We start from the raw sequence: 144,179 nt of genomic DNA, 5'->3' as shown, positions 1-144,179 counted from the left end.
AGATGGAATGGACAGATTCATGCTGTGGTCTGGCCATGCTAACTCTACACTGGCTTGTGTGATGGGGATTTGGGTCGAAGGAACCACTGGAGTGACAATGTGAATTCTTAAGAACCCACTGTCTGGCAGGCTGGGGTTTTGAATAACCATCTTCGGGGAAAGTCTGAGTTTACTGAGTGCAAGTGAGCCAAGTCATTCATTTGGAAATGGAATAAAACGCTGAATGCTGTTTTTTATATGCTTATGGCTACTACCTTGAGAGACTTTCATGCAAAAACCTCATTTATGCTTCTGCATATTGAAGCGAACACAATACCACCAACACATTACTCTTGTCTGAAATTAGACATATTATATTTCACCATAATGTGCCTGGTCTTCTATAGCATTTTATAGAAGAGGCATTTCAGCAACCAACCTTTCATGGATTGTGAGAGATCTGTCAACCCTGGCCTGCTGTTTTTCAGAAGAAGTTCTTGATGAGTGGTGTTATCAGTTTAACCCATAATTTTACATAGTGGTCAGGCTGATTAAATGTTGAACCCAATACTTCTGTAGAGCCCTGATACAACATCTCCTGCTCCTGGAGAGGACAGAAAATAAGGTTTTGTGTGTTCAGAAGTTTCAGAACTGAGACCAGCTTGTTTAAATATTTAAATCACATGATGTACAGATGTTATGTCATTGCGATTAGCTCTGTTTGTAAAGATTAATATGGCGCTGATATTAACTGATCTTTCACCACCTGATAAGTGAAAATTACAGGAATCTCACTTCAGGAACAATTAAAGCTTATGACACTGCTAATTAGTCTAGCTTTATTGTAGCCTATATAAGACATTCCCAGAATCACCATGAAAGATAAATGGCTTCGTCGTATCCTTTATGTGTAATTCAGTTTGGGGTATGAAAGATAATCTGACTCCATTAGTCTTTGGTAAGAGAAAGGGTGTGGTCTTATTTAATAGCACATTATTACATGGAATATTTGATTCTGATTGGCCACTCACAGAATATACAATATTTTTGTATAACGACTGCAAAATGTGATCAATGTCATACATAGCTATGCTAGCTCCATGTCTCTCGTATCACTACACGTTCTCTCTCCCTCACATAAAATAATTTCAGCTCAACCAATATTTTCAAAATAAATATTTGTCAAGTAGCATAGTATACATTTAACTAGTCATTATTACCCCCTTCAGGCTTAATTATTTAGTGATAATGACCGACTGACTATACATTATCCCTTCCGTATTTAAAACAGAAATTAGCAAATTATTCCAATATCATCATATGGCACCCATTGAGACCATAGAGGGAATCTAACCTGTTGCAATAGGTTCTGGAGTTCCTCATTCTCTGTTATTATGGCAATCTGAGCCTCCAGATCTCTGTGCACAGAGCGATACCCAAAATTTGGAGAGCCAACAAGCGTGAGGCAGGGGCGATCTCTTCTTCCCACATAGTACCACAATCCTGTGAAGAGTGAAAATTTGACCTGAAATTAATCAGGTATGAAATGATGAGCCCAGGTGCAAAGCAAATACTTCATAATTACTAGAAAACGGTCTGCCCTTACACTAAATACCACTCTATAAGGAAAAACAATTAGCAAGTCTATAGGGAATACCATTTAATGAAAAGACTTTGTGACTTACTGCCACATCCTGTGATGTTTGGTTCTTTTCAAAATGAAAAGGCACCAGCATTGTCAGCGTCATCAAATTGCTATACGTAATCCAATTTAGCCATTTCAGTGTCCGTGACAGTCACATGAGCTCAAAAAGGTGTAGTGTCTGAACAGCCCTTAGAGGAAACACCCATAACATGACATTTTCTAACCACTTAAGACATTCATAGTTCGCCAAAACCGTAAAATTAAAACAATAAAAATAACGGGAGAGCCTTTCGTGAATCACAGCCATGCCTATATAAAACAACAGCAGTCTTGCTTGTGTGATATTGCTTAATAATTAAATTTTAGTCAGTTACCTACAACCAAACTAGGCAGCAGGAATTGCTTGCCACTTCAAACAAGTGACAACAATAAACACCTTGGCCTGAGGTAACATTCTTCCTGCTGGAAGTTGAACATCAGGTAACACAACTGCCGGGAATCCTTGAAAAATATATTCCTTAGGACTTCCTTATACACACAGAGCCAGCATCAATTAACCCTCTTATGTGGCTACATATGCCTTTAAGCTTATTAACACAAAATTCAATTTCAAACCATTACAAGCAAGCATGTCATCAACCAGGGGAGCTGTAAAATCTCCCTTCTACTTGGTCAAGTTGTCCATAACAAAGTCCAGCTTATTGTTTTTGTTGAGGTGCACAGGCCTCAGTAGGGCGAAGGCCAGCGTCAGAACGGCAGCTAATGGTCAATGATTCTTTTTCTAGCTCAACTGTGGGGACCTCTGCACCTGGTCTTTTCCCACTTCTACTTCACTGTTTACAAGAAATGATGGCATGACAAGGCTTTATCTAATAAGCTGGACTTCTCAATGAGAGCATGAAATTGAATTCCACTAACTGACTAACCCAGGTTTTCTTGTTTTATCTCTGGGCCATCACTATTCTATTCTGTCCTTCCAGGAAGGTTTTTTTGTAAAAGTGTATGAGACCACCGGTTAATTAAGCAATAATCCATGAGAGGTTGTGTGGCAAGATTGGTTAAAATTCCCTTAATTAATGATGCCTTCAAAGGGCACTTTGAAGGAGAACAATCATGAAAGCCATGCTGTAAAGTTGTTCCAAACAGAATTTCCAATAAACAAATGATCTGAAAAGTCAGTTCCAAATGAACATTATTTTTAAGCCCCACACTTATTAGCCTATAAAAAGCTCTCTGAATGGATGGCAAAGTTTTTGAAGGAATAGGGTATAGGGAAGATTACTTCTGAATGGAACACACCCTATATTTTGGGCTTAACTCACAGACTAGGGTGGTGTATTGCATATATAAAAAGCCTGCAACAGCACTATGATAAAAGACACCATTGTTCAAACAATGGCTCCATTTTTATTATTGTTAATTATTGGAACAAACAATACTTGGGCCAAGTACAGCAGTTCATTATTCTGTACTGTAGACAGTTTGCAGTCACCAAGCAAGACATTAATATAGTATCTACTTCACATGAGTATGTTTACAGTAATTGAACAACATCTTCAAATGCAGCTCATTAGGATAAATACAAACAAACAAATAAAAATTACAAATCGATGAATGCATATTTAATCAAACAGAAAAAGTTTCCAGTTACAGAAACCGGCAGCAGGTTGAGAAATAACACAGATGTGATGGAGTTACTTTTGGCTCTGTGGTGCATTTGATTGGTCTTAAATAACATACTGAAACAGTAAAGCTGAAATAGCTCAACATTCAACAACAGCCAAAAAAACGTGGCCAAAGTGTACCTCTGGTTTACAGAGAAAACATCACATGTGTCTGGCAGCCTCTGTATCCTGAAGCAGTCCAGGAAGAACTCAGAGGCTATTCAATCAGATAGAAGGTGCTGGGAAACCTGCTCTGTCCATTACATTGCAAGTTTCCTGTTACACCCAAGGTTTGGGGAATTGAGAACTTGCTACTTCACTGCTAAAAACACAAAAACAAAAAAGTGCATAAGATAAACACCTACCTTTAGCATGGAAGGTCCAATCAGGACGGTGGTATTCATGCAAGTGGACACGACTCTGCCGACCCAGTTGGCACACCTGAAATGGACAGGCTGTGGTGCATTTTACTTTTAAACCAACAATACAGTACGCAGAAGTGAGAGCAGAATGATTAAACTAATAGTTTACATATAAATAAGAATTCTGTCTTCTTTTACTCACCCTCATGACTTTCTTCTGTGGAACACAAAAGGACAAATTTTGGTCTTTTCCTCACAGAAACATATCAAATGGCTTCAGAAGACTTGGAATATAGTGCAAGAGTTATATGTACCACTCTCATGGTGTTTTTGCTAAATTTCAGAGGCTTTTGAATCCCCACTCAATGTAACTGCATGGAAAAGAGCAACTTCGAAATTGCTAATTTTGTGTTCCGTGAAAGAATGCATGTCATACGGGTTTGGAACAATAAAATGGTGAGTAAATAATAAAAAAAATATTTTGGGCGAACCATTCCTTTAAAGAAATCAATACTAGGAAAAACAATAAACGTTTCAACATACAATATATTAGCAGAAGAAGCACTGATTTGTCTTTGCTGACCCACCATTACAATGTGCTATACTGTAAAGACGTGCACACCTGGTTGTAGAACTGGCGGGCAAGATGAACGTAGGCCTCAGGGATGGCTCCTGCTACTCCTTTGGCCCCAAAAAACCCATTAACCTCTGGTGAGGCCATGAGAATACGGTAGTCTGCTGCAGCACCCAGCACCAGCTGCATGTAGGTGTGTGTTAAGTTGAAGTAACCAGATGTCAGGTAGACAGTTGAGTCTCCACCTGCCTCTGTCAGTAGTCGCTTTGTTACTTGCTCATCCAAAGAAATGCCCAGGGGCTTCATTTGCACAAGAGGAAAGATCCAAGTGTCATTTGGCACCATACCATCGGAGTCTAGGACCTCCGAGCATTCTGCTTCTAGCATGCTCTGCCGGACATGTGCAGTGTTCACCACGTCCATGATCCGTCTCTGTGCTGATGCTGAGAAATCTGCTCTATTACCTGTTTGACCACAAGACCATTTGAGAACACTTAACTCTGTGGAACAGTTACAAATACTGGATACATTTAGGCTCTGTTCCAAAACCTAGTGAACTGGCTTTTAGGCCTATAAGCAGCATTTTAAGGTATCATAGGCTCGTTCCCAATGCAAAAACAGTACCAAAAGGTACAAGACATCTTTTTTGGTTGGCTGACCAAATACAATATTGCATGAAACAAATGCAAGACACAGCATATTGAATAGAACAAAAAGTTTTTTTTTACGTTTTAGTTCTTTTCAACTTGACACGGCATCTGAAAAAACAGCGAGATGCACCACAACAGACAAAGACATCCATCTATAGCAGAACAACACATTTGGTGTGAATGGTCCCTCAGGCAGCATAGAAAATATTCATCCAAGATATTGGACAAAACTAAAGAACTTATGTTTAGTATAAATATACTTATTTTCACAATATTGAAAAATGAATAGTTCAATCCAGTAAAATAAGGACTATTTAACCAAAACCTACGAGCTTCGCATGAGGAGTGCTTTTTATATTACACACAAGTTGTTGCCTGTGTAGAGCTTTCCAAATTATGAGGTTCTATGTCAGTTAGGATGTGGTTTTAAAAAGCAGTTGTCAATGTAGAAAGCAAGGTAGCGCTCTTAGGTTTTGGAATGGAACATGTTCATCAAAAGTCAGAATCTATCGTAGCAAAGATTCTAATTGATTCTGAGAATCTGCTCTCAACAGGGCGTACCACAATCACACTTATTTGAACAAGTATGTACAACACCACCAGCACGAAATGACACGTAATCCATTCCTCTCCAATCCAATCCATTCTATCAGGTATTTGATCATACAAGATCCTGCAAATGCATGATCAAAACCTCAGAGACACGGGTCAATAACTGCTGACTGTCTGGAAAGGCGCTCTGTCAAACCCTGGCGCCTCTGCTATACATAATGTGCCACGGTGAGTCATAGCAAGAGAGATAATCTGTAAATAATGAATTAGCTTCAGGGGAAAACGCTGCATGTTGGTGATGTATGGCACAAACCTGCTGTTTTATGGTCTCTTTGCTTATTTGGTTAACAGTGAGAATGTGCACAAATGGAGAGGAAGAGGCTGCTCTGAATATTCTGTTTTTCAAAAGTAGGGAACATCAAAAGTAAAAGCCTCCAAAAATATGTGTGGCCAACGGACAGCAAACAAGTTTGAAGAGGGATACAGGGGCTTTCCCCACGGACACAGAGCAAGCCAGCCCAAGCTCTAGGCCTCAGTGGTTCAAACACATCCAGTTAACAGGCCGTGGAGTTCAGAAGCTCTTACCGACAGAATGTGGCATCCAATTACTTGAGATACAGATGCAAGATTGTACTGCTGACTTAGCGAAGGAGCTCCTGAATTGACCGGGACTCCAGTATTTCTTACTGGAAAATACTATGCTTTTGCCCTGTCTCCACACATCTCTTTGCAGGCAATTCATTAAGGATTACACCGACTAGTCGATTAGTTCTCGACTCTGGGACTGTGTCAACCAGCTGTAGATCACATGACTTGAATTGAGTCATGCTTGTTCTGTACAGTAAATGGTGACATCAGGAGGAAAATTTCTCTCTCCACAAACTGTGTATCATTACTTTTGTAGTATAATAACTAGGACTGTTGAATTAATGCATCAATTTAGTGTGATTACAAATTAATGCATTAAAATGTATGCAATTAATCATGCCCCCTGACCCGTACGTACATTGTGTTACTACGTGTTTTTCTATTTTTGGAGCCGTTCAAGCTTGAAGTTTATGTATCATTTACTGTAATTAGGTGTTTTAAAAGGCACATGGGGCAGTCAACATGCCTCAAACAAACTAAACAAACAGAAAAAGAGCCAGGATGACACAAAGCACAACAGAATGCAAGGATCTCGAGATGCGATTTTTGTAGTGTCAACTAATTTAAACTTAACACAGCATCCTAAAAATGTGCCATTTACAATGCTGAAAAGCAGTCAGCGTCCGTCTGACGCACACTTTATGTACATAGACCAAAAATATAATTATAAATAGCGCAGATGGGTGGCGGCATTGAAGATGTCATATAAACCGCTTGGCAGGTTGGCCGTGTATGGTAAGAAATGCGATTTTTTTTTAAATAAAAACGCAAACGCTTTTGGCCAGGCTAGCGTTTGAAGTGTTTGTCAAAACGGAAGTATACCTTAGGCTTAAGGCCACTTTTTGTATTGCCTAATCAATACTTTACTTGCCAGTAATGGAAAATATATCTGAACTAAATAAATTAGATTTATAATTATGTATTATTTATATTAAATTATCTTTATTCAGGGGCCTTTCTCAGCAAATATTAACATGTGATTAATTGCAATAAATTCTATAAAACATTTAATTGATTCGCAGCCCTGATAATAATCTGTCAAATATATTTGAAATTATCCAAAAGTGAAAATAAAGTGAACCTACAGGATTTTGCATTCACAAAGCATGTTATGTGCAAACTGTGTTGCAGATGTTAAAGTATTCACATACAAGCCCAAATTCTTGCAATCTGCTCCGAAGCTAATCCAGTGTCACCCACAGGCTGGCAGAAACAATAAGTGGAAAAAGGCTATTTTTGCAACATTTATGACAATGCAAGTTGCATGAATCTTGCAATGGACATATGCACAACTTCATTTCTCACCTGCATCACCTCAGCTGCACGAACCCTTCTCTCCACTCAGATTCTCTGGTAGCACAGCACTGGACTTGCCATAAACAGCAAAGACCACTGATGCTTCACGTCATATGTTAACTCGTTAATATAAGGTACACATTGACCCACCAATCAATATAAATGAGTAGTTTTGCAAGCTCCAATTCATTCAAGTGCACAGAGAAATATCACCCTGACTCAAGTGCATGTGCTTTTTAGTCTTGGATTTTTTTCCCACACTGATATTTTCCTCTTTTTACTGTCATAGTTAACTATTCTTGTTTTTGGCTATCAGTCCATCATTTCCCGTTGACCTCATTGTCTTGACAGACTATAGCAAGGTCCAAATAGCTCCTTCCCGAACCTATCATCCTCCCACATCTCTCCTTTCCTCCCTCCCAGCACAGATCATTTACCACCAGCAAGGTGACATCATTGCACTATTTCTGGGATCTGTGAAAAACTGTGGGCCCGCTCCACCACAATTATGTCATCGAACAGCATGGTGGCGCTTCTGTTATGGATATGGACTCGGGCTGAATGAGCATAATCACTCATTCACTCTGGGAACAACTGGAACGAAAGATACACCAATCAATCCTGAAGCTAGGCATCACAAGAGCACCATGACCTGGAGCTCACAAAGACTTTGATGTTCCTGTTATTCAACATGTAACCACAATGCCAGTATTAAAAGGAAATGAGTGTTGGACTTACCAACATAATTTCTGATTCATTTAGAGTAAAACGGGGGGAAACCACAAGTGACATTCTCTCTAAAAAAAACAAACAAACAAACAAAAAACCTATTTTCAGTAATACTTTGATAGTAAAGCTATCATCAACCAAAAAAGCTGAGGAAGTTGCCGCTCACGTGCATTTTGATAGACTTACTTTATCCAAATAATGACACTCTTAATACCTAAAGGACATATCCCTTTTCAAAACTCATAGGAAAATGAACTTTATCATTCTGCAACATTCAAGAGTCAGAGGGACAGAATGTCTGCTTCAGAGGAAGATAGGAGCACTCACAAGAAGAAAACCATGAATTTGCTTTTAAGTTTTGTGAGGTTAGTGAATTACATCTATTTCAACGAGGTGTCCATATATTTCACGTCATATGAGTTTTATGTAGACATTTTAAAGTATACAAGACCTTAAACCTCATGAGTTGTGGTGCGTCTGTTGTGGTGCTCTGATATGCAGGATGGTTTAAATGAGACGTTGTAGTATGTTGGTCACGTATCAGCAAAACGAATTGTGATTTGGCCATTTACAGGCTTCTTCGCATGCAAGCAGGCAATTCTCAATCCTCACAGCTTGAGAAACTAATTGACCAAACAGAAAAATGTATTGGCCAATGCTGATCATTTACAAATTTGGAATATCGGATGATTTTTTTGGTCACCCACTTGCCTTGTGGCTGTATTTTTGAAACATTAACTTTTACAGATTGGTCGCAATCACTTCCACTGTAAGTGCCTCACTGGGACGCAGATCTTGTAGTTATTAACATTATGCCATAAATGCTGATGGTTGAACTTAACTTGGATTGAACTCTGAATTTTCCTTTAAGAAATTAGCTTCTATTTTTCCAAAGGTTCCTCATATTTTAAGCCACTTGCCTTTGTAGGGATGCACCATCCCCTCCATCATATGCACACTGTTGTCAGAGTGGAGCTGCAATGACACATCACCCACGGCTCCCACCAGTTCGGCAAAAAAATCAGCAACCTCCCGGCAGTCCTCCAGAAGTACATAACGATCCTGACGATTGGTGAAATAGGAGTCGCTCAGATTTGCCCTGTAAGAGATGGTATCACACGCAGAGTAAATCAACAGATATTCCCTCCTCTAATGAGTGAAAGCTGTTTGCATAGGTTCCACAAAGTCTATAAACAAGCCATGAAATGTAAAATCAACACTATGATGTGCTTGTGGGAATATTTGTACAGATAACTGTCAGAAGTGAAACATGTTTGCTGATACTTAAAAATACGCTCGATGTAAATACCAAAATTTTTGTCAACAAACCCTAACGTAATCATGCGTCATGTGTAAATACAGTTCCTGCATACATGGCATGTAAATAAAATGCATACTCACCCACTTATGATTAGACTGTCGTCAAAAAGGTACACCTTGATGTGCTGTACACCTATGGTTTCGTTGAAGCGTTCAGGCACCAGAAGGCGCAACAGGCCGCGCAGGTCTGGCGTGTGGTACAGGGAAACTCTCATCTGCTCTGGGAAACGCTGGAGCAGTGGCAATAACATTGTACGTGAATTGTGCTTGCCTGCATATTCAAAAATAACAACAGTTAGGGAAACAAAGCAAAGGAACTGTACATGCAATAAAGCTACAGTACCACTAATAAAAGAAATACACTAAAGGGATGTTCACACTGATGGCAACTAAACTGCTGAAGGTCGCCAAGTCTCTGTTACTGGTAGGCATTTCTACTTTACTGTTGTATCCAACAGTATCAGGTGTCGTTGTGTCATGTCGCTGCTCATTTTCATTAAGTTGAGCTCTGCTCAGCTTCGCTCTTATTGCCAGAAATGACCAACTCTAAATGAAAATGAATGACTTCAGGTTACTTTGTCAATCCAAATCGCTGTCAGTATGAATGGGCCATTATAAATTGAAACACTAGAAGATCAGAAGCAAGTAGGAACTCAACCACTCAAATCAAGGAAGTCTATGATGTGATAAGATGCCTCAGACACCATGAACCATTCATTCTGAATTCATCATTGGATGAATTCTAAAGCACAACTGTAATCTTGGTGGTCAATGTAATGACTAACAATTAATGTTAAGTAGTTTTCAAGGAAAAAAAAGAAACAGGGAGGAGGTCTGAACACTACCCTACAATTATCAAAACTGGAAATCCTCCAAAATGACACCCATGCTCTTCACAAATGATACCACAAAAGACATGTTTTAAGCACGTTAGTCACTCATCAGAGAGTAAAGCAAAGACAAGCAGGGGATTTCCTGTAGGCATTATTTCCTTTTGATAGTTTCACTGGAAAGTGATCAAAAAGTTCAAGCTATGTCTTTACATTATTATTATGCACATTAACTTTTCAAAACACATAGAATTTTTGTTCAAGTGGAAGTAAAAAAAACACAGTGAGAGATGGGGAATGTGTGTAGATGAGTGAGAAAATAGAAGTGTGTGAATGACACTGTGACCCTGTTTAAATCTGTCTTGGCTGATCCAATCACAAGTGGTCTCATTTTCTCATCATGACAGTTTAATGTGTCCATTACAAAGGCAATGTGGTCACATGCCTTTTGACCACTTCCGAATGTGGCTTGAGTGATCCGAACACAATATCATCGGATCACCCAAGATGGACCTTTATATCAGGTGTAAAAGAGTACCTGTGAGACTGAGAGAGAGAGAGAGAGAGAGAGAGAGAGACAGACCTCTTGAACCTCTGGTATAATCCATCAGAAAAGACACTTTGAGATCAGGTGCATCATCTTCCTGTGAGCGCTCCAAGGCCACTTCCATGCAATCAACCTTTAAAAGAAATGAGCTGGTCATTGAAAGAGACTTCTACATTTTATAACTGAGGTTAGACTATCAGCTGTAGCCCGATACAGTAGGTATTGGTTCTAAATAGTAGTTCTAATATAAATTCAAAGCAATGCCATTAATAAGCCAACCCACAGCAAAGTTTAATTGCAAATCAATGGGGTCAAACACCCCCATGCTCCAAAAAAGAAATTATGGATTATATTTATGCTGCCTTTATGTCCTTTTTAGAGCTTGCATTTGACTCCATTGACTTGCATTGTATGGATTTATTCACATATCATCATCAAAATATTTTTGTTTGCGTTCTAAGGATTAAAGAAAGTTATACAAGTTTGAGAAGACATTAAGGGTGAGTAAATGATGAGAGAATTTTCTTTTTTAGTGAACTATTACTTTAAACGGATGCAGGATTCTGCAGGATTTTTCTATCCTTCTACTTGTTCAGACCTTAATGGGGAACATTATGGCTTGTCCAGCTGGTTTTGCATGTTGACGTGAACAAGAAAATGTCAACAAACATTACATCAAGATGGCAGTTAAAAAAATATTGTAATTACATTTTGCAAGCTAGATTTTTACATTTTCTGGAAAATTTGAAATTCTGGTAGCTTAGAAAAGTAATACCACATCTCTCCTCCACAAGCATACTTGGGGTTAGGAGTTTGTTTAAATCCCTAACTCAAAGTATGATCAATATTAATAGTGATGCTCACCTCAAAAAACATCAATAAAATCAGGATCAATCATAAATCTTTCTTATGGTCATTGTGTGAAAACCTTCTTTACCTTTCAGGAGTTAAAACAGATCAGTTTAGAAATGCTCAACCTCCAATCAGAAATAACCAGAGCAGCTTCCTCCTTATGTACTGTAAAACTGTTACACTCAGATATAGCAGTCACTTGCACCAGCAAAAAAGAAGCTTTTTTTTCCTTCTTAGACATTGTTTTAGTGATCAGTAAACATGTACAAACAGGCTACATACAAGATCTTGCTCTAGAGGTCCTGTGCCAAGGTACAGCGATGCCATCACCACACGGCTTTTGGCCGTCTTGATTCGAGCCTAGGCAAAAAATGGCAATGAAGTGAAAAAAAGATATTGCTTTAAAGATATAATGTCTATTTAGAATATATTATTGTGAAAAAAGCAAACTGATAAAGTAGAGACAATTAAAACAAGTCTATACATTGACACTAGACTTTCTTCTAAAATGGTTTGTTCTTTCAAGACCTTAAGATCTTACATAGAAGTAGGTGATAGATAAAAGTAAATCATTTGATATATGTCAACCATAATTCCAAACACACACAAACGTGAGTGTGTGTGTGTGTGTGATATATATATATATATATATATATATATATATATATATATATATATATATATATATATATATATATATATTATTAAATTTTTCACAACCACACAGGCATATTTATAGTGTCCTTTGAAGGTGCAATTACTTGACTTCACCCAGTATATATAGCTTGCAATTACTTGACTTCACCCAGTATTTATGGCTTACAAAAAGTGTAATTACTTAATCCCAAACTAAGATTAACACACACATACCTTCATAGTCTGATAAAACTCATCAGGTGAGTTAAGGATGTGGATGCGGCCCCCCGGGACCCTGAAAGCGGGTACATAATCAGCCATCCAGTGGAACCTAGAGTGGAGGCCCTCAGCTCCAGTAAAGCCTGGAGGCCTGGAGGAGGCCAGGGGTGCTGGGTCAGCCTCTGCCAGGAGAGGGGCCAAGAGCAGCACAGCAGACCTACAGGATGACAGGAAGTAAAAGAGAGAAGTAATTGAGGGACGGACGGACAATTCCCTTTACTCCATTTCCAAGAATGCGACTGGGGTTACTGTTAACATTGCAAAATCTGGTGGCTGAACAACGGTTTGCATTTACTGTTGGCCTCATACAACAACACACTAATTTTAAACTCTGTGTTCTCCCATTTACTTTATCTTTTTTTCCTTTTCCACATCAGATTTTGTAGGAGTTTTCAACACTACATAAGCTGACACAGTTAAGGCCAAAAAGGGAACTGACAGATATGACTGAGCAATACAAACCACATTTAAAAAATAAAGTTAAAACTAGAATATGACAGTGGTGTGGGTAGTTGCCAAGGTGTTGCAGTTGCTAAGTTGTTCTGATCGGTTTTAAGCACATTACTGCAGTTGCTTGTGTTTTTCTGGGTAGTTGCTTACTGCCGCAGTTCACAAGATCCATTATATTCTGGTCTGTGTGCAAGCCTAGGGTCTCTCCTTAAAGGAATCTAAATTCTCTCATCATTTACTCACCCTCATGCCATCCCAGTTGTGTATGACTTTCTTTCTTCTGCAGAATACAAACAAAGATTTTTAAAAGAATATCTCAGCTCTATGGATCCATACAATGCAAGCGAATGGTGACCAAAATTTGAAAATCCAGAAAGCACATAAAGGCACATTGCAGTCTCTAGGCACAATCATGAGTTCAAGCTCGATTTCACTTCCTAGTGCTTGACGCATCCGCAGAGCGCTAGATGGCACTAGGAAGAGTAATCAAGCTTGAAACCATGATCGCCAAGGAAATATCTGATATCAAGATATATAGTGAAGAAGTTACATTTTGGCCTGTTCTCACACAAAACCAATTGGATTGCTTCAGAAGGCATGGATTTAACCACTAGAGTCATATGTATTACTATTATGCTGTGTAACGCAGTTAAATGGAAAGGAGGAGGCGAGAACCGGCTTTACAACATAAATAATATTTTAATGATCAACTTAAACAAAAGACAAACACACACACACACACACACACACACACACACACACACACACACGGACATGTCCGTAAACGATCTCTCTCTCCCGCACCATCCTCTGCAGTCGTCCTTTATCCCTCTCGGAGGCTTAATTAGCCGGATAAGGGACCGGGTGTGTATGATCACGACCCGGCCCCACCCTCCACCCTGCCACATGCTGCCTTTATGTGCTTTTTGATCTTAAACGTCTGGGTCACCATTCACTTGCAATGAATGGACCTACAGTGCTGAGATATTCTAGAAATATTTCTTTGTGTTCTGCATAAGTAAAAAAAAGTCATACACATCTGGAATGGCATAAGTGAGAGTATGATGAGATTTATTTATTTTTTTGAAGAATTTTCATTTTTGCATGAACTATACCTTTAAAGTATATCCCTGTGCAAACTGTGCTGGGTCACTCCTTAAATTAAATGTGAAATTCTATTATATTTTTCACCATTTTTATTGTCCACCAAATAAAACTAACACCAATCACTTAGACACGTAATAACACGCCTTTTTATCAACAATGCTACACAATTTGAGGTATCATTAATGTCCGTAGAACAAATAATGCAGGACAAGGTTTAATACTTAGGGCTCTGGACAAAACGCTGCATATGAGCAACAGCCATACTGACTGCAAATAATAGTATTTAACCAAATGAATGCAAAAATAATTTAAAACTACTCGGCCGCAGTCTTGACTAAGACCCCAAACATGGCCCTAAACAGTTTACAAAGTCCTACTCCATAGGCAACAGTATTCTGAAGACACAAAGGCAGTAATATGGACTGTATGACACAGTATGCACTCTAAAACCATGCAACCCCTCACTCAGATCTACTGCCAAACACCAAGGTCACAGTGAGTTCTCCACAACACAGACAGTGTTTTTCTTCACTGAATCCAGAGTCTCACCACACATTACAGTAGATCTCACATTACTCATGAGAAAGCACAAAGAAAAGAGGCGCCTCTAAGAGCATCATGACCCTATGCAGTCTGAAAGTAGTGTACAATTAAATGAAGGGAAATGGTAGGTGAACCACTGATTAAGATCTACACGTTAACTGCATCTCTCACACATACAAAAACAAGGCCTACCAAATCTGCCACAACAAGTGGGCTTGGCGCAAAAAAACAATACAAATACAATTTACAAAATAAATACATAAGAAAAGCCCTTAAAGCATTGCATAAGCAGCCTGGAAGGGGATTTGACTGAAGTCACCTTCTCAGGAGACTACTCATTGTCCTCTGAATGGGGTGATCTGAATGGCTGCATTGTAAACCAGTGCTTTTAGGTTTTCTTGAATGAACCACTTTCATTGCAGTGCAATCTGATAATAGTACTCTAGCCAGCTTTAGCCTGTTAGATGTGAAAAGTACAATGTCTGGATGTCTCTGATCGGTGTCTTCCTGATAAACCGATCAGCTTTACTTGGGCTACATACTTACATTAGATGCTGTTTATGTCCTGGTTCATGTGCTCTTGATATCGATGTAATAAAACATTTAAAGACGCATGGCTAACTGAACAAATGTCCATATACACATCTGGTTACATTTCGAATAAGCATGAACTGGGTGTGTAACTGCTTGGTCAGACATGCCTGAACAGATAACATCAAAATGCAAGTACTGAGAGACCATATCTGATCATTCCTCTAGTCTCAGTTTATTTAGTTGCTGTAACCTTCATCACCCTACCCGATTGGTAGTATGACAGATGACAGCTCAATAGGACAGACAGAAGATATGGTGGTGCATACTGGAAGTACTCCAGTGAACGTAAACTGAGGTACATTTTACATTTACATTTATTCATTTGGCAGACGCTTTTATCCAAAGCGACTTACAAAAGAGGAAGAACATCAGCGAATCATCTTAGGGAGACAGAGGTAAAACCACGATCATCTCAGTTTGTCTCACGTTTACAGCACATAATTGCAATTTGGTTTGTAAATCTACACAAGAATGCAAGATCTCTTCCTTTCACAACCACAAGCTAACGTTAGCCAAACACGCATGACTTCACCTTAGCTAGATTTTGATCAACTGTGTCTATGTGATGACACTGTGAAAAGCATCGCCATCACTAACCCTCTTCTCCGATCATTTGTCCTGAATAATCTGTCTGAAATCCTCGTGAAAACCCTGGAGAGCGCTGGAGTATAAACGGAGAACGCCAGTCTTTTCCATATCATTGGCGCCGCCATGTTTTCACAGGAATTTGAACACTGAAACTTTATCTAAACTCGGACCCATTTACACTGCACAGCACGAGACGCGACAAGTAGAACGCAAGAGCGCTTGATGAGAGTTTCCTACAAAAATGAAAATTCTTTCATCATTTACTCACCATGTTGCCATCGTAGAGGTGTATAACTTTCTTCTGCTGAACACAAACTAAGATTTATAGATGAATATTTCAGAGTTGTAGTTCTTCACAATGCAAGTTATCAGGTACCAACATTTTGAAGCACCAAAAAGCACATAAAGGTAGCATAAAAGTGATCCATTAGACTCCAGTGTTAAATTCTATTTTTTCAGAAGCGTTGTGATAGGTTTGGGTGAGAAACAGGTCCATCTGTAATCCATTTTTTAAAATGTTACCTCCCTGCCCAGTAGGTGGCGATATGTACGAAGAAGTGATATGATAACAGATCAATATTTAAGTCCTTTTGTTTTTTTCTATTATTCTCACCTTTCACGTTCACATTTTTCATCTTTTGTTTTTGGCGATTCACATTCTTCATGTATGTCGTCATCTAAATCAAATCAAATCACTTTATTGTCACACGACCATATACACAAGTGCAACAGTATAGGTGAAAGTCTTGTGTGCAGTTCCGAGCAACATAGCAGTCATGGCAGTGATGAGACGTATACCAATTACAATAAACAACATATTTACACAGCACAATTTACATATCAAATGTACACATAATTACACAACACATTAATAATATACAATGTACAGTAAATCTACTGGGCAGGAAGGAGAATGTTTAGTAATAAAGGACGTATTATTGATCAGTTTCTCATCCACACCTATCATATCACTTCAGAAGGTATGAATTTAACCACTGGAGTCATATGGATTACTTTTATGCTGCCTTTATGCGTGCGCTTTTGGATCATCAAAATGTTGGTACCCATTCACTTGCATTGTGAAGACCTACAGAGCTGAAACATTCTTTTAAAAATCTTCATTTGTGTTCAGTAGCAGGAAGAAAGTCACACATCTGGGATGGCATAAGGGTGAGTGTAGGTTTGTTTTTGGTCGAACTATCCCTTTAACTGCACAAATATCCCTAATTATGTGATTTGGAGAGTAGGGTGGGCTACTGCTGTCATCCTATAGATGGCGTATGGAACATTTCCAGCGAGCATGGGCTATGTACTCTATGTCTATAATAGAGTGTTCCTTATCTTTACTAACCTAATATTACATTGTGATAGCCTCTAAACTAAACTCTAAAACTCTCTAAACCTCGCTGTATAGCCTTGAGTAATCTTAATGTTAACAACATACATGCTGATGATATGCACAATGCTTTGCAAACGCCCTACATATTTTTAGGTTTTCTTCGTAAAAGTTTAAATGTTCCATTATGCATTCGTGAGGGTGACCGTAAATGACTTTATAATCTAAGACTCTGCAATCAATGCAACTCAATACATTAATAAATGTAATTAAGTGTGAATAAAACTGAAATAATATGCAACATGTGTTTGGTCAGTGATCATTAGTCATAACACACCGACCACATTTTATTCGCAAGGGCAATGCAACTTTTTCACCTTGTGTAAACGGGGAAGGGAGGGGAGAGAAATCCCGTAAAAAAGGGTCACACTGATTATTTATTGGCAATACGCCACGTGCATGTGCGTGCTTATGTGCGCGAGTGTGAGTGTGTGCGGTTACTTTACTGGAACACTGAGGGGTGGAGCTTTTTAGAAATATCATTCAGTACTTCAACTCGATGGCACAAGCAGTAGGATACCTCCACTACCTCTGATAGACTGTAGTACAGCTGATCACTGATCAACTGTAGAACAACTTACATGAAACTGATCTTTATCACTTTTAAAGGGGCTCTATTTTGCATAAACATTTCTGAGGGAGTCACAAAAGGAGCTATGTTTTAAGAAAAGTCCAAGATTGAGTCGGATAACGCTTTGAAGGTAAATATAAAAGCTTTGCTCTTTATCCTAATATACTGCAATTCGTGAAAACGCTACGTGCCTGCGGGCATCCTTGCATTAGTTAGTATAGCTTCTTAGGGGCCGTTCACACCGAACGCGTCCTTGAACAGAATGGAACAGAACGCAAGTGTCGCGAGGCGCCTTTTTAAAACTCCTGCGCGAGACGCGGCGCTATGGTCAAAGGCGTCGTGTGTCTTCACATGAAAACAAACATAGAAAAAACAAGTCGAAAAACAGCGCGGACGGACGGAAAACCGCGTTTGGTTTGAACGACACCGTACTATGTACAAGCGGTCACTGTAAATATGCTGTCTAAATATATGCTGTCTTATCAAGCGTTGTACATGCGCTGTTTTATAAAAGTTCAAAGTCTGGTTTAGTACCCCACTTAAATATGCGCCATTCGGACTAAAGCGACCTCAGTGTAACCTGAATAAGTTGGTGAATTTCTTTTCCAGTCAGTGAAGGGGTATTTACAATGTAACACGATCCACAGACCGTGTGTCATGAATGAGGAATTGGGTTATTCACAACGAACTGGAGGACCTCATTCATGACCTGTTTTCTAATAGCCCGAGAGAGGGATCGAAGTGAATATCGGATTTACACGGTCGTCGGCAGAGCAGTTGGCTTGGACTGAATTATAAAGCTTTGTTTGCCAACTAGCTAATTTATTTTCATATAGGATGATTACATAATTGAAATGGTTAAAGTGTAAATGTGATGGGGGAGTGAGTTGCTTTTAATTGATTGGCAACACATGTGAGAAACATCTGATACAGCAATAAAGACTATGAATCGGCTGTTTAAATCTGAGCCCTCTAAAGCTGATTAGTTAGGAGATGTCAGTTGTCCACTGGCACAGGCTTCTATTTTCACTGTTTGGTAGAAGCTGACTTTTTTCCATTTTGTTTTTTCCCCCCTCTCTTAGCTGCCTTCCATACCAACTAAGACACAATTTTTTCTGGATGTGGAAGAGGCGACAGAGCTCTGGGTGTTTTGTTGGTGCTCTCCAGTGCATGAGCACCCTGGATGGGACAGCCAGTCGGCCCTGGACCCCGAGCACCAGTGGTTGCCGGGTGGTACAGGGGGTGGGCAGAGCGCCATGGTAACACACAGTAGGTTTGACAACGCCATGAGCAGCAGCCCCTTTGAAGGCGGCGTGCGCCTGCCCCCCCACCGGTACAAAACCTTCAGTTCTAGGTCACAGTATCAGATGGTGCTCGCAGCTGTGCGCAAACTGCAAGAGAGTGGCTTCTACTGGAACACCGTGAATGGGAAGGAGGCGAGCACACTTCTGAATGCAGAGCCACCGGGCACCTTCTTGGTGCGGGACAGCTCAGACCACCACCACTTTTTCACCCTCAGCGTGAAAACAACCACAGGCACCAAAAACCTCCGCATCCAGTGTGACGCCAGCTCCTTCTTCCTGCAGACGGACCCACAGAGTGAGCAGGCGGTACCGCGTTTCGATTGTGTTCTCAAACTCATCCATCATTACATGCCCTCCGCCAATGGAACTGGGACCTCGTCCAAGGTCCAGGCTGCTGGGAACAGTGTTGGACATTGTGGAAGTGCAGGAGATGGGAGTGCATACTTCATTTACTCCGGAGGGGAGAAGATCCCTCTGGAGCTACTGCGTCCACTGGCATCCAGTATGTCTAGTTTGCAGCACCTTTGTCGCAAGACTTTAAATGGCCATATAGATGTGTCCACCAAACGGGATCAGCTGCCTCATCCACTCCAAGAGTTCCTCGAGGAGTATGATGCCCCTATCTAGCTATTCTTTAGCCCCCCAGATGTGTTTTCAATGAGAAGAGCTACATGTGCGTGCCAATAAATGCTCACAATGGCGCAGAATTGCATAAGTGGAGATTGATTGCGCCTGACCTCGGTGTCATATTGCAGGCCAGATGTGCCTTCGACCTCTGGATTGTGAACTTTTTGGCAGGGTGCAGCCATTTGAAGGACAGCATGAGATATGTACTTCTACTCAAGTGGTTGGCGACAAGGATCTGACATCTCAGTGGCTGTTGACATGAACGGATGCACAGATCACAGTTGTTGTCCCTTCCATCCTGCCATTCTCCAAGACAGACTGCTGAAGATAAACACAAGTGATAGTTGATCAGTATAGGAGTTAAGTGTGCTGCTATGGCTACGATTCAGCTCCTCGCCATCGATCGGGAGAGGCCCTCTCAATCCGTTTTATCCAGCTTGACATTTTTGACTTTCTCCTGGAAGGAAGCATTGGTGTTTGCGATGACATACACATTTCCACTGCTTCTTGCCAAGTGTAATTGCCTCATAAGTGGGCGTGGGGGCGCAAACTGGGTGGCTACTTATTGCTCGCAACTGACACTGCTGTGTCTACTCTGGTCACTGAAAGAAAAGGGCCAATACAAGGAACAAGAATTAAAGAACCTGTGAACCGGAGGAGAGACCTGTAACTTTGGCCAGTTTGTCCTCACATAGCCCTCCCTGGAGAAAACGGCCCCTGAGGACAGCTCAGTGGACTGTTACATTATAACTTGACAGGAGCCAAAGCAAACAGTAGTTTCATTTGTGCTAGGAAAAGGCTGGCAACAACCGAACAGCATTTATGATGAAATTCAAAGAAGATATGAACTAAACTTTCCTAAACTGTGAAACAAATACAAGCACAGTATGTATGATTTACTGTGGTGTTTGACATGAAGGACTTTGTGGCTTCTCTCATCACACAGAGAAGCATTTGTACTTCATGTGTTCATGAAAAATCAGTTATGCTTCAAAAAAATGACACAGTATTTGTTTCACTAGCAGGACTTGAAGTCTGCTATTCACTGAATGTATTATGAGTCTATGGAAGGGCTTATGGTTCCACTTGTAGATTGTCTTTTTGTTTCATATTTTACATGTGTGGCCACCAATAGGACAGCATGTTTTTTTTACATGTCTTTTATAAAGATGTCTCATCTTAAGGTCTGGTCTGATGACCACAGTGCAAGCTTGAAGATCAGAAAACAAAGGCATTAAAATAGAAAATGCAGCAAGAAACATTGCACATATTTATATTTATAAGATGTTTCCATAATTTATATTAAAGAGCACTATTTTTACAAAACGGACCCCAACGAGTGCCTCACATTCTTGTTGTCAACTGGAACTTTATTCTTCCACACCACAGTCTGCATGCACAAGTTAAGGATTCATAATTTAATTTGGACAACTGCTGAAGAAAGCATTGTTTTCCCCATCGTATACTCGCACACAAACACGTGAAATTACCACAACTGCTCATGTTTTCATAAAAACAGGTCTGAGGCTTACCTTGAAGTGTATGTGGGAGTGTTTACAGGATGTCACTTGAGTGCATTCTCTTTTGATCAAGATGTAACCATCTACCTCTCCTTATAGTGATCTTGAATGGAGAGTTTGCCCATAAAATACAAATAATTATCCTCATTTACTCACTCTCATGTTTTTCCAAACCTAAAGTACTTTTCTTTTTCTGTGAAATACAAAAGGAAATATTTGGCAGAATGTTTAGTCTCAGTCACCATTCACTGTAATTGTATGGGGAAAAAATGAAAGTGAATTGTGACTATCTGTTCCCAACAAGAAAAATCACACATGTGCTAGCAAGTGAAATGTTCTGTACAGATTACAGTATAATTATTGTATTTCACTACACACAGACGTGTGTGTGTGTGTGTGTGTGTGTGTGTGTGTGTGTGATTACATAACTATGCATAAACCATATCAATAAAATATGTTACCTGTTGAGTTAGAAAAAAGCCATCTCTAGTTCGCTTTTAAATCCTTTAAAAGTTGTCGCCACCTCTGGAAAGTCAAGCCGTTGTTGATTGAGGTTTTATTACGGACTCTGTCACTTTCCCTATTTGCTTGTAGACTGTTTGCTCTGTTCGGGGTTTCTTTGTTTTACAACCGGTGATTCCACAGAGGTTTGGCGTGTTGAATGATCCATGGTCAGTTTTTCTAGTTCGTTGTGACAACAAACTTTCAGCTTCACGCTAATCCCGCACCATACATCCAGTGAATTGTGACTATCTGTTCCCAACATCTTCTTTTGTGTTCCACGGACAAAAGTAAAAGATACAGTATGTGTTTGTTACAATATAAACATTTTGGAGGAAACTAGTGGCTGTCAAGCTACAAATAAGCATTATAAAAGTAGTCCATATGGCTTTTGCATGATATTCTTGCAGGAGAACATTGTTTTGGTTGTGCTTAGACTCTACAACTCTGTGCAGATCAATGTGGTTCAAGGCACCAGGACATCTTATCAGAGAGTATGGACTAATAAATAACGAAAGAAAGGAAAAGATGAATATCCGAAAACATGTCATCTGAGCAGTTAAGTGCCATATCTTGTGCTGTTGTTTTGACTTACTGGAAACATTGATGTTTTGAAATAAATTACGTTATAAAACATTAGATACAGAACGATTGCCAGTCTGATAAGATCAAACGTTGTAAAGTTTTTATAACTGCAGGATAGTCTGGCCAAATAGACCATGGCAGTAACTAATTTATAGATTGTCATTGTTACCAACCAGTGGTCAACATCATTTCAAGACTCACATGTCCTTGGCAAGCCTAGGACTAATGGATTTATTTATATAAATTATTGCCATTATAAAGAAAAATCACACATGTGCTAGTAAGTGAAATGTTCTGTACAGATTACAGTATAATTATTGTATTTCACTACACACAGACGTGTGTGTGTGTGTGTGTGTGTGTGTGAGCGTGTATTTATCACTTTGTGGGGACCAAATGTCCCCATAAGGATAGTAAAACCCGAAATTTTTGACCTTGTGGGGACATTTTGTCGGTCCCCATGAGGAAAACAGCTTATAAATCATACTAAATTATGTTTTTTGAAAATGTAAAAATGCAGAAAGTTTTCTGTGAGGGTTAGGTTTAGGGGTAGGGTTAGGTTTAGGGGATAGAATATAAAGTTTGTACAGTATAAAAACCATTATGTCTATGGAAAGTCCCCATAAAACATGGAAACACAACATGTGTGTGTGTGTGTGTGTGTGTGTGTGTGTGATTACACAACTATGCATAAACCATATCAATAAAATATGTTACCTGTTGAGTTAGAAAAAAGCCATCTCTGGTTCGCTTTTAAATCCTTTAAAAGTTGTCGCCACCTCTGGAAAGTCAAGCCGTTGTTGATTGAGGTTTTATTACGGACTCTGTCACTTTCCCTATTTGCTTGTAGACTGTTTGCTCTGTTCGGGGTTTCTTTGTTTTACAACCAGTGATTCCACGGAGGTTTGGCGTGTTGAATGATCCATGGTCAGTTTTTCTAGTTCGTTGTGACAACAAACTTTCAGCTTCACGCTAATCCCACACCATACATCCACTACAGTAGCCGGAGCTTATTTTCTCTTTTAAGGATATGACGTCAACACGCACGGACGAATGACGTATGTATGCAATTTCCCGCGATATCCGTCTTGACAGTTCTAAAATGTAAATCATTATTATAGGATTATCAATGTGTATTTGGGTAAAGTATAGACATGTTTTGGAAGATGGATTTTTGTTGCACTCTCTCATTAATAACATTTTGTAATTTTTTAACGAAATAAAGTTACATAGTGTAGCTTTAACATCACTAATCCAGAAATACTCCTTTGAGATTTTTTGCAGATCATGCATTTCAGCATGTAAGACCTGAGCTTTTCCACGTTTTTATTGATTAACCCCTCTCTAATTAATTTTCTCTCCTCTCCACTTAAGTAAAGGCTTGCATTAGCTCTCTGCCCTCTTACTAGATGGTAATTAACACATTGTAAAAGTAATAACTCAAACCATTAAATATCTAAGTGGAAACAAAAATTCAGTATGCCTTGATAAACCCAATACAGCCCAAAACTATAAGATTTCGGACTTAAAGTGCAGACTTTTCAGCATTCCAGGACAAACGCTCTTATACAATTGAAAGAGAACCTTTAAAAAAAAAAAAAAAAGATAATGTTTTTCTTCAGAAAACAGTCTTTTCAGAAATTCTCATTAATAGTGTTAATCTGTAGTGACATGGTCATACTGTATATCAGTGGATTACTATATAAGATTTTGATAAAACTATAAAAATAATAGTTCATTCAACTATAAAAGTAACACCAGATTTTAATAGGGCATATACAGTATGTAGTCAAAATCTGGATTGAAAGATTTTGCTGATTGTAACTATAGCTACTTTGGAAAGCATACAAATCAACCATTTTTATTTGCATGCTTTTGTAGTAGGTCTACATGAGAAGTCAAATAATGCATCACTTCCAGTGGCGAATTCTCACGGCCAGCAAAGCCTTCTCTGCTGGCCTAACATGCCAAATAAATATTTTTCAACTTTTCATTCTCAATCACCTTTTTGCCTATGTATTTTTAATCACTTTCCACTCTTAATTAATCTAGAAACAAATAGAGAAAAACAAAAGGTTTATCCAGTCAGAATTTATTCATTGATGCTTACAAGCTAAGTGTGAAACAGTCACAATAGGGGTGAGCTCCACCCCCCAGGCCTTCAGAATTTCCACAGAATCCCTCAACAGTGCAAATGAATGAGCAACTAAAGTCAGATTGTCAGATTCATCAGCCAATCAGATTTATTTATTTGTTCTTGGTGGGTGTGATCTTTAGGATATGGTCACTTAAGGCCTTCTAGCTGGCCTTAAGTGACGCAATCACGCTTTAAGTGATGTACGTAATTTGAAAGTGAAGATTGCGAGATCGTGCTATCGCCCTTGAGAAAGAGATACTTATGGATTTAAAAACACGAGATTTTCTGCATGACCATGTGATTGCTTAATTTATTAAACAGGAAAGAAGAACTGAGTTTCACTTCAAGTAAATTGGTCAGTGCTTTTTGCATTGTAGTAACATCAGGAGTTTTCTAAGTGTAAATTAGGCTGCTTGAGCATTCAGTGTCGGATCAACTTTTGAAAAGTAGTGCATTCCATTCTGATTTTACAACTTCCTACTAGGAAAAGTGCAATGGAATGCATCATAGGCTATGTTCAGACTGCAGGAAAATCTGATTTTTTCTCAAATCAGATCTTTTCAGGCAGACTGTCTGCCCTATTAATTGCAAATGATCAAATCAGATTTGCTCGTTCAGATATAACCAATATATATGGATTGATTGGTAACAACATAGGCATACCAACGTGATGCTACTTTCAAAACAGAAAAATGGAGGTGCATCATCTCCCTGTCCAGTCACGGTACAGAACTCCTCCGTCGCACAAGAAAAACTCTGTGACGGAGGAGACTGGTAAATATTGTGATGTTCCGTGCTGCAGTCACCGATTTTTTATGCCATCATTGTGTGTCACGTTAAGAGTGTCTTTTGAAGACCATTTGAAATCTGAATTGAGCAGCCAGAGCGTCCGGAATGAGACGCATCCGAAAAATCCGATTTCAATCGAATTTGAAACCACCTCCTGATGTGGTTTGAATCAGATTCTGAAAATTCCGATTTCAAGTGGATTTTTGCTGTCCAGACTATCAAAAACTCATCTGGATACAATCTGGATATGCAATAAATCAAATTTTTAGTGGCAGTCTGAACAAGGCCTTAAAGTCAGAATTACAACTTGTTGGCTCGTGCAGAAATTCTCAACTCCGATTACACCTATATCAGGGGCATGATGTTACACAAACATGTCCACACTCAGGGAGATATACAAAGTAAGAGATAAACATTCACTTTATTAGTTAATATCGATAAATGAGTTTGTTTACACATAACATGATATTAAACCTTGTTAACAAATGCCTGCAGAAACTGGTGTAAAAACATTATGATCTCTTTTGATAATCATTTACCTGAAGCACAAATGATAGTGCTGCAGCATTGTTTATCAGTTGGGTTGCTAGGAGACCTCTCTAATGAAAGCCAAACCCCTGCTAAGCTAACAGGAGCATTGCAGTTCTGAATATCGGGGAATGGAATGCATCGGATGGTCGCATGCAATGGTCGGAAATATAAGTAGGAATATCCCACATCCAACTTGATGGAACTTGAAAGAATGCAGCATAACCGTGTACCCTGACGAAACAAATTTTATTGCAAGCAACATTTAAATCACAAATATTATTATATCGGTTTTTATCGCTATTATAGACCTCCTTGGTAGATTCATATGAAAAAATCAGATTTTTTGACGTTCATTCACAAAACAGTCATGCTACAATTAAAATTAGGCTTGCTTGAACGTAAAGTTTAGTTTCAAGTTCTGGCTTTCCTGCGTGGACGTGTTTTGAAAATGTTAGTTGGTATTACTAGTTGACTGCCACGTAATGATAGGCATAGGGTGTCTTATGTGGCTGATCACTGTGGCTGATCACTTCCATTTCCATACTGTACAAAAATGAATATGAATGCTTTAAGTGCAAAAGTACTCAGAGATTACTTATCTAGAGTAATGTACAGTATTTTATTAGGATTTCACAATAAATGTTTCCACATCCTAGAGATTAGCTTCTCCTTCACTCTATTCTGCTTGTAAATTCCACACACATTTGTACAAGACAGCAACTAGTGATAAAGAAGAGCCATCTTAGAGGGGAAGTTCACCCCAAAATAAAAGTCCTTTCATCATTTTCTCACCCTTATGCTATCCCAGACTTTCTTTCTTCTGCAGAACGCAAACAAAGATTTTTAGCAGAATGTTTCAGCTCTGTAGGTCCTGACAAAGAAAATTAATGGCTACCAAAAATGTGAAGCTCCAAAATGCACATAAAGGCAGCATAAAAGTAATCCATACAACTCCAGTGGTTAAATCCATAACTTCTGAAGCGATATGACAGGTGTGGATGAGAAACAGATCAATAATAGGTCCTTTATTACTATAAATACTCCTTCCTGCACAATAGATTACGACATGCACGAAGAATGTGAATCGTCAAAAACATAAGATGTGAACGTGAAAGTGGAGGAAACAGGACTTAAATATATCTGTTATCATAGCACTTCTGAAGACATGGATTTAACCACCGGAGTTGTATGGATTACTTTTATGTGCTTTTGGAGCTTCAAAATGTTGATACCCATTCACTTGCATTGTAAGGCTCTACAAAGCTGAGATATCCTTCTAAAAATCGTTGTTCCTGACAACAATCCACCCAAAACAACTGTATCTATTTATTTTAATGTATTTGATTATTTTTTCACAGATTAAATGACAGACCTGCTCAGTAAGTGTACAGTAACTAAGCACCCCAACCTATGAGAAAATGTATGCTATGTGTGCAGAAAAGTGAAAATACAGTTTCAGCAATTCTCTGAAGGATGTTTATGTTTTACCTCCATATTACCAGCTTCAGTTGAGGCTTTACACTAAATCACCTCTGTGACCTCTCTCTCTTTTTTTTCTGTCTAGTACTGATTTGGTCACTGTAACCCTGGAGAAGGAATACTCGCCTAAGCAGCCCCTGATTTTGCACTCCGCATATCTAGATATGCTTATGTTACTGCCTCCCTGAATTTAGCAAATTTACTGTAAGCCAGGATATGCTGATACTCCTGATGAGGACACAGATTATTCCGATTATCAGTGTGCAAATCACCTATTGTGGATATAGGCTAATATTTGCATACATGTGTGTATATTGGACTGGGAAACAGTCCAGTCCTCTTGTGTGTGTCAGTCCCATATTGTGGTTGACTTAACAGGAAAGGAATGTGAGGCGTTTTTTATACATCCTGGCCTGCTGCAGGGGCCCAGGGAAGACTCTGCAAATGTGTGTATGTTTGCATGCATATAGGCACACATGTGTAAAAGATGGAGGATGTGTGAGGATAACTACGATCCTTGTTGTGAAACACTAATTTGCACAACATCATTATAAAGTCTGTAATCAAGTCTAACGGTAATCACACAGAATGAAAGCATTGTGTTAACAACATGTCACAAAAAATGTCCCAGGGAAAGCAAAATGGCAAACTAACATGGTTTTGCTGTCATCAAAGCATTGAGTCTGCTCCTGCTGAAAGCTACTTTGCTGAAAGAGAATGAGGGAGGCTCTCCATTCTCTCTCAATTTCTCTCTTTCTATCTCTTCTTTCTTCTCTCTTGTACTATTTACACTTAAAGGAATGGTTCACCCCAAAATGTAATTCTATCATAATATACACTGAAAATCATACCCTCTGCCACAGCTCTCAAATATAATTTGGGTTAGCGTATTCAAATGTGGAGTGTCAAGGTGTGTCACATCCATCATGCCAAACATCTTTTGTTCTTGTGCATCCTGTGACCAATTATAATGTGGCATGACTAAATATGCAAAAGTGCAAATGAAATGTAATAGCTATGGAAGAGGGGAAGATTTTCAGTGAATATTGATTCAATTTAATCTTTTCCTCACACAAAGCTATCATATGGCTTTATAAGACATGACATTTAGCACACACATCATATAGGCTGTATTTATGGAACTTTTATGATGTGTGTTTCCAAAGTCCTTCAGTTGCCCTGTGGTTTCCACAGGCTTTAGCTTAATGACATAATTAGCATAGAAAACTGTAGGTCCCTTTGAGCTACTGATAAACACATTTAAAGTCTGCACATGCACTGTCAAAATACAATGTGTTTTCCAAATGCCAAGTCAGGTTTCCTATTTACATTTTTTACAGAAAGGCATTTAATATTTCAACCTCTTTGCATAAGTCTGTTACAAAACAGCTGATTCTGCACCAGTTATGTTCTATTCTTAATCAAGACTTGTTACTTGTCCCAGTAAAAAATATGTAAACATCTTTAAAAATAGACATATTTACCTGAGAAACAAAATTGCATATGATATTAAGACTTGTTTTGTAGAGAGTTTAATTTATATAAGCCTAAGTGTAAAATTTGTATTTTTTAAAACAAGTAAATATGTATATTTTGTCTGAACAATGGAAGATGGGGCATTGTTTGAAACTTGATTGGAAACAGTGAATATTTTTACAATTCTTTTTAGTGCCACTAGTGGCAAATTTCACCTTTAAAAACATTTATGGTAGATATTTTTAGAGCAATCAAGATGAACATGTGGATTGTAAATATGATGTTTTTTGCATTGTGCATTTGCATTTGTGATGCTACGGTTGACCAAAAGACAAAGCAGAAAGAAAAATGATGCACTGCACATACAAACACATAATATTTCAGACATACATTGAAGTTCTTTCCCCTCCAGTATAACTGCAGCCCTTACCCAAAAAGTAGCCTTTAGATTTAGATTAGGTCCCTTTAAAGGTTACAATCCACTTTGGACTGTTAGTTGGACCTGTGTGCTCTGTAAAGCAGCATGTTTGAGTAAGAGGGTTGAGTGAGAGAGTGTTGGTTGGACCTACTGTATGTTCCCTGCTAGAGAGGACTCTTGTGGGGGTCATAGAATGCGAGCTGGGATGAAAGAGGCCTCGTGGGACAGATTTACAACAGGGACTTTGTGGTCAAATAGCTAATGGCTTGAGGAATTACTTGAGTATGTTTGAGATATTGAGGGGGAAAGGGGAGGGGTTACTGAGTGGCGAGCAAAAGAAAGAACCGAGATTCCCCCTGCCCTTATTTTCCAACTACTCATGAATGAAAGGGGGACAATAGGTTGTGTTTTCAGTTTTCACCCAGTCACAACAAAGACCGCACTCTCCTTCCCGCTCTTTCCCTATCCTCAAATCCAAACAATTCTTTACTCACTCCTCACGCCTGCAAACGCAGAACAAAGTCCAACTATCCCCCTCCCCATCAAACACACATGGTTCCCATTCCCTTCATACCTCCTGTGCCATCAGAGCTCAGTTTCCAGGAAAGGGGCTCTTTAATTGAGTTGACTCTTTACTGCTCTTGCAATGTGAGTGAGTGAGAGAGACAGAGAAAAAGAGAGGACACATTTAGACAGGAAGGGGAGGTGCAGAGCGGGAGCTCATGCACAAACTCACACGTTCCTTTACTGTAAGAACTCATTTCCCCCCTTCTGGCTGCTCTCTTTCCTTTCGGCACCCTTTCCTTCTATGTGCCCTTGCTTTTCTCTTTGTTTGTGTCGATCTCGGCACAATTCCATTGCATGCTGAATTTTATCGAACATTAAAAATGCACCAATTCAATCATTGCACTGCAATACAAGTGCATGTTTAACTGACAATCATTTTGTTAACTAAAGAAAATTAGACGTTCCTTTCGAACAGAAGTATATGTCGATTTAAACATTTTAAGTCAAGTGGATTTTTAACGAATGCAGGAATGCAGACAGGAGGTGCGGATCCAAATGCAGGTTTTATTAATAACAACGTGAAAACAGATAAACTGGGAACAAAAGAAAGATCCACGATGGGAAAAAGGAACTAAACACGAGATAACAAAATAAGAGTGAACAGGCAGGGAACATCCACGACGGGCAGGGGAAACATACAAAACGTATCGGTTACCTAACGTAACCTCGGTTCTCTCTAGATGAGGGAACGAGTATTGCGTAAGCTAGCTTACGCTACGGGAAAGATTCATCTTTTCTGAGATATTGAAGCCAAAAAATTATCCTTAATTTTTGTATCCATTGTCAACGCAGTGCGGCAGCTGCAGACCTTGAGCGAGCTAGCTAGCGAGCTCATAGGTTGCTCTGCGGCAACTGCTGCAGCCTATAGACGAGCTTGGGCTTAACTCGCGATCCAATGAGAGGCGCCCGCGCCACTGCATCAAAGCCCGCCAAAATGGGCGTGACTAGAGTGCATATAAGCGTAGTTCGTGAGGCTGGAACCCTGGTTTTCATTGACTGAAGCTTAAAAGTCGCCGTGGCGCTGAAGCACGGCCGGCTACGCAATACTGCTCCTCATCTAGAGAGAACCGAGGTTACGCTAGGTAACCGACACGCTCTCTTACGAGAGGTTCTCTCAGATATGCAAGCTAGCTTACGCTACGGAACCCATTGTCAACGCCGCGCGCCAAGCATCCACTGTATGAGCCCCAGGGAATTAAGGGGGACCCGGGAGCCCTTATGAGTGGGGAAATAATATTTGGCCGGCAAGAATGCGGTCATTGATTGTGTAATACATAAGCACATAGTAGGACGGAACGACAGAGCGGCGTGCCGGTCTGTGTGGAATGTGTCCCATCAGTGCAGCTCACCAGGGAGCTGTAGCGTATTAAACCGCTAGTAGTTTTGCCTGCAGAGCGGGCACTTCCATATTGTAAAATCTGACAAAGGTGGAGGGGAAGTCCATCCCGCTGCCACACATATGTCGTGAATGGAAATTCCGCTGGACCATGCCCACGAGGATGCCATGCCTCTAGTGGAGTGAGCCCTAATGCCCAACGGGCATGGCAGGTCTTTTGACGCCGCATGCAGCAGCAATAGCGCCCACTATCCATCTAGATAGTGTCTGTTTCGAGGCGGCGAGACCTTTGCGCGCCCCGAATCTAAACTAAAAGCTGCTCGAGCGCCTGAAAGCAGCGGAGCGCGCAGTATACAATCTCAGTGCTCTGACCGGGCAAAGGAGATTGGCGCCGCTCGCTATCCGGTGCTGGCAGCCGATAGGGAAATGACCTGTGCTCTGAAAGGAGTACCGATCACCTTGGGAACATAGCCATGTCTAGGCTTTAAAATGACCTTGGAGTCACTTGGTCCAAACTCAAGACACGCAGCTGACAGACAGCGCGTGAAGGTCTCCCACACGCTTGACTGATGACAGGGCAGTCAGAAAACGGTTTTGAGTGAAAGGTATTTCAAATCCACGGATTGAAGTGGTTCGAAGGGGGCTTTCATAGTTTCGAGAACTATAGAAAGATCCCAGATAGGAACCGATGGGGCGCTGGGGTTCATCCTTCTAGCTCCCCTGAGGAAGCCGGATGACCAGCTCGCTTTTACCCCATGACTGGCCGTGCAGGGTTCAGCTGAACGCCGCAACGGCCGCCACATACACTTTGAGCGTGGATGGGGATCTGCCCTTATCCAGCAGCTCTTGTAGAAATACGAGCAGCTACGCACACCCCACATGTCCGTGGGTCCAGGTCTCTGTCGGTGCACCATTTTGAGAACACAGACCATTTTGACGATAGAGTCTTCTCGTGGAAGGGGCTCTAGCGCGTATGATGGTGTTTATTACTCCTTCTGGCAGAGCGACGGTAGTCGCTGATCACCCACGCATGCAGCCCCAGCTCTGGGTGGGGATGCCAGATTGTGCCGCGAGCTTGAGAGAGGAGATCTGTCTCACTGGGATGGGCCACGGCGCTGTCAGTGACAGCTGCGTAAGCTCCGGAACCATGTCTGATTCTCCCAACGCGGGCTATGAGGAGCACCGAGTGACGCTGCTTCCTGATCCTCTGCATTACCTGTGGCAATAGCGAGACGGGAGGGAAGGCGTAAGCGGGCGCCTGGGCCAGTCCTGGGCCAGCTGGCCCTCGCTGAGAAAAATATTGGGCAGTGAGAGTTCTCTTTGGACGCAAAGAGGTCTATCTCTGCTCTGCCGAATAGGTGCCATAACGCCTGGACTGTTTGAGCGTGCAGGACCATTCCCCTGGGGAATATTGTCTCTGGACAGTCTGTCCGGCCGCCGCTCAGGTGGCCTGGCACGCGCGTCGCCCTCAGCGCAGCGCAGGTGGCACTGGGACCAACTCAGTATGCGCTTTGTCAGATGGAAGAGGTTCCTGGATCTGACACCACCCTGACGGTTTAGGTAGGATACCACAGATCTGTTGTCCGAACGACCAGGACGCGGTGACCCTGAATGACCGGGAGAAAGCGCACGAGCGCGCATCGACCGCTATCATTTCCAGACAATTTATGTGAAGGAGCTTTTCCTGAACTGACCATAGGCCTAAAACCGAGAGCCCTCGCGAGACCGCTCCCAACCCGTGTTGGACGCTGCCTGTCGAGATGACTTTTCGGCGAGATACAGCTCCCATTGTCACTCCCCGCTGATACCATTCGCCACTGTCCAGGGCTGCAGAGCTGATATGCAGGTCTGAGTCACCTTGATGGGCTGGCGCCTGTGGCCCAAGCCCGGCGAGACGCCGGGTGTTTAGCCAATGCTGAAGCGGGCGATGTGCAGTAAACCCAGCTGAAGTACTGCTGCGCTGAGGCCATGTAACCTAGCACTCTCTGGAATTTCTTCAGAGGCGTGAGGCTGTTCATCTGAAAAGATGCGCTAGTCGCTGAACACGGCGCGCGCGCTGTGTAGATAAGCGAGCCGCCATTGCCACGGAGTCTAGTTCTATTCCCAGGAAGGAAATGGTCTGACTGGGCTGTAGTGAGCTCTTGGTCCAATTGACTGCAAGACCCAAACTGTTCAGATGGCTGAGGAGAACTGATTCTGTGAGACAGAAGCTCCATATGTGACTGAGCCATAATCAGCCAGTCGTCCAAATAGTTCAGAATTCGCGAAACCCTGACTCAAGAGGGGTGCGAAGCCGCGATCCATGCACTTCGTGAAAGTACGGGTGCTAAGGACAGGCCGAACGGAAGGACGGTGTATTGATAAACCTGGCCGCCGGCGTAATCTCAAGAATGGCCTGTGACGGGATTTATCTGAATCTGAAAGTATGCATCTTTCAGATCGAGAGAAATAAACCAGTCCTCTGGCGCACATGCGCGAGGAGTTTCCTGATTGTAAGCATTTTGAACGGTCTTTTGCAAGCACCTTGTTCAAAACCCTGAGATCTAATATGGGTCTGAGGTCACGCCTTTCTTGGGAACAAGAAAATAACGGCTGTAAAGCCCCGACTCGCTCAGAGAGGGTGGCACTTTTTCTATGGCCCTTTGCACAGAAGGCTTGTTATTTCTGAACGAAGCATGCACGCTAAGCTTCCGTGTTCACAGTGGTTTCGAGCCAGCTCTGAAGCGAGGGGGCGGCGATCGAACTGTAGCAAATAGCCCTGTTGTATTGTGCTTAACACCCACTTGGATATCCCTGGAATAGCTTCCCACGCTTTGAAGCTGTAACGCTAGAGGGTGAATGGCCAATTCGCTCTGATTGTCGCGACACAGAGCGCTGAACAAAATGTGTGAGCTGCGTTTAGTGTGTTCATGCATGATTGCTCGCAGACAGCATGAACAGGCTGTTTTGTGAGTGACTTCCGATTGGAATGAATGGGGAAAGAGTCACATCTGTTACGCGATGCGCAAGCATAGTCATGGGCACGGACTTACACACAGAGGAATGGTTGCTGGCCGTGTAACAGAGCCGGCAGAGAATGGGCGCTACGACGCATTTGTGGGCGATTTATTGACTCTAGCGCCGAGCTGTTCATGAATCGCTTTATGTGAGCGTGCTCTGGTGGGGACACGAGACATGCAGTGCTTGTGTGCAGAAGTGAACACTGGATTGTGGGCACATTTTCTACACATAGGGCTGGTCGTGGTGACAGAGCCGGCAGAGAATGGGCGCCACGACGCATTTGTGGGCGCTTTCATTGACTCTGACGCCGAGCTGTTCGTGAATCGCTTATGAGAGCGTGCTCTGATAGGGGCACGGGATGTGTTATGCTTGTGTGTAGGGGCTAACACTGGGTTGTGGGCACTTTTTCTACACATAAGACATGTTTGCTCTTTACAAGATTTATTTGGGTCGCCGTGAAAACGGCGCTTGAGTGCAGGCAAGCGGGCAGTGTCACCGGCTTGTTGGCTGCTAAATTCACCACTGTAGTAGCCTGAGAGAAGGGGACTGACAGGGGTAAAGCTTTGACAGTGGTCCGCCGCGGCGGACTGAGCCGCCGCTTGTTCAACACAGTTAGGAAGACTTCGCTGCTCGGGTTTCAGCGCTACCTTAGATCGAGGCCCGCTGGGGCGGCGGTCTGCGGCGGCTGTCTGAGCGCTGACGAGGGCGGCCGCCCTGTCGACGCTGAGAAGTCTGGAGATTGTTGAACTGGGCGCCGTGAAGAGGCTCGTGCAGGAGGCTGATCACGCGAGCTGCCTGCAGAGGAGCTTAGCGCGACGCCGCAGGAAGAGGTTCATGGCTTGGGTGGCTTTCTGGACTTCTGAGAAGCGGTCAACAATGCCACTCACCGCGGAGCCGAAGAGACCGGTTGGAGAGAGCGTGCGTTGAGGAACGTGGAGCTTCTGCTTCTCCCATGTCGGCTAGTGTTAGCCATAAGTGTCTCTCGGTCACAGTCAGCGAGGCCATGCACTTCCCTAGAGCTTGGGCTGCAGCTTTGGTAGCGCAAGGGCGCAGGTCTGTCGCGGCCGAGATCAGTAACAGCCTCTGGGTGCCTGCCTTTCTCATCCCACTCGAAGAAGGTCTGCTTGTAGGATCTGTAAACGCCATTGAGTGCAGAGCAGATGCGCTTGGCCGGGCGGCGGAATAGGCGCTGCCAACATAGGCGGAAGTCGCTCTGCAGGCCTTAGACGGGAGCACAGGCTTGAACGCCATCTCGCGGAGGGCGGACAAAGGTGTGCTGCTACCGAAGTCCTCGACCGGGGATGGAGGAGTAGCCTCTTCAGTGGCGCCGCCCACCGACGCCAGAGAGGTGGGAGACGGTGAACGGGTCCTGGCTGAAAACGGAGCTGCCCACGCACTTTGCAAGCTCCGTATGTAATTCCGCAGGAAGGGAGCGCCCGGCCGCGGGTGTAGAGCGGCGATGGCTTTGAAGAAAGCAGCCGCCGAAGTCTGTTGGGTGCCTGCTCAGGGGCGGTGACCACTGAGCCCGAGGCGGTCGACGGCCTGTGTGAGGAGGCGTGTTAACTCCCTTCGACCCAGCGCTGGTCCTGCTGGATTCCTGGGCTGAGGAGGAGGCTTGGGAGCCTGTCCACTCGCTGTCCGGCCATGATGGAACAGCGGCCCTTATCCTCCGCCGTCATCCGGAGATGGCAGCAGTGCGGCCGCCGGGCGGCAACTGCGCTGGCCCCGGGGCGGGAGGGTGAAAGCGATGCTCGAGGGAGAGGCTCCGGCGAGGCAGTCGCCTCAACCACAGTTTCCGGCAGCCTTTGTGAGCGGCGCTTCTTCCTGCGCTGCTGAGGGTAGGCGGCGCTGGCGGTTTCTGCTTTGATCGCTTCGAAGTCGAGCCCGCAGGGTCGACATCGGTAGCTCCTCGCAGAAATCGCGATCCGCCTCAGTGAGGGCGCAGCTCTGCGGCCCCAGTCCCAGGCAGAGAGCGCAGATGATGTGGCGGTCTCCTGTGCTGAGAAGGGCGACATGAGGCGCAAGTGGAGCGAGGCATCTTGAAAAGACGCCAGACTTTTTGTGAATAGTTCGTGAGAACTAGCTTGCTTAATAAAAGGATACGCCGCCGGATGGCGAGCTCGCAGGATGGCTGAAGGTGGCTGAGACGGCCGGCTTCTTCTAGCTCTGTCCACGCTTGCTAGATGCCCCTCAAACGGCGACGCTGCTTCCAGGTCAGCGATGCGGAGAGCTTCGCTGAAGAGATGAAAATCAGGGTTCCAGCCTACTAACCACGCTTATATGCACTCTAGTCACGCCCATTTTGGCGGGCTTTGATGCAGTGAGCGCCGGACGCTTCCTCATTGGATGCGAAGTTCGCCAAGCTCGTCTATAGGCTGCAGCAGTTGCCGCAGAGCAACCTATGAGCTCGCTAGCTAGCTCGCTCAAGGTCTGCAGCCGCCGCGACTGCGCTGATAATGGATACAAAAATTAAGGATAATTTTTTGGCTTCAATATCTCAGAAAAGATGAATCTTTCCCGTAGCGTAAGCTAGCTTACGCAATACGAGAGAACCTCTCGTAAGAGAACGGTCAGAACATCGACATTCAACGTGAGCAAACATTAACGATTGACAAAGACTGAACAAAGAACCAGGGTTAAATACAGACAGGAACAAGCAAGGGAATGAGGGACACCTGGGGAACAATCAGGAAAGGAGAAACAATCAGTGGAAAACCAATCATAAAAAGAACTACAACGGACTACAAAAACCAAACAGGAAACAGGAACTAAACTAAATTTCAACATAAAAGAACAGAAGCAAAAGACAACAGAGAACATGACAGCATAAGAGAAATTACAAAAGGACTGCAAAGACCAAAACAGGAACTAAACAAAACAAAAAAACAAAAGACAACAGGGAACACAACATAACCCCCCCTCAAAAGGACCGGATTCCAGACGGTCCTAAAGAAAACAACAAGAACAACAAACACAAATAAATGTCCAAGGGGTGAGGGATTGGAACAGGGGGAAAACAGACAGACCAAAGGGGGTACAGGGACAGTGCAAGGAGGCACAAGGGGCAATTAGGCAGTCCACGGGGGCACAAGGGGCAATCAGGCAGTCCACGGGGGCACAAGGGGCAATCAGGCAGACCAGGGGGGCCTAGAGGGCAGACAGGCAGTCCACGAAGGCGCAAGGGGCCGACAGGGAGACCAGGGGGGCAGAGAGGGCAGGTAGGCAGTCTATGGGGGTGTGAGACGGGGCCAGGGTCAGGTGGCCTGGGGAGCCTCCACCGGGTAGGAACAGGTTTAGGAGGCCAGGGAGGTGGCCACAAGGCAAGGACTGGTTCAGGAGGTCTGGGAGGTGGCCACAGGACAGGGACAGGTTTAGGTGGCCTAGGAGGTGGCCGTGGGGCAAGGACTGGTTCAGGGGGCCTGGGAGGAGGAGTGGCCACTGGGGAGGCCGGTGGAGCCGCGTGGGGCGGAGCCAAAGGGGACCTCTGAGGCGGAGCCAAGGGAGGCTCGAGAGGCGAAGCCGAGGGGGGTGATGGCTTGGAAGGATCAGAAGGCGGAGCTGAGGGAGGCTCCGGAGGTGGAGCTGAAGGAGGCTCGGGAGGCGGAGCCGTAGGAGGCTCGAGGAGAAGGGCCGTGGAAGGCTCGAGAGGCTCTGGAGGCGGAGCCTAGGGAGGTGGCGCCGTAGGAGGCTCTAGAGGCGGAGACCTGGAAGGCTCTGGAGGCGGAGCCGAGGGAGGTGGCGCCGTAGGAAGCTCTGGAGGCGGAGCCGAGGGAGATGGCGCCGTAGGAGGCGCTAGAGGCTCAGGGTGCTCGGGAGGCGGAGCCCTAGGAGGCTCGGGGGGCGAAGCCGTAGGAGGCCCGGGAGGTGTAGCCGTAGGAGGCTCAGGAGGCGGAGCCGTAGGAGGCTCGGGGAGAAGGGCCGTGGAAGGCTCGAGAGGCTCTGGAGGCGGAGCCCTGGAAGGCTTGAGAGGTGGAGCCCTGGAAGGCTCAAGAGGCTTGAGAGGCAGAGCCCTGGAAGGCCCGAGAGGCTTGAGAGGCGGAGCCCTGGGAGGCTCGAGAGACTTGGGAGGCAGAGCCCTGGGAGGCTCGAGAGACTTGGGAGGCAGAGCCCTGGGAGGCTCGGGAGGAGGAGCCCTGGAAGACTCGAGGGACTTGAGAGGCAGAGCCCTGGGAGGCTCGAGAGGCTTGAGAGGCGGAGCCCTGGAAGGCTCGAGAGACGGAGCCCTGGAAGATCTAGGAGACGGGGCTGAGGAAGGCGGAGCCGAGGATGGCTCAGGAGGCCCAGGAGGCGGAGCCGTGGGAGGCTCTGGAGGCTGAGCCGAGGAAGGCTCAGGAGGCGGGGCCAAGGAAGGTGGCGCCGTAAGAGGTTTCAGAGGCGGAGCCCTAGAAGGCTCTGGGGTCTCTGGGAGCAGAGTCGTAGGAGGCTCGAGGGGCGGAGCCCTGGAAGGCTCGAGAGGCTTGAGAGGCGGAGCCCTGGAAGGCTCGAGAGGCTTGAGAAGCGGAGCCCTGGAAGGCTCGAGAGACGGAGCCCTGGAAGATCTAGGAGACGGGGCTGAGGAAGGCAGAGCCGAGGATGGCTCAGGAGGCCCAGGAGGCGGAGCCGTGGGAGGCTCTGGAGGCTGAGCCGAGGAAGGCTCAGGAGGCGGGGCCAAGGAAGGTGGCGCCGTAAGAGGTTTCAGAGGCGGAGCCCTAGAAGGCTCTGGGGTCTCTGGGAGTAGAGTCGTAGGAGGCTCGAGGGGCGGAGCCCTGGAAGGCTCGAGAGGCCTGAGAGGCGGAGCCCTGGAAGGCTCGAGAGGCTTGAGAGGCGGAGCCCTGGAAGGCTCGAGAGACGGAGCCCTGGAAGATCTAGGAGACGGGGCTGAGGAAGGCGGAGCCGAGGATGGCTCAGGAGGCCCAGGAGGCGGAGCCGTGGGAGGCTCTGGAGGCTGAGCCGAGGAAGGCTCAGGAGGCGGGGCCAAGGAAGGTGGTGCCGTAAGAGGTTTCAGAGGCGGAGCCCTAGAAGGCTCTGGGGTCTCTGGGAGCAGAGTCGTAGGAGGCTCGAGGGGCGGAGCCCTGGGTGGCTCGAAAGGCCTGGGGGGTGGAGCCCTGGTAGGCTCGAGATGCTTGCGGGGCGGAGCCCTGGAAAGCTGGGGAGGAAGAGCTCTGGAAAGCTCGGGAGGCGGAGCTCTGGAAAGCTCGGAGGCGGAGCTCTGGAAAGCTCGGAGGCGGAGCTATTGAAAGCTCGGAGGCGGAGCTATGGAAAGCTCGGGGGGCGGAGCTGTGGAAAGCTTGGGAGGCTCGGAAGGCGGGGCTCTGGATAGCTCGGGTAACTCGGAAGGCGGAGCTCTGGAAAGCTCGGGAAACTCGGAAGGCGGAGCTCTGGAAAGCTCGGGAAACTCGGAAGGCGGAGCTCTGGAAAGCTCGGGAAACTCGGTAGGCGGAGCTCTGGAAAGCTCGGGAGGAGGAGCCCTAGAAGACTCGAGAGACTTGAGAGACTTGGGAGGCGGAGCCCTGGAAGGCTCGAGAGGCTTGAGAGGCGGAGCCCTAGGAGGCTCGAGAGACTTGAGAGGTGGAGCCCTGGAAGACTCGGGAGGAGGAGCCCTGTAAGGTTCGAGAGGCGCTGGCTCTTGGACGGTCACGGCCACTGGCGCTGGCTCTTGGACGGTCACGGCCACTGGCGCTGGCTCTTGGACGGTCATGGCTGCTGGCGCTGGCTCAGGGACGTTTGAGGCTATCGGCGCTGGCTCACTGACGTCTGAGGCTACAGGCGCTGGCTCGGGGACGGTCGTGGTACGCGCCGGCTTGGGTTTGCTGGGCGCTGAAGGCAGAGCCACGGGGGGTTTAGGGCACGGGGCTGCGGCAGGCGGAGGCTGGTGCGCAGAGACTTTTCCCCTTCTCCTCTTCCTCCGGGCTGATGCGACTGGCGAAGCTGGAAAGCTGTTCCTGGTCATCGTGGCCTCAGGCTCGCAGGCCGTGGCTGACGAAGGCTCAGGCTCAGGCTCGCTGACCGTGGCTGACGAGGGCTCTGGCTCGCAGACCGGGGCAGGCGTGGGCTCTGGCTCGCAGACCGGGGCAGGCGTGAACGGGGAGCCGCACAACAGCAAGGTTAACTCCAGGAAGTCACGGAGAGTCCAGCCGCGTGATGCCAGCGGCAGCCGCTCCTTCAGCCAGCCACTCAGGTTTTCCCTGAAGAAGACAACCAGGGAGGTGTCCGAGAAGTCCGCAACAGCTGGCAGTTTAAGGAAGTCGCGGACGTGGGCCTCAATAGGACGGTCCTCTTGCCTCAGGCAGAGCAGGTGGTATCTGGCGCGTAATACTGCTGGATCCATGGTTGGTCAATCGTTCTGTAACGAATGCAGGAATGCAGACAGGAGGTGCGGATCCAAATGCAGGTTTTATTAATAACAACGTGAAAACAGATAAACTGGGAACAAAAGAAAGATCCACGATGGGAAAAAGGAACTAAACACGAGATAACAAAATAAGAGTGAACAGGCAGGGAACATCCACGACAGGCAGGGGAAACATACAAAACGGTCAGAACATCGACATTCAACGTAAGCAAACATTAACGATTGACAAAGACTGAACAAAGAACCAGGGTTAAATACAGACAGGAACAAGCAAGGGAATGAGGGACACCTGGGGAACAATCAGGGAAGGAGAAACAATCAGTGGAAAACCAATCATAAAAAGAACTACAACGGACTACAAAAACCAAACAGGAAACAGGAACTAAACTAAATTTCAACATAAAAGCACAGAAGCAAAAGACAACAGAGAACATGACAGCATAAGATAAACTACAAAAGGACTGCAAAGACCAAAACAGGAACTAAAAAAAACTTCACAATAACAGTACAAAAAAACAAAAGACAACAGGGAACATAACAGGATTGATGCAGTGCAAATTCCAAATAATAATAATTACATTGCATAGGTACTGTATTATAGAAAAATAGTATGTCTTTGTGTAAAAATGAAGTTGCAGAACTCATGTGGTCAGTCCAATCGAGTTGCACCTTCTGCAGATCCTTTGGTTTAAAGGGATAGTACACCTAAAACGAAACATTCTGTCATTATCCAACTCGCGTTGCTTGAAAATCTGAAAAACACTAAAGATAATTATTTAGAAAAATGTCCAAGCTGCTCTGTTCCATACATTAAACGTACATGGTCATCTCTGGATGTAAGCTCATTTGCATGTTTGCTTCATAAAATAAATACATTTAATTTAATTTAATTAAAAATGTGTATATAGGGTCAAGATTGGAACCCTGGTCCCAACCAGGTAGTCAGAAGCTCTACCACTAGACTAAAAAGTCACAGAACTGTTAAATATTTTTACCTAAAAATAGTTTATCCTACAATAGCAGCTTTATTCTGAGTGATGTGCCAAAAAAAGGATTACAAACAGAAGAGTGACTGATCAAGAGTTGCTGACTCTCATTTGAATGTCAGAAACTTTCTCTGTTCCATTGTTTTGGGAAATACAGTAAATGCTTCTAAGCATGAGATCAATTGGCACAATGTCCTTGTATCATTCATGAAATTAAATAGTCACAAACAAGCCACTTAGTGTAGCATTCCTAAAAGGGTTAGTTCACCCAAAAAATCTCTCATCATTTACTCACCCTCATTCCATCCCAGATGCGTATGACTTTCTTTCTTTTGCTGAAGACAATCTGAGATTTTAATACATTTTTCTCAGCTCTTTAAGTCCTTACAATGTAAGTGAAAGGGTGACAAAATTTTGAGCCACCAAAATCCACAAAAGGGCAACATAAAAGTACTCCAGACGATTCCTAACTAAAAATATTCTGAAGTGATTTGATCGTGGGTCAATATTTAACAGATCAATATTTAAGTCCTCACTGCTAAGGCAATTTCCACTTTACTTTCACTTTATCATTCTCCTTCTTCTGTTTTTGGTGATTCACATCCTTCTTGCATATCGCCCCCTAATTTCTACCCACACCTATCAATCCATGAACACGTGGATGTAACCACTGGAGTCATATGGATTACCTTTATGCTCCCTTTATGTGGATTTTGGAGTTTCAAAATGTTGGCACCCTCTCACTTGCTTTGTATGGACCTACAGAGCTGAAATATTCTTCTAAAAATCTTCATTTGTGTTCTGCAGAAAAATGAAAGTCATACACATCTGGGATGCCAGGAGGGTGAGTAAATCATTAGAGGATTTTCATTTTTGAGTGAACTATCCCTTTAAGAATGGTAATAAATCCTGCAACATGTTTGTAGATTTTCAACATATTTTAACTCTCGTAATCCTTACATGTGTGTGCATGCTCTTATTTCTGTCACCAATACATTCCCAGTAAAGGAGAACTTACTGTTCCAAGTGTCACTTGTTTCAGGTACTGTACATTCTCTCTTGTCAACACTTTTCTAAAGTGACAGTATACATGTGTAACTTCAGTGGAGAACAAGAGCCATTGAGCTGAAAAGATGCACTGTAAATGCATTTTCTTAACCAGTGGTTTAGTCTTGCTTTATGGTAAAAACATCTGATCATGCTTATGACAATAGGTCTATATATTTGCTTGAGATGTTTAAAATCTCTTGTTCCTGTTTATAAACCTGAAAACAAGTCTATAATTGATTTCATTTTGCTTTTCAAGTAAATGTATCTTATTTTGGAGATGTTTAGATATTTCTTCTGAAAAACAAGTTAAAAATGATGATTAGGAAAATATTTTTTATGCACAGTGTGAATATTGAAACAGATATTTATAGCTCTGTGGTGATAAATAAGTGTAACGGAAAATGCATTTTAAATTTGAATTGTAAACATGGACAGAAAAAGACCACACAATGAAGTTCAAAGAAAGCCAAATAACCAAATGGCATAGGCAGCGGGAGGAGAAAAAAAAACAGAAAGAAAATGAGATTGCAGAACTTTTGAAAGATCTGTGCACAGGAAGCCAAAGAGATGAGAGAGGTTTCCTGTCTGCGCTGTTGGACAGAGGTAACACCTTAAGCTATTATATACGTTCCTCAAACATAAATAAACCACTCCTCACACTCACTCACATGCAATCGCCTGAAGCAGTATGTTTTTTTGTGTGCTGACAGGTTACATGTAGGCGTATTTTGACTGGAAGAAACCTCACTGAGAATCACTCGGCTGAGTCCTGCAATACCGAAACTGGGAGTGTTCACTGCAAAAGGTTTTTACTCTAGATTTTTTATTTGTTTTTCAGTAAAAATAGCTAAACATCCTTAAAACAAGATTAATTTACTTGAGAAGCACAATGAATTAAGATACTAAAAGGATAGTTACCCAAAAATGAAAACTCATCAAAACCCATATGACTTTTGTGGAACACAAAAGAGGAAGATTTTTCAGAAAATATACAGTCTTATTTACCATTAACTTTCATAGCATATTTTCAATACAATGAACGTGAATGGTGACTGAGACTGTATATTCTCCTAAACATATCGTTTTGTCTTCCACAGAAAAAAAAGTAAGTAGTTATATGGGTTTAGGACAACATGGGTGTGAATAAATGATGATAGAATTTTCATTTTTGGGTAACTATCCTTTTAATGTCTTAAGTCATTGTGCTTCTCAAGTAAATATATCTTGTTTCAAGGATGTTTACTGTAGATATTTGTACTGTAAAATAACATAATTGAGCAGTAAGTATATAGAGAACTACTAAAAGTAAAAATGACAAGGATCACACTTTATAATAGGTGGCTTTAACTACTATGTACTAACATTAAATACATACAATACTATATATTTACTGTGTAACTAGAAGTTGTTCTGCAACATTCCCATATTTGCTGTTACTGAGGTTGAGGTACAGGTAGGTTTAGGAGTAAGGGTAGGGTTAGGATTAGGGGTTAGAGTCAGGTTTTGGGGTAAGGGTTGGGTTAGGGTTAGAGGTAAAGTTAACAGGGGCGGCTGTGGCTCAGGTGATAGAGCGGTCGGCTTCCAATCACAGGGTTGGTGACTCCACATGCCGAAGTGTCCTTGGGCAAGACACTGAACCCCAAGTTGCTCCCAATGGCAGGCTAGCGCCTGGTGTATGAGTGTGAGTGTGGATGGGTGATTGGTACACAGTGTAAAGTGCTTTGGTAACCTCTAAGGTTAAAAAAAGCGCTATATGAGTGCAGACCATTTACCATAACAATGTAACTACAAATGTAATTAAATGCTAGTTCTTTAAATATAACTGCAATGCAACAACATGTATGTACATAATAAGTACATTGTATCAAATGGTTAAGTACTGTATGTAGTAGTTAAGGCCACCTAATATACAGTAGAGTGGAAGTGGAGTGGACAAGAAAAAGTTTCTTTCAGGCCAGTCAGATTGCTTGGCTGTTTGCCCTGCTGTGTTTTCACTTCTGTCTCACCTTATGACCTGCAGTGATGGACTGTCAGTTTACTGGAACACAAGCACTGCCTTTCCAAGGGTGGCGTAGTTCTTTTCGATTTGAATGGATATCTGATATGGTGTTTCTCTTCTCTCTTTACTAAAGACATTCCTATAACAGTAACTACAGCCCGCATTTACTGTTTTAAAGGAAAAACTTTCTTTCAGCCTTGTTTGAATCCTCATTTTTCCTGAAAAACGAGAAACCACACCATCAATAGCTGATTGTGCTATTTCATTAGTTTGCAAAAACTTTTAATTTTTAAAATAACTTTGTTATTTGTTTAGTTTAGGAATATTTAATATTTTTCAAAATTTCCCCATTTTTTGGGGAAAAACCTGTCCATGGTGTTTCCATGCCTTTGGCACGAGACAGCTGGGATAGACTACAGCACTACCCATGACCCTGCGTAGGACATTTGGCTATAGAAGATATAGAGTACTGAGTGTGAATGTTTGCATTTTTTGGTATTGTCTTGTAAGCTATTCCACCTTGTGGGGGCCTAAGGCAAATTTCCATGAGAGTGGACAATAAAGATTCAATCTAAAATGTAAAGATATTGTCTATATTCCTGTGAGTATCAGTGGTTTTTGTCCAACATAATGAAACATTTAGTTTCTAAACAAAGTAATGAACTGTAAGTCTATAATCCTGGATGTAGTTAACATTGTATGATTCATCTGAACCAGTAAGCTTGAAGAAATGTGTTTTTGTACTTTCAGAAGTTCCAAATGTGTGCTATAGATGCAATTCTGTTCAATGGTCAGCAGTCACACCCTTGAATGTCTCTCATTCAAACAAAACAGCCTAACGGATGAACACGTAAGCTGTCCCAGACTAACCTGTTCTTCATGCTTAAAGGAACAGATGAAATACAAATTCTGCCATTATTTCATCCCCTTCATTTAATTCCAAACCTGTATGCTATTATTATTATTTTTCCAAAGGATAAATTATGAAGATTTTTTCTGCACCTCTTTTCCAAATAAGGACAGTTCAGTGACTGAGCTGTTAAGCTTGTCCATAAAGATAATAAAAAAACAAAGTATATTAGGTGTCTTAAACTAAAATGTGCTAACATTAAAATACACACAATGCAATGTACCTATTGTGTAACTACATATTGTTCTACAATATTCACATTTGCTGCTACTGAGTTAGGTTTAGGGGTATAGATTTAGGGTAAAGTGTAGATATGATTTGTGCGCTATATTCCAAGTCTTTTGAAGATATAGGATAGCTTTGTGTGAGGAATAGAAAATAAATAAATCAGTTATCAATTATTTACTGATATGTAATTTTCCCTCCACCATAGCTCTAAAATGTCATCCACATTCACATTAGTTTGAATAAGGGTAATAGAGAATGACATTAGAGAGCAGCAATGATGGGGAAGCTGTTCCTCACACAAAGCAATAGTATTGCTCAGAAGACACTGGAAACAGTGCAGGAGTAATAAGAATTACTTTTATGATACTTTTATGATGTTTTTAAATCGTTGAACCTAAGGCATCTCTCACGTACAACACATTATGATATGCAGAATCCTCATTAAACATTACATTATATATAATGTCGGTTTAACAGTAAATACCAGTAAATCAAAGTCAACCTAAACTCTCATGGGCTTCGCTGTGCCTCAGATTATGCCTTGAAGTGTTTTATGATGTTACAATGGGTGTTTCAAAAGAGTAACTCATTATTCATGGAATATGAGTACGCACTTGTTATGTCACTGGTTAGCGTATATATAACCAGTGTTCATTTCATAATTATGCACTTCCATTTGTTTGGTACAGCATGGTACATTTTTTAATTGCTGCTGTAAGCGTTTGTGCTTAGAATGTACTCTTTCTTTTCTCATGCTAAAAGAAGAAAAAACAAATTACATCAAAAAGTAGTAAGACAACATCATTAACATCACTAGGTCTTATACTTTGTTTTACTCTAAACTGTTCCCCATCTGTCGCTCACTTCGACGTTGTGTCGAAGAAGCGACAATAAGGGTCTCTCTTGAGCACCGAATATACCTCTGATCTATGAAAAAAGGCCAATGAGAAGTTGGCAGACAGAATTAGCATGTCACACCCCCGGACATACGGGTATAAAGTATGTCCGTGGGGGACCTCCTCCTCAGTCACTAACCCCTGCCGGGTGTGCGGAGCAAGGGAAGACCTTCGAGTCTTTTCTCAGCACCAGAGCATCAGGACGCACCTTTGCCTCCCGACGCCATACTACCTGCTCCGCCCCGCCGGGTACGCCAAAATAATCGTCCCGCTAGTGCCACTAGCACGGAGCTTGTATGTGTGGCTTTCACTTCCCAACCCGTCACGCTGGCTGGCCAGGACCATCCGACTCGGTTACGCAATTCAGTACTTCCATGTCTCAATATTGCCTCGACATTGACCCTTTCTACGGTTCGCGTTTGATGGCCAGGCATATCAGTACAAGGTCCTCCCGTTCGGCATGTCCCTGTCCCCTCGCATCTTTACGAAGGTCGCAGAGGCAGCACTTGCCCCGCTCCGAGAAGCTGGCATCCGCAAACTCAACTACCTCGACGACTGGCTCATCCTGGCCCACTCTCGAGAGTTACTATGCGCCCACAGGGACCAGGTGCTCAGGCACCTCAGCCGCTTAGGGCTTCAGGTCAACTGGGAAAAGAGCAAGCTTGAGCATGGCGCTGTGGCATGCACCGTGTGATGGTCACCCCCGCCTGCCATCAAACATTCAAACCCTGGACAGACCTCTACTTTCTGTGGGCAGGAGTCCCCTTGCAGCAGGTGTCCATTGGAAAGCGGCCCCGCTGCGCTGGCACATCAACTGCCTAGAGTTGTTGACTGTATTCTTTGCCCTGCGGAGGTTTCTCCCACTGGTTCAGGGCATCGCCAATGCGGCGTACGCTCCCGCCACATGTCACAACTCCCCCGTTGTCTCCTCCTTTGGGGCCAGCAGCTGTGCGCCACTCACATCCCCGGAAACCTCAATGTGGTGGCGGACGTGCTATCACGACAACACTTGCCCAGTGGAGAGTGGAGGCTTCACCCCCAGTCGGTCCAACTGATTTTGAAATGGTTAGGCAAGGCTCAGGTAGACCTGTTCACCTCCCAAGAGACCTCCCACTGCCCGCTCTGGTATGCCCGAACAGAGGCTCCCCTCGGGGCAGACGCACTGGCAAACAGCTGGCCCACAGGGCTGTGCAAGTACGCATTTCCCCCAGTGAGCCTTCTTGCACAGGTGCTGTGCAAGTTCAGGGAGGACGAGGAACAAGTCACTCTAGTGGATTCCTATTGGCCCACCCGGCCTTGGTTCTCGGACCTCGTACTCCTTGCGACAGCCCTTCCCTGGCAAATTCCCCTGAGGAAAGACCTTCTTTCTCAGGGATAGTGCACGCTCTGGCATCCGCACCCAGACCTCTGGAACCTCCACGTCTGGCCCCTGGATGGGACGCAGAAGATCTAGCTGATCTACCACCTGCCAGGAATCGCCGACCCAATGCACTGCGGGTACTCAAATCTACCCTGTACTGGAATAGGTGCTACACAGGTCAGGGCTCCCACGTGGACTTCCCCCCTGTGTGTATTGTCCGCGGTACGGTCCCCTTACGAGCGGAACCACGTCTCCCTTGGGCAGTTCCCACTGCCCCCTGTTGCTGTGTCTGTAGCAACTCCTCCCACTGTTGTGGCCGGACCATATCCGGCCGTCAGAAAAATCGTGAATGAAACAGACATATTTCCCCGATTTTATACCCATATGTCCGGGGGCGGACACAATCCAATTAACTCTGAAAAAGTTGAACCGTTTAAATAGATTTCATTTATTTGTATTCATCAGAACAAAAAAGTGACATGATAACCTTGTCAAAACATATTTTGCATGACTTCTTTTCATTTTGCTTTATTTATGAGTTACTTCACTGTTTTCTGTTTGACTGAATTCTCTGAAAAAATAACTCAGTGGTTTGATGGAAAAGTCACGTGTAGGGTGACTTTACTATAAGACACACCTCCTCAGCAGTGGCCCTTATAGATCCTCATCCAGACTTTTTCATGGAAGCATCAATAAACTACTGGCAGACTGTTTGACATTTTCAAAAATGTATTAGTAGACCAACAGAGTAACTTCTGAAATGCATTACTGCCCAGTCACGCTATGACTATGATGCATATGTGTAATTACAGGGCAAACATGATTTTACAAAAAGATGAATGACTTATTTTACCTGCTATGTGACAATGTGTTTCAGTATTACAGAGAGCACTGAAAATGTATCAATAACACTTTTTCTTCATAGACTTTTCAAAGAGAAATCACTGCTGTTTCCAGAGGAAAATGCTATTACTAAGAGGTTGCCCTTTCTATCGGGAGACTTAATGGAGTAATGTTTCATTTAAGCATCAATGTTGTCTCAGATGTTTCTCCTGAAATTCCTTAGGAAAAATAAAAATAGAAACAAATGAGATTGTTCATTGTTGACATACAATAAGATTACTGCAGACTTCAGCATTTTGGCACATCTGAGCACAGTATGAGTAGACATGTGAGATTACTGCAGCCCTTTTCTGAAAATGATTTTTTTTAAACTGAAGACTAAAGCATTTTGCTCTCCATTTAATATCATTGCTGTCTAGAAAACACAACTGAGAAATTTAAGAGATCTCAATTGTGAGTTATCTTTCTTTTTATGAGAACTTTACATGTAATCAATATCACTGAATACAGAAATTGAACCGAGGCTTTGTGCATGTTCTTTCTGCTGTTTCCCAATTTGTCTTTCTCTTCTCTTTGTGTGCTGGTCCTGGAAAAGAGATTGCTAGTGCATCGTCTGCAACACTGACGCAAATGGAACAATCATTATACAATGTATCTTCCTTCCTGAAACTATTTCATAATACCATAGCTACAAAAATAGAAAGCCGCCAAGACCCCATTATTCTCAAAGTATTTTCGAGATGAAGAAAACAGACCAATGCAAACAAACAAAGCCTTACACTGGTTTGCAGGGTCATCTATGTGGGCTAACCAATTTGTAAAGGTGGAAGTCTCATTCCCATTGGCCATCTGGCAAATTCCATGTCTGGAAATCACGTGACCATTGATGAAGTATCCAGGCTTATTCATCTCACTAACTATTAATATCAACACTAAAAGCACCAAAGGACATATTAATTTTGCAGCAGTTTTGTCCACTTTTAATGAAAATCCTTTCAAATTGAATGTTATGAAAGCGGTTGTAATTCTTCTTCATCTCCCTCTTTTTCCCAATAAAGATCTAAAAATGTAAAAGTGTGTTTCATGTGAGACGTACATGATGGATGTTGATCAATAGTGGAATTTGCCAATACGATAACTAAGGTGGTGGGAAAGGCAGATAACCGATTAACCGGCAAGTAGATTTTAACATTTATTAATAGAATGTCAAACAATGTCTTTTTTTTTTCTTACCATGAATAAAATCCCAGTTGTGGTTTATTTGTTCAACTAAAGTCCCAAAAGTAATAAAAAAAAAAATAAGATTTGGTGAACAATGCAGGACTTTTAAGTATAAACAAGCCAGAAACACACCAGGGATTCTTATTTTGAAATGACCAAGTGAAGAAAAAACTATTGGCAACTATCGCTGTCGATTTTTACTGATAATGATATTTCAGAAAGTTATGTTGTAGGACTCCTTGTTCTACTTCCATTCTATTTTATTTGCATATATATATATATATATGTGTGTGTGTGTGTGTGTGTGTGTGTGTGTGTGTGTATATATATAAACATACAATATAGAATATAGAGTGATTTTGACAGTTTCTAGTGTGGATTAGAGGCATAAATAGCTAAATAAATGAATTTTCAAATGAAAATGTATTGGTGTGGACATGGACTACAGCTCTGTATATTCAGCCATCATAATGAGGTGCTGCCTGGAATGTTTTTAAACAGTCTAGTGTGTCCAAATCTGTGACTGGTATAGTGTATGATAAATATATTATTTTTTAAATTTTTATTTGTTTGCTTTATGATGATTTGTACTCTCTCTCTCTCTCTCTATCTCTCTCAATTTTGAAATGTGTACCATCCTCCTCGACTCCACATGGCTGTCATCTTTAACTTTAAGTTTTGCTTGGCTTTTGCTCTGCTTTGCTTTTGCTCCTTTCCCCTTCTTTCACCAATAACTTCACAATCAACAAAACTAAAATAAACCTCTTGCCACCTTTTCCTGGAAACACTGATCTCTAACTTTACCAGGTATTCTCCATCTGGCCATTTTCCCAGATGCTGTGGAGCTGATATGACAAACTAACAACTGTTTTTGATAATGCCCTGGGGGAAAGGAGGTCCAGATGAGATCAGCTGGGATTCCATTCATTGAAAATGGTTTGTTCTGGTAAACTTAGCCAGTTTATCAAAGCAATGTGTGGCTTCATGGTGATGTGTCATGTTAGTGCAAACAGAATCCCTCAATCCTGGCATTCATGTGTGTGTGCTTTTGTGAGTGTGTGTTGGCATTGAGACACAACTAGCAGTCCTGAATTACCAGAAATACGGTGAAAATCTGGGCCCAGGGAGACCCAAGGCACACTTACTTGAATATTTTTATTTTCCTTTTTCTAAGTAACAAAAGACCTCAAGCTGGTTAGACAGCTACAGTAGTTATAATGACTGTCGGCCATTTCCTGTCTAACATGACTCATATTTGGATTTCAGAGGAAAATAAATGTAAAAAACTCTCCTTGCACAGATAACATCCCTGTCCATCCTAATCATTCTCTTAGAATATTTGAGGTAATTGCCTTGACAAAAGCTGTCCCAAATGACACCATAGGTTACAATACACTGTGCACTTACACTATGCACATGGCCATCTAGTGTAGGAATTTTCAAAGTGTATTATCGTCTCAAATGGAACACTAAAATGTTTGATTACATGGAAGCATTCTGCACTTTTTAGATGACGGACGTGACGTTTCAACAAATGCACACAATGTTTGCTGCTAGCGCTAGCTTTTGCAAGTTAGCCAAACTCAGTGCAATACTTAAATCTAAAAAAAATTACATATTTACACAGCATGGAGAGATGATTAATCATTGAATTTTTATTTGTAACATGCTGTCTTCACAGAAGTTTGGTAATTACCACATTCCCTTTAATTACAAATTTTTTGTCGGGCCAGCATAGCGGCCAGGTAACCCTGCCCCTTCCACCAAATAGGGCTAGCTGCGACCTCTGAGTGTGTAAAGAAAACATTTCACACTGTTATTTTGGTTGAAGAAGTACATCATATGGGTACTCATTGTACAGTTCTTTTTGTTGCAATTTCAGTGTGAAGAGACCAGTGTTAAATATACTGTTATCCTTTTATTCAAATACTTTAATAAATTAATTAATATTAATTCTATGAAGGCCAAAAAGTAAGCCGCCAATGTAAATTCTTAGAAATAAATGTTCTTTGTCATTATGCATGGTGCCATGATGAACCTTTTTTTATTGAACAAAAGGTTCTTTGTAGTGGAACAAGGTCCTTTAGAGTAGAAAAGTATTCTTTAAAACGATTCTTTTAAAAAATTTCACTGAAAGTTTTTTTGTGGAGCCAAAAATTATTCTTCTATTGCATCACTGTGAAACACCCTATTTGGCACCTTTAATTTTACCCCCAGCATCAATCCTCGAAAATTGGTAGTTGTACCCCTGACTACAGCAGGTCAGTCAGTTTGAAGAGCTGCTACATTGAGTCACTTGATGCTATGTGAAGGTTGGCTGCTAAAAGGCGAGCTTACACTTTGCTACAATTATACTTTTAAGCAATATTAACCAGTGAGATATGTAATAGTTTTGTTTGATAACTGTGCTGAGAGAGAAGTATGTCGAAAATGTTTACATCGTCGGCTTGTGGGGACAGTAAAAAGCACTTACGTTCTCACCTGTTGGATGCCTCGCAGGATTAGAATGGTGGAGGTCCAGTCGAGGGTAGTGGCAGTGAGCTTCGTGAAGTAGGTCAGGAGATCTCGAACATTTATGCAGCATTGATGAAAATCTCAACTGACTTGGAGGGCCTTACAGAAATACATTGCGTGATCACATCTATGGAGGTGAAATTTTCCACAATGATCACAAGAAATTGAGTGTGCCCACAGAGGTTTTTGTCAGCTTCCCAGGGCAGGTGACAGACCCTGATCTATCCTGGCAATATTCTTGTGGTTGGCTGACAGAGACTGCTAACGCCTGTAACCTCAACCATCCCAGAGCCAACGCCTGTAGCCTCGACCGTCCCAGTGCCAACGCCTATAGCCTCGACCGTCCCAGAGCCAACATCTGTAGCCTCGAACATCCTGGAGCCAACACCTGTAGCCTCAAACATTCCAGAGCCAATGCCTGTAGCCTCGACCGTCCCAGAGCCAAAGGCTGTAGCCTCAACCATCCCAGAGCCAATGCCTGTAGCCTCGACTATTCCCTCAACAGCACTCCAAGCTCTCCGGAAGAGGAGGAGAAGAAAAATAACTCCCCTGTCACTGCTAGCATTTACATTCATGGAGGTCAGGTCCCAGTCACTACCAGCTCTAACCATCCTTCCATGGCTCATTTGTCCAAGCCTTCCACAGCTCTTTCATCCAAGCCTTACATGGCTCCTTCGTCTTAGCCTTCCACGGATCCTTGCTCAAACCTTCCATGGCTCCAAGCCTTCCATGGCTCCACCCCGAGCCTTCCAAGGCTCCACATTCCATGGCTCCGCCCTTCAAGCCTCCCATGGCTCCGCCTTCCATGGCTCTGCCCCTCGAGCCTCCCATGGCTCTGCCCCTTGAGCCTCCCATGGCTCTGCCCCTTGAGCTTCCCAGGGCTCTTTGACTTCCAAAGGCCTTCCTTGGATCCACCCATCGAGCCTCTCCTGGCGCCTTCAATGGCTCCAACCTCAGAGTCTCCTATGGCTCAGCCCACTTCACCACGATCGCCACCTCCTGAATCTCCAATCCCTACTCCTGTTCCCCCAAGTCACAGGCTTGACCATTGCCCCTGTGACATCTCAGACAAGGGGAATTTCTCTACGCAGATGATATATTATTATATCTCCAACACTAGTAGCTCTATGCCTAGCCTCCATAAAACTATTAATAACTTCTCCAAATTTTCAGGGTACAGTGTGAATTGGTCTACATTGGAAGTTCTTGCTCTGACAACATATTATCCTGCTGCAGCTTTCCAACAAGGCACCTTTCAATGACCCAAGTTAATTTTGACCCATTAATGAAAAGGTTCTCGTGTGATGTGGATAGGTGGGCTTCACAAAATTTTTCTATAGCTGGGAAGGTCAATGTTATAAAAATGTATTAAATGATCTACTACAGTCTCCACCCTTTGAAGTACCTCTTTCTTATTTTAAACAAATTGATAGAATATCTAAGTCCTTTATTTGGAATGGTAAATTACTTCAGTTGTAAGTTACATTGACCAATTGACAAAGGAGGTTTAGGTCTCTCAAAAATGATGTTTTATTACTATGGTTTTAATCTTAGACAATTGGCCCATAGGTCTCTTCCTACTGAGAGAGCCCCTCCCTAGTCCTTGCCCCAATCTAGCCATTGCAATGTCTTTCTATCAAACTGCCTGGAGAAGTAATAACTATTGTGTATTAACAAGTCCCCCTTTTGCTGGAAAGAATGGATTGAGAGGGGTGTTGCCACACTTGCTGACCTTTATGAAAATGGAGCTCTGAGATCATTTGAAAATATAATCCAGGAATTTGGTATTTCTTGGTCTCAATTTTTCAAGTATTTACAGTTGTGCCATTTAATTTTTACTATTTTTGGGGGCAATACACAGCCCCTTAAAGCTGCAGACACCCCCTGTATGTAGGGCCCTATGGTTTCCACATACATAAAAAGGAATTTACTTATAAATACGAAATCTTGCAGAATTTGCATATATTTCTATGTTGGTATTCCAAAATTGGAAGTGTTTCACATAACTCACGATATTGTAAAATACTTGCAAACATAACCAGTCAGAGACTTTTGAATCCTGCTAAAATATGTCCAACTGATTCAATGTTGCCTAATAACCATGTCTTGAATATTCACGTTCACACATGAATTGCCATCATTGATAAGAAACATGTCTAAACGACTTGCCTCCGGTAAGACATCCGCATCTAAAAACTTAAGAAACACACAAAAATCTGCCAAGTACCAGAGGGAACAATATCTCAATGACTACTATGAGTCTGGCCAACAGCTTTTCTGTAAGTTTTCCCAACACACTATTGACTGGACTATAAAAGATACGTGCAATGACCGTCTAAATTCGAGAGTCTCAAGAACAAGGCAAAATAAACTACCGGTTGCTCAGCCCTCCAGGTTTCTATCGAAGCTACCTCATCATCAATAGATGGCAGATGTGAGTTTGTAGAGGATTTGTTGTAATGTGTGCAGAGACGGACATACCACTTGAGAAAATTAAGAAGATGCGTCCCTTTCTTGTGGAGCTTTGTAAAAAGGGAGGCGCACTCCCAGAATATGAAATGAGCCTGAGACAGATTCACCTGCCGCACATCTTTGACCAACACATGCAAAAAGTGCTGCAAGAGATCCGTGGAAAGAAAATCTTCGTTGTTGTTGATGAAACCTCAGACAACCAAGATCGGATTGTCCTCAACCATGTAATAGGTGTGTGTTTATTAAATTAGCATTGGCTTTTATTGTAGTAACTCGCTTGTAGGTTTAACAATGGCTAGGTATTCTATAACTTTGATTTAGCTCACTACTGCTCATAATTCATATACATTTCTACTATTAACACCTAAGGCACATTAGTCTAGTTGGAAGAAGTATTATAAGTAATTTTATAAGTAAAAATTGGTTAAAAATGAAAAATCCGAAACAGACGAAAATAAATAAAAAAAAAAAATCAGAATTTCGAAAAATGTCAAATTGAATTATGTCTAGATATGCAAGGGAACGACTTAGCCCATGCTCTGTGGTTCTGCGATAAGATTCAAGAAAAACTGTGAGGTTTTAGATATGCAAATTTCATGTTGCTCCAGGCTATGTATGGAGCGGATTTTAAACTATGTGACAATTATGAAAATAGCTGGGTCCAAACTGGCATAATGATTGGCAGACAGATAATTCTTTGAGGATGGAAGTCAATTGGCACTCCCTCATTTTAAGAATGGTTCAACGAATTAAGCGGGTTGGCGGCATTTGAAAAGATGTCACATAAACAGTTTGGCAGATTAGATGCACCTGGTAAGAAATGGGACAAATACATGACCTTTCTGGAAGGCTCTAAGTGAGGACCATGTGGAGAGAAACCCTTTTTTTCCTCCCCTTCCTGTTTATATGTGTATATTTTTTCATGGACCATGAAAATGTTTGTTGGGGTTTGGGGACTGGGAGGGGGATTAATGGGGGTTTAAAGGGGATAAAGGTGGACTCTGTACATGTATACTTTGCTTTGATTTGTATTGTATTTGAGAATCAACCAATACAAATTGTTAATCTGAAGAGCTGCCACATTGAGAAATAAACTGGCATGTTCTCTGTGACACTGTCTGTGAGGGCAGCCAATAACAGCTGCTCAATTTTTCTAAAAACATTGATCTTACAGCAGAGTCCATTTATCCGTGAACATATGCAAACCTTGCAAAACAACACAGCTGTTTCTATGGCAACAGCAGGGCTGGGGCAACAGGGACAAATTAGTTTAATTTCATGTAGGCTGAGATTTCTAACACACTGTAAAATATGAGTCGCTTGAAATGTACTACATTGCAGCATGTTGTGATGAATGTCGCATCATTTCTGCTACATTTATGAACACTAAGCAGCTTATGTCAGATGTTTTTTTAAGAGCAAAACTCTAAATTCCCTTTTATGTTGTTAGAGGTAATAGGGATGATGTCACATATCTTTGGATAAATAACTTTAAAAAAAATAGCTTTAGCCAAAGGTTGATCTTAGGTTGTTCAGTTGTGTCTAACTCCAATTGAGAACATGTGGTTCAAACGTCTGAGACCACTTGTGATAATGCTTGTATTTTGCAATACATATTGCAATTTCTAATTCATATTCATTATATATTAGAAATCAGCTTTGAGTGAGAGGTTGAAGTGAAAAATGTATATGAATTTCATAATGTTTTTGTGTTTGGTATGTCCCCCTTTTTTCCTACATGATAGCATTTATTCAAGTTGGCATAAAGCTTTTGCAAAACCTGATGATCCATGTTATTCAGCATGATTTGATAATGTTCTAAAGAGCATCTTACATGCTTCAATGAAAACAAGAATCTGACCTTTTGCACACGGTCAATGTAAAACATGCTTACATGTTTTAAAGGACCTAGAAATCGAGCAGAATATTGAATGTCTTCTTCATTGTACATTATATAATTTCTTTGTATTACATTGTTCATAGAAACATAGCATAGAAACATAGCTCTTCTGGTTCAAAAAAAATAAATAAAAAAATGTTATGCTAAAGGGTTAGTTCACCCCAAAATTTTAATTATCCCATAATTTACTCACCCTCAAGCCATCCTAGGTATATATGACTTTCTTCTTTCAGCCAAACACAATCGGAGTTATATTAAAAAATATCCTGGCTCTTCCAAGCTTTATATTGGGAGTGAATGGTACCTTAGATTTTGAAGCCCAAAAAAGCGCATCCAATCATCATAGAATTAATCCATACGGCTCCATGGGGTTTTTGTAAGGAAAATATCCATATTTATAACATAATAAACTATAATCACTAGCTTCCGTTAATGGCCGTCTGCGCGTTCACGAGAGAGTCAAGTGCCGGCATATGATGTAGGCGTAGTGTAAGCTCCGGTGAGAAGTGACGAAAGTGGAAGCATGCATTGTTTACAGAAAAGAAAATGTTGAAAATAAGTGAGTTGTTTTAGCTATATTGTAGTTTTGTATTAGTCTTAAAATGGAGCGTGCGTGCATCTATCCAGTCATTCCAATTGTCCATTCATGGCAGCGAACCCTTTCAGCCTCTGTTGGCATTACCTCGCATTTGCTGCATGAGCACCACCATGTCTCCCGTACTCTACGTCTACCGGATTCTTTTATTTGTGCTACTGCTGCTGCTGCCTCCTCCATCTCCCGGAGTTCCTGGTTGGTGCACTCCGGTTCAAACAAATAGGGCTGGTCAAAAAACTAAATCTCCTCTTCTCTTATATCGAAATCCTCTGACATTTTTCTTTAAAAATCCTTGTTGTTGATTTCTAATTCGTGACCGGAATTTGTTTTGCTCTATCCTCTACGCTTCCGCGTTCGTCGCTTCTCACCGGAGTTTATGCTACGCCTATGTCATACGCTGGAACTCGACTCTCTCGTGAACTTGAGGACAGCCATTACTGTAAGCCAGTGATTATAGTTTACTAAGTTATAAATATGGAAAGTTTTCTTACAAAAATGCATCGCTTCGCTTCAGAAGGCCTTTGTTAACCCCCTGGAGCCGTATGGATGACTTTTTTGATGGATGGATGCGCTTTTTTTGGGCTTCAAAATCTAAGGTACCATATACTCCCATTATAAAGCTAGGAAGAGCCAGGATGTTTTTTTTTTTACATAACTTTTAATAAACTTGGTAAATTATGGGATAATTTTCATTTTTGGCTGAACTAACCCTTTAAGAGTCAAATTTGGGCATGGTAGACATACTGTTTAGGAAATAAAAATAAAATTTCCTCCCCTCTAAGCACAAATCTGGATACCGAAAACCTATGAGCGAGCACTTTCCCACCCTCCAGATCTTGTTTAAAGTTAGCAGTAGTAAGTTGAGAGGGAGTATGGTATGTACGTCATCGCTTTGATGATGGCTTCAAGTTATTCTCTAACCCCAGTTCAGAGTTAGGCCGAGGACACACAACAAGGTCAGAAAAATATAGACTGAATGATTAACCATTAGGGAAACAGAGAGAAGAGGAGAAATGAGAAAACAAAAAGAGAGAAGGGGAATATGAGAGGTTTAAATAGCGATGCTGCTACCAATGGCAAACATGAAGGTTGTCTCTGACTCATTCTCACACATGTGGTCCAGAGGTCTCAGACAGAGCTTTGGACAGCACAGAAGTTTCACTGAGAGACACTGCTTTTTTTTAGATAATTATCTAAACCACTAGAAAGAAGGAAACATCATAAACTTACTGTAAATGTGTGAAATCTAGGCAGACCACCCACTAAGACCCTGAGAATTAATGAAAAATCGTTGACAGCTGAATAATTACAAGAAGACCCCACACATGCAATGAGGGCATATATTGTTGTGCAAAGACAAATCACAGTAACTACACATTTTGTAAAAATTTTGTATGTTTAGCTTAAATCACATCAAAGCAAGTCAAAGCAAATCAACTAACCAATTAACCATTTTATCACTGAGGTTTAACCAAGTTTTAAAGTTATTGACATACATCATACATAACAGCTATACATAAATAAATATAAAATGAGTAACCAGATTTGTTAAATTACATTTACATTTATGCATTTGGCAGACGCTTTTATCCAAAGCGACTTACAGAGCCCTTATTACAGGGACAATCCCCCCGGAGCAACCTGGAGTTAAGTGCCTTGCTCAAGGACACAATGGTGGTAGCTGTGGGGCTTGAACCAGTGTCCTTCTGATTACCAGATTACCAGTTATGTGCTTAGACCACTACACCACCACCACTGAGGTGTATATAAGACTTTCGAAAAGGCTGTCTAGCACTGCATACTTTGAAGAACAATTACATTTTAGGTGGATGGTTTCAGGAAGGCTTCACTTTCCAAGAACCAATATAAGGATCTGAAGAACCTTTAAAATAACATCAAGAATTTTTGTATTTTCCAAAGAACCCTATAACCAATTCATGAACCCTATACAGTGAAAATGGTTCTTCATAGTAAGATATTTCTTTGCAGAGCTTAAGGTACTCTAAAGAACCACTGAAGAACCTTTATTTTTTAGAGTGTAGGAACTAGACAGCATTAGAGTGGGCATGGCCTTACTCCTAAATAAAACCTTTGCAATTTAGAATGCAATTAAAACAACCACAGAAACAAAACAAAACATAATTGATTTTATTTATGGAATACATTTTTTCCAATTCACAATGTCCCCAAAGGTAGGGTTAGTCAGATATATCTCACCTTTGGGGACATTTTTTTCCACAAACCATAGCTATATATTCACACATAGGAAAACTACAGACAAAATAAAATAAAGAGAGAAAGAAAAATTGTCTTGCCTGAGTCAGTGCAAACATAAGGCTGTAAAAGGCCATGAGACTGAGAGAAAAGAGATGTGAGTCACTCAAAGGAACAGGTCTGCCCTCTCACGCCACCCACTTCCATCATCAGAGCTCATCCTGCATCTCTTTATTCCATCAAACAAGCCAAATATCTACTACTATGGAATTTCACCCCATTATGAGTTAATGATTTATTAAACATGTGTATGCATGGTTGAGTGTGTTTCTGTGCATGTGTAAACTCACAAGAGATTTGATCCTGTATATCGGGAAAGAGGGGGGACACTAACAGTGCATCATTTATTCTCAAATATTCCGCATTTTAAACATAATAAATCAATTTTCCCAAGGAAAACTAATTATCTGGCTATGGCACAAAGGTCTGCAAATGTCACAAGTCAGTAAAGTGGCAAATGCGAATTCACATAAAATCGAATGCTCAACTGCACTGCCCAAGTTTACATGTCCTTCAGTAAGTGTTTTCCAAATGTTGTTCTATACATTGGTCTATATCTTCATGAAAGCATTTGTGAACTGTTATTTTCCTGCTGCGTATGCAAGTCCAAGAGTACATACCTACATAAGAAAATACCTATATGCCACAAAGTGATCTGGGGGCTGGACTTAAGGGGACTTTAAACTAGCTCAATAATAATAAAAAAAGATGAATAATTTAAGATCCTGCACTAATCAAAAGTATGTAAATTCATGTCAACTCTTTCCATTGAAGCACACAAGATGCTCTATGTAACATTCAAGAATCATGCTGGAATAACATGGATCATCAGGTTTTACATACATTTGTGGACACCATGCTAGCTAGAGTGCATGCTGTCATTAAAGCAAGACATACACTAAATAATGAAATGAATAATTCAACTTCTTATTAAGATGTTTGTTAATAATATATTTTCATTTAAAAAAAGGTATTGAATTACAAATGACAGAAAAATATATACATTTTCATTAATAGGTTTCTTGGTGCCCAATGTATTTAGTTGGCTTGAATGTATTTTCTCAACTAGATCAAAATTGTATTATTGAATACAGGTTAACTTGTCTCTGCATTTTTGGTTTATCCTTCTTTGTCCAAGACAAAAAACAAAAAACTGTTATTGTTTATTTAATATTGTATTATTTATTGATTATTGTCCATTAATAAAATAAAATATTAATTTAAATTCATGGAAAAATAAGTAAATCAATAATTAAATAAATAAAAAAACAAATAAACAGTGCTTTTGTCTTGTTTTCAGTAAAAATATCCAACCATCCTTGAAGGGCTCATGACTTTTTATTATTATTTTAATGTTCCTTGATGTTCACTTAATATATTAACTAATATTAGATTATTATAATAAAAAAAAAATGTGCACAAAAACTGTCATATATTTATAAAACATGATAATTTTCCACCCTCATTCTGACCCGCTGTCAGAAATGCTCGGTTTTGGTGCTGCTCCGCCTTTAAGACTTGACGGTAAACGCCCACTGTTATGATTGGCTCTCTGCTCTTGACTGATCTGCTCTCTCCTTGCCATCTCACTGCTCACCACTACTGGGCGGGGCTACAGAAGTGAAAAGATAAAGTAGGTGTTGATGTGTTGTTGTAGAGGTGTTGTATGCAATTGTCTTCCATAGTGTGACATTACAATGTGGTGGAAGCTGAGAATGACTAATGAAATTATTTTTGCAATGAACAATACAATTACCTCTTACAAGTTAAAGATCAAGGAAAATTGTATTCCTCGTGTCGTGACCCCTTTTAAAACAGCATACGTTCATGTTTTTAATGTGTTTTTTTCAATAGTTCACCCAAAACTGGATGGAGCTTCAGTCACCATTCCCGTTCATTGCATCTTTTACCATACAATGACTGTGAGTGGTGACTGAGGCTAATATTCTACCTAACATCTCCTTTTGTGTTCCACAGAAGAAAAAGTATCATACAGGTTTAGAACAACATGATGGTGAGTATCTAAATTATGTAAGAACTTCCATTTTGTTTCATGTCAATCCCTCAGGATGTTCAGATATTTTCATTTGAAAAAAGATTAAAAAAAAATATTTTGTAGTGAAGATTGTTCATTCACACTTTCTCCTGTGCAATGACCTCAAAGATTGCTCTATCCTCAAGAGAAGACTCATGCATTTTTCTTGTGGTCATTTGTATTACTGACCATTATCAGTCATGTGTGGCGATTGCATCATGTCCAATCTATTGAAATGAAGTCTGGGTCAAGGCTGCCCACAGGATTGGCTCACTGATGTCCGGAATGAGACTACGTGTGTACTCAAGGGGTGAAGGGTTGCTTCAGCTGGTAAAATATGCTTTGTGTTTTATCGCATGCTCAGGAAAGCATTCTGGGCAAAACAGCACTCCTCATTTTCTGTCAGTGTGCCTCATAAGCGGATAACGGTAATTCGACATAACATTAAATGATGGGCAGAAATAAATAGCAGATACTGTAGATTTAGAAGACAAGATTAGAGATTAGATGAAAAGATAGATTTAATGTTAATTACTGTTGGTCATCCAAATGAGGCAACCATCAGTGACTAACCTTTAGGCATTTCCTTTGTGCTGTAGAAATTTAGGAAATCAATTGCTCAATATTTTTTTAAAAAAAGAGAAAAAAGCTAATTTAATATTATGTTACATCTCTGCTATAGAAGACAAATTTAGGCATAGTTCACCCCAAAATGAAAATTCTATCATAATTTACTAACCCTCATGTTATTCCAAAGACTTTCTTTTGTCTGTGGAACACAAAACATGTTAGGCAGTCACCATTGACTTTCACCGTACTGAGAAAAAAATGCAATGGAAGTGAATGGTAACTGACACTAACATACTGCCTAACATCTCCTTTTGTGTTCCACAGAAGCCATAAATGTTGGGAACAACAAGAGTGTGACTAAGTGTTGATATACTTTTCATTTTTGGGTGAACTATCCCTTTTTTACTCAATTACTCCATTTAAAATCCTAAATTAAACCAGTTTCTTGAAACAATTAACTTTTAATCCAGACTTTCTGTTGTTTAGTCTAAGATTAGGCTGTGAGATAATTAAAGATCTGTTTATCTGTGGTATTTTGTGGCTGTCCTCAAATGTCAGCTGTTGTTTGAAGGGTGACGGTATCTTGGGTGCGAGTCTTGGTATATGTGGGTATAACAGGCACTTATAAGTGAATGTGTAAGTTACCACACAGGAAGGGATGGTAGATGTAAAGACAAGTCATAGCTCAACTCATTGAAGAAATTATTTTCCGTCACTGAGAGAAATGACGCATAGACTGCATTAGTAAGACATCCTTCCTCAAACCACCAAATGTGCCTGAATCTCAACAAGTTCTGCACAGCCTGATACCAATCACCAATTCATCATCACAAAGAGGAACCATCCAAACTTCTCTCAGTCCTTCACACATCATCCATATCTCTCATAATTCATGTAAATGGAAGAATGACTAAGAATGCTGTTAATATAATTTACCCATCTTTGGTTTCAAATGATCTAAGCACAGGTACATACTTATAGCCACTGAAATGAAATTGAATTACATGCTTGTTAGTTAGTGCTGGTCTACCTCGAGTACCAGTTCCACCAGGTAGAAGAAAATGAAAGATATAGCCATCGCTACAATATATAACTTTTTGTGTGAGTGAATTATGTGTCAGCTTTACATAACTGGTCTTTATATGATACTAGATGGACACATGTTTAATTAATGTTGATATATATTTTCGGTAACACTTTTCAATATGGGTGCATTAATAAGCATTAATTCATGCTTAACTAATGCACAGATAATATTGAGTTAATGTATGACTCATGATTAACTAAGCCATTCGTTAATGATTGCCTCATCAGCAACTAATTAAGTCTGATTAATATATTAAGTCATATATGAATTGCTATTAATTAAAATATCATCATGGATTAATGCCCAAACAACTTATTATATGAACTAATAGTGTTAATTAATGTGTTAATTACCACAATGAGCCAAAGCCATGTATTTGAACTTCCACCCAATACAGGTGCACTATTATGCATTAATACATGCTTAACTACTGCATTATTACTGCAAATACATGTGTAAATTACAACAATTACTTAATGATGTGTTAATAGTCATGTGCCTCAACAAGTAAAGTCATAACATAATGATATCTTTGCAAACTATTAGTTAATAATTAATTAAAACAACGCATATATCTTTAATGACCAATCATTGGACTTTATAAAAGCTGTTTATTTAACATCTGTTTCCAAAAACATTGCCTCACTAATGAAAAAAAAAAAAACAGTTGGATGCTGAGCTAAAAAGATATATATATATATATATATATAAATAGGTATATGCAAAATTTTTATATCTCTTTTTTAATTGTTGTATTTAACATATTCATTTACAGTAATTATGCAGTAATTAAGCATGTATTAATGCATATTAGTGCACCCGTATCGGGTGGAATTTCAAATACATGGCCTGAACTCATTGTGGAAATTAACACATTAATTAACACTATTAGTTAATATAATAAGTTGCTAGGGAATTAATCCACGATTACACATTTAATTAATAGCAATTCTTATATGACTTACTATATTAATCAGACAGACTCTTTATTAGTTGCTTATGTGGCAATCATTAATGGCTTAGTTAATCATGAGTCATAAATTAACTCAATATTATCTGTGCATTAGTTAAGCATGAATTAATGCATATTAATGCACCTGTATTGTAAAGTGTTACCATATTTTCCCTTTCATTCTATTGGGTTCTTAACAAGGAGATCATGCAGACACAATGGTAAATAACTGTCCTGTATGTTGCACTATTAACTGCACCAGAGCTGAATGAAAGAGTCTATTTTTTATTGTCTGATGACTAATATTGGAATCTGGGCTCAGGCTCATGTGAGCATTGGCAGTATTTCCCACTTCCCTCTGCGTATACTATGACGCATTCTTTATTGTCAGTGTTTACTCTGTCATTTCTGGGCTTTGAACAAAGATGTTTGTAGTTTGAATTAGATGCAATCAATACAAATTCAATCAACCCCACCGCAACATTATAGCTCTTACACTGACTGAGGTGCAAAGAGATTTCTCTTTTGAGAATGAGAGATGGTTAGAGGAAAAGCCTCCACTCCGGCTCACGCCAAACAACTGACCAAGAATCATGACTCATGACATCCCTGCACAGCATAACTTTGACAAAGTCTTGCCTCATTTCAAATACTGTGTTCAAGAGCACATCTTTCTCTCTAACAGCAAACAGTACACTTTACCTTAAAGCACTGACTCTAAAATTCAAAAACCTTGTCAATTATAGCAGTAAATTAGTCAAAATGGTCCATGAGTCTTTACATTTGTAGTATTAGGTCAACCTATTCTGAAAGAGTCAGTAAACATATGAGTGTGAAATTCCAAGTACTGTAAGTGATTTTTTTGCACACAAATGGCAAGTTCCATCTTGAATCTTTTCACATCACCTTGCTAATGATAATTTCTTGGTTGCACGTATTGTTGCTGCAAATAGGCATTGACAGGCAGGACCATGAAATTGTCTCTGAATGTACTCTTTGCATCCTCCCTCAGTGTTCACTATTAAATAAAAATCTGTTAATAAAAGAACTTCAACAAAAAAAACTTGACACCTACTCAGTTTACTAATTAAAACCATTACTTGTATTACACATAGATAACTAATATTTGTATTATATTCATGCTGTAAAGCCAGAGGGGAACCTGTTGCAATTCTCCAATTTGTGGATTTTCCCACTCAGGATCATGGGTAGTATATTTCTTTAGCAGGATGTCTTAAATTAACACAATTTGAAAAAAATAAATAAGTTGAAAGCACAGATTGATTGCTTCAGCAGAAGCATACTGCATACCATTGGTTAATGAAGTCAGAGCACACGGTAGGTATTTATCGTTAATAATCAATTAGCCTTTCATAAATAGGATTTTTTTCTTCCAGAACCAGATTGTTGCACTCTACATGCTTAAGTTACGACAAACCCTTGAAAAAGTATTTGGTACTTGTTAGCCAGTTACAAGTGATGTTAGGGGGAGGGTCAATCTAATTCTAGAGAGCATTTGATTGGAAAAAAAATCTGTGTAATGCCAGATGAGTCGTCAATATTTTTGCTTAATTTTTTTCAGAGGAGAAAGACTGCAGAATTTGTATCTGCTAAAGGTTGATTTTTATCAACTATTAGTAGTACACTAGCATATAGAGATGGCAACGAAGCTATAAGACATGGACTAAAAGCCACAAAACATCCATTTTAATTTCATGTAATCTATGTAGCTGGCTCATGTAGACACTATATCCCAGCTTGCCATCTATCTGTCTTTCAAAAAAGACAACAGATGCTTACAGCAGAGAAAAGTGCATGCAATATTGACTGGTGTGCAAAATATGTGAAAACAACAACACACAGCACATGTCCAACCACCATGAGTATGAATATCATATCCGTGTGAGTGCTGTCAAAACAAAAGGCCCTCAGCAGTTCCAGTAACCCCTCTTTGTGGGCCCGATCTGAGGTAATTCCATTATGGCCTGATAAAGCCAGGGGCATTCCAGGAACCAGAGGCTTTTCAGCCGCATTCCTCCTCTGAGCATCTGCGTCTGCCTGACTGGCTCGACTCTGCAATGCTCTTCAAATAAGAAGTCTTCAGAAACAAGAAATCCTTTCAGTGTTCTCTAAGCTATGTAAAAAAAAAAAAAGCATTCCATGTTGTTTGAATGTTGCCTCTTGTCACAACATGAATGATGAATGTTGTGTTATCTGGCTTGGTTCTGAAATTATGAGCTATAGTTGATGTGTTCAGGGGAATCTTGGCGAGCAGAATGGTGCGAATTCAGCTAAACGGCATAATAAAGTTCCACCATATAGCCTAGCTCCACAGACAATTGTATTTTCCCCAAGATTTAGTTACCTCAAACTATGTCAGATTAAATAAAATGCAGTGTCTGCCAATTAAGCATTCCACTTTCTTTGACCTACAGCTTAATGATGTAAATGCTACAAAGCAATGTTTTGAGGTTTAAATTAATGCTGTGAAATGGAAATTCAATTCTGCAATGGCATGCAAAGAATCATACATTAGCTGGGTTCAACATTACATTTTCCTGTATAATAGGTATATGTAGGTGTGTGTGTCTGTGATGCAATGGGGTCTATAACACCTGGAGAAAGCAATTTGTTAACATTAAGCTCACATAACTTTTTGAGCCAAACATTTGAGCTATAAATGCCAAGCGACTAATTATTAAGTGTGTTCGACTTGATCGAGTGTCTGGATTTACAGAGATTTGCCGGTTGCAGTCGGGGGAGGAGTTGTCGAGCTAGACACTTTGCACTTCCCGTAGTGTGCTGAACCTACACCAGTCACGGAAGATTGCGCAATGTTTGCTGTCATTATAGCAGACGGAGTGGAGTTTAGATTTTCTTTTTGTTTTAATTTTATTTTAAATTGAATTGTCCAGGTAATATCCAGAAACATTTTTCATTTGAAAAGGTTATGTGCTGCTTAATCCAGTGCCTGCAGTGTGTACAAAAAGTATTAAGGAGTCAGAATTTGTAATACTCTACCCACCACTGGTCCCAAGCCCTTCCCAAGCTGTCAATGAAGAAACAGGCTTTTTGGCAACATAATAGTGCAGTTATGCTCACCAGCTAAACTTTGACCCTTTATAGTCATTTGTTACTGAAGGTCAGAGGTCATTTTTTTTGTCCAGTCTGTATTAGATTACCATTTTGAGTTTTATTAGCTTTAAGCAAATACTATGTGAGCTAAACCAAATGCTGTTGTTGTTTTTTACACAAAGGGCACTAAAAATGAGATTTTATGTCACGTTTATGTCACGAATTGTATCTATTTTGCCTGACACTGAAGGTAAGAATATTAAAAAATTATATGAAATCTAAAGTGAGATATACCATTACAGAATGCATTATCTTTAAAAATCTTGGCTTTAGAAACAGTAAAACCTCTGAGTGAATGATTCAATAGCTTTACGATGTGAACTGGCTATAAGATGTCACTGAACCATCAACCATTTAAAGTAAACCAGTTAAAATGTGACCTGCAGTAATCAACTTCCCAGCAACAGATGTTTTATTTGATTCCAAAAGTTGTTTGACTTGTTTTTTTTGTGTGTTTTTTTTGTAACATTCGTTTAGAGAATATATTCTTCCAATCACACAACATAGGCCATCGGATTAGACTGACATTTTTTACCTGTCTTTTCTGGAATCTCTTGGCCTAGTCCTGAAAAGCTTTGGAAAACAAAACAAATAGGCAACGAAGGAATTTAAGAGTTTGAAGGACTTCACTGTACTTGAACAAATGCCAGACTATCACCTGCAACATCACAATAGCTTTATAAACAGCTTAGTGTCTGTAATATTATATAATGATTCATATTGTGGTATTTTACGAATGGTGTGATAAAGTCCAAAATTCACATCAAGCAATACAACGCAGAAAACAGGCAACAACAGTGTTACTCAACAGAATATTATTGAATTCCTGGAAACAAAGCTGAGTGCCACTCTAAGAACTCTGACCAATGCAGAGAGCGAAGAAGGGAGAGGAAAGAAAGAAACAGTGAGGGATAGAAAATGTGAGAATGTGTTGGAAAAAAAGCCACACAAGCATGTCAGATTGCTGGTCGCTGTGGAAGCTTTGGCAGGATGATTCGTAAACAGCCAAAACCCTGGCCACCATGTTTGTAACATGATAGCCCCATCACAAACCCACAGCCTATCGCCTGTCAATACTTATCAACAGGATATACTGAGGGCCACAACAGCCTGCCAGTAAGTTTAGGTGTTTCTTCCTTTGGTGTGTTTCATAAGTCTCTCTACACTTAATATGTTTCCAGTTAATTTACAATCCTTTACATTTATGTTATGATTCCACTGTTAAAAGAGAAGAAAAGAGAGTTCATTTAAATTTTCTGAGAAGAGATTAGCAGGAGTGATTATATCCAAGGACGCTGTTAACATAATGATAAAAGATAAACTGGTTTTAGATGCCTGTGTATTCTGTGGCAGGATTACTGCTCTGTCTATTGGAAGCATGCTAAATTCCAGGAATGTAGCTATTCATTGTGTTTGTGTCTTTTGAGTCCCAGTTCAAACTACCTGTTGTTATGAACAAGGATCTCTGTAATTTCAGATTACAGTCAAATACAGTTGGCATTGAGGCTCTTCCCACCCTTGAGGGAAAACAAATACTGGTTACCTTAGTTACCCATTTAATACATTGTGTAAAATATAATATCAAATAAATGTGGGTATTTTTTCAAAGAAAACAGTCAAAAATGTTTGAGTGCTGCGGGTGCTGTCACCATATAGTTCTAAAAAACATCTTTCAGAAATAGTGGTGTAGTCGAACGAAATACAATTTTTGGTAAACACAAATATATCATTATATTGCAGTAGATGTTTTGTTAGTGCCCAAGAAGTGAAACTAGACTTTCACTGTTGAATGGCCGGGGACTGTGCATGTTCTTGTAATGCCATCAGCAAATCAGCGTCGTCATGACACCATTTTCCTGCAGTTCAATGTAAATGGCCCAAAAACGTAGCCGATTTTTCCAGAGAATTTAAGCTTCATTAACATAATCGCTGGCCAGGCGGAGGGAGATGAAGCATGCATTGGCGTCTCTCAGCAGGAGGTTGTTAATCACTTGACTCCCTGCTGAGATAAAACTGTTAGAAAAAAAACTATTTTGTAACTGAGGCGGGGTCTCATGCTCTGATCAAGTGACCAATGAGCTTCTTTTCTTAAAGAAATGACACCTCAAGCTGATATTAACTTAACACTCAGCTGCATATCAACACAAATTCTAAATCCAAAGTGATTTTTTCTGGCTTTTTGTCCTACACTAAAATGACATCAGAAAGCGGAGCCACAACAGTCTGTTTTTATATAACTTATTTACTCACTGAATGCTGCATATGGACTTCTTCAGCAAGCCTTGAAGGGATAAATACACAATTAAGCACTTTCAAAAGGTAAGGTACTCCATGAATCGCACACCTGACTCATTTGGAGCATTTGTTTCGGAACCTGGTGCATTTTCTCCCTTTGTTCAGTTCAGATATATATATATATATATATATATATATATATATATATATATATATATATATATATGAACACAGCAATTGCACTTGGATCAGCACTAAAATAATCCTGGGCGGTGAAGAAATCTGTAGGTTAGCTCATCACTGTAATTCATCATTAAAACATGGATAAAGTTTTTTTTGACGGCTATAATAATTAAGTAAGCCTATCTTCATGATTGCTTCTCTTTTTGGATAGTGGCAGAACAGACACAGGTAGGATGGTGAAAGCAACTTTTAGACAGATACAAATGTGGCTTCACTGTTTAGTGTGCTTGTTTGTGTGTGGGCGTGAGAGGTAGAGGGAAAGAGAGGGAGAGTTCCGTGACTGCGAGTACAAATGTTTACAGTTTTGGTCCATTTTAAAATATAACCTTGTGAAAGCGAAACAGAACCAAGAAGAAAATGCAACATTGTAACTAATTTAGCCCCTGTTTCGGAACAAATTAAGCAAGTTACAGGTCTGAAAATGCCACAAATCACCCTATTGCAGTTGTTTATGTTCACGCGGTACTCTTATTGTTATTTAAGTGAGCTCCACATTACAGGGATTAAGAGAGAGAGAGAGAGAGATTTTCTGTGAGTTGGTATGTTTTTCACCACACGATTTTGTATTTGCAAGTGTATCATAGCCTGCATGTGTGAAACCCTTGGCAAAAATTTAGTTATTTTAGAGTTTGGAGTGTAGCGCTGATTTAAAATGAATGGGAATACTAATGGATAGCTCTCTCCGGCTTTTCGATTGTTTACATTTCTTGTTTCTTAAACTGCACAAGAACACCCCAGAACAGAACTGACATCTATTTCCTCTTTTATTAGCAGTCACAGATCGCTTACATTTTTTGGCAAATGCCAAAATTACCTGACATGTGCTTCACAAAATGTAGTGCACTCCAAAAAATTGTAGTGTGATGCAGAATTTACCCTGGTATCCATGGAAACGTTTTGCTACATGCTGCATAAATGCACCTGGCAATTTCTTTTTCCTCAGGAAGGCACAAAACATCACATGACACCATCTCAGCCAATGAGCAGACTGCTCAAGCAGCGCATGAAAATAAATGAGGGCAGCAAGCCCCCTGTGCTCCACGCTTTATGGTGCTCCACTTCAGGGAAACCATGTGACTTTCCAGAGAGGGGAGAGAAAGAAAAGGGGGTAGGGAGACAGAGAAAGAAAGAGGGGTCTATAGGAATAAGGTCGACTTTGAAGATTGATTTTTTTGGCAAAGAACAGATGAGGAGAGAAAGGTGAGAATGCATGTATAAAGGAGAGTACACTGAAAATACAGTGTACTCTCCTTTATACAGTCATAGGCGTGAGAGTATCTGTGAATGAGGAAACGATATATCTACATGTATATGTCAGCTATTTGAAGGAGACAATAAGCATTTGCAAGATGTTTGTAGACTGGATGTTTCTGTGGTCATATACTGTAGCTTACCATAAAGACTACCATAAAAAATATAATTTTCCAGTAATTGCCCAGGAATTATGGTGCAATTCAATTAACACATGTTGAACTTTTGGACAACATGCCCTGCTATTAAAGGGAACTACATGGGGTAAGTTGTCACAATGTGAACCCGCTATTTAATAGTATGACAACACACATGTATTGTTCACAAACACTTATACTTGCTTGAACTACAGTTAAAATGCAGACAGTGCTGTACACACACACTTAGTGAGAGTCTGGTGCAATGTCTCTATATGCATCTGGCAGTGCTTTTGGCTCTCATCCATACTGGAAAGATTTTATTTACCAGCCTTACCTATACGCCCATCTTTAATCTGTCACATAATCTATCACAACATAGCTAGAATTATTCTTTATGCAACAAAGCAACAGCAGAGAATGCAATAACAGGAAAATGGTGTTTTGACCATACAAAAGACATTTGGAAGATCGTAATCCCCTGACAACTGATCTGTTTGACAGGGACACATTAATTTGTAGGAGATTTAATATTTTGGTTTAAAAAGGTCTTTCTTGTGTTGCACCAGATGACTCAACTCACCTGTTTTGCACTTTTGGACTCACCTGTTTTTCATTACATTTGTTTGGATTTTGCAAGTATGAGGTTTTGGAGAATGGAATGCATTGCGAGAAGTTCTTGCAAAGCTGGATACAGGGATTCAAACACAGAAGTGTGTTGTTTCCACTTCCAAATTCATAGGAAAGATTCTGATGATTATGAAATGTATAGAAAAAAAAAAGATAATTGACTAAGAGGAAGCAGAAAGTATTTTCATTCACGTTCAGTGGTAGCTGAAAGGTTCTCATATTAACTTTCGTTCTCATATTGAATTTTTTATGAAGAACAAAAAAACAACAACAAAGAATCTATGTGGCTCACTTAGTGGATTGTAGTTTGCAAACTTTATAAGGGGGAAAAATTGTGGACTCAGTGAAACTTTTGACTCCTTCACATAAACATTGACAATCCAGTAATCTATACAAACATTAAAGCCTGTTTTAGCAGTGCTCATCAGACTTTAGGGAGTTTCAAAGGCGCCAAGCGTTGCATTGCCGAACCTAGTTTCACAGCTGCTCCGGGGACGTAAAATTGACTTTGCTGAATGGCCTTCGGATAAAATGCTTACAAAAACACAGAAATAGCATAATTCCATCATATTGTCTGCTCAGGTTAGAATAAGCAAATAAACCTAGTAAAAAAAATTGGGGAAAAATAAGGATAAGGATAAAGCTATAATTTTGCTTCACAAACACTTTTATTTTAGAGAGTGTCAGTGTTTGCACACTGTGCTGCACCATCAACACCCTGAATCCTTTTTCAAATGCAAAGTCATCATATACAGTAACTAATGGGAATATAGAAAATATTTACATCACAGTGTCCAATCTGTTGCATAAAATTGTGGTTGTGTGCAAACATTCATTAGCCAAGAAGTCACATGGTTGTAGGCGGGCCATAGTCGCAGTTTCTCAACACAATGTCCTAACCGTAAAAGTTTGAGCAAAACAAAGGCATTTTTAGTCATTGCCACAATCCTTGAGATTTGACATCCCTTTCGGGAACAAAAACAAAAGTGCCAAATAAGCTTCAAGATGCTTCTGATTGATATTTTATTTCCTTACTAATTTAATCTTGGGCGTTTTACTAGGCAAGCCTTTCTTTATGTGCTACCAGGAGTGAAAACACACTTTGATTCTAGAATGAACAAAGATACTTTACTATTTCATGCAAAAATTTATGAAGGCAGGGGATCCTTTCAATATTTCAGAGTACAAAAATTACATTTAATTTGAATTTGGATTCATTTACATTTAATACATTTAGCAGGTGCTTTAATTGGAAGAACAGTACAGGCATACAGTCCATTCAAAGTAGGCATTTGATTCTATTTAAAGTTGACCAGTGTGTCCTGGAAATCAAACCCATGACATTGTTGTTGCTAGCACCATGCTTTATTACTTCAGCTACACAGAACATATAAATCATATATATCTGATGTAAATGCATTTTGAGAGAAATTGTTTTAACAAATGCTTACATTATGACATATCGAAAGAATGGACATATTGCTCGAGATGGATTCAAGATATGGGTTACAAGAGAAAGCTCATGGATATCATCCAAAGTCAAGCTGGAACGCTTTGCCTTTCTATGGAAAATAAAAGTGACAGTACATTATCCTTGTATACAGTCAAAATTAACAGGAAAGGCCAGCCTTTCTGAATACATGCATATGCCACATCTTCCAAATAATTAGGAAATGTTTAACTACCATAGAAATTACTTAACACCATTCACAGATCTCAACAAAAACCTAAAGCCACAAGTTTAATTTATAGCATTTCCAAAGACATTTCAAAGACAATAGTGACAATTATTGGATATGCATTTTGTAAACAGTGCACTGGTTCCATGCCAGGTGAGTAACAGCTCATTTACTGCATTCTCTTTTGATCGAGATCATTACTAAGAGTGTGTTGACTTAAGAGAGGCAGATTACACCTTTGAAAAAGAAAGTGGATGAACACCACCCTCTGTCCGCAAACAACAGCAGCTCATTTATGATATACACATTTGTATGGTCTATTTTCAGCCCCAGGGTTTATGGTTATTGGAAAGGCGTTGCCCTCTCTCTCCTTTCCGAGAAGGAGTCAATATTTCTCTGTCTCTCCCTCCATTCACAGCTAATCCAATTTAATGTCAGAAAAACAGCCCAGCTGAGAAAGGAACGGCATATTTCTAAGACATATAGGGCAGGGAATGTATACACACACGGACACAGACACACATAGCAGCTGCACCTTCTCAGCTGACAGCAAATTCAGCATGACAGGCAATTCTTCTTGAATGTGTGTTCTATTGTCTGTCGCTGCAGTTTTATTATCTTGAGTTCCTGTGCTCAAAAGCAGGATGCAGCAGCTACAAGAGTGTTAGTGACGGACTGTGTTGTATCACATCACCATAATACGCAGACCAAACTGAAAGATCTGGGAGGAAATAGAAAGCTCAAGTGCATCTGTAACACCGGGCATCCTTATCATGGACAGTACCACACCAGATCAAATGGCAGGCTCATTTTCATCTCTCTCACTCTCTCACTCTCTCTCTCTCTTTCTCTCTCTCTCTCTCTCTCCCCGCATGTGCAAACACACACACAAACAAACACACCTGCAAAGTGCTGCATTTGCTTTCTGATTGTTCTGGTAATAATGGGCATGAACTGAAGAATGACTTTGAATTTGAGTCGCTTGTACACATCAGACTTTCAGTGCAATCACAGAAAACAGACCATGTGACATGTGAGCCATCCAGCTTTTACTGCAATACCTGTTGTAGTAGGATTCCACACTATTCCAAGAAGGAAGCAAAGGTAATAAAAAAAACATTTAAACAATAAAGAGCCGTTTGTAAGAACAACATTGAATGAGCATGTCAAATGAGCATGTAAGATAATTGGTTTAGCTGGAAGTGGCATATAATAGAATGAACAACTGATATAAATGCACAGAGAATGTTTTTGCAACCCTTTACCTTGTATACAATAGAGACAGCCTACATACAGTACCTTATTAGTTATGTATACCCTAGGGATGGGAATGTAGAAACTTCCTGGCATTATGCCACAAAAACTAATACAGTATATTAGGAGCAAAATCAGAATGTGTGCACATTTTGTGAGAGATGCAGTTTTGCTGAGCGATAGCTTGTATATAACTTGTATATTATGCTTTGAGAGACACAATGACCTAAACTGTAATATAAAAGCTAAATAGATATTTTATCATATGGGACAAATACATATTTTTAATTAATTATAAATATAAATTAATTTTACATTATTTAATTTATATATAATTTATTTGATTTTATTCATTACTTTATTAAGAATAACGCAAAATACAGTTTCATGCCTGGTAAGAGATATTAATGGTAAATTTACTCAATTCACTTACCATTAGCTGACACATTATGAAAATTATAAATTAAAAAAGTATAAATGTTTATAAATTATAAAAGCAGATATTTCAGAATATAACTTCTGATCGGATGAGCTGCATAATTCAAAGCCATTGTAACTATACATTCATACCTGTGACTGCTCTTTCTATATTAATGTGCTTGGTAACCTTTAAAAGAATATTCTGGATTCTATATAAATTAAACTCAATCGACAGCATTTGTGGCATAACCACAAACAATTCTTTTAAATTTTCACGGAAATAAAAGTCGAGGTTACAGTGAGGCACTTGCAGTGAATGTGGCCAATTTTTAGGGGGTTTAAAGGCAGAAATGCGACGCTTATAATTTTATAAAAACACTTGTAGTTCTTCTGGTAAAATATGTATTATTTGAGCTGTAAAATTGTTTAAATCATCATTTATTGGTAATGAAGATTTAAAATTGGTTAAACTTTACACAGAAAAGGTTGGTGAGAGATTTTATCACACTTAAATCATGTTAACATGCATATTGTTTATGTCTTGTGGCTTTACTTTTGAAACAGTGAGTATTTTAACATTAACAGATTTACCTCTTTCCCTTCCATTGTAAGTGCCTTACGGCAACCCAGATTTTGCTTTATTTATTTATTTTTTAGAAAAGGAATGCATTTTTGTGTTAATCAATATTATGCCACAACTGCTGTCCATTGAGCTTAACTTGTTGTATTGAAAGTGGGATACTCCTTTTACAGTCTTCCATTAGAATAACGAACAATATTACTTGGTGGAAGAATTTTTTATTCTAATAATTATAAATAAAAAATTTAACACGTTATTGAACCTTGACACTGTGAAAAAGCACAGCCCTTACCCTCTCGTGGCTTACTGCTTATTTGGATCCTGCATATAACTGGACAAGGCACTCTATAGAACACAATGGCTATAAACTGTAAAGGTTTTTGATCCAGAGTGGAATTTGAACCATGTTTTGGTGTTTAGGCCTTATCCACCAAGCCCAGTGCATCCAGTTAGAGTTGTGTCTGTACTGTTGCTGTAAACACAAACAAATAGAGCCTACAGATTCCAGGCTGTGTGATGTCACAGTTCTCTGTGATGCTTGTGCTAAATCCTGCACTCTATGTTTAGCAAGTGCCTTCATTTGAGACTTTAACCGGGAAATGATGAGTCCTAGGCTGTATTGGCCTATGTCCATTTTGGGTCTATTGATGCATGCGTTGACAGCTTTCTATCACAGCTCTTTAGGCTGGATGGCTGAACACTATATTGCAAACTAACCATATTAGCTGCATTTAAAAAAAGAAATGGTATGCATATTAGTCAAATGGGTTCCTGACATTCATTGCTATTAAGGATGCAGAAAAGGAAACCATTTATATATATTTACATAAAAGTCAATGCAAGCATGCATAGAGCTTATCAGATCTGATCTGAAAATGTTGATAAAAACCCCAGAACATGTATTTAAAAAAGTATAGAGAACACAAACTGCTGATTTAAACACTTGCTGAGTTTTCCCAAGCCACTCCACTAGAGTAAATATGCCACATTTACAGTAACATACAGTCTGTATGTACATAGTTTTGGTCAGGGGAAATATGCAATGCAATCAGCAGGAGAATCTTAAGAGGAAAAAAAAGACTTCCAGTAAACCCTCCTCTTACAGCAATGAGTTCTCTCACAACAGGGAGCTATTTCTACAGTCACAAAAAAAGGCATTTTATATGAGGGTGGCAAAAACATCTAATGTAGCACATTTTACGGGCACTATGCCAGCAGCTGCAGTAAGAGACAAATACAGTATATAGAGACACATACTGATACTTTGAGCAATGTGCTGTGACCAAAATCAATCTGGGACTTCTAAATTTGCATGCATAAAATTCTTGACTGGACACTCAAACAGGGTGGCTCTCAATCGTAAATTGCGATGCAAAAATGGGTCACAAGTTTGTTCCGATATGGTTGCAGAAAGCAGGAAAAAAACTATAATAAATGCAAATACTAAAATGCAACAAAAACATTTTAATAAGTAGGCTTATCAACTTTTCAAATGGAGGAGGAAATTCTATCCCCTATAATTGTTGTTAACCTTATAGAAATATTCTGGATAAATACAAGTTCATTATATGTGCTGCACTGTTTTTTTTAAAAGTAGGGACAATTCAAGATAATATTTTGTGGGAATCAACATTATGCCACAAATGCTGTCGATTGATCTTAATTTTAATATTGAACCCCGAATATTCCTCTAAAGGGTCTGTGTCCAAACAAACTATAGTGTTGGGTAGATTATTTCTAAAAAGTAATCTATTACTGATTAGTAATTACATAACTTGTAATCACTAACATAATCTTTTAAATTACACTTTAAATTAATATACTCTAACTACTTTTGGATTACCTTTGTATTACTTATTGCATGTTTTGATGCAAATCTAATTCTAATTGTATTAATACCAATTTACACTCTTTGCATTAAACATAAGCAAACATGAAATCATCTTTAAAAAGCTAAGAATGATTGGTTTAAGTAATCCATATGTAATTATGTAATCCACAACAAATAACTAATCTGACTACACAAATGTAAAAAATGCAAATTAATCTAATTACAAGTACTTGGCTTTTAAAATCTGATCACATAATTTAGATGGCATATAGCCCAATTTTACCCAACACTAAAACTACAGAACTGGTAGAAACTACAGTAAATTTACACTCACTGACCACTTTTTTAGGAACACCTGCCTATTCTTGCGATTATCTAGACAGCCAATCATGTGGCAGCAGTTAAATGCATAAATCATGCAGATACGGGTCAGGAGCTATTAGTTAATATTCACATCAACCATAAGAATGGGGAAAAATGTGATCTCAGTGTTTTCGGTATGATTGTTGGTGCCAGATGGGCTGGTTTTAGTGTTTCTATAACTGCAGCTCTCATGGGATTTTCACGTGCAGCAGTCTGTAATGTAAAGAGAATGGCTGAAAAACAAAAAACAACCAGAGAACGGCAGTTCTGTGGACGAAAATGCCTTATTGATGATAGAAGTCAAAGAAGAATGGCCAGACTGTTTCGAACTGACAGAAAGGATGTGTTAACTAAGAAAACCTCTCTGTACAGTTATAGTGAGCAGAATAGCATCTCAGAAGGCATAACATGGCAAACCTTCAGGCGGATGAGCTACTACAGCAGAAGACCACGTTGAGCACTTTATTAGGACCACAGTGTTCCTAATAAATTGGTTGGTGAGTGTATATTTGGCCCAGTGTTTCTTCCATGTTTTAAGATTGTTGAACACTTCTGCTGTTGTTTAAGCATTTACAAAATATGCATTTTTCCTAATCTGCCTGTATCACATTAGTTTTGCACATCGTTGGGCCTATACAGTTTATACATTTCAGAGTTTGATTTTAAGTGACATTATTGTTTACTTTTTTATAATAAACTCTTTTGTGGTTGGGTCACCACTTGATATCCAATATAAAATCTGGGTCCTGAAATACAACCAGTTAATAACCACTGCTCAATAATACTGTGTATGAAGGATCCTTTCTTACAACTATAAAATAACAATAGATACGCCCATGGAGCATTGACTGGATTTGAACTCTACAAAAAAATCACTTGATATAAATAGCATAACATCTCCTCTAGCAAGTTTCTATGTTATTAACACAACCTCCAAAATGTTGTCAACACAAAACCAATAAGTAAATCAAACATGTGGATGATGGTTTGACAAATACTGACAGCCAGAGCAGTCAGACATAACACTATGATGGATGACAAATTCTCTCATTTGAATATAATGTATGAATCGGGTGTCAACTGGCACTCATTCTCCCTCACATCCCCCACCCTCATGTCTCTTAATGGAAACCCAGATGGCTGCTCCACTCACTTTCACAGCCTTTCCTGACACCTCCTGCAGGGTTTATTAAAGTCCACCTGGCAAAGCTTGGCCGCTGGAAAGACAGCCAGTAAAGGCCAGGAAACCGCCAGTCCTGCATATGACATCACTGCAGCGGGTGTATCTGCCTTACAGGTTTTGAATGTAAATAAGATCATACAGTACTGAGCATGTGAGCGTGACACTCCATTATCAAGTGGAATTTGAAGCTATGTTGACATATGTATCAGTTGTGATGGTTTTTGTGTGTGTGGTTTTTTTTTCAATTAAGAGCTATTAATGGAACATGGCTATTTTAGAGACAAAATATAACAATTATATAGAACAGAGATCAGAAAGATCACAAAGAGTCCCTCTGCAAATATCTAAATGACACTGTAGACATACCTACCTAGATTTGTAGCAAAGTCACATTCACATCATCACACCAATTGTTTGTAGTTACTTGTCATGCAAGTCTTGAAAGCATGACCGGTTCAGCCATTTAAGTCAAGTAATTTTTATTTGTATAGCGCTTTTCACAACACAACAAGTTTCAAAGCTGCTTTACAGGAAATCATGCATTAACAAAAATAAAAAAATTTAACTGTAATATTTTTAAAGTCTTAGAGTGATCATTGTGTATAGTTTGATTAAATATGACTGTAAATTGTGTATAAAAATGACATAATTAAATAATAATTGTATTTAGAACCCTTTTATTATTAAGCATAATAATTTAAATATTTGGGAATAATTGTGCAGTATAATCAGAGTATATATGATCCACAAATGTATTTGGACACTTACCCATATTTAAAATTTTTACGATGGCCATGTTCTACTGAGTTTGACAAACAAATAGATACTTAGTGTACAAATACTTTTTGGGGATCACTGTGCAATCGGTTAAAACAAGTGCAACACGTTTAAACACTTAAAATACCTATGCAAATTTTAAGGATCAATAGGAATCTGTTGTTATTAAAGAGCCACATTCAGAATCACAAACTAAAATTCAAACCACAACTACTGATAATTCTCCACAAATACTGAACTTTGGCGCCCTCGTGTGGAGAACACGAGTACTACCACACCCCTGCAAAATATTTATTATTAAAGGGCACGTTAAATTGTGATTTTCCATTTACTGGCAGTCAAAATTAATAAAAACTGTTTTGAATGGGGTTTCGTTGCAATAGAGGCAGCGCTCATAATATAGACATTCTCTGTACTCTTCTATTCTAGGTAGAATATAACAATATATACCCAAAAGTATTCCCAAAAGCTACATCTAATTCAGCTTCTGTTAAAAGCATTTATATGGCTATAGACAACCCCTCGAGAGAAAAAAATTATACTAAAATGGCGCAAACCTGGACGAATGCGGTTTTGAGAAAAGTAATATTAACCTATCGATGTCAACGAACTCCATTATTTTTGTCTGGATGCTCAACACTCTGTGAATCGATGATTATCGAATACAGTAAACCAAAGTTCAGCAAAGTCTTCTGTATTAACGAGCGATTTTAGGATACAGCGTTAGATTGCAGTGCAAACATAAAGACATGAGCTCAAAAACACTGACAGTGCCATTTCGTTTGCTGCGTTATGGCTTACACAAACATCGACGTGTTTTCCACATGGATCCAGTGCGGCTGTACTATGAGACTGCGCACGCGACTGCAGGATCAGATTTGAGAACCGTGGACCTCCGCAGCGACACCGTCACGAAACCCGGAGCCGCCATGCGCCGAGCCATGGCTGAGGCAGAGGTCGGGGACGATGTGTTTGGAGAAGACCCTGCGGTTAATGGTTAGACTCATACAGAGAGAGTTACTGTTTTATGCTGTTAGACGAATAGTGTTGAGAGAATTTAAAAATGAGTAATAACGTTTGTTAAACGGCTGCATGCAGAAAGATAAGTTTCTAAAAAAAAAGAAGTGATATGATCTTGTCTACTTATCTACCTGTTGTTCCTACAATGGCCACGAGAGGCCGCGTCTGAGAAATTGTAAATCAATTACATGTACCTAATGTACTTTGTAAGATACTTTGCTCTTTTGCACAAAAGAGCATTCCACAGAAGTTAGAGATAAAGTAATAAAAATGCGTAGATTTGGGAAAGGGTAAAAAAGCTGTACCACACAACCCAAGCACTGGCAAGAAAATGCCGTTCCTCAAAACTCAGCACTCTAACAAAAAAGAGACTTGTGAGAGAAGCCACAGAGAGGCAAACAATCACTTTGAAGGAGCTACAGAGTTCAGTGGCTGGGAGTGGAGCAATGGTGCACCAGTCAACCATATCAAGAGCACTGCATAATGCTGGCCTGTATGGGAGGGTGGCATGAAAGAAGCCTTTACTTAAAAGTACCATCTGAAAGCATGTCTGGAGTTTGCCAGAAAGCATGTGAGTGACCCATCTGCGATGTGGGAGAAGGTTCTGTGGTCAGATGAGATCAAGATCTATCTGGCCAAAACTTCCTATGCCTCAACACTCACCATACATACAGTGAAATATGGTGGTGGCAGCATCATGCTGTGGGAATGCTTCTCATCAGCAGGGAATGGGCATCTCGCAAAATATAGGGAAATACTGCAAGAGAACCTGCTTCAGTCTGCTAAAAAACTGAAGCTTGGAAGGAAATTCACCTTTCAGCATGACAAAAACCCCAAGCACAAGGCCAAAGCAACATTGGAGTGGTTCAATAACAAAAAGATAAATGTCTTACAGTGGCCCAAAGTCCTGATCTCAATCCTATTCAAAATCTGTGGCACTATTTGAAAATTACAGTCCACAAGCGTCACCCAACCAACCTGAACAACGTGGAGCTAGTCTGCCAAGAAGAATGGGCCAAAATCACTTCGTCACTGTGTGTAAAGCTGGTACAGGCTGGCCCAAAAGACTTGAGCAGTTATTGCAGCAAAAGATGGCTCGACCAAATATTAATGTGTGGGGGTTGAATACTTATGCAAGCAAGATATTTCAGTTTTTTTTTTTCATAAATATTTTTCTCAACAAAAAAACATAGTCATCTTATAATAATTGATTTTGAGTTTCAGTGTTTTAAAATAAAATATCAATCAGAATGAAATTTCAGTGTACCATTTGTTATTTTGTCGAGAGAATCGGTCAGGAGTCTGAATACTTTTGCAAGTCATTGTATAATATATGTATTTTGTTCAGGTTATATGGAGTAACTGAGAAAGCTTCTTGATATATAAAAAAACAGTACAGTATTTTGTTACCTTTACTTGATGGTTACACCACATGACATTTTTAAAGTCATTAAATATTTTTTACATTTGTGAAACTAACAGAGACATAAAGATTACATTTCTACAACGTGTGTTTTAAACTAGAATTTTTCTCACATATTTATCACCTCAGACGATCTTATTTGTGAATGACCCACTCTTAAACACAATGAGGAGTGTCTGTCAAATTAATTATTTTACTTTTTGTTCTAATTTGTTTATTACATTCAACATTTTTCATTACAAATGAAATTTACAGCATAACAATTCAATTAAAAAACAAAAAAAAAAGAGTAATTGAATTTCAGAATTTGTGATTAATAATATAAAATAATTCAGTTTAGTCTCTAATGGAGCCTACTGTGTTAATGGAATGCAAAATGGCTGTTTACCCAGGTTCTTGCATTAGGAAGTTTGGTTCAACAAGATTTCAACCCTATGCAGTACATTGCACACATGACACTTTTTTCCTTTCTTTCTATAGAACTTCAAAAAATAGCTGCTGATATGTTTGCAATGGAGGCGGCTTTATTTGTCCCTACAGGAACAATGAGTAATCTTATTGCGGGTAAGATTGGAGGATGTTGCCCAGGGTTGTTAACGCTTGTTTACAATCATTACTTGGTAGAAGCCTAGAGCTAAAATGGACACTTATATAGTGCTTTATTACTCTATGTGTATCTGTGGTGTATGTGTCTGCCTGAAACCTGCATCTGGGTATTAAAATCACATGTGTCGAAAATTATATTGATTTGTGCTTTGATTTTTGCTCTATTTTTGGAATTTTGTTCTCGTCAGTGACCAGTAATGTGTATCAGAAGTTCTGCATAACACATATTTCACTATCTCTCTCTCTCTCTCTCTCTCTCTCTCTCTCTCTCTCTCTCTATATATATATCTCTACCTCTCTCTTTCTCAGTTATGGTGCACTGCAGAGAGCGGGGAGATGAAATGATAGTAGGTGATCTCTCTCATATTCATATCTATGAGCAGGGAGGAAGTGCACAGGTACGAACAATGTGGTGATGTATATCTTTCTAACTTAGGCTCATGCATTCTGTTCCTCAGAAGATGTTATTTTTTCATTGTTCTTGTAATCTTTTGTCTGTTTAACTTGCATGATTTATGTAGCACATAAACCATATTATTCTTGCTGAAAATTAATGCAGCCTTGTCTTTGTTTCTAGCTTGCAGGCGTTCATTCGACAACAGTAACTACACTTGCTGACGGCACCTTCGACCTAGACCAGCTGATTTCCAAGATCCGTCATGGTTACCCTGATCCACACTACCCACGCTCTCGCCTGGTGTGTGTGGAAAACACGCACAATATTCAGGGAGGGCGAGTCCTCCCACTTTCCTTCCTGCAGGAGGTTAGAGACCTAATGTGTATTATACAGAATTAGTTTACCATATTCTATTATGCTGATATAACTATAAATAAGCCACTCGTAGGAGTATTGCAACAAAATGTGTAAACACTATCAACATATTGCTCTGTTTTCTTGATCATCCCAACCAGCCAGATACATTAGATGAATAGTTCAAAAGATTGGGGCGGGACTATCTATTTGGCCAACCAATTACAGACTTGGGGGACCTTTTCGAGAAACCTATTTGAAAACAGACAATAGTTTTGCGGTTCTGTTTGGTGATGCAAGTGGCACTTAAATTACCCACTTCATCTTTAAACATTGGTTAAATTAAATGTGTGTGAGTGAGAATATGTTGAGGCAGTCAGACACCTGGATCTAAACTCTGAACTGTTTAACAATCCTTTCATTTACACCATGTCTGGTGGCATTCATTTAGTAAATGAGTGTTTAAACAAAGATTCTGCTGTTTTATTCAGCACTTCAGCACAAACAGGTTTAATGAATTACCACAGTCCTGAGTTTCCCAAAAGGTTTGACAAAGGTCGCACTACAACATCGTACACATGCAAGACAACTATTTGTGAATGGTCTTTCAAAAAGTCTTTAAAAATGTCTTTAATAAAAAATAAAAAAAACAGACCCTCAGAATAGTCCAAGCCACATTCACACTAATCAAATTAAGTTTGAAAACTTTGTTTACAGTTTCCTAATGTCATTGTTTTCCAAATGTTGCCATTAGGCATAACATTGTCTAAAAGCTCCTATTTTGGTGTAGGAAAATGTCATTCTGAGATCTGTGAATGTGGTGAAATCAATGACAAAGATCAGATTATACAGTTTTAAAATGCACTAGATGGACAAAATGATATGCGCTACACCACTTCTAATGAGCTGGTTTGGCTCTTCCAGTTTAAAGGAACAGTTCACCCAAAAATTATAATTCTCTCATTATTTACCCTGAATTGCATGAGGGTGAGTTGTGTAATCCAATGGTTTAAGGTGCATTCAGTAATTTTTCCCTATTAAGAAAGTTTTACTCCTAAGTAAAGAAATTGTAATTTTGAAACGTATAAAATTACAACCACTCACTTGAGATGAGGACTGTAGTCATATTAGTAACCTTAAAAAAGCTGTTTTATTCTACATGGGCGAGGTCCCCCTCATCGGGTCTGTCATTTTAGAATCACATGACCTGCTGAATACTACTCAATTTATCTCAGTAACCCTCTTGTTATTGGACACTTTCACTCTTGGATTAAATTAATAATGGCTGACTGGGCATAGTTAAATTCTAAAATGGTACCTGTAACCGAAAATGATTATTAAGATGCTGCATCCACACCAGTAGGTGTCACTGTAATTCCAAGATGACACGAGCAAACAGTTACTGAGTACACCTTTAATCCAATCCTTTCCAATAATTTTGTGTGAGAACAGAACAAAATATAACTCCTTTTTCACTATAAATCTTGATATCAGCAGTCTCCGTGGTGATTATGATCGAGCTTGAAATCATGATCATGCCTAGAGACTGCAATGGCAAGTTGAACAGTGAAAAAGGAGTTGTATTTTGGTCTGTTTTCACCCAAAACTGATTTGATCACTTCAGAAACATGGATTAAAGCACTGGAGTTTTATGGATAATTTTTATGTTGCCTTTATGTGCTTTTTGGAGCCTTAAAGATTTGGTCACCATTCACGTGCATTGTATGGACCTACAGAGCTGAGATATTCTTCTAAAAATCATTGTGTTCTGCAGAAGAAAGAATGCCATCCCGGATGTGTATGACTCGAGTGTATGAAATGATAGGACATTTTTCATTTTTGGGTGAACTATTTATTCCTTTAATGTTTCAGCATAAAATGACATGTGTGTGCCTTGCCTATTTTGTGGACACAGTTTGGAAAGGGCTTTTTTCTGTTCCAGCATGACAATGCCCCTGTGCACAAAGTGAGGTCCATGAAGAAATGCTTCACTGATTCTGGTTTAGATGAGAACTTCAAAGCCCAGACCTCAACCCCATTGAACACCTTTGGAATAAATTGGAACGCCGGCTGTGAGCCTGGCTCCATCTCCCAGATGTGCTCTTGTTTTTTGAATAGGAACAAATTGCTGTGGCCTTGTTCAACATATAATGGAAAACCTTCCCTGAAAAGTGGAAACTGTTAGGGAAGACTAATAACCCATTAATGCCCTCAGTTTTTAAATTAAATGCATATTAATTGCATATAAAATAATTTTTGTCCATATAGTGTACTATTCATTAAATGGCCTTTGTCATGCGTTTACCTGTAAAGTGATTGTGTGTTTCTCTGTGTCAAAGCTTCGCTCTTTGGCTGATCAGTATGGTCTGGCTGTGCATATGGATGGAGCAAGGGTGATGAATGCAGCTGTAGCTCAGGGTGTCCATCCCTCTGTTATATTGCAACACTGTCACTCCGTCAGTGTGTGTCTGTCTAAGGTAAGCTGTCACATTCACAGGCCTTGCTTTTAGGACCCACTTTGGTATTTTATTTTTAATATAATGCTTGTGTGGCTGTATATATTTTGTCAGAAGGCAAAAAGAATTTACAGTCTCTGCAAAAATAAAACAAAAAGAAAGTTTTTATTGAACACACATTGACACGGGGTAAGTTGTCATAGTGCCGTCTGCCATTAAACCGGTGGTGAAGGTTTCATGTGATCATTTCATGCGATAACCCCACCACCACAACCACGGAAACAAAACCTACACCTCTCTTTAAATCTATTTCCGCATTAAACAGCCTATTATAAGCTTTCCCTTGTGTTAAAAATGAAAAGAAAATGAGGCAGAAAATGAATGAACAATCAAAAATGGAAAAGTTAACAAACAAAAATATCAAAACATGGTTTTGGTCAACAAATTTAGTTATTGATGAACTATATGAATTTGTGACATTCAGCACGTGTGACAACATGCCCCAACTTGACATGAATATTGCCTTTGTCCTAGGAACATTTCTAAATCTTTAAGTAAAAATCTGCCTTCATAATATATTTGACTCTTGCCTTAATGTTTGTCAGTGTCGTTTGACTATGTTCACTTGTTTACCAAGAGCTATAACAAAAATATGATGATAGTGAAAAATTACTTTGGACAATATAATTTACAGAAATTATTCTAATGTAAGAGCTTTTTAACTAGGCATTTAAAACCAGTATAAAAAAACCTCTGCTAGAGAAAACACATTTATGCAACTGAACTTTTGTCTCCAAATCTCATCGTTACTCCGATATAACTCTTGTAAAGCCTTCCCTGTGACAACTAGCCCCGGCCTCCCCTATTAATTGTAATCTACTTATACATTCTGGTGCACTACTACCTCAAAAACTTCCTGTATTCCAGGATCAACTTTAGAGGATGACAGTGTAATGCTCTAAGATGCATATCCATATACAGTGAGGAAAATAAGTATTTGAACACCCTGTTATTTTGCAAGTTCTCCCACTTAGAAATCATGGAGGGGTCTGAAACTGTCATCGTAGGTTCATGTCCACTGTGAGAGACATAATCTAAAAAAAAAAAATCCAGAAATCACAATGTATGATTTTTTAACTATTTATTTGTATGATACAGCTGCAAATAAGTATTTGAACACCTGAGAAAATCAATGTTAATATTTGGTACAGTAGCCTTTGTTTGCAATTACAGAGGTCAAACGTTTCCTGTAGTTTTTCACCAGGTTTGCACACACTGCAGGAGGGATTTTGGCCCACTCCTCCACATAGATCTTCTCTAGATCAGTCAGGTTTCTGGGCTGTCGCTGAGAAACACAGAGTTTGAGCTCCCTCCAAAGATTCTCTATTGGGTTTAGGTCTGGAGACTGGCTAGGCCACGCCAGAACCTTGATATGCTTCTTACAGAGCCACTCCTTGGTTATCCTGGCTGTGTGCTTCGGGTCATTGTCATGTTGGAAGACCCAGCCTCGACCCATCTTCAATGCTCTAACTGAGGGAAGGAGGTTGTTCCCCAAAATCTCGCAATACATGGCCCCTGTCACCCTCTCCTTAATACAGTGCAGTCAGCCCTGTCCCATGTGCAGAAAAACACCCCCAAAGCATGATGCTACCACCCCCATGCTTCACAGTAGGGATGGTGTTCTTGGGATGGTACTCATCATTCTTCTTCCTCCAAACACGTTTAGTGGAATTATGACCAAAAAGTTCTATTTTGGTCTCATCTGACCACATGACTTTCTCCCATGACTCCTCTGGATCATCCAAATGGTCATTGGCAAACTTAAGACGGGCCTTGACATGTGCTGGTTTAAGCAGGGGAACCTTCCGTGCCATGCATGATTTCAAACCATGACGTCTTAGTGTATTACCAACAGTAACCTTGGAAACGGTGGTCCCAGCTCTTTTCAGGTCATTGACCAGATCCTCCCGTGTAGTTCTGGGCTGATTTCTCACCTTCCTTAGGATCATTAAGACCCCACGAGGTGAGATCTTGCATGGAGCCCCAGTCCGAGGGAGATTGACAGTCATGTTTAGCTTCTTCCATTTTCTAATGATTGCTCCAACAGTGGACCTTTTTTCACCAAGCTGCTTGGCAATTTCCCCGTAGCCCTTTCCAGCCTTGTGGAGGTGTACAATTTTGTCTCTAGTGTCTTTGGACAGCTCTTTGGTCTTGGCCATGTTAGTAGTTGGATTCTTACTGATTGTATGGGGTGGACAGGTGTCTTTATGCAGCTAACGACCTCAAACAGGTGCATCTAATTTAGGATAATAAATGGAGTGGAGGTGGACATTTTAAAGGCAGACTAACAGGACTTTGAGGGTCAGAATTCTAGCTGATAGACAGGTGTTCAAATACTTATTTGCAGCTGTATCATACAAATAAATAGTTAAAAAAATCATATATTGTGATTTCTGGATTTTTTTTTTAGATTATGTCTCTCACAGTTGACATGTACCTACGATGACAATTTCAGACCCCTCCATGATTTCCAAGTGGGAGAACTTGCAAAATAGCAGGGTGTTCAAATACTTATTTTCCTCACTGTAAGTAAGTCAAAGCATAGTTAGGCTTGTACACTTACTGTAATTATAACAGTGGTAGAATTGTGCAGACTTCAAAACCCAAAATGTTTCCAAAAATCCACCAGAAAACATGCACATTTTAAGAACAATAAACAAACACATATCAGTTTCAACACAAACATTGGCTGTGAGAGACCGTTTGTAGAATTTTCCACAGAAACACAGAATAATATCAATTTAAGTAATAACAGTGTTGAAAAATGACCTTGTTGTGTCAGTTCAGTCAGTGCTTTATGTCCCTATAATCAAGCCTTATTTTTTTCATATCACCAATAGTGTAATCTTACTTTTTCTGATAACACACCTGCAATCATGTCTTATCTTGTAGGATTTGAAATGTCCTCACTCATTATTCCCCATGGAGTGAACTCAAATCACAACATCATTACTCACAGAGTCGAGTGAAGAAAATCTGAAGAAAAACATAATCACACTAGACACTCAACAGAATCCTCAATGTACATGTCAAAATGCATATTTGCATTTTTTTAATTACTATGCTTGTTTGCATTGAAAAACATTAAATATAATTGAGGCTTAAGCACCGACGTGAATTTCAAATCAGTTCTGCCTGCCATGAATACAGACGTTCAGGGTAAGAGTCACCAGTCCATCTGTATTAAAGGTGTCCTTCATACGCGTGTGCTTGCATACTCAGACATTATAAAGACTGTTTGATTAACCTTGTGAAGTTACGTGTGAGTGGTTATAATTGAGTGATTTGTAAGTGCAAGGGAGTTGTCATATGTGTTGTGCAGTGCACTTCATACTAATGTTCGTACTTGCATGTAGGACTAAAGACATGCACACATTTAATACAAAGTAGTATATACAGTGGCCCCAAAAAGTATTTGGACACTTAAGTCACACTTCTAAATGTAATAATTTTGCATTGAATACCAAATATCAAAGCAAGTGTTATTTAATTGAAAGAAAGATATCACAAGCACACTTTTCAAATAGAAAATATTTGTCTAAATATATTAAAAGCCATTATATTTACAGATTTTATTACACTATACTGTATGTTTACATATTGTACAACATGAACAGTATTGTATATGTTTCATTTTTTAGATTTTGTTTTGTGTGGTCTATTCCCTCTTTCAGAATTAATGCAAAAAGCTGGAAAACACAGCTTACACACAATACATAAATTAAAAGTTAATTTGATCTGAATTGCTCTTTGACAGGGACTGGGGGCTCCTGTGGGCACCATGCTTGCTGGGTCAAAAGATTTCATAAAGAGAGCAACACGTGCCCGCAAGGTGCTTGGTGGCGGAATGCGGCAGGCGGGCATCTTGGCAGCAGCTGGTAAGATTGCCCTGTCGGACATGATTGGCAGACTGGAGGAGGACCACAGGAAGGCCAAAGACTTTGCTCAAGGTGACAGAACCCCATAGAATTGCTTGAACCCTCAGATCAACACTGCTCAAGCACTGTAATGCAGATATAATGTATTACATCATTAGTCAACCGAAACATTACAAGCTTTTATTGAGTGTTCTTAGAACATTAAAATGATGAATGAATCAGTTGGAATATTTTTAGCACTTGAAATGCACTTATTGCGAAATTATTTAATCAGCCCTAGTCTTGTTTTTTTTTTGTAATCTAATTATGCTCATTTTTCTTTGGTAATTCTGTTAATAATGTCTGTAAGTTGTAAAGCACCAGTCATTCCACAAATCCGAAACAGCAAGCACATAAAGAAAACAAGTTGCCACTTACCCTTATGTCTTTCAAATCCATATGTGAAATACTCTATTATATGGAGTCACATTGACCCAGAGTCACATTTTGAGTTTTTGGCCAAATAAAAAATTATGGTCTCCACTTTCTAATGGCTTTAATTTTTATGTTTCTTTTTTCAAACCATTGTTGAGATATAATAGTTGAAATAATCATTGTCATAAAACTTTGCTTTTGAGAAAACTTAAAAGATTCAAAACAATTTTCAGACATTATTTGACAGAATTGGAAGATTTATTCAAGCATTCATTAAATAACTAAGACATATATAACAGGTTAAGTAATACACACAGTATATATACACACACACACACACACTGTATAATATAGGGACACTGCTCTTGCATGTTCAGTGTGCACATGTGCATATTAATTGATTCACTGTCTCTATGAATATTAATTCAGTGCTGGCTCACAAAGCATACTTAAAACATATCCAACAGTTGATGGTATGTAAAATATTTGCAATATGCTCTTCTTTAGAAGTAATGTTTATTTAAAGTTGCTAATATCATTGACGTCTTCCTCCACAGGTTCATCGATTACATTAGAGATGATTATTTTTATGCCATTTGCATTGTATCATTCATGTTTTTTTTTTCTTGCATTAATTTGTAGTATAGGGGAGGGCTTATCGGATAAGAAAGGATGCAGCGCTTCAGTTTGAATTGACAACAGCTACAGTGACTAGACACACTGCATTAAAGAGCATGAAAACAACCTTTATAGTTTGAATTTCATGATAAAATTGACATAATTTGAAAGCAGCAACTTTGTTTTATCAAAAATAATAGAAAACCCCAGATTTTATTTAAGTTTTTCCAAAAATGGCTTATAATGACTTTTTGCTCATTTTGATAGAGCATGTCACATATAACTTACTTTATTATTATTTTTACAGCAGTACAAGCTGCTCTTTTACATAGTACAGTGAGAGTGACCCTAGTTGTCAAGCAATATTTTCAGGGCAAGATTTTTCATGAATAACGAAAATAAATTTCAGTCCGTTTCTCACACTATGCACTATAATATGGCCTCAAAAGAATTGGAAATACACTGCCTGGCCAAAAAAAAGTTGCCTTCTCTAATATTTCGTTGGACTGCCTTCAGCTTTGATTATGGTGCACATTTGTTGTGGTATTGTTTCGACAGCCTTATACAACATCACAACATTTATTTCCATCCAGAGTTGCATAAATTTTTGGTCTTGTATTGACGGGAGCGTCGAACCGGGTGCATCGCTTCATGCGCTTCCCTTCTTACCCTGATGCACCCATCACTTTGGAATAGGGTAAATCTGAAATCAGACCACATGACCTTTTTCCATTGCTCCACAGTCCAATTTTATGCTCCCTAGCAAACTGAAGTTGTTTTTTCCGATTAGCCTCACTAACAAGTGGCTTTCTTGTGGCCACACAGCTGTTTAGTCCCTATCCTGTAAGTTCTTGTCACATTGTGCATGTGGAAATGTTCTTACTTTCACTTTTAAACATAGCTGTGTGTTCTACTGTTGATTATTTATGATGTGACTTCTAGCGTTTTAGTGATTTCTGTTCACGATTCTTTGACCACATTTTTTCAGCGAAGCTGACAGTTCACCATCTTTCCAGGTTTTAACAATGCGTTGGACAATTCTTTACCCAATTCCAGTGATTTCAGCAATCTCCTTAATTGTTTTCTTTGCTTGATGCAGGCCAATATTCTGCCCCATCATGACCATGGAATATGTCTTCTGACGTGGTTGTTTAAGAAATGAGAAGCTACACACTGCATCACTTAGAGTTACAATAATTGTTGACAGCTGAAACATATTAATTAATAATGATCCAATCATAGGTTCTTAAGTATCAGCTTATTTAAATCAATTTTTGGGGATTTTTATTTTTTGACCAGGCTCTGTAGTACAAAAGTAGTATAGACTAATTTCATGAGACTTTAACTGTGTTTTTGTTCTTTTTTGGAGCCAGACAGCTCCTGGTCCCAACTCACTTTCATTATATGGTAGAGAGCAGCTTGAACAGTTGACTAAACATTTCATTTTTGTTCCCCTGAAAAATCTTACAGATTTGGAATGATATGAGTGTGAAAACATATGACAGGTTTGTCTGTTTTGGGTGAACTAACCCTTAAAAAGAAAGCCAATGAACCGGGCATACATTTTAAGCATTCAAGTGTCTAATGAAATGTTTCTCGCCTTCTCCCTTTTAGCACTGCTACAGATTGACCCGACTCTGTATCATGTGGATCTGGCCACTGTAGAAACCAACATTCTGAGGTTCTGTCTGCTGGAACACCCGATGAGCCCAAGAGAGTTCTGTGAGCGGATGGCAGGCGTAGATGAGGAGGAGGTGAAGGCTCTGGGACAGGGGGTCCGGGTGCTGATGTTCCCTCATGTTGGGGGCACGGTCAGGGCTGTATGGCATTTGGGCATCAGTGAGGAATGCACACAGCTGGCTATACAGAAGGCTCAGTTTGTAGCCCAACAGCACAGATTCAAGTCCATAAAGGCAACATAAAAACAACAATATTTGACCACAGTGGTTGCGCACCAGTTTTGTGCTCAGGTACTACTTGAACAGCCCATGAAATCAGAATTGGAGTTTTGTGGCTTTTAGTCCATGTTGGTTAGTTTTGAGGTCATCTGCTATAATAATAGTGCAGTCTGAATTTGACAAATGTATCTTTTAGCAGACTTTCTCTTTTTTTTTTATAACAGACCAAAAATATTGATGACAGATCTTGTGCTCATGGGTGTATACAAGATATTGTCCTATTTAACGCTCTTTAGAATTAAAATATTTCTTTGCCATTGACTAGTCTAGACTTTGACTAGCGAAGTCAAGTAACAAAACAAGTTTACGGCCATGACATAAAATAAAGGCTACTGGCTATTTCCAACTTTGTTTAAATTGGAAATACATCAACACAGGAAGAAAATGCATTTTTAAAGGGTTAGTTCACCCAAAAATGGAAATGATCCCATCCTATGTGTATATGACTTTCTTCTTTCAGCCAAATATAATCGTAGTTATATTAAAAAATATCCTGGCTCTTCCAAACTTTATAATGGGAGCGAATGGTACCTTAGAATTTGAAGCTGAAAAAAGTGCATCCATCCATCAAATAAGTAATCCATACGGCTCCAGGGGGTTAATAAAGGCCTTCTGAAGTGAAGCGATGCATTTTTGTAAGAAATATATCCATATTTATACATTTATAAAATGTAATCACTGGCTTCCGGTAACGGCCATTCATGCATTTACAGGAGAGTCGAGTTCCTGTGTGTGATGTAGGTGAAGCATAAGCTCCGTTGAGAAGTGACCAATGCGTATACTACTATTAACCCCCTGGAGCAATATGGATTACTTTTTTGATGGATGGGTGCGCTTTTTTGGGCTTCAAAATCTAAGGTACCTTATACTCCCATTATAAAGCTTGGAAGAGCCAGGATATTTTTTTATATAAATCCAATTGTGTTTCGCTGAATGAAGAAAGTCATATACACCTAGGATGGCTTGAGGGTGAGTAAATTATGGGATAATTTTCATTTTTTGGTGAACTAACCCTTTAAGCAATTTCATGGGGGTCTTTAAAACTGGACTAAAACTGCAAATAGAGGCATAATTATACAGTATATACCTTAGACTCCAGCTGAACAGCCAAACAAAGAATCACCCACTTACACTACCCTGATATAGTGATGAAAGTTACACTACACCCACTTTATCTTATATACAGACTGCTACTCTTCAGCATCTAAATTTAGAGACAGAGTTTCATTTGGAAATTAGCAGTTATGCATGGTATGATAACAGTACATTAAGTCGATTTCACCATTCAGTTTGTTGGCCTTAATAACAATCCAGTGGATCAAAGTATTTTATTGATTTCTCACAATTAACGGTTATGATTAACATTTGAATCTTGTGTAACACATATTACATGTTACTATTATTAATTTCTATAGTAATAAAAAATATGTTAGTACAAGCATATCCACAAAATAATTACACAGAAAATACATGTAGTTCAATAGTAATTCATTAGTAACGAAGTTATTCAGTAATTACCTATGTAAATACACAGTTACAGGAACACTGTAAAACTAAAATGTCACCGAATAGTTTGATTTCACACATTGAGCACAAGCAAATTTAGGATGATAAAAAAAAATCTTTGAGACCAGAGTGCCTTTGATGTTATTGCTAGTTTTATTATTTTTACCACTGAGTTTGTGTTATATAAGAGTTGCCTATAAAGATGCACACAGTCAGTGTAGAGACGGATTGTCATGACGACAAAGAGGAGATTGCATTTGCTGCAGTGGATATCAAAAAAGGGCTCAGGGACTCTGTCTAGTCTTGATTGATAATGCTTAACTTTAATCCTAGAGCTTGTAGGTCGGATGCAATGACTGGGACTATATCAATTACTAATTAAGTAGCTTTGAACTGTATTTGGATGTATATTTAATCTGTTGCTTATTTTTTTTGAACTTTTTGACTTTATCTTTAAAGTTCAATAGCCATGGATACGCACAATTAAGACAGCTTTAAGCTAAAATACCAATGGAACATGGTGTCATGCCTGACATCTCAACATCTTTAGATGTGTCAATTGCTTTATAAAGATGAAATTACTCTTGAGCCATGCAAAGAGTAAACTACATCAACAAGAGTGAAATTGTGAAGACTAGCTGTTTGCATTTGAATTTTTCTTTGAAATTTGGTAAATACAATTGGCTTTTGCTACTGCCAACAAGTATCTACTGTCTAGTCCTTTATAATGTGCACATGAAATCCCCGACATTAAATTATAATGTTTGATATAAAAACACCGGCTGACAGTATTCAGTTAGATGTAAGTTCTGAACAGTAAAATGTGGTTTTAAGAAATGTATCTAGCATAATCATGAAACCCTTTAATCTTCACTCTGTAAATTAAAATGTGCTTGGCTTGTCATTGAAAAAAAAAAAAAAAGAAGAACTGATAGACACAGTTCTGATAGAACTGATTAAAATGGGAAAATATGGGTATGTGCCTTTAAGGAGTGAGCCACAAGGCCAGCCCAAAGAAACATTAATTTCAGCCTTGAGTTCAGTTAGGGCCCTGATGGGGTGGACTAATCAGCCTCTTATGAAAGTGGCCACAACAAAAGAATGGCTCTGACAGAAATCCATAATTATATGGATAAGACTTGAGGGTTATCACTGAGAGATGTCAAAAATAAGTATTGCATAAAACATTTTATCTGTGAATAATTTAAAATCATAAAACATTTACATCTGTTTGGGAAGCAGTAACTTGAAATCTTTGCTTTTAGTTCCATTTCTTCAAATGTAATTAAATTTATACAAATAATATTAGAGCAAATAAACAATCATTAGTTTCCATTTAAAAATGAGCATCAAGGTCTATTTTTTGCTTTCTTCCAACAAAATACGTCAGTAAAATTAACCTTGTTTCCCCCTCTTGTTCAATTTTCTTTCCTCACCTGAAAATGAGCTTGAATGATTCTGATTTCTTGTCTTTTTATTATAGCTTGTAATGAAAGTGTTAATGCAGACCCCTGACACCTATGGCCACTGTTATCCTGTGATGAAAAGAACTCACTGCAGGGTTCATGTTTAAGCCATCATAGACTGTAAATTAATGTACTGTGTCCCAAAACCACCAGAATTCTTTTAAATCACTTTTGCTGTCACTGTAAAATCATTACATTTCATCTGTTAATTTCTATAGCTGTGGTTCTGCGTGTAATCAAAATGTACATTTAAGCATTTGGCTGACACTTTTATCTAAATATGTATTTGTATGTATTTTTCCTGGAAATCAAACCCACTACCTTGTCACCTACCACTTAGGCTACAGGCTATAATCAAAATAAATGTTTTAACAACCATTTGATACACAGAAACCTGATACTTATTTGTTTTTTTTTGGGAAAAACCTGAGTTTAAGGACACAATTAGAAGGAACAATATGTAATTAACCATTAAGTACTGACATTCAATAAATCTTTAATCTTGCCGATATCTGACAAAGCACAATGTTCCGTGCTGTTGCCATAAAACAATACCAGAATAATATGCAACAGTTAAAAGTTTTTGAAATTGATTAATTGGACCAAATAATAAAGCAGCCAATAAGTGCCCAACATAGATTGGAACTTCTTCAATACTGTTTAAAAAGCATCCCAGGATGATACCTCAAAAAGTTGGTTGAGAAAATGTCAAGAGTACATGTCTGCAAATTCTAGGCAAAGGGTGACTAATTCCCTTAGTTCCATTTATGTTATTCCATAGTTCAGACTTTTTCATAAACTACCCATATATGATGAAGGAACATGCTGTAAACATCTATTAACATGTACAGTTCGGCCACTGCATCCATTCATATATTCCTTTCAGAAAGTGAAAGCAAGAGTGATTATATGAAGAAATAATCAACAAAAATATGAAAAAATGGAAAACAGGAACCTAGCATAAAAGATAATCCATCAAAGAGACACAAACACAGGAGAATTACAAGCAATTACAGTAGCAATTATAGACAAAAGATATGAAATGAGCCACACAAACTTATTTAGGATTGAATTGGTCTGTATAGGCTAATCATATGAAATGAAAATATGCTTCAGTTTGGAGAAAGAAATTGAATGACCTCTTACAAAAAATAGCATTTGAACAGAGTTCAACGATTGTAAGCTTTTAAAAATCCACAGCACAGTGTGATTCCACCTTAAATACTTATTATGCTGCATATCTGTATTTTTGCTTTGTTTGCTTGGAAAAATATATAAACATCCTTAAAATTAGATAAATATTCTTGAGAAGTGAAATAAGATATTAAGTTAATTTTTTTACCAATTGGCATAGTTTTGTTAGCTTTAAGGACACTTCTAACATAATTTGAGGTTTATGCTCTTAACAAGGAAAATAAACTCTGAAAACCTTTTGTATGTTTGTTTATCCAACTTTAGGCAATTCATGTCCCAGTGGGCATACAATATTTATTAAAACTAACAGATTTAAAAAAATATATATTTTTCACACAATAAAACTGACTTGGAAACTTTTTACCAGGCTTTCAGCATTTCATTTGGGTACATTTCAAATACCTTTTATGTACCGACTATACTGTTTTAGCCTTGTCTCAGAGTTTTAATATGAATTTATAATAATAATAATAAAAAAAGTAACACTACCAATTATTTCATGTTTAAAGCTCAGATTATCTAAACAAACAATATTTATTTTGTGAAAATTATTTCACAGTTGTGGTGTCATTTCAATCACATCAAACAATTTAGCCCCTAACAATTGTTTCTTTCAGAAGTCCGTGTACTTTTTAACCAAGTCGACAAAAGTGTCTGTCAAGAGCATGCTTGAAACGTATTTTGAGAAAAGTGATTTTATTTTAAGGTAAATATCACTTGCTAGCAGAATATTTTTATTAGGTGTCATTTCCAATCAAGCTTAAATGTTGCTAAATTATGGAAAAATTCTGAAAAATATTATTTAATTGTGTGTACATCAAATGCTAGCTTTGAAATTAGCCTTAGCAAGACAAAGGTGTCTGCAAATTCATTTCATTTCCATAACTGTCATTTCCAACACAGAATTCTATTAAACATAATACAGAATTTGAGATGTGGTGGAGATAACACCGTGGTGTTAATTATAATCTCTTCAGAAAAACGGTACACCAGATTTACAGGTGTAGATCTTGTTTTTGCTCCGACAAATGCTCAGATTCTCATGACAGAGAGAACTTGCGTTACATTGGCAAATACTTTCGGCCGATGCTTTTTGCACCCTGGCGCAAATAATGGTTTATGCTATTTACACCCCAGTGCAAATAGTGGTAGATATTATTTGTACCCCAACCCTGGTGCAAATAATGGTAGATACTAATTGCACCCTGGTGCATATAGTGTCAGATCCTATTTGCACCTATATTTAAATACTGACATACAGTATGGACATCACTGCCGTGCATTTATTTAGAGTCCCACAGACACTACATTAACTCCTACCCCTAAACCTAACCTTAGAAAAACTTTGGCTTAACTACAGTAACCATGGTTTCACGTGGGAACGAATGCGATTGACAGACCCCGCCTCCGGATCAAACCCTTCTCTCCACTCCCCGACATTCACCGTGACCAAATCACTGCAATGCCGATGAAATCAACATTTATATTAATTTGTATCTATTATTATAAATTGAGGTAGTATTTAACCAAATATTAAGAGTGGAAACAGGAAATCGGATAGGACAAAAGTAGAATTAGAACTGAGGTCATTAGGACAACACTACACATTCACACACAACCTTTACATCCCACGCCACTATTGTTTAATTTGTCGTATATTTCTTAGGGGTTTAAATCAGCAGTTTCATCACGATACGTTCTTGTATCGATTCTCTTAGCCAGCGATCTGATGTTTGCGATACCTTATAGTCTGCCACGATACGATTTCGATTAAATTAGATTCAGGGGCCTGTGATCGATATTATGTGCCTATTTTGCATAATCAATTACATTATTATGTCAGAAATGCAACCAAAATATTATTTTCATATTTCATTGTGCTCTCTGAAAATGCAAATCCAGTATCCATATCGGAACACCAGCAACAAAATAAGGTACTTCAGTTAAAACAATAAATAAAAATAGTCATGCAATCACATACAAGTGATCATCAATCATTTGATAACAGCTTACTGCCTTGTGGAATGAGGTTAACACTACAGTGATAATTTGTCATCTTTACAGCAGTAGTCTTTCAATCCAAAATACCCACAATAGGAGAGTATGTGCGATCCCTGCTTTTTCTTAGCTACAACTTCTATGGTTGTATTGAAAAATGTTAGTAAGAGTGTTGATGTGAAAAGTCTTCTAATTGATGTGGGTGCAGCAGGGCAGGTGTTTTCTCTTTACCTTGTCAGGTCTGTTCAAAATACCAGGGCTCATTAGCCATTTGACATGGTTGAATTGCTCCAAAGCGCTCTAAAAGTGAAAATTCCCATGCAGAATTAAAATGTGTCTCATGTGCCATGATATTGAGGGAAGCCATACTCGCGTATGTGAGCCGCTCCACGCAATTTATGATTATTATCCCCCTAAAAAGTATATCGGTGGATTGTTACATCCCTAAAATTTCTGTCTGATTCACCAGACTATTGGGGTGCAAATAGCTGCCTTGTATGGCAGTTGCTTTTTACACCGGGATGCAAATAGACACTTTGAATACTTTTTTACCTTGCCTGAAATGGACAATTATGTTCCAATAAGGTGGGGAAGTAGCACTATATTGGACCGACTGACTCTTCGTACTGTGCTAAAGGAGCCAATCTGGCAGCCAGCAGTAGGAGAAGCCCAGTGATCACCTCCAGAAGAAAGGAGAGCCAGGCCATGCCCATAGACCAGCCAAATGATGTGTGCACCTGAGCCATCTGTTCACGCCCCATCTGCCTTTCAGTCTCTTCGAGAGCCTTCTGAGAGTATCTGATGTACAGACTCACCCCAGAGAGAGTGAGAAGACCTGAGGATGCACATGCACAAGCACACATGAATGCACTCACACAAACAAAACCAATTAAGCATCATTTAGAGAGCATCTTGTTCTAACAGATTACTTGAAATTTGGCAACATAATGTTCTTTATTAAGTGATACACTGTACATAACCGTCTAAGAAAAATCAGCGTAGGAACTGTTCACACAGGACTCATTTTGCATTAAAAACAGACAGGGTGCAATGGAATGTAAGTTAATGCAAATATCTCAAGATGTGTTTTTAAAAGTTGAACTTTTACAGCGTCTTAGTTCACAGTGCTCCTGGTCTGATGCATTGAAATAAAAAGCATTCTCTGTGAATGGCTTCTTATGCCAGCATGAATTTCCACTCTGGTTCACACTTATTTTACACTTGTTTGGTGCTGATGTACCAGCATAATCATAATCAGCAAGCTGGTTTGACCAAGGAATTGTTGCTGGTTTAATAGGTAAATGCCTGGTGAAAACAACAGTATTCCATGCTGGAGACCAGCAGTGCTTGTCTTTTCAACAGGGTAGTTTAATTGAGGGGACAAAAGACAGATAAAGGGATAGTTCACCCAAAAATGAAAATTCTCTCTTAACTTACCCTTATGCCAGATGTGCATGACTTTTTTCTTCTGCTGAACCCAAATTATGATTTTTAGAAGAATATTTCAGCTCTGTAGGTCTATAAAATGCAAGTGAATTGGTGCCAAAATTGGGATGCTCCAAAAAGCCCATAAAGGCATCATAAAAGTAATCCATACAACTCCAGTGTTTAGGTGTGGGTGAGAAACATATCAATATTGAAGTCCTTTTTTGCTAGTCATTTTTCTTCCTGCCCAGTAGGGGGCAATATGAATGAAAAAATGTGAATCACCAAAAGCACAAGAAGAACAATGTGAAAGTGATCTGTTTCTCACCTACACCTAACACATAGCTCCTGAATATATTGATTTAACCACTGGAGTTTTATGGATTACTTTTATGGCTGACTTATGTGATTTTTGAAACTTCAGCATTTTGGCACCCATTCATTGCATTGTATGGACCACAAGAGCTGAGAAATTCTTCTAAAAATCTTCATTTGTGTTCAGCAGATAGAAGAATGTCAAATATTGCTAATGACTGCTAACAATGAATTTGATTCAACAACAGTGGGCTTATATTAACAGATCTAACTTAACAATCATGTTTTTGGTATTACTGTGCTTCTTGGAACATTTCCTTTAATTAATAACAAATACTTGACTTAGAAAATGTTATGTGTGTGGACTGTGTTGTTCTTTTAGGCTACCTCTAAAATCCCACATTCGGAATATCCATATCCTGTCATGAATAATAAAGCCTAATCCAGGCACAATTTTCCAATGCATCAAGAGTCTGTAATTTTATTTTACACATATATAAATTTTTCAACCTGCAATATGTCCTGGTATGCTTGTGACGTTTTTGTAACAACACTAACACCGTTTATCAAAAACATTATTTACAATCAGTAATAGACTGACAGGCTGACCAAAACCACATTCTGACAAAATGGTCTCTTTAAACATACATAAAAGGATCTTGAAGGTTGCAAAACTGATTCAGTTCTTTAAAGGGATAGTTCACCCAAAAAATAATATTCTCTCATTATTTACTCACCCTCATGATATCCCAGATGTGTATGACTTTCTTCACATTTGAAGAAAAATACAAAAATAAAAAAGTTCAGTAGGTCCTAAAAATGCAAGTGAATGGTGATTTGTCTTTTGAAGCTCCAAAAATCACAGACAGTCAGCTTAAACGTCATCCATATGACTTCAGTGGTTAAATTAATGTCTTCTAAAGCAACACGATTGCGTTTGGTGCATAAAAGATAAATATTAAGTACTTTTTTAAACTCTAAATCATGCTGCCGTTCAGCAGTGGTATGCGTGTGTGACGTAATCAAATTGGCATTTGAAACACGTGAAAACTGACACACGTGCGACACAGCCGGAAGAGCAGCGATGTTTACAAGTGAGAAGGAGGAATGCTGCACAGTAGCTTGGTTGGTTTTGATCTGTATTTATTTGTTTCTTTACTCACAAAGGTGCATTTGTGTGCTTATCCTGGATGTCTCAAATAAGTGGAGAACCTGAGATTACGTCTGTATCATGGCAACGTGAATATGCCACACAAGAGACCACATGGACTCCACCCTCTCGCAGAGCTTACCTGAAGCATTTGATTATAGTTAAAAAGTACTGCAATATTTATCTTTTTCTCACCAAAAGTGATCGTATCACTTTAGAAGACATTATTTTTACCACTGGAGTCGTAACGATGACATTTATACAGTCTGATTTTTGGAGCTTCAAAAGAGAAATCGCCATTCACTTGCATTTTATGGACCTACTGAGCTAAGATATTTGTCTGTTTATCTTCAAATGTGTTTTGGTGAAGAAAGAAAGTCACACACCTGGGATATCATGGGGGTGAGTAAATAATTAGAGAATTTTCATTTTTGGGCGAACTATCCCTTTAATAGCATTAGGCCTCTGTCAGCATCAGTTTTAAATAACTGTGACTCATTTATTGGAAACCTATTAAATTTCCAGTGATCATATTTTTACTCAGTTTAGTTTATATGTAATTACTAAAGCTTATAACTTGATGTTTGCAATAGCGAAGTTCAATACGCCCATAAAATGCCAAAATGCTATTTCACGTTCTTCATCTGTGTGATTATGTGCAACAGAGGTCAACTGAACCAGAACCGAGTACAAGACTACAAAAAGACCCATGAAGCATGTTTCTCTGAGCACTGTTCTTGCACTAAAAGCAGAGATACAAACACTCATATGAATGCTTAAACCTTATATGCTCTGTTCCACAACCGAGTGACCTGCCTACGGAGGATGCATTTAAGGCATCTTAGGTACTCTCCCAAGGCAAAAGCTGTTCCTAAAGGTAGACAACTTGTTTATAATGCCTTCAAAGATTTTTTAAGTTTTAGCCTAATTCAAAGGCAGCATTGTTAATATCTTTTGTGGGAAAGTCAGTCAAAAAATGAAAAGCAAAAAAATATATCCAAGATGGTGGACAAAGCAAGAGAAATGTTCAGTACTGAAAAGTATTGATAAAATCGTGCAAAAGTTCATTAATTTCAGTAATTCAACTTAAAAGGTGAAACTAATATATTATATAGACTCATTACAAGCAAAGTAAGATATTTCAAGCCTTTATTTGATATAATTTTGATGATTATGGCTTACAGCTTATGAAAACCCCAAATTCAGAATCTCAGAAAATTTGAATATTGTGAAAAGGTTCAGTATTGTAGGCTCAGAGTGTCACACTCTAATCAGCTAAACACCTGCAAAGGGTTCCTGAGCCTTTAAATGGTCTCTCAGTCTGGTTCAGTTGAATTCACAATCATGGGGAAGACTGCCGCCTTTCGCCCAATGTTAGCTGGGATAGGCTCCAGCCCCCCGTGACCCTGTACACAGGATAAGCGGTTGATGATGGATGGATGGATGGATGGGGAAGACTGCTGACCTGACAGTTGTGCAGAAAACCATCATTGACACCCTCCACAAGGAGGGAAAGCCTCAAAAGGTAATTGCAAAAGAAGTTGGATGTTCTCAAAGTGCTGTATCAAAGCACATTAATAGAAAGTTAAGTGGAAGGGAAAAGTGTGGAAGAAAAAGGCGCACAAGCAGCAGGGATGACCGTAGCCTGGAGAGGATTGTCAGGAAAAGGCCATTCAAATGTGTGGGGAGCTTCACAAGGAGTGGACTGAGGCTGGAGTTACTGCATCAAGAGCCACCACACACAGGCGGGTCCTGGACATGGGCTTCAAATGTCAAACGTCTTAACCTGGGCTAAAGAAAAAAAGAACTGGTCTGTTGCTCAGTGGTCCAAAGTCCTCTTTTCTGATGAGAGCAAATTTTGCATCTCATTTGGAAACCAAGGTCCCAGAGTCTGGAGGAAGAATGGAGAGGCACACAATCCAAGATGCTTGAAGTCCAGTGTGAAGTTTCCACAGTCTGTGTTGGTTTGGGGAGCCATGTCATCGGCTGGTGTTGGTCCACTGTGCTTTATTAAGTCCAGAGTCAACGCAGCCGTCTACCGGGACATTTTAGAGCACTTCATGCTTCCTTCAGCAGACAAGCTTTATGGAGATGCTGACTTCATTTTCCAGCAGGACTTGGCACCTGCCCACACTGCCAAAAGTACCAAAACCTGGTTCAATGACCATGGTATTACTGTGCTTGATTGGCCAGCAAACTCGCCTGACCTGAACCCCATAGAGAATCTATGGGGCATTGCTAAGAGAAAGATGAGAGACATGAGACCAAACAATGCAGAAGAGCTGAAGGCCGCTATTGAAGCATCTTGGTCTTCCATAACAGCTCAGCAGTGCCACAGGCTGATAGCATCCATGCCACGCCGCATTGAGGCAGTAATTAATGCAAAAGGGGCCCAAACCAAGTACTGAGTACATATGCATGATTATACTTTTCAGAGGGCCGACATTTCTGTATTTAAAATCCTTTTTTTTATTGATTTCATGTAATATTCTAATTTTCTGAGATTCTGAATTTGGGGTTTTCATAAGCTGTAAGCCATAATCATAAAAATGATATCAAATAAAGGCTTGAAATATCTTACTTTGCTTGTAATGAGTCTATATTATATATTAGTTTCACCTTTTAAGTTGAATTACTGAAATTAATGAACTTTTGCGCGATATTCTAATTTTTCGAGTTTCACCTGTATATCTATCACAAATGGATCTATAAAATGCCCAGATAGTATACAAAATTTCAAAGCAATTTTCAAGACAATTAGAAAATAATAGAATACATTGTTATATTTTGTTGTTTTATTTTTTCATTTATCAAAGAGATAATGCAACGTATGATAGAATGGGATTCATAAATTTCACGCTGAAATTTTATGATTCAACTGACTATCAAATGCATATTGAGCTACACTGAACACATAAGCTACACATAGGTTACACGCATGTGTTTTCTCAGGCACATATTGAGTCTAAATAGACATACAACTTACAATTACATGCAAATTTCAATAGCTTTTATCATAATGTTAATGTGTTGTACTTGCTATAGTTTACTTCCATGATGCTTCTTGGGTCAAATAGCAATATAAATCAATTCAATCACTGAAACAACAGTGCCACCTTGAGTAACAAATAACATGTATGTGTACATGCATATGCAATATTGATAATTCACCTCCATTGCTGCTAAATCAACATGATATAGTGGTAACTGGTATGAATATGGCACTTATTCGTATTGTAATAAACAAAGAAATAGATATCCTGTTATAGTAAACTGAAATAGATATGAAATAATCATAAGAATATGATTTATCGAGGTGGAAATATACTGTATATTGTGACACTTTTACATATATTTGGGCACTAAAGACCCTATATGCTTTTGGATATAATGTTTTTTTTTATTTTATTTTTTTTTTTTATAAAATTTAGCATTTTATTTGTAATTGTTAGAAGATTCATAAGAGAAAGGTTGGAGAATACTAAAGAAGTGAGGGCATAACTAAAAAAGAAATGGATGAGTTAAAGGAGGTAGAATGAGGTACTGGGTCACTAAATAACTAAATGGTTAAGAGTTAATTAAGGGTTAAAAATTAACTATTTTACCCAATATGCTGTGTATTTTTATGATAATTAAAGCAATACACCATTAGCTTAGCAAAATGCTAATGCCAACCTCAACTGAAATCAATTTACGAGTCAAGTCTCCTGTGCGCCACATGTGAGTGATATTTGTGTGGCACAAATTTGCCGCCTAACAGTGTTCCAAAGCTGTTACTTGTAAGGTTTTGTGATGGTTAGGAAGCTGCCTAATGAATACGCTATATGAACAATGTAACAAAATACAGTTAAAGGGTTAATACACTCAAAAATCATCATTTACTCACCCCTCATGAGTTCCATACCTGTTTGACTTTCTTTCATCCATGAAGCACAAGAGAAGACATTTTCAAGAATGCTGATGCTGTTCTTCCCATTTGAATATTTAAGAAATCTCCTCATTCATTCCAAAGATTATAATTTATTTTCTAAGATCAATCCCCACCACTGCTTTTAAATGTTTCCTTCACCCATGCTTTTAAGGTTTCTAAAATATCCCACACATGTCCACCATTTTCCAGAATGCTAGCACTAAAGGCTCCAATACGCTCACAGCAAAGTTCTTATTAATTTTTCAATAAGAGCAAGAAAGAAGTTTGAAAAAGCTGATCAACAGTAAATTGTTTGTAAGCATTCAGAAACCAGTCACACCACTGGACATGGTGTTCAGAGAAGCATGCAAATTTGAGATGCATGCTGTACTATCAACAGACTACATAAAACCAGGATCTAATGTGACATTAAAATGTGTAATCAAATACTACATGTCTCATTCTATGAACAGAATACATCATAATACATGATATCCATTAAAGAAGCTGTTTTAACCACTCTGTGATCATTTAAATTTGCTGCTACTACTGAGCAAACTCAGTACCCCCATGTAAAGCAGATAGACAACTGAAGCTGGAGAGGAGGCATAATGCTATGCAAGGTACTGCTGGACTTCAGGTGAAGCTGTTGTGGTGAGTGCTGGTTTTATATGTTTTGACAGAAGGGTGCGATTTCGTGATTGGGTTGCACAGAGGCGTGTTGGGAACTGAACCTATCGGCTTGTGCTGTGTAGTTTCCCAACTGAACTAAATAGGTATTTTAGTTGTTAGAAGATGTATATCAGTAATGAGGTGTTTTTGGTTGCTTTAAACTATTAATGTGACAGCACAGAATTTTACAGGGACTAAGAGTTGGACTGAAGCCCTCCTTAATATGGGCTCTAGAATCTCCAATTAAGGCATAAATATATTTAGTAAGTCAGACTTACTGCAGAGAAGAAAATATGAAGCAGATCCGAGCAGGAGTGTCTGGCTTCTGGCTAGAGAACTGACGAGGCCACAGATGGCTCCAAACACCAGCATCACCAGACTCAGGGGCAGTAATATGGCAATCGCACTATGCATGACTGGGTGAAGCAGAGTAAATTACAGTTGTTATGCCACACATACACACACACACACACACACACTGACCGCTTTATCAGGTACACCTGCACGCCTACTTATTCATGCAATTATCTTCTCAGCCAATCATGTAGAGCAGTGTAATGCATAAAATCATACAGACATGGATCAGGGGCTTCAGTTAATGTTCACATTAACCATCAGATTTTGACTGTAGTATGATTGTTGGTGCCAGGTGGGCTGGTTTTAGTATTTCTGTAACTGCTGATCTACAGGGATTGTTATGCACAAAAGTGTCTAGAGTGTAAAGAGAATGGTGTGAAAAACCAAAAACATCCAGCGAGCGGCTGTTCTGTGGCCGAAAACAGCTCATTAATGATGGTAACCCAAATAACTACATGTTACAACAGTGCTATGCAGAAAAGCATTTCTGAACACACAACATGTTGAACATTGAGTTGGATTGGCTACAGCAGCAGAAGTCGGGTTCCATTTCAGTCAGCCAAGAACAGAAAGCTGAGGCTGCTGTGGGCTTACCATTTGTGTACCTCAGCAGAAATCGAGATTCATCAGACCAGGCTATGTTTTCCAGTCTTTTACTGCCCAGTTTCGGTGAACCCATAGCTACATGATTTAATGCATTGCACTGCTGTGACATGATTGGCTTATTAGATAAATCACATGAATAAGTAGGTGTACAGGAGTACCTAATAAAGTGGTCAGTGAGTGTGTATATATATATATATATATATATATATATATATATATATATATATATATATATCTTACTTACTAACAATCATACCATACCTATGTACAAACCTATGGCTTACTGATATAGCCTGATGTGTCATGATGGATCATTCATTGCAGTGCAAAGAGTTAACGACATTGCGTTATGAAAAGACTTCTTAACACTCACTCTCCATTTCCCTTTCTGATTCTGAATATCTTGAAGTGTCTTCTGTATGACTTTGGACATCTATAGCACAATGAAAACACAATGCATAAAATTACTAGAATTTCCCTGTGCATAGGCTTACAATAGCTGTAAGTATGTCAACTGCCAAATGTATCAGAGTTTCCCCAGTCCATGAAATAATAACAAAACAGGGAATAAAATAAGTGAATTTTAAAACGTCTATAATGTATTTTCATATTATATATTGTATATATTTTTTCTTGTTATGCTCAGTTCTAACCTAGGCTATATAATTAGCAATAAATGTATGATTTTGAGTGCAATCTCTATTAATATGATTTGAATGTGAATTTCCGTACTTATCCAATAGCTAATCCCCAAATGACTGCAAAAGTTATGAAAAATAATTGGTGTAAGGCTGTAGGAACTCAATGAACTGCATGGTGCCACGGGTTCACTCAAAGCTCAAGATATCACAAATTCATCTATTCAAAACAAAATTGTTTATACCACAACTTGTCACACTATGATAATATTAAACTCACAAGCTTATCTGGCAAAGATACGAGAAAGCAAATCTGCCATTCCATCCGTAACTCCCCAAAGTCCAGAGTGCGTGTGCGCCGGATCGGTGTGGTTCATGCGCTTGTCCTCAATGATGTACCAGTATTCAGTTCCAATGGCGAGCGCCAAACAGCTGAAACTGAGAACACCCGTCAAACCCCCTCCAACGACCACGGAGCCGAATGCAATTTTCATACCGGACAGGATATATGCGATTCAGAACAATCCAAAAACGAACCAGAAAATCACATAATTTGCGAAAAACATAGCTACTGCGACGCAATCCGATGCTGAACTGAAGGGTCGCAACAGCTGCTGGCATGAAATGCGCTCACTTTTTTTCAACAGCTGGAATACATGATGTTGATTGTCCGTCCAAGATGCTGCCATGCGATGCGTTATTACAGGGAAAGACATGCTGTGTGGTGTTAATCTTTTATAAGAAATAAGGTGGGCGATTTGGATACATATTCCTTAACACTGGATGCAGTCCGTGCCAAGCACTGGCGCAAGATTACGCATGACTGATACAGAGGAAACATGACGCACAATGCATAACCAACACACCTGATTACATCTAGTCAACCTTTATGATTAATAATGAAAAAAGGCTCAGGTAGATCTCCAAGTGCTTATGAACGCCTAGACACCATTTATGACACTTATTTAATCATTTTCATACTGAACAGACCAGCCAGATAAGCCAAGAAAGATTGGTTTTATTGAGCTCATTGTATTGAAATAAATACTAGGATGAAGAATATGTATTAAAAGATGAAACATTTGCAGGTGGAATCATATACAGATGCAAGTATGTAACACATTTAAAAAGAACAAAGGACAAAATGAAAGTCAAAAGCAAAATGGAAGAAAGTGGGATCCTCAGGTATCATGGAAAATAAATCATTTAAAAAAAATGCAGATGCTGTCACTCTCTCATTGAACCTCTTTATTCCTCCCCCATGGCAGTCTGGATGATCTGGGCTCTCTTGTTCTTCACAGCCTCTTCAAATTTATCAACTGCCTGGCCACAAGTTTTTTTCTGAAATGTTACAAAACACATAATTTCATCCATACTCTTATCATTATATTATTTTGCTTTTGTTATGTACATGCTATATACAATATAATGATATGACACAGATTCTGCAGATATTCAGGGTTCCCACACCTTTGAACCAAATAATTCTCATGACGTTTCCAGTCATGATTACTGGATAATAATTTTTTACAAAAATCATATAATAAAGATTGCACTCACAAAGAGAAAACGTAACATATGAAGTTGAGAACAATGAAGTATTTTACATTAAAAAATAATTTACTTTAAAAACACTTTATAGTAAAGGTTGTATTTGTTTACATTAGTTAATGCATAAGGTATCATGAACTAACAACGAACAATATTTTTTACAGCATTTATTCATCTTGGTTAATGATCATTTATAAAAATACAGCTGTTCAAAATACAAATACAATGATAGTTGATGTAAGATGATAATGCATTAATTAATTTTAACATATACAGCTTTTCATTTAAAACAATATATTGTCACGTTAAAATTAACATTAAACAAGATTTAACAAATGCTGTAAAAGTATGGTCCATTGTTAGTTCATTAATAACTAACCAATGCAGGGGTTTTAAAACTTTATTATGCCAAGGACCCCAAATATGATAATCCCCTTGCAAGGGACCCTTGTCTAAGAAAAATAGTAAACATGATATTTTAAAAAGTGTTGTTTGGTAAATTCAATAATTTGATTTTATAAGTGCCTTTGTACTGAAGAAAAAATATTATTAAAATTATATAGTAAGGAAACCTTAAGTTGACAGTCTGTCTTAAAATTTAATTTAATAGCGCTTTTTTATGATAAATATTGTTTCAAAGCAGCTTTTAAAGAAAATAGAGAAGTACATTTCTTGCAAATAGGAAATCTTAAGAAAAGATTTTCATAATACATTAAATCCTATGGAGGTTTGTTTTTATTTCATACCGTTTAAAACTATATCAATAGAATAAAATAATCACTATTAATCTAATGATTTCAAAAATGAAACTGTAATAATGTCATTATTTTTTCAAAAAATTTCAATTTTTCCACGGACCCCCTAGCAACCCCTGGTGGTATGGGCGGACTGGGACTAAAAAGTGGCCCTGGAGCTTCTGGCACAGAGCAACACACCACACCAGCACATCATTGATTTCATTTTCCACTCAATTTCAAACGTTTGTGATGGGAAAAAAAAACAAAAAGAAGAAATTTCTATTGACTGCTAGTCATGACAATGGGCCAACAGGAAAACGCCCATTGCTCCGGACAGCCAGTCAACCCTGCCTAGGGGTCACCAGATACCAGTTTAAAAACACCTAAACTAATGTAATTAACTAGTGGTAATGAATACAACCTGACTGTAATGTGTGGCTGAAATATCCAGGATTTTTTTTTTCAATGAATTTTCCAGTCCTATAAATCACAACTGTAAAATTTGATATTTCTTGTATAGGAGTTTGTACAAACGTAAACAGTGCCCTTTTTTCTGCCAATGAGCTGATACTTACAATAATAAACTTTTGTCTCTCTTTCTGAAGTTTCAGAAATTCCTCCACAGTCAGGCTGTTCATGGTCTTCTTCAGCAAGATAAAATCACAGGTGGGAGAATGTGCCTTATGTTCTTTCCTGGTAACACAAAGAGCCAACAGGACAGCACATCAGGAACAAATGCAAAATAAATGATGACATTTTATAGACTAAATAACCCAGGCTTGAAATCCAAGCCTTATGCCATTATATGTTAGACCTGGAAGAGGCATTGCGTCTGTAATGTAATCGGGAACTCACTCAGGATCATCCTCAGGCTCCCATCCTTCCAGCTCTTTCAAACAGAAAAAACATTGAGCTATATCTGGACTGTTATCGGACGGGGTGTGAATAAATCCAGCTTTGGCCATCTATAGAACACAATTATATTTATGAAGCGGAAAACATTGCATTTAAGCCCATGTAAAACAAAAGTAGATCCAGAGGTACTAGTCTCGTTCAGTTACAGGATTCACTCACGTTTTGTGGAGTGCAAACGCAGCCCTCTTCAAATGGCCAACCAACGAAAGTCTGAAGTCTGTTCTCATAAAAGTACATTTTTGTCTGATCGTTATTACCAAGATCCATTTTCTTGAATGTCAAGAGTAGTATTAAAGCAGAAAGAAGAAAAGAAACACTGAGATACACCACTGCCTTGCGCGTTTGTTGTTGCTTCCGGTTAAGGGTTTAAAATTTAGAACGCGAGTTTTGATTGGCTGTAGAGCGCTACTTGAACGCATGCGCAGATCGAGAACTAGCTTTTCTGTCTCACAGGGTTCGATAAATATGGGGCATTTACCCCATAGATATCCATACAGTATTTCCAAAAACACACGATAATAACAACCAGTGTTTGAGATGCAACCTAAAGAAATTTGTAGACAATTCGCTGTATGCAATTATATTTCATTTCATAAATTAACTTTCATTTATGAACCAACAGTGGAAGAAAACTGCTGTATACTCAGTTTATGTTTTATAATCAATAGTTGTATTTTTTTTATGTCAATGCATATTTTTTAGAAACATGAAAAGCATTCATAGATTATTTGTGGTGTTGAATGGCATAATACCATCTGTTTTGATGTATGTTCATTGTTCTCCCAGAACTTAGTTTAGAGAAATGTTTAAAATGCACTCAAAAAATATTTTTATATTTCTGAATTTCAATTTTACAACATAATTCCATCAAATTGAACTAAGAAATATTTAATAAAATAAAATTAAACTAAAAAAATTTAACTAATAAATAAACATTTTGTTGGAATGGAAATGTTTGCCTAATGGAATTTTGTTATGATACTGAAATGTGTAAATCTTAAAAATGGGCTAATCAGGCTAATCTGATTTTGAATCAGAGATACCAAATATTTGAGGCTTTGGCCATGGCAACTTGATCCTCAATCTATTTGGCACATTTAGGCAAAGAAGAATATTAGGTTTAATATTAAGTAATTTTCATTAATATTCAATAGATTTTATTTCATGTCTCTGAAGGGGAAATCAGGACTCGGTACATGTGTTTTCTCCTTATTGGTGGACACTACATGTGATCAGGGAAAAATAAATAACTAAAGTTCCGACAAAGACTAATTTTTAACATATATTAGTGCATTGAAAAATACAAGCTATAGACATCTTTTTCAACATTTTCATTAAATCAGTGTAAAACACATAAAAGAAGAAAATAAGCTCAAAACCACAAACTTCATTTGTGAATGGAAAAACATTCTTTCATTTTCACAGTAGGACTGGGTCCTGATTTCCTGTACATAGAACATTAAATAAAATACTTATTAAAAGATTATTTTTATTTATTATTTGTGTGTGTGTGTGTGTGTGTGTGTGTGAGTGTGTGTGTGTGAGTGTGCGTGCACCTACATTGACATTTTAAAAACCTAAGTTGATAAAACTTTTTTGAATAATTTATAATTTATAATAATGTATTATTTGTCACAATAACCATATTTCTACCAAATACCCTCCAAATAAAATAAAATAAAATTTGACTAGTTGTCAAAATAAATGAATATGGGGTCTCCTTCACACATCATAAATATTAGAAACATTTAGAATCTGGGAAAGAATGAAATTACAGACTGTATTGCACTTACAATAGCCAAAATGAATGTACTATGTTACTGGAAACTTTAGTTAGTACAAGGCTCCTAGATTGTGAAACTGAATAAAAATAGCCTATATCCATATTCAGGAATGTTGCATTTAAAGGTTGTTACTTATTGACTGCAGCCACCAGCAGTTAATTTTTTCAGACAAGGCTCTCTCTGCTGGTAACAATAAGTATCATTGTAGACTGTGGAGAGCACATGGCAACCGCAACCATTGCTGGACACAATTCTGATGCCTATGCTGCCAATTAAGCTCAAAATGGAAGCAATCAATTTGTTGTACTTTAACCCAGGTTACAGTAAATTAGATTAATTGCCATCAAAATTTAGAGACTGGATTTTATTGTAATAATCATAAAACCTTTCCAGATGGTAAAAAACTAAAACAAAAGATAATTAAAATATAATCACAATTGGGAATAAAATGGATTTAGTTCTGATTCCTTTAATTGGAAGAGACTGAAAATAAATTAATGTGTTGTCTCCTGGTGTTTGGGTCATTGTTTGGCTTCTCTGTCACTTCATTTCCAAAAAGTTTAAAGAATCAATTCTCATAAAATAAGATTCACTGGAACTTGCAAGACAATGAGGAATGTAACAAACAACAACATACAGCCGTGGCCAAAAGTATAGGCAGTGACATGAATTTTGTGTTTCGCAAAGTTTTCTGCTTCTGTTGTTGTGGTGTTGATTCACATTGTTTCTAGATTATTGTGCAGAGTGATCAGATGCATTATAAATAATTGCAAAAAGCTTCATTGGCCAAATAAATTAACTTTATCACAAAAACCCAAATTTCACTATTTTTGTCCCTGGCACAAAATGACCAGCTAACATAATTTCACTAATCATATCAGCACCTGGGAAAGTGTGAATACCTTTGCCAATACTTTTGGCCACGGCTGTATGTGAAAGACAAAAAGAGTTATTTAAGTTAAAAAAAAAGAAGCTAAAATTGTGGTTCCAAAATGAACAGAGATGTTATAGATTTGCCAGTAATAGCCTGTTTTAATATTTGTAATACCCATCTACTTTTATTCTTGCTTTAGATTATGGACCCTCGCATTTATTAGGTTTGGAACACGGATGTATAAATAAAGCAGGGTAAATGGCAGGTAAATGGGAGAATTAAATGGGATTTTTCTGCAGAATTACTTTTTTTTTTTAGAAGTGATTAAAGGTGCCAAATTTACTGTCATTACCTGAGCAGCTGTATTTGAAACTCAGCTGCAGAAGTATTGACTAGTTTCTAGATTATTTTTAATTACAGCCAAGATAATTAAACAAAATGTACAGTTAAATGAACATACATTAAATGTGCATTAAGAGAGAGGGGAAAAAATTTGCTAGATTTAAACTGCTCAATTAAAGTGGAAATATGTCATCAGATTATGTGGAAAAAAAGGTTTATAGGTATGCCACATACTTCTTTTGCAGCACATCTTGCAGTTTATTTAGTGAGTAACAGCAGTGACGTGCGGTGATGTCTTAAAGAGGCTAGGCACTGAGTTATCAAAGCCAGATCACCTGATTTATTGTTTAAGCTAATAATACGTAATAACAGTGAACGTTACACACAAGCGCGGCATATCAAGAAATGTAAAAATCAAGATGTATATCGTGTACTCTCTCTCTCTCTCTCTCTATCACACACACACACACACACACACACACACACACACACACACACACACACACACACACACAAGCGCGTAAACAGTGAACGTTACGCACAAGCACGGCCTATCAAGAAATGTATATGTATTTTATATATGTTTTATATATAATATATACGATTTTGTTAATATATCTTCATTAGATATTATTATACAAAATTCAGTAGTCAAAACACAGAACATATAACAGAACATAAGTTGTTTATTTTTACAACATTATGTGCTTATTTTTTTATGTGCAATCTTCATCTTTATAACAGAAGATACAATACAACAATCCTTTACCTTTTCATTGTGGTAGGTTATATTCAGCTTCCTTTGCTCGTCAAGTGCAAGGTCGATCCGAGATTCTCCAAAGATTTTCAGTGTAATTTGACACTGGATGTGAGCTGACGACTTTTCATGCTTGGTTAAAGCTGCGGGCAGGTTGTTCAAATCACAATATCCCGCTGAAGTCCAAACAGTCTGACTGGTTGAAAAAAGCAGGCAGGGATGCTGATTGTTAGCACAGCCACATAGCCAATCTTTTCTTACATACCAATCAGTTTGAAACCATCGGATAATTTTTGGGCCCTTTTGCTGTACTAGTCCATCTAAGGCTGGCGTAGACCTCCCTCTTGCAATTAACTCATATTTGGAATTAAAATCGAGCTTGGAAGTTGGAAAAAATTCTTAATTCCGTGATGACGGCTGGTGCTGTCATTTCGATTTTGAATTTGGCAGGGATTAGGCATGTACGCTAGCTGTGGTGTAATGACGTTAGCTACGCAAATGTCCAGGAATATCTCAATTTTAATTGGTCCATGTCTGATACGTAACGGAGATGATTACGGGCATAACATATTTACATCAAAAGGCACAGCAGATTTGTGCTTTTTGCCGTGCATGTTAAAGAATACAGGATCGAAGTGCGCATGCGCAACATGGGTTTTCCGCGTGTCGTCTGCAATGAATGGACCGTAAAAGCACTGCTTATTCTACCATTTGTTTTTAGTTGATTATGCGTAACTGCTACATTTGTCATCATAACGTCTAAACAGTTGGAATAACACACATATTGCATATATATATATCACAAGAATAAAAAGTAAAAATACAAATACAAGTTTATTATTTAATAAACATTTTATTTTTGAATTTTGTCAGGGTAGGCAGTGCCTAGTTTGCCTACCCAGACCGCACGTCAGTGAAACAGTGAGTAAATTCAATATGGTAAAGATTCAGTTCTTTTTCTAAAAGTTCATTTTTTATAAGCAAATAATCCTGAAACAGTAAGAGTACATGTGTAATGGTGAATACTGACTCTATATCAAATGAATGATGGTAAACAGAGATGTCCAAATGTTCAAACTCAATTGTTCAAATTTGATGCCTCTCGGCTGTAAATCCAAGTTTAACAATGGTGAATGACAGTTCCTTAAATGTCCAAAAGGTGTCAGTATTCCCAGAGGGAAGAGCTGTCTGCATTTTCTCCATCACCTTTCAGGTTGCCCCCTTGGTCTCCTCTCAGATATTTGCCATTTTTGCCCCTTATAGCTATCCGTCCATGCTCCAGGAATTCAAAGTAGAAATCTTCAGGTGTGTCACCATCAGAGCACGCCAATCCACCGGTGGACACATACCAAAACTTGCCACCAGCACCTGTAGGATAACAATGAGATCAACTTTGTAACACCTGTGCATACAAACATGAATCAAACATCATTGCCAAAAGCTGTTTTTGTCCATAAATTTGTTTCCAAGATCATAAAAGCTGAGAATTGCACAGATCTGTGCATCTATTATATGCTTCTACGTTGGGATTTACTACATGACAAAATAGCGTTGTTACAGAAAAAAGACTGAAAATGTAATGCTCTGCCTAATGTGATTAAAGTAAATCCTACCTTTAATATGGTATGCACCATCATTGAAATACAGCGTAAATATATCATAAACTGAACGGTTGGCATCCAGTGTATTAGAGTTTTTGTGGTGACATACATAGCCATTCTCTCCTCTCAGGATCAGTATTGGTCGATTGATCAGTTTCAGAACCAGTTGCTCATCCTCACCTGGAGAAAGAACAGGTTAATGATATACCCAAGAGAAGATTTTATTCCTCAAAGGGTGCATTTTCATAGCTTAGCAGTAATAATGGAGTTATCGGTTGTTTCTTTTAGTATCATCTTAGTCTCTCATAAGTTCCTTTGGAGATATAAATTCAGACATAATGCTGACATACAGTAAGAGTGCAGCTATACATTTAATGTGGATAGCATAGCACAGATAATTTGGTTTTGGTCTAATCTGATTTGTGTTCCTATAATACAGTGTGAGATCACTGTTAAGATTTCATCTGAAATTAGAGAGACACTACTAGAGTCCATTTCTCTGAGAAGCAAGAGACTTAAAGGAATAGTTCACCCAAAAAGGAAAATTCTCTCATCATTTACTCATCCCATCCCAGATTTGTTTGTCTTTCTTTCTTCTGCAGAACACAAAAAATATTTTTAGACGAATATCTCAGCTCTGCTGTTCCTCACAATGCAAGTAAATGGGTACCACAATTTGTAATCTCCAAAAGCACATAAAGGCAGCATAAAAATAACCCACACGACTTGTGTTAAATCCTTATCTTCAGAAGCAATATGATAAGTGTGGGTGAGAAAAATATAAATATTTAAGTAATTTTGTACTATCAATCTCCACTTTCACATTCTTCTTTTTAAGTTTTTGACAATTACCATAGTTTTGCATATCGCCACCTACTGGGCAGAGAGGGGAATTTATATCTGTTTCTCACTCACCCATCATATGCTTCTGCATATATAGATTTGTCCACTTTAGTCTTATGGATTATTTTGTGCTGCCTTTTTGTACTTTTTGGAACTTCAAAATGTTGGTACCCATTCACTTATATTGTGAGGACCTAAAGAGCTGAGATATTCTTCTAAAAATCTTAATTTGTGTTCATCAGAAGAAAAAAAGTAATACACACCAAAACAAAAGTCTCTATTTGCTCTCCTTTTAATATCATTGCTGTCAAGATGGATTCTCATTGCAGTTTTAACCAATATCATTTGTGATTTTCTTTGCTACAGTAGGTAAGCCAAGGCATTTTTATTTTTATAGCATATTTCATACACAATGGCAATTCAAAGTGCTTTACATATAAATAAAAAAAAATTATAAATACACGATTCATAAATAAATAAAAAACAATTAAGAACAGTAAGAGAAATAAAAAGGGTCATCCTCTAACTATACTAGGAGAGCTGTTTATTTTATGTTTCTGGAGCTTTAAACTCTAATGTCTAAATATTGAGATTTCTTTCTTAATTATGAGCTTGCAGAAATAGCGCTATCATTTGCAGTTACTGCTGCATACTGTATTGTTGTGCATTTTAAAAATGACATTTGATTTGATTTAGATTTGGTTTGTGGATACCATCATATATGGACTCACCCACAGAGTCACTGACTGCAGAAAGCTGGCCATTTTTCTTGGTGCATACGTATTTTCCATTGCTGGCTCGCAGTGCCACCCGCCGACCAAGCCACACTATGTCAAACATGGTGTTGGCACAGCTGCACACAGGAGAGAGGGAGTAAACAATGCAAATCAACCATTGACATACAGTATAAACACATATTCTATCAATTCTAATCTATTTTATGTCGAAAAATAAGGAGTAAACAAAATTGTTTAGCATTTTCAGCTGATTCACTTTTGTATTATGTATGAATTTACTCATAGATACATCACAGCTCTCTCTCTCTCTCTCTCTCTCTCGCTATATATATATATATATATATATATATATATATATATAAAAAAAAGTCTGCTACTTGCTTTAATACATTGCTGGAAAGTTCCCAGCTTTGTGCCTGACAGGCTGACAATGCCCTAATCAAATATTGAGATGATCAGTTTGTCAGGTAAAAAGCAGGATACCCTGCTTTTAACAAAAATAACTGGAAAATAAATCTATTGTTTCCCAGAGAACAGGGACTGAAAGTAAAGGCAATTCTTACGCTTCTGTGGCTGTTGACTGAATGCCTCCATGAGCAACAAGTGTCCAGTAATTCCCTTCATTAGTTCTGAATTTGCACTTTCTGGTGTCTTTATCAATTTCCATTTGAAACGTCTCCAAGTCTGTCTCATCATCCTGATTGGCTGAGACACTCACACCTGTGGAAGCGCATAAAGAAACAAACATGATCTAAGATAAAATAGTTGGTCCTTGTTTTTTTTTAAAGGTGCACGCAATCATTTTTCATGTTGTGTTGCCCAATATGGTAGACATTTTGGGCTTAAACTGACAACTATCAGCAATAAGCAATAGCTTTCTGTTCCTGATGCCGTCATAGAAGTGTAATTTACAGTCAGTCATCACTGATTTATTCTGTGAGTCAAAGTGTCCGATAATAGCGGGTTATTGAGATAAAAAAAAAGAAAAAGAAAATAGTGTTCAGCTTCATGTGATCTCAACATGGCAGCCCCCATGAGGCAGCTCATTACCACTCGTAATAAAACAGATTTTATTAGTCTACTATCATGACTGGAGTCTTCCTCTCATGTGAGTGAACATTATTAAAAAAGGTAATAAGTACTATTGATTTCTTGGGAGGGATAGTTCACCTAAAAATGAATTTGCCATTTCCTCACCCTCATGTAAGGAAAAAATGAAAATATTGTCAAAATTTGATATTTTTATTTTTGGGTGAATGTTACCCTTAAGTTTAAGTGCACTTTTAACATATGCGTTTACATTAAAATACAATAGTCAAACACACAAAGCAACATAGTCACTTATTTCTGTTTCAACATGTTACTGTAACAAAATCACACTGATTGACACTGACTGTTTAATATTTTAAATGCATTTCTGGGCTTTTTAAAAGTAGCAGCTTAAACAAGATAAAGTGTGTTTGTCCTGAACATCCCCCCAGTTTGGTATCCTAAAGGGAGACAAATCAACATGATTAACTTCCCTGCCACGCACAACAGGTATCAACCTGAGTCTGAGCCCTGTTTGGTGCAACATCTACAGCAGAATTTGTTTATCTAAGACTCACATTCATAGTTAATGGAGCCCAAACATGTCACTCTTTTGTTCATAAACATCCTTTACTACAATGCAAGATCATTGTTGGTTTGAAATGAGGAGGTTTACTCCATAACTATGCTGACAGATTTATGGCAAAACAGGATTATTTGTAGCATTAACAGCCATTACACAACAAGACCACTAGCTGTGGTCTACACATTTGTATATTTGAACCATTAATCTTGATAAAGCTGTTTGATTGTATAACATTCATAAGCTCATATACTTTGTAGATTGTGACATCCGGCTAATACATTCTTGTGTATTATGGCCTATGTACATTATGTGAAATACATTAATTTCGGAAAGCATCAAATAATTCAATTATGACTGCACTGACAGTGCAGTAAGGTAATGCTACATGGGATTGAATTTTTCCCATTGCACTGGTAAAACCTTGGCATGGAAACAGCGACCTTGGCAGGGACAGACGCCTAGTTGTATCCCGCTGGGTTTCCATACCAATTAGTCCTTGTATCGTGTCATGGCAGTTCATTGGGCTAAAATGTAATGGCCATGTTTAAGAAACCTTTTAAAAACAGATAGAAGGACCGACTGACCGACCTACCTACCTAGTACCTACCTACCTAAAAGTATTCAAAGTACTTACAAATTCATAAGGCCAATACAAATTTCACTGTCTATCTTGATTTTTAACTATTTCTTTTTTAAATAAATACATATTTATATATTTTTTTGTTCTGGAATGTGGTTTACCATTTAGCAAAACACCATTGATCAAGGTGAAATTAATATATTATTCATATATAAATTAATATATAAATTAAATGAATGAATGACATAATCTCAAGCATCTCAGCAAAACTGTATCCATCATGCAAAATGCATCGGACAGATTGTAGTGGATAAGGCCCAAAGTGGATGTATCCGAAAATATCCCTTGATCATTTTCTTAATCCTTTAACAGGCCAGATCCTGCACCTTACCCCCTTCTCCCTCCATTCTGCCATCCTTCTGCCCCTCCCCATCACAAGCTGTGAACTCTCCTAATTCTATGCACGCAAAGAGATAAAAAGCTGCACTGTAGGGCCCAGTAAGCAGCTTTTTCAAGTAGCGTATGTACAATCCTCTGGCTCTGCTGCCCAGGACCCTAAGAGGGCCAAAGAAAAACCAGTGGGGAGCCTAAAATAATACATCTGTTTCGACGGGATGCCACAGGGTGCCTCAGACATGCTGGGAACAAAACCAGAAGGTTCAGCAGAATCTGCAGGCATTGATCACTCCACCATGGAATGCCTTTTTTGCAATATGATTTAGAGTATTTGTGGGTTTGTTTTTCTCTTTCTACCTCTCCCTAACAGAGCTTGGATGATTCTGTTTACAAATCATCATGGACTATCAATGGAAAATACAGTTATACTTTGGAATTAAATTCTATAATCCAATTCTTAAAGATCTTTAGAGATACTGTAGAAACATCTGGTATGCTAGATTAAGAAAATAAAAAGAACACACAGTGTCAGCACACTGTTTGTGATGGAACACAAAACTGTGTCCAGGATTTGTACACGTGAATAGTGAATCATCCAGACGGCATGGACTGGCAGATGAAGATTGTAGCTCGACAATGCAAAAACACTCGATTATTACTGTCCATGCGAACATATTGACTGTTTATGCTGGTCCACCACCTAGACCAGCAACTAACCATCATTAACCAGCCATGGAAATTCAAGTTGGTCTAAGGTGGTCTTTTCAGCAGAGCAAGCACAACTATCACTCAAAAAAAAAAAAAAAAACAAAGACTAGTTTCTAATCAAGACAAAATCAGTGGTTAAAAAAAGAATCCGCTTCAGATGTTTCTTTTCTCAGATCAGACATCACTCTGCTGAAGTGATTTTCATTTCTGTGGTACGTTACACTTTATTTTCCAATTTCATGTCTGACTCTGCTTGCGTTTTGCACCAAACAGAAGAAGAGAGGCCAGCTGGGGCAGGACACTCTATCTCCTTTGGTGATCATTCCTCATCCACTGCATTGTGATTATTGAGCTCAATCCTGAACTCCCGAGAATGAACTTATTCCCATCACAGAATGCTCCCTCTCAATTTACCAACCCACTTCTGTGGAATGTAACAGTACCCAGAGACAGCGAGGGGGCCTTTTCAAAACTGGGGCAAGTAGATCACAGTACTTGGACCTGGTCAAAAAAACACTCAAAAAAAAGATGACTATGTGTTTGATTTAACCTGCTCTTATATGCCCAGATTCAAGTTAAGGTTAACATTTAAACAGGTCAAATCAATCCTCATCATTATGTTTATATCATAGGTCACACCCAAACTAAAGCAATGATCTCTAAATGTACCAAGATAGTTACTCAGAGATTAATTTTGAATGGTAAAGTGATACCACAATCCACTATCTGTGATTCACGCTTGCCAATTTTAGCTTTCATTATGTTAGCTTGCTTTCTTTCTTTCTTTCTTCTCATCTCCTTTTCTGGGGCAGATCACAATGCTGCAGGAAACATTGCAGAGGTGATGAAGAACGTGGTAACAGATCCACCCACCCGAGTGCATGCCATCTTTCTGAATTAAGTTGCAACCATGCACACAATTTACTTCAATCCTGGTGCAGACAAGTGTTACTCCACAAACATAAATCAAGAAACATCATCCCAGCCAAAACCTCCAAAACAGAAATTAGTGACATTTGTGAAAAACTACCATCCTTTGTCAGTGCTCATTATTGATTAAAGGATCATCTGTGAGTTTGTGTTGCATCCCAGGGCAAGAGGCCAAGGTCTTAATGAATCCCAGACCTGCAGAGCTGATTGGCAGATCTGTCTAAAGTCATCTCTGGTTCCCTTCATCATGTAGTGACTCTCCAAAAGAAATGAACTGCTTCATCCATTAACAGAATTACTTAATTGTTTTTGCACAAAATGAATGTGCAATAGATGGTAAGACGCCTATCGCTCATTAAAAACAACTTTTCCATCTGGTGTGTGTCATTTTCACAGTTTTTTGCCCCCATAATGAAATGTCTAGATTTTGGTAGTATGTTGATCATTCACATTTCATGGTGAATTGACAGTGAACATTTTATTTGTATTTATTTATTTGTTTGAGGCAAGAGAAGCACAACATAGACAGTATGATTCACTTACAGTCATGATGTGGGACTAAAGATCTCGATTGTTTACATTCGAATTTTGGATCTAAAAATATGAGGTGAAATATTTTTATACCAGGATTTCACAAAATTATTTTTGAATTTATGTTCAATTAATGTCTTTTTTATTAAATCAATATATAAATAAAATAATATGGGATTACTTTTTCAATACTTAATAATTTGTATATTATGGAACAATTATAAATGTATAAAATAAAAAGAAATATCAAAACAGAACACACTTGTAAAAATTTTTATTACTTTGTTTATTTACATAAGATGTTGTAAAATTTGTTAAATTGAAATTGCTTAAAGGAATATACCAAGTTTAAGATACGCTCAATTAACAGCATTTATGATATAATTTTTATTACCAAAAATAATAATTTGATCTAATATAATTTTATACGTTTCTTAAAAAAAGCATAAATCTAAGTTACAATGGATTATAATTTTATAAAAGCACTCAAATTAATTCTGTTAAAACCTAGTATTTATAATTATAATAAACATATTATTTATAACATTAGAACATTATTTGAGCTGTAAAGTTGTTTAAATCTTTATTTTTGCATTGGACTGCTGTTCTAGGTGGATGAATTTCAAGTTATTTTTTTCGTCATTTTATTTTTAAGAAAAGGATGGACCAGTCAAAATTATATTCGTGGTAATCAACACTATGCCAAAAATGGCTGTTGATTGAACTTAATACGTATTGAACCTGGAATATTCCTTAAATTCTCAATAGGTTCTTCAAAGTACTGAACTGAAAAAAATGTAAGTTTGTAAATCCTTGTTCAATAAGACGATGGCTTCCGCTGATAACATTTTAGGCCTCACAATTTAGTCTGGGTTTGCACAGTAGATGCTTTATAGAGTCTTGTAACTTATTTAGCTGCTAAAATTAAATAATATTTTTTGCTCTCAATTGGCTTCTGGCAACTGCCCCTGGCCCACATGCTTTGCTATTACAAACTAACTTTTTGGATGGCATTAAATGCCTCTATCACCATGGGCCAACTAAACTGACAATACAACATCATGTCTTCCTAAGGGAGCTGCAACTAAAGTCTTTGATTTACAATCTTATAACAGTGACAATGACAAAAAAGCTGTACCGTCCACCTGTCCACACCCATAATGCATTGTGTCCCCATTCATTGTGATTTTGTGCCTGATCATTCTTTTCCTGCCTGTCTTGTTCTCCTTTCTCTGGTTTACTTTCATACTTGCCATTGTCTCTTTCCCCCTATTGGGTTTTTGCCTGTCTGCCCAGAACCCAACTGCTCCCGAAGGACTCTGATTCGCGTCCCCATTGTGGACCTGCATATTGCGTGGTCCCCAGATAAAGAAATGCAGTGGAAGGCTTGAGTTTCTGAAAGCAGACTCCACCATCATTGAAATGCCCCTATCCACTCAATTATTTATCACACCTTGCCAGTTGTGTGCGCGGTTGTTAGTGTGTGTACATGTGCATGAGAGCATATCAGAGTGTTTGCTGTTAGCCACTCTTTCCTGTTTCATTTATTAAGGCCAGGGTGTTGGTCAGTGAAAAATTATGCACAAGAATATGTGCATTTGTAAGTGTGTGTATGATACGCAGAGTAACATTGAAAGAACAAAGAGAGAGAGAGAGAGATAGAGAGAGAGAGAGAGAGAGAGAGAGAGAGAGAGAGAGAGAGAGAGAGAGAGAGAGAGAGAGAGAGAGAGAGAGAGATGAGTGTACTATAGGAGACAGGATCTGTAACTGACCCAGCTAACCTTCCCTATGGTGGATATTCAAAGCCATTCAGTTTATCCAATAATTGATCTATTGCAGGTGGCTCAAAATGCTTACCAAGAGTTCTGTACTGGAGATAATGGATAACATTACATCATGCAAGATTTACATTACAGAACTTAGTTGCCCAGTCAAGACAGGAAACTGCAGTTATGCAGCATATTTGTTAGCAGAGCACGTAGCCAGCGAATAAATATTGTCTATGTCTGGTAGATTAATATTGGCCTACTCAGCCGAAAAGACAGCTGCCATATATTATTTCTGTGAGGTCATGGTCATGGGCGTGACTCAGTGTTCACCTGCTCTCCAGACTAGTTTCCATAGATCTGAAAATGTGTGCATAGTTGGCCATGCAGCTGCAATTTTGCACGCAAGTTATTTTATGCATTGTTATGCTTGCATAAAAAACATTGAAAAAATACATTGCAGTATAATGCAGATTGTGCTTAGTCTACTAAAATCTAACTACTAAGACATGACAGTATGCAATTGAGATGATAGATTGCAAACTTACATTTTTATTTTCTCTGGAATATTTACATTGAAGCAATGCCATGTTGGAGCTCAGATATTCTATATCCTTGCACTGCATACTTCAGAATTCTAGATGTGATTACTTAAAAGGTATTAGTGGTACTTATAAGTTGTATTGAAGTCTCATAAACATCTGTTACACAAGATACCACATGTACCACATATGTGGAGGGATCACCTTAATATATTCACTACTTTCATACATTTTCTTAAAGGGATAGTTCACCCCAAAATGTGTATCCTTAAATTAAAAGTGAATTCTAACGGAGGCCACATCCACATTAATCCACATCTCCATCATCATTTTCCAAAGTCTGTGGTTAGTTCAAAAAACGCTCAAAAATCCCTGATTTCAATGGAGAAAAACGTCTGAGGGTAACATTCTGCCAAACATCTCCATAGAAGAAAGTAAGTTATATGGATTTAAAACAACATGAGTGTAAGTAAATTATTGGAACATTTTTGTTTTTGGGTGATCTTTCCTATTAAGTAGTTATAATAAAGTTGTGTCATCTGATTCTACAACAGAAACAAAAGACTGGCACAAGCATCTCTTATGTCAGAAGCATGTGGTCTTCTCATAGGAGAATGTCAAAGAGTTTCGGCTTGCACTACTCACCCTGTCGGATGGAGACAAATCTGTTGTTGGCGGCCTGAAACACCACTTGTGGATGGCTCTCCTCAAGATCAAACAGCTCATCCTTCCCGGGTTTAGAGCAGCGTCCGGAACGCAAGGTTCCAGTGGGCCCCATTGGGGCCAGATACTTCCCCTCACAGTCCTTGAAGGCCAACTTGCCTGATTTCAGTTCCAAGGTGTAACCTGTCCCACGGGCATTCTCGTAAGTGAGCTTCCCATCATTGCTCAAGAAACGACTGTCACTGGTCTTAAGACAATATTTACCATCCATGTACACAAGAGTTAGAAGAGAATCAACACCCCATGGGATGTTGCTGTCCACAGCAATCTCTCCCTCAGGGGATGCCAGGTGGGCGTAGCGTTTGCGGGCTACACTGAGCAGATTGGCCTGTGGATGCAGGGCAAGATGCATGGCCCATAGTTCTGCCTCACTAATGGTCTGAGAAAAGCAGGAAAGGTAGTCCTCTGAACCTCCAAAGAAGCGGAGATGTGGCTCGGACTGCAGGGCCCAACGACCATCTGACTGTGCCACAATTAGAAAGCGACAGTCATTCTCTTTCATCTCAGCCTCACAGCTCACCTTGCCATCTTTGTCAGAGGCCAAGTAGCGACCCAGATGACTGCGCAGGTAAACCACCTGACCATCCTGCTCATCTTGCTCCAAAGTCCAGATCTGCTTCTTCTTGAGACTCAGAGCTGAAGCGTTCACCTTGAAGCCAAAGGCCTCCGCGGTTAGATAACGATTTTCGTGATTAATAAGTCCAAACTGTAGCTTGAGGGCTTTACTGTCATTGGAGGGCATCCTGGCTTGCAATCCAGACAGAAGCCAGAGAGTGTTGAATCTTTAGAGAAGAAGCTGAAATAACAAAAGCCTGCAGTTAACTGTCCTATGAGTCCTGATTAATTTGCCTGCCGGTGGGGACCGCTCTTAAAAATAAACTGAAATCCACTTCACTATAGTCTCATGGACTGTTATCTGTAATGTAGCCACCTAATGTAGGCCTTAACTTTCTAAGTAACTCTGGTCCTCCTTTGTTTTGTTTTTCTGGTCCCTGGCCTCCCCTCTCCCTACAAAGAATGTCTTGCTCCCTGGAGAGCTTGCAGAGGCTCTGGAGATTTTTTCCCTGTTTCCTAATCAGCTCAGATTATAATCAGGAGGACTCAACACCTCAATCCAGAGAGCTGCTGACGTCACTCTTATCCCAATGGTTCCTTTCCCTCCGTGCCTCTTTCACCCGCTTCCTCTGTCTCATTCCCTCTCCTTCTCAATTTACTGTCGTTTTTCTATCTCTTGTCTTCTTCAGTGGCTGCCGTTGGGATTATGGGACTGCTGATCTCTTAAAGAGATGCTGCTTTACTTCTTATCGGTGCAGTCCCCCTGTTTGACGTTTGATTAATTTGGCTCCTTCTTGTCCTCTTCTGTCATTTTACTTCAGCCACATCTTAGTTTTCTTCAGATGTGTTGTCCAGTTTTGCATCCCCTTCAAATAGTCACATCATTGGTTTAGTTGGCTCTCCTTTCAGCCCTCAAGTAGAAGCAGCATTTCAGTGCCTAAGGTGCCCACCAAGTTGCCAGGCCAGCTTGTGACATGTCAACAAATGCCAACAGCAAATTTCCAGGTGTACTTCGAAACGTTTCCTTCCTCTTGTTCTATTCTATTATCTCCCTTTTTATACGTTTCTCTATATTGGACACACTCTTACACTAGAGACCCTTTCTAGAGGCTGAGTAATCCACCCGTTCTATAGTGCTCCTGTCTTTGTCCTCCACCCCAGCCTCTAACTCTTTGCTGATGGCGGTTTGACACAAAGCTGGGTAACCAGAGCCCTCCCCCAGCACCAGTGGCAGTGACCTGAGAGGGGGATCAGCTTTCCATCCAGGATACAGTTACTTGACTTCTCTGATTCCAAGCTTGGTGGGTAATCTTTATTACACCAATGTGTGCATTTGTGTGTTAGTGTATTTGGAGGTAATGCTCACAAACAGATGCTTATTCAAAGATGCCAGACATGTAGCCAATGAAGACCTATTTACTGTGACTGAACACTCTGTCAAGTTTATTTCCGTGTAGCTCTTTCTTAGACACATACGTGTTTGCTTAGCATTTCTTTCACCATGTTGCCACATGTTTGCTTAATGCTACACATATTGTCAATCTATTTCAAATCAAATGCTTGTTAGCAAAAACAGTTTCTTCCACAGGCCCCTAATCTGCCTTTCAATTATCCAACTCTTTTATTAGACCAATCTAATCCACAGCAGCCCCCAAACCCCTCCTCCTCTCCTTGAGTGCATCTTGGACACAGAACTTTCCATCTGTCAGGGACTGACCGCATGTGGGACGGGTCACACACACGCGCACGCACACACGCACGTATGCGCGCGCACGCACCCACGCACGCACAAACACACACACACATGCACACACACACACTCCTTCTTACCATTGGAACAATAAGACATCATTAAGCTTTATTGGCTTTGGCAAATCTATCCTTTGTTTACCTTTGACCAAGATTCTCTAAGAAGAGATGTTAAATTTAGACATAACCTATGACCCTTACATTTATATTTACACTTTTATGTTCTTGGCAGTTGCTTTCAAAATTTAGCAGTTTACAAGAAAACACATTGTATTTTTGAGAAGTCAGGGGTGGGTAACTTTTTTGGTAAAGGGACCACATTAGGCTTTAAGTAGTGCATAGGGTGTCACATTGTATTTATCTTGATATACAGTGCTCCGGGGAGCAAAACTTTGAGGGGTGTGTTGAAGTGGGTTTCGCCCACGGTTCCGAACAGTCTAGAACCGCTACTATGTGAACTCCATATTCTGAAGTGTATATGTGACTAATGGGACTATTCTGCAATTACCTAAAGTATTGTATTGCTCTACAAATGTATATACTTTTCTATCAGGCATAAAAAATCTGAATAAAGGCTGCGCTTATTGTAAATTATTTAGTTTAACATCTCTACTTCCCTGTTAATTTATTATTCAATTTAACACTCTCTACATCAGGGGTCCATTTTAATAAACTAAATCGAAAATTATAGAACTTTTAATGTTTGTCGCAAAGGGGGTGAGTTTACTTATTTTATTCTCAACACATTACCCGTTTACACGCTAAAAGTGTCATGATTCAGGTCTCTTCAATGGTTTGACTTTCCATTCAACACAACTGAATAAAACAGGCTGCATGACTATGATAAATGATTATGGAAAGAGTTAGATTAACATACAGGTGTGAAAGACTTCAACATGTCTAAATTGCACAAATAAAAAAAACATATACAGTACTGTGCAAAAGTCTTCAGCTTTAGTGTGTGAATATGAAATATAAATGTTAGTCTCCCAAACATTACTTTTGCAAATAGAAAATAATAGAATAGAAGAACAGGGAGCCCTGCAACAGATGTCATGGCCCCCACAAAGTCCCCCACTGAACATTGTGTCAGTCTGAGATTACATAAAGAGACAGAAGCAATTGAGACAGCCTAAATAGATAGAAGAACTGTGGCAAATTCTCCAAGATGCTTGGGACATCCTATCTGCCAACAACCAAGAAAAACTGTGTCCAGGTGTACCTAGGAGAATTGGTGCTGTTTTAAAGGCAAAGGTGGTCACACCGAATATTGATTTAGCTTTTTTATGTTTACTGGACTTTGTATGACATTAAGTGATAAATGAAAAGTATTTATGCCATTATTTTTGAAGACATCCTCACAATGCAATATTTTTCACAAGTGCCTAAAACTTTTGCACATTACTGTACATTACATTGTTCATTGATTGCCCCTCTTCCTGTCAATGATGCAGAGTTCTATTTTCATATTTAATTTCATAACTGAGAAGGTTTACCTGCTAATTTAGTAGCAGAAAACATCACAAGCAGCCTCAAGAATGGACACAGTGTGGCCGTTGAACACTTTTCCTTGAGCAGAATATTGCACTAGAGATCGCTAAGTTCAAAGGGAAAGCGAGGACTAGAAAGCGTGCACTCGCCTGCATGGTTGCCAGATTGCACAAAATAAGTATAACATTAGCTGGAATATTTCTTATTTGCGCAAATATAAATCTCAAATTGGTGGTGTTACATTTCTTCTCTGTTAAACGATTGTGGAGGCACGTTATGTCCCAATGCAAGATAACGGAGATATCCAATGAAAAAAATGCTTTAGGATAAACTAACCATGTGGCGGGCCGGATCCGGCCACGGGACGTAAACTGCCCATGTCTGATCTAAATCAAAGTGATTCTGTCATCATTTACTCGCCCTCACGTTATTCCCAACCTGTATGATTTTCTTCTTCTTCTTTGAACACATGATGTAGATGTTAGGCGGCACTTACACTCAATTGCCAAACACTTTCATTGCATCTTTTTTTCCCTTTATCTCTTTAAGTCAAAAAGCTAAACCAAGCAGAGCATAACTAACATGCTATCTTTCAATTATAAACCAAAACTATGTCCAGTTATGGTTACAATAAGAGTAACACGCATTTTCAGAGTTTTTTCCTATCCTATCCTGACCAGTGAGCCTGGTTAATTCTCCTGACTGCAAGTACAGTGGTTTACAGACTCCTATTACATAATTGACCATATATTTTACAACACAGCTATAGCATGAATTATGGCTAAAGACATGGGAGGTCTCCACATATAAGAACTTGTCCATTTCTGTGGAAGTGAATGGTCCAAAGAGAGTGCATAAAAATGAATGGTGAGCAATATGCCAGACACATAAACGCATGTGCTCCACAGTGCCCACCCTTGAAAAACTTTCTGATGAATGGAATTTACTAATGTTTGCCACTAGAAGGCAGCATTGTAACAGCAATTAAACCGCACAGACCTGCTAAATATCATGAGGAAAATTTAAGATTATAAAGTTTACAAAATATCAGCCAAGTAATCAAAGTCATCAAACCTGGAAATTTATGGTTTACGGCCCTTTTAGTCCAAGGGAAGTATATCATATATTAAGAATCAACTTACAGGCATAGTTCAGCCAAAAATTTAAATTGTGTCATCATTTACTCACCCCAATGCTGTTCCAAACCCATTTGACTTTCTTTTCTTCCATCGAACGCAAAAAAAGGTGTTAGGCAGAATGTTAGACTCTGTCACAAATCACTGTCATTCATTCTGCCTAACATTTCCTTTTTTTATTTAATGGAGGAATGAAAGTCATAAAGGTTTGGAACACCCATTTTTGGGTGATCTATTCCTTTAAAGCTTCAAAATCACAATAGACAATATGTTAATATAACAGAGACAAAAACTGTGCTGTAGTTTGAATTTTGGGAAGCAAAACAGGGTGTAAATAACATTTTAAACATAAATAATTCCTGCACGTGAACTGTTTGTTGACTAATACCCTGGTTTAATTTCTGGACTCCTTAGTGTCATTTGTGAATTCAGATAACACCAGAATTGTATTCTCAGTATTTTCATTCACCAATTCCCATTATCATTTATGGTTCAAAACAACTACCCTATCTACAAAAACATTATAAAAAAAATATATTCTACTGGTATTCAGCACACAAGTGCATTCCCATGGTCCATTACCTAAGTCAGGCCTGACTCTATGCAACGCAGCATTGTGCATGTCCATGCATGAGTGTGTGCATGAGTGTGCTTTTGTATGTGTAGTGTGTCTGGTGCGGTGGTACCTTTTGATAGGCAAGCAGATGTTTTTGGGAGGCCAGCGCTGCCAGGTTGAGTCTGAAATGGTTCTTTAGAGACCATTACCCAGCTCCTCTGATGGCAGTCAAATAGCTATCATTACTACGCAGCCTGGGGAGGGAGCATGATTGTCAGGGAGAGAGGGAAACAGAAAAGGAAAGAAAGAGGGGAGGGAGTAGAGGGGAAAAAAAGCTTGAGTTTAAAAATGAACATTTCAGAGTTAACAGCCCCCAGCTTTTTCTACCCTATTAACTGCAATACTGCTATTCCCCTGCTCCTTGAGAGTAACCCTTCTACCCCCAATACCACCAACATATGTAGTCTACATTCACCCACATCTGTCTCTCTCTCTGTCTTTCTCTCCTTCTTTCTCTGTCTCTCTCTGCCTCTTTTTCATCTCTTTCATTTGTATTCTGTTTATCTCATTTCACTCAACCTGTGATCTTTTCCTTTCCTCCTTTCTCTAAGCTCTCCTTCATCTCACCCTTTCCTCACCCCATCCTCATTTTTTCAACCCTCATCTTCTCAACTCTCTGAATCTCCTTACTCTCATTCAGTTCTGCAACAATATCCTCTTATTATTCCAGTAATATAATGTAGGAAGTGGCAAGGTTGATGGGTCAGTTTGCCCTAATGTCCACATCTCTGCCACTCCAAGCTATAGCATGTACATTTGATCATAACAACCAAATGATATCTGCTGAACACACAGTAGCTATTATTTAGTAACATAATTATTTCTGCTGCTGTTTATTTCCTCTCTCTCTCTCTCTCTCTCTCTCTCTCTCTCTCTCTCTCTGTCTCTCTTTCCCGTTTTCCCCACTCTTTCATATTTTCTTACTTTCTAATTCTAGAAATGTATTTAAGTTTGGTTTGGTATTGCTAGTGAATATTGGTAAAGTGGGACACTTTTAGAAATGTTTGATTTATTGATTTATTGGCACTTTTAATAAAAATCCATATGTCATTCATCTTGATATTATACTGAGTAGTTTATAATATCATGTTTATAGTAAGCTTAAGATGTATCCTACCTTATTCAAAGCACAAATTAAGAAATACTTAATACTAGGAAGAAGGCCAAATCCTAAGACTTTTTCAGGCAATAATGGTAAAGTGGGACACTTGCTAATCCAACAAAAATTAACAAACTGAAGTTGATTATTCTCCCTAAAATATCCATTAAGATTAAACATTTGTGTAAAATATTTTGCAAAAATAGCAACATTTCCCAATAAAAAATATAAACACAGTTCAATATATTAATATATTATTCATTCAAAAAATATTTTATACTATTTTAAAGATGCATGCATTTCAATTTTATAACAAAATTACATCAAATGTATTTCCTTTTGTTTCAATAAAGATTATAAATTCAATTTGATGGAATTTTGTTTTGAAATGAAAATGCTTCAGTCTGTGTTCTTTCTCTTATAGCAGTGTAGAGGCTCAAAGATTAATAAAATAAAAAACTTCACAAAGTATGAGCATCCACAACACAAAGGTGCAGGCTATCAACTAAAGAAATCATCAACAAAAAAGAAGAAAAAAAATGAAAAGAATAAAAAGAAGATGAATGGAAAAATATGCCACGTTATATTTGATAAAGGTTAGATTATGATAAAGATAAAATAATTATAATATAATGTGTTTCCTTTCATTGCATGTAAATACACTGCACTGTGCACTGCACACATGTAAATTAACTAAATTATGCACTGCCATTTAATCATTATTATTGCTGTAAGTAAACAATAAACTCATAACTGGTCTTGAAATTACTTGATATGCTGTCTCACTTTACCAGCATCACCCTGGCCCACTTTGCCAATGTGCATCTGGTAAAGTGGGACAGAAAAAATCATCTTAATGGAAAATATCTACTTTTTATTTGGAAATACTTTCTACATTTTCTGATACACATCATAAATCATTATACGCAACATTTAGAAAAATCTAAACAACTTTTTTAGAACCTTAATCAGTTTTCAATGCAATTGACTTACAATTGGCTTTTATGCAGTCGTCAACCTAGGAACCACAAATGTTTCAAATAAATGTTTACTTCCCAAAGATTAGTTTGATAATCGTAACTGTAAAGCATAACTGTCTCATTGTATCTCCTTTGTCCGATTTAAACCTTTCACCATATTTGTATTGTTTTCTCCCTTGGATTCATCACATCTGCTTGTCTTATTCACAATTGTCACTTTGGATAAGAGCGTCTCCAAAGACTGAGCCAGGCCAGCAGAGTGTTGATGTATACAGCTGTGGTAGCCATGCGGCTGTGGGTGACCTCGTCCACCATGGGAGCAGCTAAATTGTACGTCTGTTGAATAATTCATAGGGGGTAAACGGGAAAGAGCGCCTTCCATCAAACGCAGTACTCCGTTTGGCCTTTAGGTGTCACTATTGTTTAGCGCGTTGACCTGTGACGATAACCAGCGTCCCTTCCCTTTTAAGAAAATAAGAGATTAATGCGCGGTTTGTCAGACGTGGTGCCTCTGTGACTGTGAGTATGATGGGATTATACTCTATTGACTATTTTTAATCTGTGTTTTATTGGCCTCTCCGTAAACGGGAAGAAAGGTGCGAAACAGGAGAAGCAATGTTTCCGCAAGTGGTTGTTATACCTAAATCATTACAGCAATTCTCAGTGTAGTTTTCAGTGTAGGCTACTAAATGACTCGAGCCGCGTTTAGAATAGACGGTCATTTTCCCACGACTCTGTTGAATTTATAGGCAAAACTCTAGGGAGGACTGGCGCTAACCATTACCCTAAACAATTTGGTCTGTTGCGTTATTATCACAACCTAGAATAAACCTACGCTTCCCCCTCAAACGTGAGGTATTTTTATATCCAACATCCGTCTATTCAATCAAACAGTTTATTTAACAATATTTCATTTTGTGCGTGGATTAATTGACACATCCGTATCAATAGGACTAGCATGTACATTTTATCCAAATGTAATCAAGCTAATGGTTTACGGCCTAATGGTTGCTGATTATAAAAGAGAGGATGGATGTTTTATATACAATTTGCACCTAAACTTCAGGCCCATTTATTTAGCTGACAAGAAAATGCCTACCGAAAAGGAACCTGGATGAGGAATGTTTCATGAGGGAGTCAAAGCACAAAATACGTGGCAAGAATGAGTTAACTACGGAGAATATCAGGGATGAATAAAGAACTGTATGAAACTGCCAGCCAATCCGTATTGAGATTAACACTTTGGAACCGGATGATTGGTTAGAGAGGATTCAATGCGTGTTCGTTTATAACTACAAGATTCCTGTTCCACGTGGGTCACGAGACCGTTGCAGAACTACCATTGGCTAAGACGATCTTGTGAAACCCCTCCCCCACGACGTGATTGGCCGAAACTGCCTGCTTCATACTTTTCTCCCTCTCTTGATCTCTGTCTACGGAAATACCCCTGCACGAGCAGGGAGTCAGTGCGAGCGCTTTCGGCTGGTTGTTTCGCGTCTGTCACAGAGCGCGTGAAAGTAACACGGTTCTGACATTTGGTGCCGTATCTCTTAACAACCGTAATATGATTTCCCATAAAAACACGTTTATTAAATATGATATTTAGCTCTGTATCTTTCCCGACTTTTGCCTGCGTGGAAACGCGCACACTTAGCCAGGGGTGTTTTATTTCCTAAGGCTCGTACTGCAAGGGAGTACTGTCGTTTCTCTGACGCGCGCAATTTTTCTCTCACCTCTTTAATTCTGGGCCAGTTCTAGGTTATATTTGGCTTACAACATGCAAATTATATTGGACATTATAAAGTGTGTCATTGTGCACCTGAAATGACACCTTGGCCAAATTAAATCAGACTCAGAAATGCACATTCGTGTTAGACATACGTCGAACACCAGATTTAACCTTTTATTTAAAACACTGATCTCAAATCCTTTCTCTATTTATGCATCCAACCATTTAGCTGGAAACCCTATAGGTTGGGGCTTGGGGTCAGTACCCCAGGTCTGGTGTCCAGATTCGGTCAGTCTTAAAGTCCCCGTGAACCGGAAGTTGCAAAGTACTTTTCTCCAGTGTTGTGACGTATTTCCGAGAGAAACGGAATACTAAATGAGGCAAAATAGTGGGCGTGGCTTTTTTTCCAACTTGCACCTGATTGGATCTAAAAAAGTAGGTGTTTCATTCAGAAATGGAGGCAGATCTTAACGCAAGTTTACAATTGGTTGTTGAGGATTACTCGCGGCCTGAAACACCGCCAGCAGTCCCCTTCCTGCAGCAGGAGGAGGAGGAAGATGAAGAAGAACAGGAACACACGGAGGATCATTTCGTCACGGGGGGAATCAGACCTTACATGTTTGAGCCGTTACATGCGGAGGGTTCGAATGGTAAAAAGTCACAACCAAAAATGCACCTCCTCGCCATCTCTCCTTTCACACGCTGTCAATGCTCGCAAACACACAGGCAGCCTGTCTACTGTCAGTTGGAGGGGCGTGGTTAAGGATGTTAAGGAGACACCTAAACCATCAAACCTACGTCATCAGGCAAGATCCTCCAATGCAGAGGGGCGGGGAATTTTCAGATTTTGATTAAAGATTACGAAGCCAAAACATTTTTTTTGTGTGGATTGACTTGCATGGATGAATTGTTCACCACAAATGATCAATTTAGGCAAACAAAGTAAGTATGGTCAATTTTGAATTCATGGGGACTTTAAGTAAATTATATAGTTCTGTCTTACATGTCTGTCCATTTTTGGGTGCACTCAAGGACTCATACCATGAGAATGTCATTCATAGCCTAAGGTGTTGGTGCACTGTTTGCTTTAACAGTTGCCGTGGTGATCATCCTCTATTCTTACCAGTTGTCCACTGGGCACCAGGATTTACATTATGTCTGCCCAGTGAAAATGGACCTTGGAGCAGACATGCAACACTTTAAACTATCCTGTTTTGCCTATTAGTTCATTTGAATTTCTTGTACCCTTCTCTTTCTCAGCTCGGCCACAGTCCTAAGCATGCATGAAATATGGGTTGGTTTTAAGATCATCACAGTCAAATGTCTTCAGCCTTATTCTTTTCATTCACATGCACAACCTTGTATATCCTGTGACTTATGATATTACATTGATGAGAATGCATACTCACATGCACATTGGTGTAATTTACTTTTAAACACATCCATTCAAAGGTACACACGGCTCAAGATGCTTGGTCTGCCTCATTCTGAATCAGATTGGTGCACACACAAACATACACACACCATCTTTGCACATGCATTATCCATATTCTGGCTTAGACTCTTACACACACACACACACACACACACACACACACACACACACACACACACACACACAGATGCTGCCTTGCTGTGATGCCTGAAGCTAAGCAAGCCAGCAAGATTAATAACGACCCCTGCCTCCCAAAAGGCAAGGCAAAAAATACACTGTTTGCAGAGTTTCGAGAAGGAGAGAGACACAGAGAGAGAGAGAGAGAGAGAGAGAGAGAGAGAGAGAGAGAGAGAGAGAGAGAGAGAGAGCGAGAGAGAGAGAGAGAGAGAGAGAGAGAGAGACTCTTTTTGTTGGCAGGTTAGTGCCATTCACTACCTCTAACACTCACAAACCCCCTGGGGCAGCCGACATGGATTAATGTGTTTAGTACAATTATTTCATTTATTACTGTCTGGGTATTTTTTTTTTTAGATAAGAACATTTTTCAGGTTGCTAACCATTATTACCTCCAGGACTTGCCAAGCGCAGGGGCTCGTGGTCAGAAGCTCTTTTGTTAATGCTTCTCGCTAGCATCTGTTTCACAGCTTCGTTAAAAGATTGAGAGAAAGAGAGCTCCATCTTTTTTCTCATCCATTTTCTCCTCCAATGCCTTGTACTTGCAATTTAAATTAACCTAAATCAATCCAATTTCATTATTTGTTACTGTATGTGAAGCACAATTAATACAACATGGTAGTCTGTCTGACAAACTCTTTCTGCTATTCTTTTTTTTATTCTTTATTTTTTGCTTGTTTAGCTTTGTAGTGTGGATTATGATTATGTGGAGCAGCTGTACTACTGCAGGTTCCTCAGCAGGTAGTCCTATAGTGCTCACCGAATGACTGCCACTCTGAATGATGATACCTGCATCAGAGGGTGGCACAGTGCTTAATCTACCACCCTATCTTGTCTGCGCTAGCCCACAAATGTGTGTTTGTGTTTTCTGCCTCAAACCATTTCCAGAATGTGGCCCTTGCTCCAGTACATTGCTAATATAAGTTCTCTTAATATTGATTTAGATTTATCCAAGCAAAAAGTTTACTATCAAAATCTGGCTGCCTGACAACCATACTGTCAGCTTCTGTGCGATGCCTGACAGAGGCTTAGGATGGCATCTGAGAAGGTCTCTTGCCCACTACCCTTCCCCCTTTTTCCAAACCCTTTATCAGTATACATCCTTTTAGCAGCCTCTTCTCTTCATTTTTGTTTCCTATCCATATAATTGGATTACATATTTAAAACTCACCCTGCCATCATACTTGTAGACAACCAGCAAAAAATGTAATTCCTCGGTTGCTCCCGCAGTGCATACACTTATATGACTATATATATATATATATATATATGACTGAAAAGCAGGAAAGAAATATGGATGCTTTGGATAATGGTTCACAACGTCATTATGAAGCGATGATAAACGTAAACATAAACGATAGTTCCAAACCAGTAGGACAATTGGCTCATGAACAGTCTTGGCCTGTTTGAACATTCTGTTGATGCAAGTCTAGCACACCTAGTCAGAATAGTCTGAAGGTCTGTACCAAGTTTGGTGGATGTACTATAGCGTAAACATTTTAGGAGTAGTTGCAGTTGATAATTTCGGTATTTGTTTAGGGATTTTGGAAAAACTCTGTACAATAACAGTATTTTGGCCTTCCTAAGCCAACATAATTAGTCTGAATGGAGATAGAAACGGCCAGCTGATGATTATGGGAAAATGGTGCATGCTCCACCCTCTGGCTTGATGACATCACCAACGCCATACTCTATGAGACACAATCTGCCATGGCGGTGTGTTGCCATGGCACCTGCTTCAATGGTGCCCTTTCTTTGGGTTCTGAGGGTAAAGGGGCATAACTTGTCTGGGGGTCAGCACCCTCACATCTCATCAATGTGTGTGTGTGTGGGGGGTGTAGGGGGAGGGGGAGGGCATATAAAGCTGTGTGGGGTCATTTGTGGGGTAGAGGTGAGTGTTTGAGAGAGATATTGAGTGTGTATGTGTTATAAGAGAGGGCTTTTGAGTGATGATGCCATGATACTTTGTCCTGTAGCCCTGTGCTCTGGACAGTGGCTGTCTTTCCCTAGTGTTGATTGAACAGGGGTCACTGATAATGAAAGACACACAGTACCATCCTTTATATCCCTGTGTTGTTATGAAGACACCCCGCCACAATGATTTGTCATGATCACCCCTTCCCCCACATATCTGTCTCTTGTCCTCCCCATCCTTTTCATTAATCACCCTGAAAAATCCCCTTCATATAACATTAGATGCCAGAGGGTCATTCCAGGCCTGTAGAAATAGTTCAATTTCTGTGCCAGGGGTATCATGATCATTGGCATACTGTAGCATAATCCAAACGCTATAATTAGAGTTCTTGTTTTCATGCTCAAAAAACAAAACCGCTTACCCAGATGGCAGGAAGTCATGGCTTTTGCTCTGAATGAGGAAAATGGTTTGCAGAACATGAAAAACAGGTATTTACCAACAATGGAAACAATGACATGACACTGACTCTTTCACCATCCTCCCTAGATGATTAATATTCTTGTGCAACACACATTGCAAGAGTTGACTTGCTCAGAATTTAGCAGGGCTTCCAATGTGGGGACTGAAAGAAGAATCAATCCTCATCAGTTGATACTGTGTCAAAATGAAAGAAGTTGGAAAATCGCATCTGTGCTCGCTGCAGCATGGTCTCATAGAATCACATTACAATGCCTACATTTTTGCAAAATAATTTTTACATGCCTGTTTTCTAGTGAAATAAACACTAGAGGTGGTAAAACAACACTTATCTTTAAACACTTTCACACAAATCACAAGTCAGGCAGATTAGCAGTTAATCAACACTTTGCTCTGTTCCTCATACAATGCTATCTTATGACATCAAAACACTTTTACTATAGCACATGACTTATAAGGCGATACATTTAAAGTTTGAATTACATAACCAACTACATGTACAAGCTTATTTGAGTGTGATCAAGTTGCACAGTAGCTCAACTGATTGAGTGTTGCACTTGTGATGAAAAGGACTGGGGCACATGAGAGCCAAAAGTGTCATAGAAGCACCATAAAATGGTAACTCACATTTTTATTAACTCAAATTTGCTTTTATGACACTAATGGTTTGGTTTAAAACTTGATAAAGGATTACCCTTAAAAGCCTAATCTTTTTAGGAGTGGACAATTCACCTTGGAAGTTCTGTGATATGTGTTGTTCCTTTATTTGCTTATTATATGTCTGTAGTAATAGACTTTTCTAATGACTGTATATATGTGGTGGGTATTGTGGCAGTGTTTTGGTGTTGTTTTGCTGTTTCTCTCTCTCTCTCTCTCTCTCTCTCTCTCTCTCTCTCTCTCTCTCTCTCTCTCTCTCTCTCTCACTCACATGCAAAGCTTAATAGACACCAGCTGACTCTGGTTACCATAAACTGCGGATTGGCTGCTGCAGGGAGAGTCTGTGGATAAAGCTGGAGAGGAAACTCAGTTTGGAGAGGTATTTTGTCTCCAGGCTGCTGGGATGCTTTTCTCCTGCCCCAGACTTTTGCAAATGCACTATTGTTGCCCCTGGTGTTGATATTCTTGTTGTTATCTCTGTTAGTGTACAAATTGTTGGTCACTTAGGTATATTAAGTAAGCTAAGTGTATGTTGTTACCCAGAAGCGAGTATGTTTTTGTTTATTTTTATTTTATTTTGTAAGCTTAAGAAGTACACCTCTGTGGCAGGGCGGAGGGTGGGGCTGGGTTGTGATTATACACACCCGGTCCCTTATCAGGCTAATCAAGCCTCCGAGAGGGATAAAGGCCAATTGCGGAGGATTTTGCGGGAGAGAGAGATAGTTTACGGACATGTCCGTCGTGTGTGTGTGTGTGTGTGTGTGTGTGTGTGTGTGTGTGTGTGTGTGTGTGTGTGTGTGTGTGTGTGTTGTTGTCGTCGTCTTTTGTTTAGGTTTATTCATTAAAATATTATTTATATCGTCAAGCCGGTTCTTGCCGCCTCCTTTCCATCAAACTATGTTACAACCTCAACGTCAGAAGACTTTGTTATTTTGGCCTGGTCCCCTTTTGAAGCTTCCAGTTTGTGTTGAACAGACAAATAAATCTTACTTTTGTATTTCCAGAAACTGTTTTTGTTGAGTGCTGGGAAAGGAGAGGAAAGTTCTTGGTCTTACCCTTTATTATTTTGAACTTTTTTTCAAACTTTCTTTCCTTGTTACTCCTTACCCATCCCTAGACTGGGGAGAGATGTAACAAATGGGGGCTCGTTCCTTTATTGATATAACAATTGGCAGATTGTTAGTCAATTTGATGTAACAATTAGGACTTGTGCATCCTTTTTTTCCATCTTTGAGGACTCAACTTTTTTGTTTATATGTATGGGTATGTTTTTGTTTGGCTGCTTTGAACTTTGGAGTTGTTCCCATATTTATGAGATGGATTTTGTTTTGATTTTATGCTGTCTCCTATGTTGGAGGAATTCAGCCACTGTAGAAAAAAAGATTGCTAAAAGATCTTTTAATCGCTGACTTTTTTTAATAATGGTTTCCAGAGGGGCGTGGAAATGGGTGATAAAAATTAGTTGTATCACAAATTAGTAGAGGCAGGTATTTTGCCAGAACAAACACTAGGGGGAGGGGCGAAACTGAAATCAGCACGGAAGCAGCATCTGATGGGTCAAGTCTGGTAAATAGAGGTGATAAAGCATCTAGTCTAGATCCTCAAATTGCACTTTAATTTAAATAGCTTGCTTTTGCTTTAAAGAGCAGGAGCTTGAAACCCAGCTGCTTTGTCTGAGAGCTCTTGAAATCTGACTTCGATGTAAGTACGTCAAACTGGTACCGCCCTTTCGCAAAGCAGAAGTAGACTTATTTTATCGGTTCTGAATGCGTCACCGCTAAGTTAGTCGAAAGACATTTTGGCTTTGTTGCTACAGTGTAATCTTGTTGGCAAAGCTCAAATGTGCACCGCTTTGCCAATTGTGGAGTCATTGGACTATGACACTGTAAAAGCAGCAGTCTTGAGAGCCTATGAATTGGTGCAGGAGTCATATCGACAAAAGGTCGTGTTCAAAGCAAGCCAAACAATTATACATTGAGTTTGCTAGAGAAAAGATAACACTTCTTGAAAAGTGGTTGTAAAAGTTTTTGAAAAAGTTTTATTGGAAGATTTTACAAGTTGTGCACCGGGAAACATTGTTGTTCATTTAAATGAACAAAAATCATCAAAGCTTTCTGATGCAGCTGATCTGGCTGATGAATTTGTGCTTACCCTCCGAATGATTTTCTCTTCTGAGCGTCAAACGAAAACTTCTTCAACTGGAGAGTTTATAGGTAAGGACGTGCTGATTTTATGTTGGTAATCCTAGTAATGAAATTCAATCTGTATCAAAAGGCTCATAGAGAACAAAAAGAGTACGCTATTACTGTCTAGATCATAGCCATATAATCTCTGATTGTAAGGCTTGGAAGCAGAAAAGTAAATCCGTTGCGTGTGAAAAATCGGATCTTTCTGGTGAGTTTCCCTTAGCTTTTCCGGCATGTGTTGTGACTCGTTCTCAGTCAAGAAATTTCAGATGTTGTTGATTTCTCTGATTCGTTACTGACTATGTAACCTAAACTGGAGTGTGAGCTATTTGTTGAGATTGAAATAGACCCTGGTATTGACTCCCAGTTCACAGCCGAACTTCCTTCCAAGATGGGAAAGGAACATTTGGTTGCTGTGCAGAAGTCACATTAGCGAACTGCATAAGTTCTGCCATTAACAGAAGTGATGTCCTAAAGGCTAAAGTAGGATATTTTGGGGATGAGGGAATTCTGATGCACAAGTGAGAACCACAATCTTCAGAGGGAGATGTTTGGCAAACAGTGTATCAGATTGTTTTACCCTCAAGTTATCGTTCCCAAATTCTAAAATTGGCTCATGAAAATGTTCTTTCTGGACACCTAGGTGTCCGGTGATTTACAGGTGTTTCAGCATATCACTAAACATTACTACTGGCCGGGAATAAAATCCACTGTATCTAGTTTCTGCCTCACGTGTGATGTCTGCCAGCGTGCAGGCAAACCAAATCAGAATATTCCAATAGCTCCCCTTAATCCAATTCCTGTCATAGGAGAGTCATTTGAGAGGCTGGTAATTAACTGTTTAGGACCCATAGCTAAGTCAAAACACAGACACCAGTATATATTTACATTAACGTGTACTGCAACCCGTTACACCGAAGCTGTACCATTGCATACATTGAAAGCACAGGTAGTGGTGAAAGAGGTGGTAACATTTTGCACAACTTTTGGCTTGACGAGAGTAATCCAAACAGATCAGGGATTTAACTTCACGTTGAACGTGTTTGGGCAGATGTTGAAGGAGTTGGGGATAACGAGTAGCAAGGAACACAAGAACTCTTCCATCAAACCCTCAAGTCTATGCTCTGCGCCTTCTGTATAGAGACAGAAAAAGACTGAGTGGATGGTTTACCTTTACTCATGTTTGCTGTGAGGGACTCTGTACAAGAATCACTAGCGTTTATTCCTGCTGAATTTGTGTTTGCACACACAGTTCGAGGCCCCTTGAAGATGTAAGGAAGCAGTTATGTTGGTTCTTTTCGAGACACCTTCACCAAGCTTGTGAAGTTGCAAAAACTCATCTCGCCGTGGCACAGTCTAAGATGAAAATTTAATTCGACAAGAGAACGGTACAGTGCAGTTTTCGGCCGCATGAGTCTGTTCTCGTATTTGTTCCTGGCTCAGCTTTTCAAGCCGAGTTCTCTGGTACTTATGTCATTGAACGAAAACTTAAGTGGCACAGACTATGTTGTTGGTACAGCCAACTGCAGATGTAAGAAGAGAGTATGCCACATTAATATGTTGAAGCACTATGTTTCGTGTGAGGTGACTAAGCCTACTCTTCC

General features: G+C 39.2%; 6 protein-coding genes across 8 annotated transcripts in view; 2 read left to right on the top strand and 4 right to left on the bottom strand.

Moving 5' to 3' along the window:
* Positions 1 to 15,974, bottom strand: part of LOC127633869 (CDP-diacylglycerol--glycerol-3-phosphate 3-phosphatidyltransferase, mitochondrial-like) — a 21,697-nt gene extending 5,723 nt beyond the window's left edge. The window contains exons 1-10 of one of the 2 annotated variants that reach the window (XM_052113242.1): positions 15,855 to 15,974; positions 12,519 to 12,720; positions 11,931 to 12,008; positions 10,833 to 10,929; positions 9,501 to 9,690; positions 9,020 to 9,198; positions 4,273 to 4,688; positions 3,654 to 3,729; positions 1,334 to 1,482; positions 419 to 583 (exon numbers count right to left, since the gene is read on the bottom strand). In XM_052113242.1, the coding sequence (XP_051969202.1) occupies positions 464 to 583; positions 1,334 to 1,482; positions 3,654 to 3,729; positions 4,273 to 4,688; positions 9,020 to 9,198; positions 9,501 to 9,690; positions 10,833 to 10,929; positions 11,931 to 12,008; positions 12,519 to 12,720; positions 15,855 to 15,970 (1,623 nt within the window). In that variant the 5' untranslated portion in view covers positions 15,971 to 15,974 and the 3' untranslated portion in view covers positions 419 to 463. Of the gene's footprint in view, positions 1 to 418; positions 584 to 1,333; positions 1,483 to 3,653; positions 3,730 to 4,272; positions 4,689 to 9,019; positions 9,199 to 9,500; positions 9,691 to 10,832; positions 10,930 to 11,930; positions 12,009 to 12,518; positions 12,721 to 15,789 lie in introns of both variants that reach the window. The other variant, XM_052113244.1, reaches the window with a different exon arrangement.
* Positions 15,975 to 17,742: 1,768 nt separating this feature from the next.
* On the top strand, positions 17,743 to 21,570 carry LOC127633872 (suppressor of cytokine signaling 3-like). Its single transcript, XM_052113248.1, has 2 exons — positions 17,743 to 17,942; positions 18,895 to 21,570. The coding sequence occupies exon 2, from the start codon at positions 19,069 to 19,071 to the stop codon at positions 19,741 to 19,743; it is 675 nt and encodes a 224-aa protein (XP_051969208.1). The 5' UTR covers positions 17,743 to 17,942; positions 18,895 to 19,068; the 3' UTR covers positions 19,744 to 21,570.
* A 59,108-nt stretch (positions 21,571 to 80,678) lies between these two features.
* Positions 80,679 to 93,722, top strand: LOC127633871 (uncharacterized). Its single transcript, XM_052113247.1, has 7 exons — positions 80,679 to 81,019; positions 82,947 to 83,030; positions 83,382 to 83,470; positions 83,650 to 83,835; positions 86,163 to 86,300; positions 90,097 to 90,289; positions 92,864 to 93,722. Exons 1-7 carry the CDS (start codon positions 80,773 to 80,775, stop codon positions 93,169 to 93,171), a joined length of 1,245 nt encoding a protein of 414 aa, XP_051969207.1. The 5' UTR covers positions 80,679 to 80,772; the 3' UTR covers positions 93,172 to 93,722.
* Positions 93,723 to 93,767: 45 nt separating this feature from the next.
* LOC127633874 (transmembrane protein 235-like) lies at positions 93,768 to 108,938 on the bottom strand. Its single transcript, XM_052113250.1, has 4 exons — positions 108,769 to 108,938; positions 108,180 to 108,241; positions 107,122 to 107,259; positions 93,768 to 100,206 (listed from the first exon to the last, which is right to left on the bottom strand). The coding sequence occupies exons 1-4, from the start codon at positions 108,936 to 108,938 to the stop codon at positions 99,971 to 99,973; spliced, it is 606 nt and encodes a 201-aa protein (XP_051969210.1). The 3' UTR covers positions 93,768 to 99,970.
* Positions 108,939 to 109,451: 513 nt separating this feature from the next.
* On the bottom strand, positions 109,452 to 111,993 carry LOC127633873 (baculoviral IAP repeat-containing protein 5-like). Its single transcript, XM_052113249.1, has 4 exons — positions 111,807 to 111,993; positions 111,588 to 111,697; positions 111,308 to 111,425; positions 109,452 to 109,785 (listed from the first exon to the last, which is right to left on the bottom strand). Exons 1-4 carry the CDS (start codon positions 111,912 to 111,914, stop codon positions 109,693 to 109,695), a joined length of 429 nt encoding a protein of 142 aa, XP_051969209.1. The 5' UTR covers positions 111,915 to 111,993; the 3' UTR covers positions 109,452 to 109,692.
* Positions 111,994 to 116,313: 4,320 nt separating this feature from the next.
* On the bottom strand, positions 116,314 to 127,403 carry LOC127633870 (fascin-2-like). 2 transcript variants are annotated; one of them, XM_052113245.1, is made up of 5 exons: positions 126,299 to 127,403; positions 119,149 to 119,305; positions 118,580 to 118,701; positions 117,018 to 117,185; positions 116,314 to 116,772 (listed from the first exon to the last, which is right to left on the bottom strand). In XM_052113245.1, exons 1-5 carry the CDS (start codon positions 127,116 to 127,118, stop codon positions 116,567 to 116,569), a joined length of 1,473 nt encoding a protein of 490 aa, XP_051969205.1. In that variant the 5' UTR covers positions 127,119 to 127,403; the 3' UTR covers positions 116,314 to 116,566. The 2 variants fall into 2 exon arrangements, with proteins under 2 accessions (XP_051969205.1, XP_051969206.1); XM_052113246.1 differs by having other exon boundaries at positions 117,115 to 117,185.
* Between the last annotated feature and the right edge of the window lie 16,776 nt (positions 127,404 to 144,179).

Source organism: Xyrauchen texanus, chromosome 40 (assembly GCF_025860055.1).
Source record: "Xyrauchen texanus isolate HMW12.3.18 chromosome 40, RBS_HiC_50CHRs, whole genome shotgun sequence".
In the NCBI taxonomy this organism is placed as follows: Eukaryota; Metazoa; Chordata; class Actinopteri; order Cypriniformes; family Catostomidae; genus Xyrauchen; species Xyrauchen texanus.
The sequence above is the reverse complement of the archived record's forward strand: the minus strand, read 5'-3'. Positions and strand labels throughout refer to the sequence as shown.

Coding starts and splice junctions, on each gene's coding strand:
- LOC127633872 (XM_052113248.1), top strand. CDS start 19,069: ATGGTAACACACAGTAGGTTTGACAACGCCATGAGCAGCAGCCCCTTT.
- LOC127633871 (XM_052113247.1), top strand. CDS start 80,773: ATGAGCTCAAAAACACTGACAGTGCCATTTCGTTTGCTGCGTTATGGC. Junction 81,020..82,946: donor AGAAGACCCTGCGGTTAATG/GTTAGACTCATA, acceptor TTCTTTCTATAG/AACTTCAAAAAATAGCTGCT. Junction 86,301..90,096: donor TCAGTGTGTGTCTGTCTAAG/GTAAGCTGTCAC, acceptor GCTCTTTGACAG/GGACTGGGGGCTCCTGTGGG.
- LOC127633874 (XM_052113250.1), bottom strand. CDS start 108,938: ATGAAAATTGCATTCGGCTCCGTGGTCGTTGGAGGGGGTTTGACGGGT. Junction 108,242..108,768: donor GGACTTTGGGGAGTTACGGA/TGGAATGGCAGA, acceptor TCATTGTGCTAT/AGATGTCCAAAGTCATACAG. Junction 107,260..108,179: donor ATCAGAAAGGGAAATGGAGA/GTGAGTGTTAAG, acceptor TGCTTCACCCAG/TCATGCATAGTGCGATTGCC.
- LOC127633873 (XM_052113249.1), bottom strand. CDS start 111,914: ATGGATCTTGGTAATAACGATCAGACAAAAATGTACTTTTATGAGAAC. Junction 111,698..111,806: donor GCGTTTGCACTCCACAAAAC/GTGAGTGAATCC, acceptor TGTGTTCTATAG/ATGGCCAAAGCTGGATTTAT. Junction 109,786..111,307: donor AGAGACAAAAGTTTATTATT/GTAAGTATCAGC, acceptor GTAACATTTCAG/AAAAAAACTTGTGGCCAGGC.
- LOC127633870 (XM_052113245.1), bottom strand. CDS start 127,118: ATGCCCTCCAATGACAGTAAAGCCCTCAAGCTACAGTTTGGACTTATT. Junction 117,186..118,579: donor TGCAGTCAGTGACTCTGTGG/GTGAGTCCATAT, acceptor TTCTTTCTCCAG/GTGAGGATGAGCAACTGGTT. Junction 116,773..117,017: donor TGGTGCATACCATATTAAAG/GTAGGATTTACT, acceptor GTTATCCTACAG/GTGCTGGTGGCAAGTTTTGG.